This window comes from Argopecten irradians, chromosome 1 (assembly GCF_041381155.1).
Source record: "Argopecten irradians isolate NY chromosome 1, Ai_NY, whole genome shotgun sequence".
In the NCBI taxonomy this organism is placed as follows: domain Eukaryota; kingdom Metazoa; phylum Mollusca; class Bivalvia; order Pectinida; family Pectinidae; genus Argopecten; species Argopecten irradians.
In genome coordinates, this window is record NC_091134.1 from 30,803,347 (window position 1) to 30,940,778 (window position 137,432).

The following is a 137,432-nucleotide window of genomic DNA, read 5'->3' on the forward strand; positions in this document are numbered from 1 at the left end:
TTACTTCATTTAATATGAAATCAGAGACTATTTGTTTCAGATATGATCTTGTATATGGTTAGAATAAGCTATATCGCCATCGATAACTGAACTATTCACAAACGTTTGGGACACACGAATAAACTTGGCTTGGTAAACGGCAACACAAGTAACGTCAGGGTTTTTGTTTCACTGAATTTCCATGTAGAAGTAAGGCCTTCATTTCGAAATGCTTCCGTCTATGAAGTTGCAAACATGTTCTTTTATGAACTTAGAAAATTTTGAAACGTCATAAAAGATAGCTTTGAGGGTTGGTAATATAACTTTTTTTCAAATTAAGTTACAGTTAATATTGCTGTATCGGTTTAAAATATTCACGTTACACGCCACATTTTTATGATGAACGTGATAACGCATTCTCATACATTAATTACCAATCACTCTCAATCCATTGATATTGTGGATAAAACAGCACCATAACATTAAGAACCCGTGATGACTTGCATTTTGATGGCGATCTTCAAAATTCACCAAAAACTGTAACTTGAAACTTGGATATAGTTAAAGACTCGATCCTTGGAAGTCAAGGTGACTTTGAATTATTCTTGGTGATTCTGAATGCACATCAAGAACACGTGTGCAAATTTCAACATAGTAAGCCGGTATAGTATAAACCTAATTATCCCTTGTTGACAGCATAGTGATAGTCCATAATGTACTGATTATCTTCTTCCGGTATGAGGGATTTCCGGCTATAAGCTCCCGTGGTTTAGCCCCCTTGGGGTTCAGTCGCTCCCCTCCCATCTGTTGGGCATACTTTGTCCATCTGCTAATGACAACCCCCTCCCATGCGGTCAGCCTCCTCCCATTATTTAAGTATAATCCGGCGCCGTGTCGGCACGCGTCCGCTAATATTTTCCGGATAAGATGCCTGGAGATATGGAGTTCCTCCATTAACGTTATCATACGGCGACATTAGAGCCTTCAGGCTTATAACACTTTAATTATCCTACATGTAAATGGCAGTGGACGGATATAAACAGACATGGCTGAATGACCATAACTGGACACGCGGGGGTTTGACCACGACACGCTCAGTAGGAGAGGACTGGACAAAAGAGCACTTCGTCTATCGTGTTTCACAATAGTAATGTCTATTTGGTACATATAGTTGAAAAACGGAAGAACTTATCTTTAAAGCATAATATCATGTATATGTGTTCTGGTTACAACTTTAACCACAGGGATCTGGGAATTATTCACAGTTTATATAATTATGGACCCACCGGAGTTCTCCAAGACCATTTTTGACGTTTTTGGGGTTTAGATAAAAACTCTAAATCTAGACCCCCTAAAACTTCTAAAAATGGTCTTAGAACACTCCGGTGGGTCCATAATCATATAAACTGCCCTTTTCTCAGATCCCTGTGACTTTACATTTTTGAAAAACGTGAGGTTGATATTTAAAAGGAGTCTTACAGTAATTGCAGTCCAAAATTCCCCTTCAATGTCCAAAGTATTTACTAGGATTTTCATGAATTCTCACGATATTTAAACACTGTACCAAATCCAGTTTCGCAAAGTGAAAAGAAGGATCCGTCTACACCATTTAAATAGTTCTGATTATATCGTTGCTAATGGCCTAACGCACGACAATAACGAAGAATTTATCAGAAACATCGGTCTGCGCAGTATCATGGTATCTAATGTCTGCTCTATCATTCTGTCTGTCCGCACGAACATCCCTTAGGGACCAAACTCCCTCTCATCTCTATAACATATATCCCAACATATCTGTATGACTCCGGGCTAAATATACACATCAAACACTGATCCGTTGGCCAGGATGCTTATATCATAATGATGGTCATTTGGACTACTCCGGTCCGATTAAAATGTTCAGGCTTAATCCTTCTTCCTCTGGGTTGCGAGTTCGAAACCTATAAGGAGCACAATGACATGACACCAAAAAGTAGTTAGTTATTTGGCATTTGGACCTATCCTAGTGTCCATAGATCACTTTAAAAATGAGAACCATGAAGGTGATATAATAACAGACCAAGCACAGATTCAACTAGGGTCAAGTGACAAGGATGACAGTGGTATCTCGTAAAGGTAATAGTAGTGAAGCAATTGGAACCGTTCATGTCATCCATGGCAACTAACATGCAATGCCTTGGAATACTCATTTATAGCCCAAACATTTCTTTCAACTGACGCTGCACATCATATAGAGGCTACCTGAATAGGGTCATCGACATCATGTAAGGTCCAAAACCAAACTCGGAGTTGAATCTCACCGACAGCAGGCTTTCGATACGATAGGGTTAGTAGATGGTCTGTGCAAAGATAATCGGTAAAATCACTCGGTCTTTTTAAGTAAATCCGTATCAAATGACACTGCCGCAGATAGCAGAATATTGCCAGGCCGTATTTGACCCTTATTTTCAGTCAAGCATACAAGGCAAAGCCCCAGTATTATATAGGTCATACTGATGAGCTTGCCCATCCTTCACTCAACAGTTGCCAAAGTTCGTAAGGAAAGTCGGACATCAAAAGAGAAGAGGCCCACGCCAAATTACACCGGCACATTAATAACTAAATAACTAAAATAATAATTTGTTTTAGATTTTCCGGTGTCGGTCTGTATGGTAAACTGTCCAGTCACTTTATCCACCGTGTTCCATTTTATTGCTGATTAATGACAAAATAAATCGGGTTGAGCCCGATTTTCTTGTCCTACAGCAGACTTCGTAATTCATCGGAAATGTCTGTTCAGGTGCTGCCCAAGGATGCCAAGTTCTGGTGAGAGACGTTTCCTCTAGAACAAGTCTAAGATCAGGACCAGAACTTTCACTGTCGTTATATCCACCTCTGGACTATCCCATAGTAAATCTGGTCTCAGTTTGGGAGAGCGACACCAAACTTCAAAGGAACATACTCAATCACAGTGTACTGTTATTCGATTCTTTGGAAGTACATCAAAGAACCAAACTACCTGCTCACATACCGAGCAATCAGTTTTACCATGAGATAGACCAGGGGTGGATATAACGACTGTGATAGTAACCCCTGGAGTATCGAGGAGGAACCAAAATAGGTTAGGACATATCCAATACATGGTTTGGTTGAGTGACCAAGGTACAAATAACTGGTACATTTCTGTCCCATTAACAGCCTGTATTGTGTAAGGCAATGCCTTTGGTATAAATACCAAGATTTTTGAATGCTAGGTTTGAACTGCCAACCACGCGGCGAAGGGTAAGTGATATTGAGGCCTGCGTTTACTATTAATCATCTCATAGACTACAATAATCTCAAATGGTCCTCCAATTGAATATTTTATACAAGCACACAAAGGACACAAGAATCACTCGTCCATCAGGACTCCTTTGGATGATGAGAAATAAAACTCAACAAGATAGAATACAATACGATGTCTTTATATTATTAACTACATAGACTTTACAGAGTTTCTCAATGAAATCTCACACATATAACCACACGACCTCTATGATCTACTCTAAACATATCAACAAATTAACAGGGCTGTTGTTTTGTGTGTACTCAGGAAAATCAGCTTCCTGGCAATAAATATTTGTTTTTCAAATGTACAAATAATAAATAGACATCCTATGAACGATTTGAGTATTAAAAACAATTCTGACCACAATGAGAAACAAAACACATTAATAATAATAATACCGGTAATAATTACAGTCAATAATTAATAAAGAATGTTTTCAAGAAAATGTATGGTACGAAATGAACGAAAATGATAACACTCAGACTTGTTGCATTGTTATCTTGAAGATTCTTTTGTGGAAACAGTTAATATGCTAACAGTGGTTTGTTCGTTTGAATTATTGTTTTACATCGAGGTATAATCTGTACGAACTAACCTACTATTGTGGCACTTTTCACTTCTCACTGATGCAACAGTGATTTAACAGCAGAATCTTTACAATAAAAACATGTGATGCCACACAAACAGTGTATAATTCATTACTGGCCTCCAACAACAGTACCCTTTACTAATAGGGCTATGTTAGTAAAGCAGGTGCTTTTTTTTAACATTTTTTGTTGTAAACTTCTCCTCTGGCAATACCAAACATTTACTCATGACAACGAATGGCAGTGGACAGGCCAATCAAAGGGCCTGGAGATCTGCTCTAATGATGAGTGGATCATGGGGTTGCATATCAAGATAGCTCCTACTCTTTGTATATTTTCAATAAAAAAAAAGAGAAAAAAAAAAGAGTAAAAATATATATAAGGTTATATAAATTTGTTTTTCGATATTTAAATGGTTTGTACAGCAAATGAATGATTCACTAAGAAGATATTCACCTATAATGCACAATGCATATCAGACAATGATTATGAAAGGTGTGTGTATGCCTTCCAGTCAATGGAATCGCCCTGAGATCTTTAACTCCGATAATATAATTTTAAGTTGGCCGGCATATATATATATATATAATATAGTAGGAGATCACCAAATCTGTCATGTACTCTAGAATGATGAGGGAAACATTGGGCACTGAATGGAGGAGGCATCTCTACCTGGATGAAATACATCATAAAACTCTCAAAATGTTTTTCTTTTGTAATGCAGAGAGTGGTTGAACAAACAAGAATAAAAACATAAAAACAAATAATAAATAAATAAATAAATACAATTTACCTAACCTCTGTGTTATGTTCAAGAAATTCTACTTGTTTAATAGCTGATTAAAATTCCAATCTCATTTCATAGAAAATTATTATACAAGTCACCAAAAGAAATGGAGAATTCAGATACATTGTATATCATCAAACATAACACAGAAACTGGATACATTGTACGACTACAAACGTTGATTGAACTTATTATGGTACAGTACTAGCTAGCTGTTCTAAAGATTGTACAACAGTTGACACTGCCAGTACATTATACAATGTCTACTATAGATTTCTATTAGACATGTACTGGAGTTAAAACAAGAAAATCATGCACATCGAACATCCAATCAGTTAAGATGAAAACTAGAATATATATATATTTACATCATGGATGTTTTATAGACATTTTGTCATTTTAACATCAAATCTTAATTTCCAATCATACAATACACAATTCACCACTGCTTGGGAAAGGTCTTCTCAATCAACAGAATTCTGTAAAGTTTTGAAATCTTAAATAGCTTTTAACCTGGATTTTAACTCAATTTCATTTTTGAGTGGAGATGTGGTCTTTATAGCTGTGAAAACTGCCACATACTGCTATACCAAACTTACAATAACACTTTTATTTAGGCAATCTAATTATTACTCTATGGAATGAACTTTCACACACTTTAAACAACGTTAACTTTTCTCTTATGAGGTACACAGTACAAACATCACAGTAGCAGTTAGGGGACAACTTTTTTGTACAAGGATGAGACAACAACAGAGAATAGAATATCTGACCTGCACCTTCCTAAATGTTGACACTTGTGACCTTAACCTTCATGAATGAAATATTGAAAAACAATGACCTTCAATTTCCTGACAATGGTTGATTTTCATTTTGTCTTCCTCTTTGCCACAATTAGAAATTTGAGTGTTTAGATAAAAAAAAAGACATTTCAAGGTCAAGTACAGGTCAATACGGGAAAGTCAAGGCAGAATTCATCCTATGTATGTCCAGCCTTACAACAAAGACCAGTAGTACGGTACTACACGTTGGGTTAATGTACTACACCAAGAGGTAATAATGACGTCGAAAGACTACACGGAACAACTCTCTCACATATAACATTGAAATATATATGATATTCATAATGATAATAGTAATGATAAAATGATAATATATTATATAACCAAGCACACCATCTGCATTCAACAGTGTGTACACACACCAAAATAAATTATGAACAAATGTTGCTGCAGATCAACAGGCAATCACTTGTATACAGTTAATCCATGTTCATAACCTGAGCTTCTGTTCTATTTTCTTAAAGAGACTGCACATCATTTGTTGTTGTGAATTTGGCAATGAAATTCAGAACAGTACATTAAACTCCTCTTAAAACAGACTGTTCACAATTTATTTTGGCCAAGTCTACAATAACAGAAATCCTTCACATTTTGTTCTACTCACTACGACAACACATTCAATTAATAAAAGTTAGTATTCCTTCTGTAAAAATTCATTCACACTCTCATACAAAAGCCATTCACACCATACTCATTTGAGACTTAAAATAAATTATTTAACAGGGCTTTCAACTTACAAATAGTAACTTTCTACTGTCTACACAAAATATTTTATATATCCGATAGCATATTTCAATTTCTCAGAAAAAAAAAAAAATTAATATTAAAGATTGACAGGACTTTTTTTATATAGATCATTTTCCACCGGGACCACCTTCAACAGAAAAATTGGCAAGAGGTCACTAACATTTCACAAGACAAATTACAGACACCTACCATCATAAGCAAAGCATAAGTCAATCTTGATATCACAATATGACATTTCTTACATATTTTTTCTTTAGATATTAGCAACCAACCTGTTGAACATAGAAAATTTGCAACTCAAAGTATTCATTTTGAAATAAAGAAATAAAAATCTGAACTTGTTCAATAATTCATTTACAAACTAAGTGTACACTGTTGCTATTGTATTGTAGTAACATTCATTTACTGAAGTTATTGATCAAGGTCTCTTCCTTGTATTACTAACATTACATGAACACGATGTAATTATATGAAGTCAACCCTATTATCTACTAGGTATTGATTACACTATCGTTCCTTCTTTGTTCTTTTATGATAATTAATGTCATGACCTCTCCTCTAGTACATGTTGACATGCAATACATGCTTGGAACACACAATATGTATCGTATCTGTAAGCTAATACATATAGCATGAATTAACACAGCCTAGCAGTTTATAACACCATTTGCAATTAGTTACCTCACATGCACTAGAGAAGGGCCAGACACCTTGATCTCTTTCCATATATTACAACTTCTTAAAACATACACATGTAATAATATCATTTTCATAAGATTCCAGGGAAATATCTGAACCCACCTACATAGGTAAAAGAAAATTGTTAAAATTATAATACATTTCTGTACAAGTTATGAATGTTGTAAAACCAGATTTCTGTACAATATTATTTACAAATTAAATAGTAGATGCATACCTCAGTCACAATAAGGAGAAGCAGAAGTGAAAATGGAGAGGAAAATAGGAATAGATTTGGTTTTATCAAGTTAAATAGTTAGAGAACATTTCTAATACTTAACCCACATGGTCATGTAACAAGGGATGGGTGTTAATATGCAAACTAATGAATCATAATGGCTGGCACTATCTTGGGTAGCACCAGCCATAAATCAAAAATCATTTACATATTAAGACCCTCCAACCATCATGGGACCTTGTGTTGAAGCAAACAAATAAATGAAGTCATTACATGTGTTTGGGGTTTACAACAGTGTCATATTCGTATGCAAACTTAGGAGTTGAAAGAAAGCTGAAGAACATTCACACATGTTATTACAAATATCATTTACAAATTGAATCTACCGTACTTTCAATTGCAAAACACACATTTATGAATGAGGCTGGTGAAATTCTATGAACTATTTGGACAATTACAGCTGCACAAGCATTTCCATACAGAATAACATCAACAACACCTGATCAAAACCTAAAAGTATCCACCATGCCACATGGGTTTTCTTTGCTCAAAAATACATGTATCTCTTGCTGAAATTTCATATAAAATACTCAATGATCGTCATACCTGTGCAATTTGTATACACTGGTACAGGCAACAGCACTGGAAAACAAATCAGTAGTACCGGTATTTTTTTTTGTTTTCATTTAAGATTTTTGTTAGCTTAGCACTGTAAAGCAAGAAATGATGGCATACTTTCTTCACACCACATTAAAGCTAACCATGCATGAACATCAATCACCATTGAAACCCTTTCAACTACTCTGTGTATCTGTTTCTACCAATGTGAAATGATATGCCTTTTACAGGTCACAAATGGAAAATGGGCAGACTAGTTAATGGCAAATGCTAAACACCCATGAAGGATATTGCTATCGTAAAATACTAGAAGTGGTTTGGCTTGTTTAGCATACAATACTTTTCTTTCTCATGATTTGATATATTCATTCGATTCACAAACCTATTATATAAAAGTAGAAAAAACATTCAAAAATCACTTGCATTGTATAAAAAAAATTATCATGCATCTCTTTATATTTTAATTAAACTGGTAATCAAATAAAAATGATGAGCATTTTTGGCAGTAACTGCATGAGAGATTACTATACTAGATGTGGTTTAGGTGAATGGTTTACAACCAAGTTTGTGATTCTGGGAGGCTAAATTATAAAGAGAATATTGATGAAGCTTTATGAAGCAGAGGTGAGCTGAACAAGACAGTATAACACTTAGTAATAACTACTGCTGGTGTCATATGAATTAGGCTGGAACAAAATTTAGAGTGTGAATCTCGCAAAAAGTACAAATCTACTAAATTTTAAACACAGTCCAGCACAACATACATTTAATTGCTACAGAATTCACACTGGCCACATTAATCATAACATTACATTATTCAGGTAAAAAATTGTTTGCTGTTGCAGGTGATGTTAGGAATGACAAAGCATTAAGATACACATCAGCTGAAAAAAGCTTTGTACCTTCAAAGCACCCTACGCTTGATCATGACTACACCAAGTTTCTTGCATAACCATTGTAAGCACCCTGACCTATATTATACCATGTGTACGGACAAAATCTCACAAAGAATAAACTATCAATCATGAAGCAGCCACCAGAAAAGGAATATTATTATGCAAAACCCTGCAACAGGTCTGGTAAAATATCCTGGTAAAATATCCTAACACAGTATGCACAAAATAATAGTTCTTCATTTTAATCTACTTAAAGCAGACTTCCCATTGAACTTAAAATGTTTCTAACCTGAATAACATTCTCTAGGTGAATGAAAAAAAGAACAGATGTGTGCCATGAAATATGTGGTAGACTATCTCTGATTGAAGTAGAACCGAGTGTCTGGTGCAGTGGGGAAGACATTGTCAGTGCTGGTAGGGGGCTGTATTGTGATGGTCACAGATCATCAGAGACATTGAGATCCACCTATTGTGATAGTAGCCCAGTAACACTGCGCAACTAGGTCACACTACACAACCTCTCCTTTAAGCCACATTTAAATCTATAAAAAAAATGTTGCATTCAAATAGAACAAGTTTGTTTAAGGGAGTCTAGCTCAAAAGCAGTTGTGTCCCCCTATTCCCCCCCCCCCAGTTGCTTCTTTACAAAATTGTAATTCTCAGTACTCTGAAATGCCAGGTATTTTTTTCTGAAATTTATCCAAAGTTCAAATCATCCCTGACAACTTCCCAATTAGGACAGCAAGGCCTGAAGTGAAATCAGATCTGGCTAGGATTTGGTGGAATAGGAAACTCTTGTGGAGTCTAGTGAAATATGATAAGCTTCAAAAAAAAATCTGCAGATCTGATCCATATCAAAACCTGGTCCAAGAACTAGGTCACCTCAAAACAGAAATAGAAAACCAGTAAATCTCCAGCATATATACACACATGTACTTCCCTTTCTGCTCCAGTGAAGGATCACATGATGAACCCTACCAACATCATCCTGCTCCCCCTCTGCAAAGGAACAGATCTCCTTATCAGACCTTACATTCCCTTTGCATCAACAGCAGCTTCAGCTTCGCATTTCAAGTTTGATTTTCAAAGCATCGACCACCTTTAATTCCCAAGAAAACAAAGCTCATCACATTTGTACAAATTAATATTACACCAAAGATCAAAGCTGCTACTGTTAGAATTTCTAATGGAGAAATTAACACTACAACAGGTGATACACTTTTGATCTATTTAACCAGCTTTCCTTGAAGGGACAGAAATCAGCCCAATACTTCTGTTGAACAGTGTGGACCAATATCTTATACCCAGAGGAATATCAACCCTGAAATAGTTGAATTTTAAGTCTTTGGTTGACGCATGCAGAAAATATTGCACTTGTCTGAGGTAGCAATAATCTATTATCAATTAAGTGTAAAACCTTTGTGCAAGCACAAAGTATATAACATCTTCATTTTCACCCAAAATGTTTTAAAGACTGTACAGTGATTCATTTCAAAATCAAATCAATGCCAAGTTCTTATTGTCCACCAAAGATTAACTTTTCAACGTTCAACATCATTGGGGGATTGGCAAGTTAAATATGTTTTAACTTTTATAGGGATATGAGCATGTGTACTATTGAAAATATGAAAACAGTGTGAAAACATTTCGTTATAATTATAATTTTTCAACAAATCAACAACTTTGATAAAACTAAAATGATTTTCCCTGATTTTGAAACAGATCTGAAGAACTGATTAGAAAATTAAAGTTTTTGTTGTCCAGTAAGGTAACAATGGATTACTTTTTTTTTCTAACTATATGGGCAATTGAGCAGATTTTAACTTGAGAAGTATATTTCGTCTGCAAAGGGAACATATCACACAGATTTCCTTTTACCCAAGATATGTATGTTAATAATAAAACAGCTTGCATTGAGTTTCTATCAACTGCCTGGTTGCTGTAAGGAGATGTTAGTGATATAAAATGAAGGTTTTGGAAGACTCAGTAGAGGAGTTTACATTGCCATGTACACAGGATAAGGCCAACACACAGGGGGCATGTCTAATGGGCAGAACGGCTAAACTCAATAAAGAACTTCCGAACTATTTTTTGTGTACCTGGTGTATATATATATCAGTGATTCATGACAACTGTAAACAGAAATAGTTTTAGAGTGACACAATCCTGATATATAAATCACAGGTTCAGAGTCCCCCTGCATTATACAACCCCCTACACTTCTATCATGAAAGGCCAACAGATAGCTTTTCTGTGACATCCAAACCCTCAAGGCTTTTCATCTGATGGGAAAGCATTGGAATATAGTGAGGGCCTGAGTTTTGATGTAAGGACATGTGTTAGTGCCACAGTTGTGGAGCCATGCACCCTAAAACACAGAAAGCCTGCACCAACCCCATGCCGGTGTAGAGAGCCTTGTAACCTCACTACAGGACACATGTGATACCACTATAACCATCCCCAGTAGGATGAGTGCTAACACATATCCACTAATCACATCTAGTGTGCTGTCCTCCTGCTACAGTAGCAGTGTAAAACTATGCTTTATTCTCTCTCTCTCACTCTCTCATGCATGCCACTTAAGTGTTCACAACTCTCATCAGCTTCAGCAGGTGTGCTTATTACTGTCTGCAAGTGTTCCACATAAATAATCTCCCGAAACACAAAATCAGTTTAACTCCCAAAAAACACAAAAATTTGAGATTAACTTTTTAGAGATCAATTGAATAGCTTCATTTTTTTTCTCTTATTACATGTTTTATATAAAATAACAGTGAAGACATTGTTTGGAAAAAAAAAAGAACATAAAAAAATGTTTGCATTTGTGGAATTGGCTTCACATGAGACATTAGGGTCTCTCACTACCAAGACCTGACTAGACTTCACAGTTGTTCTGTACTTCAGTCATACACCTGTGGTAATGCAGATCTGCTATTTATAGCACTTGATTCTTACCTTGGCAAGACATAAATAATTACATTGATGTTTGAAGATGTAGGCCCACTCACAAGCTCACATCTGAAGTACACTGCAGTTAATGTCACTTGTATATGAAAAAGGTATAAATTCCTGGGCAAATTGTATTGGGTATTGCAAGTTTGGCAGAGCTCACAACACATTGATTCAAATAAATAAAGGAATTGTGGGAATAATGTTTCTGTCCGATGACAACTGTTTTTTTTTCTCCTAATGAAACATTGAGATGAATTTTTGTAACTAGCACTCCATGGCTAGAGGTGGTGGCGTGGGAAATGCACTGAGAGCTGTGTCTGTACATGGAAATGACGATAGAGGTATTGTGGTAGCGGTCCCGCTGTCAGGTAAACTGTCTGTATCGACACAATTCGTGTCCAAGAATTCAGAATCTCCGTCTCCGTAGCCACTGTTACTACTAGAGTTACTCTCGGTTTCGTCTGTGGACTGAGAGCGTCGGATCTTTGAGCTGTGAGTCTGGCTGTCCTTACGACAGGTCTGACAGCGCTGTAATAACTGGGGATCCACTAGTACTTCCCCGTTCAGTCCTTTGAATATAGTTCCACAACACACCTGAGTTCTGAAAGCAAACAGAAAAATTTCTTATTTTCATCTATAGCCAATTTTCTCAATTTTAAAATTCAAATGCTTGGTGTAAAAACTTGAGACCTAACACCCACAAATCCTCTGTTCTTTTAATATGAGATTAATCGCAAATCAAGGTCTTTCATTTAATGCCTTTATTATAATAACCAATTAGCCTTGGCTTACTGAGTTTATGTATATGAAACCCATAGCTCTCAATGGATTATCAGATTTAAGGCATTTAGTTTATTAATACATAATCATAAATCTCCAGCTTAAAATCAAATACCCAAGTAAAATTACTACAGCACTTACTTTTTCCAGTAGCTGAGATCAAGGAATGCGCTGATTCTAGGATCGCTCTGTTTACGTTTGTGCTTTGATGGCCGATCCATGGGGCCTGTACTTTCATCTATGTCGGAGTCGTCACTCTCGCTCCCCCCAAACACATCCTTGTCACAACTATCTTCATTCACTTCACATGACAGAATTGTAAAACAAGTTATCAGAAAAATCTAAAAGTATTCATATTATTGATAATAATGGGCACTTTTAAAATTGGAATGGAATTCTTTTTATTAATTGGTAATCACAAGATACTCGAAAAATTTGCTTTGCTTTTAATTTTTGTCTAACACGCTACTAAAAAATCATATCAATGTTGATGTATTTGTGCTTGAGAAAATCAAATGAATTTGTTATCTGGTACATGTACTGGGCATGAAGTGAAACATAAGTACCAGGTATAAAACTTATCAAAACTTTGTTAGAACTTCAATGTAAAACAGCAATAACTTTCATTCACATAAATTAAATACACCTTCGGTATATATATATATCTACATTAATATAAAAATGTCTGGATCATTAAATTCCTTAGATGATATGATGATTCATCATGCAGAGGTTTACATATTATTTCCTGGTAAATGTGTACATGTATTTAATAATCAAGCTGTATGTAAATTGCCCCAGTAAAGAAATACATATGTAGTCTATTAAGGTGTTTGTACATATGTTATTAATTCTATTTTCAAGCCATTTCATAAAAGAAAGTTCACCACCATGTGTTTCTACATAGTTTATATTTTTAGATACTGGTACTGCTGTATATAGTGTTTAGGGCTGTGATAATACAAGGTAACAAGGACCCCCATCTTCTGTCAAACTTTCATATCAAAAACATATGACATATGTTTTAGTTGTTCTGTGTATAAAGTAAACAAAAGTGAGAAATACAGTTACAATCATATATGTGTTATAAACATTTGCTTATTGTAACCAAGAAGTTGAGGACTTAAAAGCAGTGAAACTCCAAATAAAGGTGTTAAACCAGTATCATCCACAATGCAAAGGTCAATGTGAGGTCAGCATATTTAGTAATGCAATAAAGATACTGAAAATTATTATCTAAAACCATGACCTTATCACTATACAAATAAGCTATGTACCTAGGCACACTTTTCCATCATAACAATAAAGAGTTTAAATGAAAAATATTTGGCATTTTTGACATATCCTATATCCTATAATTGTTTGGTAGTTTAGATAAGGCAAGTGAGGGCATGCTGTGTAAAAGTGGGCCAGGTTATATATAGAATGAGTCAGGCCCCACCTCTTATATTGACCCCTGATGACCAGTCTAGTGGTCATGCCAACTTCAGAGTGATATGACCTAGGGACAATCTGGTGTGGGTCTGCCAGGGCAGCTAATAGACCTGATAAAACTTTATCCCCAGCAGATATGGGGCAGACAGGCACCCCTCCGAACCACACAGCTGTACCAATAACCAGGCAACTTATGATGAATGTGTATGCATTGGTGAAAGATGATATTTGGGGAGATTTATATCTCTGTGGAGTTGAATCTACAAACACCATATATGGTAGATACCAATTACAAGCTGGGAGTGTATTGAGGGGGAACAAAGTGAGCAGCTAGAAATGTGGAGCAGATGTGTTACTATAGAGCATGTTATCAAACCCGAGTGGTTTACTATTACATTCCTTGGTAGAGGAGCCTGTGAGGATAGCTAGGGTATGATGTTACTCTGCACTGACCCACAGACTTACAGCTCTTAATTAACATTACTAATCACATAAAATCCTGCACAGTTTGCATCTTTCGACCTACTACAAATTCAATATGGCCTCCACAGGAACTTTATTCAGCTTTGGTATACAAATCTTCTGCATCTTAACTAAACTACATAAAAAATATTGTTTTCATTATGTATCTAAATAGATAAAGTGAAGCAGGATGTTACAATTAATGGCGGGATGGCATCCAGCAGATGAATAGTAGCAATTTCATTTGAAGCATATGGAACTTATATGTCAATCATCATTCTAACATTAGATTACCTGATAAATCATCAAAATAGCCACGGGGACTTGGAATGGCATAGGACTTTTTGGTTTTCAGTGGAGATTTATATTTGTTGTTTGTTGGACTTTTGCTTTTTATCTTGAGCGTTGATTTGATTCCAGGTCCAGCTCTAGCATCAACAACCTGAAAGTGACAATAAAGAATTAATGACATCAGATATAATCAACTGACAGGCTCTTATTGAACTTTATACAGTATTAGATAATCAAATTATTCTGAATCTGACATCATCATTGTTATCATTTACCTGTGTATAGACTATTCTAAATGTAGATAGCATATTGTATACCATGACAATCAAATCTCAAATTAAATCATGAAATACATTTACATTTATAGAATAATAAATTAAACCTAAATGGGTACACAAAAATATAGTCATAAAATCTAATCAAAGAGAAGTGATATCAGATCTATTTTTACTCATGCTAGGTATATACCCTTACAACATTGTACCTTTATTGAACTCAAAATAGACATCTATATCACGTTAACATGTCATGACAATCACTTATCTAAATATCATCCTCCACTATCATCAAAGTAGGTTTGTTTTTCAAATTTGACTCTGCTACAAATTCTTGGAAAGTTATCTATATCCTCAGTGTTTTACATTGAAGATATTGACTCTGAACTAACATGAATGTGTGTGCACGCATGTAATGCCCTTGGTGGAAGTGAAATGCATCATTACACATTATATCCCAGCCCCAGACACCCAGTGACCTAGATTCTGTACCAGCCTGCTTTATTCCCAGTTTTTTTTGTAGTTGTGCAACGAGGGGTCTGATGTAACAAGTGGGGTTCAAGTTAATGCTTAGCCTTTGGTATCCAATTAGCGTTGGCAGTTGCAGCTTAATAAAAGGGTTTAATTTATATTCTACAGTTGAGTGCCATTATACAGTTTAGCTTTTATTTGTTATAGACCAACAATGACCTAACTGTGGACATGGGTGTGGTGCTATTTATATATCAATGACTAACTCTATGTAACAGGAGAGTTTTTATCACTCTTTAGATAGTACAAAACACTTGTTCCAAATTACAAGATAACATTGTCCCTTCTGCTAAAAAGATAGAAATAGAATACAAATACTATATCAAATGTGTCACAAACAAGTCCAAAATATCTTGCTTTCTAGATTAACTTAAAATGCAGGATAAAAATACGCAAGAATACATAACACCCCCGCCCTCTGCCCCACCTAGACAAAAACAAGCATTATGCATAGAATGAGTTTCCATATTGTAACATTTTCTTTGATTAATTAGCGCCCTATTAACAGCTATGGTCATGTAAGGACGTGTCAGGGTGTATATACATGCACACTGATAACGATTAGATTCTATGAACATCATTATCTGATTTATTTGAAATATCTGTATGTTTCTTGGAAGCCTTCAGCTAAATAGAAAGAGCAAAAGAAATACTCTTCCTTTCTGTTTTTTTTCAGGATTGAATGCAAAGGCATCATTTACCAAGCAAAGTGACTGCGTCATATGGGCTAGCCTTGTCAGTGGAAATGGCCCCTTGGGAATCTCTTGGTATCCCAAATGGGTTTTATTAGTGGAAAGAGGTGTGCTGCAGTAGATGAGTTGGTGAAGTTGTACAACATGTGTAATGGAAGTGGTGTATACAACAGACAATCAATGACAACCAGCACACATCCCCCAACACTACCAGCATAACACTAGCCAAGAAATCAATTCTCTCTAATAGCCTGCAGAGAAATTTAATAATGATTCCAATGAGTTTTTTCTACTTCGAAATAAACCTGATTATCTGTTGTATTTGTAAGCAACTCAAATGTTCCAAGACCTGGACTAGAAGTGAACCAATTACTACAAAAAAATCTATATTTGAAAAAAATATATAAATGAGCTTATTTCAAGTTATTTTTGTTGAATACAAATTCAAACATTGTGTATACAGATAAGATATGTTTGGAAAATTGACTTTTCCCCCCCAACATTAATTAATGTAATCGATGTTCAGTAACATATTTCTCTTTTTATCACTTTCAGAATGGAAGACAAACAGTCTCTTGAGACAGTTCACTAATTATGTGTGGAATGAAAATATTTTGTGTCTCTTTTATGTCTTAAAAATTCCTTTGAAAGAAAGTATTTACTGGCCTTGGTGTATTTTAAACCTCTAGCCTAAAGGTCAAGTGTTATTGATTTCAAAAGAGAGAGGTCAGTTTGAAGTTCAGCTTGACAACCTGTACTAGCCCAGCAAGAGTGAAGGCCTAAAGCAAACCTATTATACAACATATTACTGTGACAGGGTCAGTATAAGGCTTTGTGGGCCCTACCTTGTCTTCAATGTCCCTTAGCTAAATGGTTTATCCATGTATGATTCAAGGACACAAAACCCAAACAGTTTGTCTATTGTTATGACAATTTTACAAAATAATGACATGTTTATGACTAAGCCATTTCATTTTTTTCATTATGATACAGATACTTTGATACCATAAATTTAAATTTGACAAATATCTTTTTACCAGACATTTTCAAAGAAAGAGCAATGCTTTAAAGTATTCCTAAGTATACCTTTGGATAAAAAAAAACCACTCAAAAAATAGCCCCGGGATTATATTTTGATATAATCTGGCATAATTAAAACACAACATGTCAGTTTCATTGTCATATTTCAGATCACATTTGCGGTAAAATTATTACTAATATTAAACTTGATTGATAGATCATGACTTGAAGGGATCATTCAAGGTAGACCACTTTTACCAGGCATTTATTTCATACACTCTATAGGTGTCAATTCATTGCTAGATAGGTACAACAATAGCAGTTGCCAGTGGGGCATTTTATGTTGGGCAGATCTGCTTCAATTATCATCCATCTTGCACATGTATGTCATCTGTCACTTTCTTGACCATTGGCAAGTTTGTATCCACAGGGGTAAATCAACCAAAGATATATAAACAAACATAACTTAGAAATAGACACATCTATAAATGGAAAATGATTAACAAATCTTTCTTATTAATGAAAGAGCATGGATTATAATGAAGGTGTTTGAAGATACTACTAGCCGAGTAACAATGGCATGTGTATTGTATGTCGACATGTATTATACATTGTGTATAGTGTGTGTATTAGTTACAACCCAATAGATAGGGGGGAATTCCTGGAATTTTACTGCTGATATAACATGCTTTTTTATGTGACATGTCAGTCCATCATAGATGAGAAAAATATATCGTATTACACTGTAAACTATTCAATTTCATTATTTACACAAAATTGATGGACATATTTTTATCTTGGATATAAAAAAAACACCATCACCCACACCCTTTAGGTGACTCAACTTTTTTTTTTGTCTGGTGCCTACATTATTATTCTATGTCATGCATTCTAATGAATTCACATTAAATTTTCATAATGGTAGTACCGTTTTATGGTTTAGGACTAATATAGACACTAACAAAGCTCACGGCTGAGACGAGTCTACCTTGTGCTACTATATAACAGGGTGACCTCATCTGGCTCAGATCAATAACACAAGGCTAGGTACACTCATTAAGTTTTGTTTAACTAAGTAATCAATAGATTCCTAGTCAATCACTGAAACTCTTTGTTCGTTTAGGCCAGGCAGATGGCTGATAGGTCCATCTTTGACCCCAGTTTTGTGTGGACAGTATAAATTTACCCGACTTTTGTTAAAATATTCCTGCACTCCCAAGGCTTGATATTGATTATCTAATAACTAATAAATTGTCTCATTTAGCCAATGAATGGTCAGTCCGACCCCTTTCTCTCAACAGATGGCCATCATTGTAGGGGAGTTACAGGTCAAGCAGATAGGGACAATTAACTGTGCTTTACCACTTAGGGGTAACTCACTGGGAACTGATAATTAGTAGGAAGGCAACAGATAGTTCAGCACATATGTTATCCGTGTCAATGTCATCAAATTGTACAAGGACTCCAATCATTCCATCACAATTTAGGTTCTTTGGATACAAATAAACTGATATTATCTAAATTTTCTAAGACTTGACATGGTTTCGAAAGTAAACCAAAATATTCAAATTTAATTGGACACAATTAATTCTTATAGTAAATGTGCCCTTAAGTAAGTGGTTATCAAAAACAGGAACTGCCATGAATTATATGTTAAATTATAAGAATCATTTTGAAAAGTAATGCAACATCTGACCAATTCAATGGTAGAATTGGCCCCTCATAGCATCACAGAGTATTAACGTATTTAATACATTCACTATATAAAGAAAAAACATATTATATATATACATAAGCTATAAGTACTGTCTGACCTTGTCATGGTATATATTTCATTGATTTTTTTCATCAAATATTGATAATGTCTGAGTCAGATTCTTAGAGTAAAATATACCACAACTTAATTGGCTTTACCATGAAATGGGATTTATAATATGTATAATATAAAAGAAAAAGACTCTTAGATATCAAAGGGCACTATGAAAAACTCATAATGACACTGATATGTAAAACTAAAATGTCACTGTGGTTCAAGAAAGCGATGTCTTGTAAATAGACTTGATTATTATTGTTAAGAAAAACAAAGTGTAACTTTTACTTTAACTGTGGTTTATATCAATACTGAGAATTATCATGACTGAAGATAAATATACACAGAATGTTTCTCAGCGATTGTCAGATGAAAACTATCCAACCAAGAAATAGTTTGAATGACTCTATGGGTGTGAGACTTCTATCAGGAATGTGAATGGGGTCAGGTAGTATGAATGTATGCCTACACGCCTGGTTGTTTGAAAGCCCTCTGTTGACCTACTTTGTGTAGGCGAAAGTAGAAAAACAAGCATGAGCTTGGCTAAATCTTTTTAAAATGACTACTATCATATGACTATACAGCTAAATGCATACATGGATAACAGTGGGTATTTAAATTTTAATTGCAAGTATTAAAATTCCATTTCAGATAACGAAATAATGGCATGCTGTCACTTTTTTTTGGTTGGGATTATTCATTGTAGAATTTTTTTAGAAAATAAAGCAAACATGTAAAGATGTCTCCTTATAAATATGATTTTAAATTACTCCAGGTTTCTTGGTGGAAGAATAAAATCAGACTTACATGATGCCAGTGACGACTAGTCCCTGCTGGTAGCTTTTTCCATCGTTTGACCAACAAAACACAAGCGTTGCAAATTTCACCAGCTCTTTTTTCATTTATCCTGAAGCACTTTTCAAATTCACATTCATACCTCTTACTGTCAGTGAATCGTGAGCTAGAGGACTTTGCCCTACATATACAACATCCATTGATGCTCCTGTAGATTTTGGGTTTGTGAAAACTGAACATTTTGCATCAATTGCAAAATTCTGAAATAGAAAGGCAAACAAGTGAGTTTCATTGATGATCATAAAATAAACAAATGTCCTAAACTATGCATAAATTACATACTGTATAATGCATTATGCCTTTAATATAGATCTATATATAGTTGTAATTTAAGGGCGTAATTTATTCTGAAGCGACTTGGGTTAGTGGACAGATGAGTGCAGAAACAAAATGCAATCAATGAATCATACTTACATACAGACCTACTGGGCACGACTACACATATGCAACAGACTGTGTGTACAATTATGACAAGTGTCAATATGCAGATGTTGCTGCTAACAGCCTGTTACATGTAACTCAATTTAGTCCTACTGTGAAAGTTCCAACAAATACAATCTAAATCATCCGTTGCAAATATTGCCATAAACTAAGGATCTATGCACGAGGTAAAAACCCATATATCTTCAATGACCTCGGATAAAAATAACTCTCAGCAGACGCCGGGACAAAATAGTGATGAAAATAGGCCTTCTGTATTTATGCAGTGAAATATAAACCATTGATTTTTGTTTCGTTCCCAATCATTGGTGAAAACACGTACATGTGCACGCTTGACACTCCGTATCCACCGAGAAAAATCGATGAAATGAGGGGACTTTCACTGTAACTATGTCACTGACCGACGGGTTACGGCTCACAGCGTTTTCCTATTTTGGAACAAAGGAATTTCTTTGTAGGCCAAGCGCAGACTCAGTCCCGATTCGTGCACATACATGTGTCTGGCAACCCAATGGATTTGCCGCTAATGTACAATATGTTACGTCGAATTAAAAACGTTAAGATTAATGATACTTGTTTAAAATTATTGTATTATAGTAAATAAACTGTTATCTTGCAGATACGTAGACTGTCAATAACTAAAAACCCATTTTACGGCCAGTGTCCCTGAGGATCTGTTGCAAACCTCTTCTTCGCACTGAACACTCCCATTCTCAACGTCGCTAGGTCAAACGAAATCAAAGTCGAATTTTTATAAAACCGGGAAATAACAACTCACGAACTTGATTGGAAAAGTTAGATATACTCTTTAGAAATATACTAGCCATAAAATATTCTTACCGATTTTGTCCTTTTCGTTGTTTCCAGAGAAAATATTCAACCGCACGTAATGATATCCTCAGTTGAACTGATATCAGATGATCAATGAACACGCATGTGCGTGGCCTTTTGTTATGCAAATTGTGAACTCTATATGAAATCCTTCAAAATGTGTCAGTTATATAAATTAACCTAAGGGAAATCTATTCTACTCATAATATAGATGAAAACTGTGTAAATACAGTAAAAATTCTTAAAAAATTGAAAAATTAAACTAAATCTCGCGAGACCTAGATTGGCAAGTTATTATGGGATAGGAGAAAGATCGTTGATCCGCCATATTGAATGAAACTGCAGAGGAATTCCCGCCTGAGATGTTGATATTCTCGTAGATTTGTCAATTTTTGTTGTGCATCGTTGCCTTTAATTCCTCATTGATAACAATATGACATTCAGTTTGGTGGTGAAACATTCATGAATCAAAAGTTTTAGTGACACTTGCTTTCAGATTGTCAAATGTGACGGAAGACGAGAGCTTTTAGCAATTTTTCGTTTCTTGTTTTCACATAGGTGAGCTTTCGTGCGATCACTTGCACCCATCTAATTGATACATATGACTGCACTGCAGTGCTGTTTTTTAACATAGAGTTGTTTTCAAGATGATCTTTCTGTTATCGTGTCTATGCGATTGTCATTGTTTATGCTGAAAATATGAAAACAACCAACAACGTCCGTGTTGTTTTCGTACAAATGACAAGTACATGACGTTTTGGAATGTAAATTATTTAATTAAAATAGCTATTTCATGATGTTTATCATACCTATGATCAATCATAATTGTATGTTTGTTTAAATTGAAAGATATATATGCAAGCTATTATTCAGTGAAATGATCCAGCCCCAGAGTATAAAGGTCAAAGTGATGCACATTCGTCAAACTCAAAGACATTCGAATTTTGTCAAGTTCATCTATTGTTGTGTTTATAATTTCTACTGCAAAATTACAAGGCCCCGCATCAGTGCTAAAATATATTACAAACTTGTTAAATTCAAATCTATTGGAAGAATAGCTGTAAAAAATTGTAACACAAGTAAAAATTTATCAAATATGATAATCTGATTAGCAATCATCTGTTAATACAAGAAACTTTATTTACCGTCGCATATAAGAATTGTGAGTAATGCTATAAGACCATTTCATTGTTTTATTATAAATTTATAAGTATACCGGTACTATGCCTGAAGGTACTGTGAACTGGGTCACATTCGGCTGACCCCAAGCCTTTTGATCACAAATATTTTGTAAATGGTTCACAGAAATAAGAATGGCTGTTTGTGACATTGGGTCAGAGAATAATAACCCATGCATATAATTCAAGAACTTTCAACTTTTCATCGTCTATGTATGCAGTAGTTCTGTTGCATGTGGTGAAGCCATCACATAATTGTGTACTCCAACAATGAAAGAGGTATAGCACGACAAGATTCTTTTGATCATTACGTTGTGTCTAACCTCTAACCTTTGAGGGAGGATTCGCACGAAATTAATTTAAAATTTCAAGTTGTGTTTACACTAACTTTTCACATCCTGAAAGAATTATCTCATATCATGTTAAATCCAAAACACAAAACCTCACTATTGCATATATACTGAATTTAGACATTTCTTTACCCCCACCATTATTTGTAAGTCTACCCAGATGCCATAATTACGCGGTAGTTACAAATTACGGAATGGTGACGGAAATTAAAATGACCATTATATTTATCTACAAAATATCTTCAGTATTTCGACTAACATGTATACGTTTATCAAAATATTCCCAGAATTCATCAAACTGATAAAAATACTAGTTTTCAATACTTTTTATGCATATAAACAACTTTTGTTGATATTAGCTTTCCACTTCATACACCATCCTATAATTGGATAAACTGGAAGTGACAAAAATTTGATAACCTAGATTATACAGAGCTGGATATGATTGCTATTGGTTGCCTATAAAATGTGTGATTATTCCAAGGATTTATATTATGTCATACCACTTATTATAGTAGAATGTGTTCATGGATAACTACTGATTCACACTATGCATGTTTTATGACATTCTGGTAAGTCATTATTAAGAGTGAAAGTTCTGCCCTAGTCTGACAGCGGAACTTGCAGACTCGTATAGGGGTCCGATATTATATGTTGGTATTGCCTATCAGAAGTTTCTCAATATCGGCATCTAATATTATTGAATTAATAATTGTGTAGTGCATGCAGGCCATTATTGTATCCCCTGTGGAATCTTTCTCCCTCACCCCTTCTGTTGAAGGTAGAGTTGCCTTTTAACCTACTATCATGTGACAACCGTTTTAAGGATAGGAGAATATTATGTAACTATACATCAATTGTTTTTGAAAACAGTGGATATTGTATGCAAATAGTTGCCACCTGTCCTTTTTGGTTATTCTAGGATCTTGATCATTACAAAGTATTAGTTGTGAGGAGTATTCTTGCACTGGACAGATTTTGTCAGTGGCAGTCCGATTAGGTACTGGTTATCATAAGGTCATCTAAATCTGACCCCCAAATGCGATGCCTTCAGATGTTCAGGCCACAGATGTAACAATCAGATAGAAAATTGATGAACTTGCAATTGGAGTGTTTAAGAAATTTTTCACACTTTTAACTCTTTTCACTAAACATACTGCATCATCCAAGTTTCAGTCCTTACAATTCATGTCAATATCTTAAGCTTATTTTTGAGCTATAATTAGCATCAAATTATCCTGCAGATATTGAAAATATTAGATTATCTCTGGAAGTCATTATTATTTGAATTTAATACATATAATCATATGTATGATTAAAGATTAAATGTTCTTTTGAATGTTGATATTAAATAAGTTTATAATTTCATTTGTAACCATATTGTCATATTATCAACATAATTCTTTTTTCAGCTGCCAAAATGTTTTGGAAGTTCAATTTATTAACATCGTCTCACATCGACACCTTACTGGAAAAAGAGGTAATCAAGCAACAGATATATTAAAGCTTTTAATTCTGATAACTTAAGGTTATACTTAGATAATCCTGGCTTCATGTCAGAAGAGTGTCAGTTTGGCAAGTACTCTAGAAGGCTTCTCATGCAGTTATTGACCATTTCCTGGCTAATGGGTATTGAATTAATTATGGAGGTTTTGGCTAAAAAGTTAAAAGGATAAGATTCCTAATAATAAATATTAATAGACACCATAGAAGATGTGTTCATATACATTAAAAAATGGGGATTCAATTAATTGAATGTTTAAACTGTAGATTGAAATTTTTAATGTAAGTGTAATTAAAATGTTTACTAAGATAATGTGCAGATTACAGTCAATATTTATTAGATCTGAGCACCTTTGTCATCCAAGCACACACTTTTCATAAAGACTTTTGTGTCCAAAATCTGAATGATCTTATCAGAGGAAATCTGTATGATGACATTATGAACTATGGTAAGAATTTGTTAAGTACACAGATAAATGAAATATGGTATGATACTGGGTTTCCTTCAGGATGTGATAGATTGAAAATACTTTGTGTTTGACATTTTAGGATGTGACCCTGCATGAGCTGATGGATGAAGATGACATCCTTCAAGAATGTAAAGCCCAGAATAGAAAGCTCATTGACTTGTAAGTGGTTCCGTTGTACTGTTTAGGGATAATTTCAGGTTAATCAATCTATGACTGGAGTGTTTCTGCAGTTAACTATACAATTCCCATTGAAAAATAGTTCAGTTTTTATCAGACTTCGCAAAGTGTGCAGTCTTTAGTAATCAATTCACAGATTTCCAAAATGAGGTAAAACCAATGGGAAAGACCCAAATTTATTTTTAGTTTTAACACTAGTGAGATTATTTATAAAAAACTTATTTCTTTCAGCATCATCCGTCCGGAGCACATGGAGGAAATGGTTAATATGATAACAGTAGAACCTTCAGAAGATGTAGAAGAAAAGGTCAAGTACAAGTAAGTTTTGTTTGAAATGATAAAGTTCTGTTTTAATATTGAAGTTGTGTTGAGATGTGTATACCAAATTGTGTTGTTGTTTGTTTAGAGTTCAGAGACTAGTTTTCATGATCAATGAATTAACACAGCCAAATAATTACTAAATTAAAAAATAATTGTTTGTTTTGTTAACTCAATATCAGCTTAAATGTCAATATGTTCTTCATCATGCAGGTACCCAAACACGTCCTGTGAGCTTCTGACGTCAGATGTGTCTCAGATCAATGATGCCCTGGCAGGGAGTGAGGCCCTCATACACAAATTGTATGCATTTCTTGAGACAAACGAGACACTCAACCCTCTTTTAGCCAGCTTTTTCAGCAAGGTCATGGGCCTTCTAATCACAAGAAAGAGTGAAATGGTGAGGTTGTATTTGGTTACTTATGTAACTTTGTTATTGTTTTCACAATATACAGTCCATAGGTTTCTTGAAAAGTACGCAAGACAGAAGATTATGAAAACTTCTCATATGAGGATTTTTTCTTTCATTCAAAAGTTTGCAAGAATAAAACTAAAAAGTTTTATTTCTTAATCTTGGTGACATGAACAGATTTATTTATATTGTGTGATGGAATATAATATATTTTCAATCTGTTTTCCTTTTGCAGATATTTGAGTTTTTAAAGTCGAGAGATGATTTTATCGGAACACTTTTAAAACACATAGGAACCTCAGCAATAATGGACTTGCTTCTCCGCTTACTGACTTGTGTTGAATCACCAGAAATTAGGAGAGCTGTGATAGAGGTAAGGACAGTTTGGGCTGCTGATTGAGGTAAGGGTTGGATTATCTGATCAAAATCAAGGCATTATATTTTACATAATACATATGAAGGTCTTCCTGAAGGGAATTTATACGACAAGTCCACAAATTGTGAATTTCACGTCTTGTGAGTGGTACGGTAGATATTAAGAATGATATTTATGTTTGTTTGGACAAAAAAAATATGTTAATGCATTTATACGCATAAAAAATAGAAAACCTACGAGAAAGTATAGAAAAGTGTGCTTGAGTGATTTTCGGAGGCACTGCTCCACTAGGACATATAGGCACCATTTGGTAACCGGTCGAATGGTATAGTTGGCGTGGTGCGTTTATTTGTTTTAATGAGAAAATACAGCTTGGGATTGAATTCATGGTCAAAAGGTCACTGACTAAAAATACAGTCAAACCTGTCTATAACGACCACTGAAGGGGAGAGAGAAAAACGGTCACTATAGACAAGTTGCCTTTATAGACAGGTTGGGCTTTCGTGCCAACCAACGAGCCAGTAAATAAAACAGAATTATATTGATACAAAACAGACCTGCAACTGGATGTTTATATATTTATTGTCATGCATTATTTAAGAAATAATTGTGTCAATATATTTCAGTGATTTGTGTTCGTTTTATTTTAATGCAATCGGAAATTTCGATCATAACCAAAATAAACTCGTTTTGATACATAGTAGATTTTTTCAGCTATGAACATAATCATTACCTAGTTACTGACTTCACATGGCCTGGAATTATCTGTGAACGATTATTTTCAGACAATGTATGCGTGTAATATTTTTTACAACACATTCTCGCTGGCAAGTTGTATGTAATGTTGCCGTGTAACCAGTTTTGACGTATTAATCTCGGAACATGAAAGATCGATTTGGAGGCGTTTTCTCACAATATACAGCTTCAAAACTATCAAAATCACAATATAGGTACACATTTTAACTTTCAGTAACATTTCTACCAGGTAATGGGACCGTATTTTATTTATAAACACATCGAGAATACCCGGGTTACATCGGGCGATAATCCGACTGACTCTAATAGTAAAGAAGTCGAACGTAAATGTATAGGCCTAATTTGAAATAGCTTAAGTACAGGCAATTCTTTAGTTATAAAACAATGCTATATATCGACAATGAATAAAGGAACACATTGAATAAACCGGCATGTTTTATTTTGCCTACCGTATCATCAGAGTTGTGGCTTCAGAATCGCGCTTTACGAGTGATCTTTTCGTGCACATGGCGTTCGCGACCAATCATAATTTCAGTCTTTGATAGGCATAAACGGTCGTTAAAACTTCTATCCTTAAGTTGGCAACCATATTTATACCTCAAATTTTACGACCGCTAGGTTATAAACCAAACAGTACTGTATAAACAATGCATAGCTTGGGCTTCAGTAATGGCTGCCATTTGCTTACAAAGGGAGTTAATTACCGGAAGCAGGTCAAAGGGACGCAACTACACACACACACTGTACTCGGTACTCGAAAAAGTCGATCTCAGCGACCGGTCGTTATACAACTTTGACGGGGCTAAAACGACCGGTCGTTAGCCACATTAGACAGGTGGTCGTTATGCACAGTGTAATTATATAGTAAAAACGCATGGGGAGTCTAAAAACCGGTCGCTATAGACAGGCAGTCATTATATACAGGCGGTCGTTAGAACAGGTTTGACTGTAGATTGTTTAAAAATATTTCATTTCCAGATGATAAACTTGAGAAAACATCAACAGATTTTGATCAAATTTCACACAATCATAGCATTTGAGAAAATACAACTTGGGAGTGAATACAGAGGTCACTGTTACTAAAAATAGATTTTTCACAAATTTTAATTTCCAGCCGATAACTTTGAGAACACATGAACAGAATTTGTTCAAATTTCATACAATGATAGCATAGCTAAGTAATGATAATTTGCCATTAAATCAGAAAACGTAATTGACAGCAGGGGACGTGTGTTGCTTGCAACGTTTACTGTAAGGTTATTATAATGTCTATGGTGTTTCTTTAATGCAGGCATACATTGATTTCTGTTTTAGTGGTTAAATGAGAACCAGATAGTAGAAAAATTAGTGGGATGCTTTAAGACATCAACTGATGAAGATGTAAGTATATATAAAGATAGTTTGTAAATTGGAAATAAAATTGAGCACCACATTACAAAATAAAAAAAGTCACGTTTAAGAATTTGCATATGAAGATGTAACTATGACAAAAACTGATTAAATTGAAAAAAGGGCTTCATAAAGGAAAGGTAAATTTTTCATTCTGAATATTTTGCTTCAGTAATATTTTATGAAAAATTGTGAAATATTGTATACTGCATTATTAATTGTAAAAAAGCTATGTGATGATATGTATTATGTGTGTTTTCAGGTTCACTGCAATGCAGCCCAGTCGTTATGTGATATTGTACGGCTAGGAAGAGAACAGCTTTCACAACTACAGGACAAACCGGAGCCTGACCCTCTGCTCAACACAGTTGAAATGTAATTTATTATTATTATTTCACTTGTCAAGTTTTTGGCAGTCCATCATTACAATATAGCTATGCATTCGTTTTGGATAAGTTGTGTATTTGTGATATTGTGTTTTTGTTACAGGGAGGAAACCGTGTCTGATCTGCTCAGTAACATGTTGGACACAGAACGTAACGAGTCTGTTATAGTCAATGGTTTATCTGTGATACAAACCCTTTTAGAATTTAGGAAACAAGGGTAAGTTGATACCACTCCAAGTCTTGTAACCCCCATTTTGTTAGGTATTTTAACAGTTTTAACACACTTCATCTTTTAACGATACTAGACGATAGTAGACATATCTCATTAGATAATGTATGGTTACATAACGTTGATATTTAGCATATTGCACGAATGTTGAGTTCACAGGGTGGTGTCCTTCAAGACCCTCAATCTTCTCTTAGTAATAATGCTAAATTTTAAATCAACACCATATTTACTTTAAAAAAGATTCAGCCAATATGGTTTTATAGTGCCTTGGTGGAATCTATGCCCACAATATTGACCTCAACAAAAGTCCATAAATTGATAAATATCACTGTTTTAGATTGCAATTTGACACATCTAGAATTGACGTTGGTGATATTACATTGATATATTCTTTATTTTCAGTCCTGAAGGATCAACAGAGCACATTTCAACACTAGACACAGAACGGTTAGCCCAAGGTGTTAGTAATGTTTTATTAGCAATTACACCTAGACTAAGGGATTTCCATAATTTACTCACAGATCCACCCAAAGTAAGTATATCTATATTGATTTCTGAATCCAATAAATGTTGATTCATGCGTCATTGGTATTATAGGATAATTCATATCTTACTCAACAATGGATACAAATGTGTGATTATCAGGAATATTCTTCCTTTAGATGTGTATGATGATTTCTATGTTTCCATTAATAATAGTCCACTGTTGCTTTATCTTTGTAGCAAAAATTTTGTACAATGCCAACATCAATAGGAACTCTTGAACCACCGCTGGGAAACACCAGACTTCAGATAGCTCGTCTTGTATCAGCACTGGCGCTAACCAACTCACATTCTGTTATAGTAGAACTAGCCAATTTAGGGACCATGGGTGTTTTAATAGTAAGTATTTTATAGCAATGACAAGTTAATTATAGAACTAGTTAATTTCAGAATTCATAAACTTTTAGCAGAATTGAGTTTCTGCAAATTTTGATGGTTTGGCAGTAAACAGTATACAGGTCATGCAAAACAAAAAAATTAAAACCCATAACATTGGAACCTTTTTTGGGAATGAAGCAATCTCATTTAAAAGGTGTTTATTTTTTTCTTGTTTTTTTTTTCCAGGATTTATACTTTAAATACTGTTGGAACAATTTCCTTCATACACATGTTTCTCAATGCATCAACACTGTGTTATATAATTCTCCTATTGAAACTGAAGGAAAGAAGGAGCATCTACTTTTAGTACAGGTTAGTTCTTATTGTTGTTTCCCTTCATTTATGTTCTGTTAAGTTTAAGTCTTATATTTAATTACACATGATGAGTAATCAAATTTCCTGAGAAAACTTCAGGTATAAAAACGCATAAAATTACTAAATATAAATTGTCAAACTTGAAATTTGATGTCACAAAGATATAGTAACGTAAAGCCATGCTATCTAAAACAAAATTCTGCCTTCAGTTATTTTCAGAGTTCCACCTCCTCCAGAGAATAATGGAAGTGTGGGAAGAAAATGATCAGCAACAGTAAGTTTGTTACCTCATCACCATAGCTAAATTTGTTATTTTACCACTGCTGGTAGTCAGTATGGCGCTTAATATCTGTTGGGCAGAAGGCCTGTTAAGTCTACATATGGTGTAAATAAAAGTGGATACTTCATTCCTTAGTCATGAAAATTTTCCTGGTGATTTTCTGATTACAAAATGCCAAGTAAAATTTATATTCACACCACAGACTGTTTGAAGTCATGGTAAAAAAGAATACTTTCAAAAGTATAGAAAATTTAAGAGAAATAAGAAATATTTGAAATGGTGTTTGTTTCTTACAGAAGTCGAGAAAAGGGTAGACGACGAGGCTACATGGGTCACCTAACCAAGATGGCTAATGATGTGGTAGCTGTCCTAGAGAAGGGAGAAAACACTGATTTACTTAAGGATCAGATCAATGGTCTGTAGTGATTTCACAAACATAGCCATAGTTTGGATGAACTGTAAAAACATCCACAGTATTTTTTCTGTTAATCATTTGCATTATTGAAATAATAAAAAATTTCAAGAATTGTATCTGTACCTTATAATGTAATGAAGTGTGTTTAATGTGTAATCTCATTATTTGAAATTCATTCTGACAAAATAAAAAGTAGTATTCTATGAAATTTAGAAACACATGATAAACTTTTCATTTCAGAACTGGGAGAGGAACACAGAGAAAAGTGGGAAGCTTTTGTGTCTGGGAGCTTATCAGATTTAAATAAGAGAAATACTATAGAATTAGTAAGTTGAATAAGAATTGTTTTTATTTTGAAAGTAATAGGCTGGATTTAGTTTGTCCCCAGATAAGTATCCTTTTAGTTTGATCTCTGAAGAAAGTTTAATAAGGTTGAAACTATGTATGTAGATTGAAATGTACACATGATCAAAATTGATCAACAGCTGTTAGAAAGATCTTAGAATTTCAAAAAAGATTGATTTTTATTTGATAGAAAATAATTGTGTATAGGTATGGATTGACTCTGTATTTGAGAATTATTTAAGAACAAGAACTCCCAGTTGTCTTAGTATTAGATTGAGAATCGGTTTATGTATAGATACAAGGACTCCTGATCGTTTCTTTATTTCATTAAGAATGGTTTGTGTTTAGGTACGAGGACACCCGATAGCCTCCAGTAGTGATGACGAAGACCCTGACTTTAGAGACATTCCCTTCCCACAAGATGAAGCTATACAACAGGTATACTTTAATTTCTTATTTCTCAGTTATAATGTCAAATTTTCATCAAGTTGTCAAAAGGAAATTTTTAAGTTATTAGTCAAATTATAAAAATCATCAAAAATCAGTGCAAAATCAGAAACGAATGATCCTACATGAGTGACTTAGTTCATTTAATGAATTTCAATGACTTGATTCGGCCATGTGCCTTTAAAGAAAGTAGTGTCAATTTATTGGAACTTGTTTGATATTGAGACATAGATTAAGGTAACAGTTTTATGTGATTAAACAATCTATGAAATAAAAATAACTATCATCTACAATGTTACTGGTCAGCTTCTGCTTTCTGCCAAACTGTTCGAAATGGGACATTCAGATTTTGCATGAAACATTCTATATGCATTTAACATGTGGATGAGGAGCTACCATTTGAAAATGTTTAAGCGAAGATTAATTTTGATACGTGTTTTGCTTCATGCTTTTTCCATAATGTACAACTATGTGTAAATGCTATATTTATGCTGTAATATTGGTGCTGCATGTGAACTAGTGTTGAACCAATTTTTGATTTTAATCTATAATCATTCAGTGTTTGACACTAACTTTTCTTATCAATTAGACAGCCGTTCTTCTTCGAATTTGATTCAGATAGACCTCCACCCATACAATTAGACCTGAAAATTATACTGAAAAACACAACCACTACTGGGCACTGCAAAATCCGCAATAAAAATGTTTATGTTGTTATTTACTGATTTAAATCGATTGACTATACAGCTGCTTTTTGTTTCTGTTTGTAAAGAGCTGACTGTTCAGAAAATTTGATTATTGATGAAAAAAACAACAAAGATATTACTTGATTACAATTTTAATGATGATATAGATTTAGGTATCTCCAATAATGACAAATATTTAGCAGCATCAGAGCTCTTAGCTGGACGATACATGGCATCATATCTTAACACATTTACCTTATATATTAATTATGTATCTCGTAGACGTCATGGATTTTGACAGTATGACCTTATCTATTTCAAAATCACTGTTTCCTGTCACAGATGTTGCCCATTGCACATAATCAGGGCATGTCTTGATCAAACATCAACCATGAAAATGTTCTTTGTCATGAAACTTGAAACAATCTTTGCGTCTTTTCATACAATCTGCGATTCACCTGTTTATCTGCTGGTGTTGTTTAAACTTATCTACCGGCACTTTCACACCAGTCAAACAGACATTTTGAATCACATCACAGTTAATGACACGCTTGAATCAGCGCAATGCCAGAAAGAGTTCAAATCAAACGCACGCGTGATACAAAATAATATAATAGATTTACGTCAATGGTACAAGGACTGGAAAACACGATATGTTTTAGATTTTGTTTAATTGGGTTATTATGGTGAAGTGACTGTTACGACTTTCGGATAAAAAAAACTGAACAATTTTTAGATTAAAACAGATAAATTTCACGGTGGACTGGCGGACCACCAGCGTCGTAACTTTAGGTAGACCGCTTAGATTCTTGCTAGACTCTGTCCAATGGACCAGCGTTAGTGTCGAACACTGTCATTCGATTATGATCTTACTGAAGAATGTTGATTATTAAATGGGACACAACTTCTTTATCATGTAAAATTTATGTCTAAACCACATTTCAAAATGTTTTAAACTATAGATACATAATACATTAAAACCTGTCCTCAATCGATCACTGATTTGATTTTGTGACCGATTCCCAACACTTATGTGAAAAAAGAATATTTCCCTTCTCAGCCAAGAAAACTAAAGATGAATTAGTATTATGATGAATTATAGTTGAAGTGCTTTTTCATTTACTTTCTCTGCAATAACTGGTGTTGTTCAGCAGATGATATACAGAAAGCACTTTATTGGGACAAATTCTTACCAACAAAAAGTCACCAAGGTCTTAAATTATACATCTATGCATGTTTAAAGGATCACTACCTTTCTGAAGCGGCTTTTAGTTTTCAAAATTGGAATGTAAAACGAGATCGATAATAAAGTTATTAGCTTACGGTTAATACTACATCTGTCATCACCTTCTGAACAAATCAATTTAAATAAACTAAATGTTAATTTTCATAAAGCTGGTCATATTATGTCTCCTGCTGTTGTCCTTATTACCGAGCATTAGTTGATTATCACTGCGCCAGATGGCAAAACAGCGAAGTGAATCTTCACTGTAAAGATAGTTTACGCAGGAGATCTTGTATTTGTTTGGTATTGTAACCTCATCAGTACCAGTATATATTTCCTTATGTTATCAATATTTTTAGAAACTTTATTTTTTTGTTCCCGAAAGGTAATGGTCCTTTAATGATTATACTTTATTTATATGAAAGCTAAAATCTGAACATGGAGCTTATTTTTTATGAAGCATGGAGTTTGTGTGGTTGTGATATTGGGGAATATTATTTTGGAAGTAATATTAGCTTTAAATTTACTAAAATAGCTTTATAATATAATATATGAAATCAGATGCAAGTGGTAATATAGTTTCTTCATATCTAGTTAACAATATATGGGTGAACAAAATTTTTGATTACGAATGATTTGAACGCTTTTTGTAGACTAGTAAATACAAAAATGTGTTTATGGTGTTGATTGTTAACATTATGTTATGTACTAACTGGGGATTTGGTTGAGTGATAAACTTACTGTAGTAGGGATGTTTGATAGGTATGGGTGATTGCCAGCTTTGTGTAGTGATAAACTTACTGTAGTAGGGATGTTTGATAGGGATGAGTGATTGTTAGCTTTGTGTAGTGATAAACTTACTGTAGTAGGGATGTTTGATAGGGGTGGGTGATTGTTAGCTTTGTGTAGTGATAAACTTACTGTAGTAGGGATGTTTGATAGGGGTGGGTGATTGTTAGCTTTGTGTAGTGATAAACTTACTGTAGTAGGGATGTTTGATAGGGATGGGTGATTGTTAGCTTTGTGTAGTGATAAACTTACTGTAGTAGGGATGTTTGATAGGGATGAGTGATTGTTAGCTTTGTGTAGTGATAAACTTACTGTAGTAGGGATGTTTGATAGGGGTGGGTGATTATTAGCTTTGTGTAGTGATAAACTTACTGTAGTAGGGATGTTTGATAGGGATGGGTGATTGTTAGCTTTGTGTAGTGATAAACTTACTGTAGTAGGGATGTTTGATAGGGATGGGTGATTGTTAGCTTTGTGTAGTGATAAACTTATTGTAGTAGGGATGTTTGATAGGGATGAGTGATTGCCAGCTTTGTGTAGTATAGACAGGTGTGTCCACTCCTGGCATGGGTGGGTGGGTACACATTTGTTCGTGGCTGCTGATGTGCCGCCTGATTTATTATTCATCAGGCCTTCTCTGATTACCAGCTGCAACAAATGACCAGCAACTTCATTGACCAATTTGGCTTTAACGAGGAAGAGTTCGCTGAACAGGAAGGCAAACTTGAGTGAGTAATTCATTTCTTAAACATCCCTAAAAATGTATAGGTAGCCAGAAGGTGTAGGTTTACTGTAGTGAATTTCTTTTTGGTTGGCATTATGCATTTTCTCAATAACCATAAAGTCTAGACAATTGATGTTGGGCTGTGGCTTGATCATTGGTATAGGTCAGAGTGGTAATATTTATAATGTTTACACATGAGTGACCACCAGTGGTAACAGAACACTTTGTCTAGTAATTAAATGTCTGAAAACTTAATGATGCAGATTAGTTAGTAGGATAAATCAGAGCTTGATAAATTAAAAAAATATATCTGAAAATCATGAAAAAAAATGCAAAAATATGATTACCTAAATACAATGTAGATTGAGCTTTGCAGTACACCTGTGCATTAAAGTGTTCCTAAGGAATTACATTGACTCTTGATGTGTTATAAAACTTAACTTTTGTTATCCTGAATTAGGTGTTGTATTTATGACAAATTGTATTACTTTCAGCTCACTTTTTACTGACAGGATATCTAGTATAGATTTTAACATACAAGCAAATGAGGATCATGTAAGTATGCAGTTGTCTTGTTTTTGTCCTGGTAATGGCCAACATGGCTTGTTTTATAATTATTTTTTGGATAGATTACTCGTAATGCATTAGTATCAACCCAGAACACAGTGGTACAAATCACGACAAAAGATTTATGTGATGGTTTACGTTTCTGTAGGGAACATACAAGTCTTTCACAATCATGAAACAAATACCACTCATAAAAATTAAATGGATATACTATACCATTTTACTATACCACTTTATGCTACACTTTAAAGTTTTGTGCTATTGATATCATCTTGATTTTACAGGCGGCAAGTGCTTCAATGTTTGACCAAGCTTGTAATGAAAAAATTCAGCAGTTTGATGACAATGATGACAGTGACGAAGACATCTGGGAAGAGAAGGAGATCACTTACTCACCAAGTGCTCAGGCTAAAAGGCCAGGGTACGCATGCACACCACACAACTATCTTAATATCTGTGTTACAAAAGCTACAAGTACAGCATCACTGAATAGAACACTTTTCATGTATGCAGTAATACTGAATTCTGTTACAATGATCTCCATCTGTCCCTTCCATTCAATAGAATGCCAAGATGAATGAAAATGTTTTGTTTGTCAAGGTTCTTTCTTCAAAGCTGAGAGTTTGCTTCTCAGATAGATGAATTTACAATGAAATGAGTTAGTTTCTCAGATAGATGAATTTACAACAAAATTTGAGTAAGTGAATGATTGTATTGTTTGCAGACGTTTGACAGAAACCTCCGGTGATGACAGTGATACCAGTACAGACAGCGAGGAGGAGCTTGCCTCACCCAAAAGGATTCTACAACAACCAAGTGAGAACATGGATGTTGACTCCAGTCAGGATGGTAGGCAACAGAGAAATCAACACTTATTCAAAATTAGAAAAAAGTACTACAGATACAGAACTAGTATAAAGCATTTATGTCTTTTGTGAAAATACAGAGAGAAAAAAAAATTGCAAATGATATGTTGAGCTCAGTTGCCTTAAAGTTCATGAAATGTTGTTTTGTGGCATGCTGATAATCCCCCAGCATATATATCGCTTTTTGTCACTTTAGTAATGAAGAAATATTTACTCTATTGGATGTTGATGGAAAAAAATTGCAGTACAATTCCAAAGTTTGCTAAAACTGAGTTAAAATGTTGTTTTGCTCAGAAAATATGTGTTGTGGCATGCTTTTTAAATCCCTTAATTGAATCACTCATAGATGTTTGTCAATTTGGTTACCACCAACAAATAACAATTTTTGGAACACGTCAATACAGAAGTTTTCTTGAGAAGACTGAAGTTTATGTCTCAATCAAATCTAACTTCAGAACACCTTCCACGTTAAATATGCTTGCCTGCAACTGCTTTTTGGTCAAAAATGTTATATTATGGTCACTACTGCTTAAAGCAGAACATCTATTTCTGTAAAACAACTCATGAAGCCTTGCGTCACATAGACTCCATGCAAATTTTCCCTGCCAAATTTAAGTTCTCTATTCAGTCAGCAAATCATATTACCAAAATGCAGAAATTCTTTATTGAAAGTGTATGCTAGAGATTAGTTTGCAGGTCAGAAAGTGACAGGTGAATTACACTATTAGTGAAACAGAAATATATATCTTTGACTGGTCAAGCTGACACTCAATTCATCACACATTTAGTTGTTACTATCCATGCATCCTTCAGTGATTTTGCTTTTAGAAATCAACCCTGATGTTTTTATAGACACATCCACTTTCGTGGTGCAATTCTTGTATTCTTTTTGATGTCTTGCATATATATTAATACAGAGGCTTTGAATTTGATATATATGATAAATTTCTGTTGTCCTTTGTACAGCATGGCAAGCTACTTTTGATGAAGAGTCAACTCCTGTTGCCATGGACACTTCACCATGGAACAACCCACAGCAACAACAGCAGGAACAGCCAAATCAAACTGATGGGGAGAACTGGGCAGAATTCACCAACAAAATTCCAGTGTCTTCACAAAACGAGGACAACTGGGCAGATTTTAGTAACATCAATGATCTTAGCAGGTAATTCATAGGATTAAGATGTTATTTTAGGGATAAATGGAAAAAAAATATTTGCAATTTGTTTGAAGAGGACACGGTCTGCTCCCCACAGTAAAATGCACTAGCTCATTTGCAAAAAATATAAAGATTATCTTTTGAGATTGGGATATTGCAAAATTTGTTTTTGTGAATAAGTCCTAATAGTTGAATTCACAAAGTGATTAACAGAAACACTGCAGCGCTAAGTTAGTTCTATTTCTGTTTAAAGTTCAGCTCCTGGACCTCGGAGCAGTTCACCAGTGGAGATGGATACTACAGATATCAACTCCAGACCTGCTGCATATTGTAAGTTTGAGCCAGTGATACATGCCCAGTGTTTTTTTTTGGTCGAATCTTCAGTCGAACTTCGGCTGTTTCCCCTAGCCAAAAAATGCCTTATTTTCCCAATTTTGAAATCAAATTTCCCAAAAAAAACTGATCAAATTCAGTGACTTTTGTGTTGATAATTTGTAACAGATTTTCATTCCTAAAATGTGGAAATATAGTCTTCATTACTTAAACAAATAATTTGGGATCAGAAACAATTTTTATTTCACAAAATGACAACAAAATCGAAATGAGCATAAACTGGGTCGCAAGGTGCACCTTCAGTTCAGAGACGTTTTACAGACTTTCAAGCTGATAAAAACAATAGTTAACTGCTTTTAAGTTATATTACAATGTTTCTAGAGTTAACTTACATTTTTAGTCGTCTAATTATAATTTTTTTCGACATAATCAAGGAGTTTTTCTGTGTAAAACGATCTCTGTTCAAGGTAGGAAGTAGCACTTGGGATCTAATAATGGAGCCGGAATCTGGTTTCCGGAATTCAGGAATTTAGAAAAAATGTAAAAGTGAAACGAAAAAAAAAAGTTTTAAAAATGCAAAAAGTGCTGAAAATTTATTGTTTTATTTTTCTTCTAATTATATAAGTAAAATATCTTGTGAAATAGCATTAGAAATTTTTATTAGATAATTCTCAAGTTTTTGATTTTCAATTTTCTAATAAGTACAGAACTGCGAAAAAAAATATGGTATTTTTTGAGGGCAATGGAATTTAATTTTGGGCAATTGCAAGGTAATAATTGGGCTCTACTTGCCTGGGGCAAGTAGTTTTGAAAATTTTTTACACCCCTGAAATTTTTTCCAATTTCTTCCAAATTCCGAGTTATTTTCCCAATTGAAAAGCATGGGCTGTTGAAAATAGTAAGTGAAAAAAACACTGATACCTTTGTAGTATCCTATCAGCCAATACAGTCACACTTTCAAATCCTCCAGTATCGTATGTATTATGTGATGTATATTGCTTTTCTACCTGTTCATATTTTCATAATTTACCAGTAAGATATAACCAGTATTTCTCTAGAATACATGTTTGTTAATGCTTTGTCTTTCATATTTGGTAATAAATACTATGTGTGTGTGATATTTGGTTGTTATGTGTGTGTGATGTTTGGTTGTTATTTCTATGTGTGTGTGATATTTGGTTATTATTTCTATGTGTGTGTGATATTTGGTTGTTATTTCTATGTGTGTGTGATATTTGGTTATTATTTCTATGTGTGTGTGATATTTGGTTGTAAATCCTATGTCTGTGTGTGATATTTGGTTATTATTTCTATGTGTGTGTGATATTTGGTTATTATTTCTATGTGTGTGTGATATTTGGTTATTATTTCTATGTGTGTGTGATCTTTGGTTGTTATTTCTATGTGTGTGTGATATTTGGTTGTTATTTCTATGTGTGTGTGATCTTTGGTTATTATTTCTATGTGTGTGTGATATTTGGTTGTTATTTCTATGTGTGTGTGATATTTGGTTATTATTTCTATGTGTGTGTGATATTTGGTAGTTATTTTTATGTGTGTGTGTGATCTTTGGTTGTTATTTCTATGTGTGTGTGATATTTGGTTGTTATTTCTATGTGTGTGTGATATTTGGTTGTTATTTCTATGTGTGTGTGATATTTGGTTGTTATTTCTATGTGTGTGTGATCTTTGGTTATTATTTCTATGTGTGTGTGATATTTGGTTGTTATTTCTATGTGTGTGTGATATTTGGTTGTTATTTCTATGTGTGTGTGATATTTGGTTGTTATTTCTATGTGTGTGTGATATTTGGTTGTTATTTCTATGTGTGTGTGATATTTGGTTGTTATTTCTATGTGTGTGTGATATTTGGTTATTATTTCTATGTGTGTGTGATCTTTGGTTGTTATTTCTATGTGTGTGTGATATTTGGTTGTTATTTCTATGTGTGTGTGATCTTTGGTTGCTATTTCTATGTGTGTGTGATATTTGGTTGTAAATCCTATGTCTGTGTGTGATCTTTGGTTGTTATTTCTATGTGTGTGTGATATTTGGTTGCTATTTCTATTTTATGTGTGTGTGATATTTGGTTGTTATTTCTATGTGTGTGTGATATTTGGTTGTTATTTCTATGTGTGTGTGATATTTGGTTGTTATTTCTATGTGTGTGTGATCTTTGGTTGTTATTTCTATGTGTGTGTGATATTAGGTTGCTATTTCTATGTGTGTGTGATATTTGGTTATTATTTCTATGTGTGTGTGATATTTGGTTGTTATTTCTATGTGTGTGTGATATTTGGTTATTATTTCTATGTGTGTGTGATATTTGGTTGTTATTTCTATGTGTGTGTGATATTTGGTTATTATTTCTATGTGTGTGTGATATTTGGTTGTTATTTCTATGTGTGTGTGATATTTGGTTATTATTTCTATGTGTGTGTGATATTTGGTTGTAAATCCTATGTCTGTGTGGTCTTTGGTTGTTATTTGTATGCTTTCTTACTTCAGTGGCCAGAAGTGCCCCCGCAGACCTTGCCTCATCGGTAGATCAAGTTAGCAGTGACATTAAGACCGAAGATCTCGAGGTGGAGTCATCAGCGGAGCATGTCCAAGGCAGCGAAGTTACTTCCACATCTGATATTGTTTCTTCACCACGCTCTCCAACTACCCAACGCTCACAATTATCCTCATCTAGCGACGCAACTCCAGAGTCCTCCAGTCAGAAAAACACTGGTAACAGGTAAATCATAGTTTATCACTTCAAGAAATATATCAATTTAAATTATGATAAAGCCTAAAAATTTTCTTTCGTCTTTGAAAATAGTCTTTCATTTCAAAAGATGATGATAACTAGGGCTGAAGTGATTATTCAAATAATCGGAGGCGATTAGATTAATGAAACTAATCGCTAATAATCGATTAAAGATTTTATTAATCGTTAATCATAACATGCATAGCTAGTGCATATTATTAAAGCTGACTAAACACGTTGACAGATCATGGATTTCTGAGGAAGCCATTCCGACTGTAGTTTCATCTCTTTATGTACACGTTTTGAACTGAACAAAGCATACGAGGGGTGTTCCAAAATTATTGTTACTTCGGTGATTTCTCTTTGATAGAAGTAATTCTGATCATTTTACTTTGCCCTGTCCCTCGAAGTACTCCCCCTCTGCATTTATGCATCGTTTCAACCGATCGATCCACTTTTGGAAACAGTTTTCGTACTCTTGAATAGGTATACTCATAAGATACTGGTAAATGGCAGAGCCAAGGGCATTTCTTGATTTATATTTTGTTCCAGACAGGTACAATTTTAGTTTGGGGAACAAGAAAAAGTCACAGGGGGCCAAGTCTGGTGAACATACAGGGTGGGGGGAGGACAGTGACCTTTTCTGCCTTCAAAAACTCTGTTACAATGCGCGCCTTGTGTGCTGGCGCATTGTCATGTAAGAGCCTGAGGTACTTCAATCCTGTCTGTTGGCGGCGGCGGCGTTTGTAGACTTTCTTAAGTTTTCGAAGTACAACGTCTCTATAATACTTTGCTGTGACAGTTTTGCCTTTTGGAACAGGGATTTGAATGAATGGACCCTTGTTATCAAAGAATATGACATACAAAACCTTCCTCACGGTGCGTATTCTTTTAGCAATGCTTGGGCGCCTGGCGTTTTTGTTTGCCCAGATTCGATTAGAGCATTTTCTTTTGGGTTCGAAAAAATACACCCATGTTTCATCACCTGTGACCAAATTATCAAAAGCCTTTTTGCTGTATTTTGGGTATTTCTTCAATAAGGATTTGGCCTTGTCAACCCGGGACCTCTTTTGGTTGTCAGTTAGTAAATGGGGGTATCCAACTGGCATTGATCTTGCGCAGCTCAAGATGTTTCTTTGAAATGCAATGAATAGGTGCTAAAGACAAGCCTGTCATTTTAGCTTACTGCCGGACAGTGTACCTTGCATCTTTTTCAAGGATTTGCCGAATTAGTTCAATGTTATGCTTTGTTGTTGTTGCAGGGCGACCTGTGTGGGCAGCATCTTTAAGCTGCTGGTTTCCCGACTTAAATCGAGCAACCCACCTACAAATAGTCATATATGACATTTGACCCTTACCATATATATCACACACCTCACGATGAATATCCACCGGCTTTAAGCCAAGTAGAGACCTACCTTTGATATAGGCCCTAATTTCAATTACGTTTTCAACTCTCTTGCCAACCATATTTGTATAGAGTGTAACGAGTGCGCTACAAACAATGTACACAGCACCAAGGTCAGTGTAATTGTGAGCGAGATATTTACTTATATCACGCTTCAGATATCACGCTATCGCCACGAGGTAGTTTTAAGCCCATTTAGCACGATTTTCACGAGATATTGCACAAGTAACATTAATTTCGGAACATCCCACTTATATGATGCAAGAAATACATGTACTTGTTAAATTATGTCTCTGTGGAATTGAAGTCATAAATCAATGAGAAAGTGGATGTCATGAGAAAGCTTGCAACACGCTGTTCGCAAATTTTCACTTCCAATCGGCTCCATGTTGTTAGGTCGGGAAGACCTATTAGCCGCCGGGATGCTCGGGAGTGGATGGAGCAGTAGTCTTGAACATTTTAATTTTACTATTGCATGTGTTTATCATATAAAAAGAATGTTCTTGGTCATATTCTAATTGAAGATAAGAGTTGTTGAGAGTTTTATCTTTTTGATCACGGAAATAAAAAAGTTCATTAACAAAAATTTGGTCATGTTGCTCCGTGGCGATCCAGATTTGGTTTATTAGTCATTCGTGTGAAGGTCACGTCAAAACAGTGGGTTAGCAGACTGGTTTTAAACGATGTTACAGAAGATGATACAGGAACGGAATTCAGAGCTTATTTGGGATAAAATATGTTTGTTTTGTCAATAAATCTATTCTTATTTATTGGTAGGCTTATACTATGTAAGGCATGTGCTCTGTCATATCGTACAGTAGGTGTTATTATTAGTTGATGCCAAAACATGGTGGACGTTTTCAGTAGTTAGTAGTGAGACAATAATCATTTAGTAATCAATTACATGTGACCGAATAATCGAATATAAAAATTACTAGTCATTTCAGCCCAAATGATAACCACAACAGCTTAAGAATGTAGTTGGTTATTGGGTTTATTTACTGTTGACCAGTTAACTCCATGTATATAGGGCTTCTTCAGGAAAACAAATATGTGATTTTTACCTCCTGAAGTACTCAAAATGCATCTCCACTAAATCTGAAAATAGATGTACAATTGTGACAGTCAATTAACCTAGTTTATATAAATCTGCTCTCTACAAAATATGTTATTTGTTTTGTTGATATTACCTATATCTCACAAGAATGTAAATAAATTAATACTGAGAAAACAATCCATTAAAGTTGTTTTCACAAGCTGTTGTGATTGTCGTCACCTTTTGATTTTCACCATTTTCCGACTTTCCTGCATACCCTCGGGATCCAGTGGATGAAAGAAAATCCCACGATTAACCCAGAAAAATAATGGTGTTGCCTGTATCCATCTCTCTCTTCTAAGTCATCAACTTTAATCAATAACACTATTGTGATTTCAATGCTTCTCTTGTTTATATAAGATAGAAATTCTTAAAGCGAATACAAAGTTTATTGTTAAATTTCAGTGAGAAGAACGAGGAACCTTCTTCATCTACAACTGAAATAGCTAGTGAAAGTAAGGTGTCTGACGAGTCCCCGACAAAAGCCAATGGTGGTAGTGGCAATAATCAGGTGGAGACACCTTCATCGTCTACCGAGGAAGCTCCAGGTGCTGACAGTCCGAGGTAAGTTGCCGTCCTCTACCGAGGAGGCTCCAGGTGCTGACAGTCCGAGGGAAGTTGCCATCCTCTACTTAGGAGGCTCCAGGGGCTGAGTCACATGGTTCTCAGTTTGATTGATGATTTGAAAAATATCAAGTAGCATCCAAAATCCAGACAACAGATATTTTGCTCATATCGTTTAAAAATCAATGCTCCCATCATAGAACGGGGGACTTAATAGTGTTACTTCTGTCTGTTCTGTCCTCTCATATTGTATTATGTTGTGTAATGTGTGCCGTCCCAGTTTCATTTTGAGTCAGGAGCATTTCTACATCCTGCTCAATCTCTTGATGAATAAAATCGCTTATTTGTTGTTGCAGTTGTACTGTTGAGAAGGATGCCTCACAGAAGAGTGTTGAGACTACTGACCATATAGGTACCAATGGACCAGTAGATGTACCCCAGTTAATAGAAGAGCATGCTAGTCTGTCTCAGGAACAAACTGAAAACAGGTACATTAATAGCTAAAATCCAGATTTAACAGATATTGATAAAGAGATCACTGTTTGAAACAAGTATAAAGTATTATATCTAGGTTGACCTAAGTTGTGTTATAATTAAAAACTTATTTACATACTAATGATTCAAACAGTTTCTAAAGATCTGTGGAAATAAAATCTTCTAAATCAAAAATTTGCTGTAACCTCAGATTGTCTTCTTTTTCAGTAATCAAGCCAAAGATTGCTTAGAGAAGGACAATTCACTGTCCAGTGCCTCCCCCGCTACCAACATTGTCCAGAATGGTCCAGTTTGATTCCATGTGTGGTCGGACTGCATGTGAACCATTGAGAGGTTGGCAGCAAATCGTCACAAACAAAGCCTTAGAATTTACAGAATCAAATCTGTTGCTGTAGGCCGAGACTCAGTGGACTGCTAAGCAGCTATGTGACTCAGTAATGGCTTTTCACAACAGATCTATAACAAATTTGGGCCTGTGCCCAGTGTTCAGTGATTAATCTGTCACCAATACTTCACCTACCAAACAACCATACAGAAATCAGTATTGTCCTATATTTATTGATGGTCGTAGGAGAGTGGATCATACAACACTGAGTGTGGAGTACTGATAGACTATTGAGGATGGTTTTGGAACGCATGACCTGATGGAATCTAAAGATGGAAATTCTTTGAAGGCTGATATTGAATATTGAATCCGGAGGGGAAAATGTTGGAAGGTGGGCATATAAGCTTGTGTTCTGAGTGAGAGCGGTGTCGGGAGAGCTGAGCCACCTTGTGATTAGCCTGTCTGCTGTGTTGGTGCTGTGTACATATACCACCTCATAATGACAAGTTTGTGCTGACAATGAGTAGTGGAAACTTGCCAAAATAATATTTTTTATTCCAAAAAGAATGCACTGCAAATATGATAGGGAAACAGATGTATATTTGACGCATGTTTTAACTAGTTATTGTCAGAGATTAGAACCTGGTTTTGGCGGAGATCTGTGGTGTCTGTATGTGTTATATGTTTTTGTGAATCGAATCACTGTAGCTAGCTGTGATCACTGTGTACATTTTGGGTCTGGCTACACTTGTCTGGCCAAGATATACACATTTTAGGGCTGCTTCTGCTCATTGATGGCAGGGCATTGATCATTCTTCATTTCATCATCAACTTTCTCATTTCTCATTGTACCAGGGAGTGAATGTTTCCTGGCCAAAGACAGGGCAGTACTGCTACACTCCTGGCTAGGCAGAACAAATGCTATTTATTGATGTGAAGGTTGTCTACCATGAGTGGGAGTCCGTAGTGCATTGAGGATTATATACATATTGGTATTGTTATAGAATCAAACCAGTACTGTAAATCTGTTGTGCTGACTGTCGTTGGTCCTGTTTGAGAAGAGTGTGTGCGTTGGTTGGATGGAACACATGTGTGAAAAAAAAATAAAAAATAAAAAATAGTACTGATTGAAATTATATGACTCAAATTTTCTAGAGACTTTCTATTCGTTTTCCCCTCTGTGCTTAAATGCAACATTGCAAATGCAATATATTTATGAAATTTATTTTTCTTTATTATGGTCAAAGATCATCCCAGATATATTTTAAAAGTCGCTGTGATGTACCTCAAAGGTTCAGTTATTCAACTACAGAAATGTTGTGCGAGAGTAAATCTGATGTTAAGTTTCTCAAGATGCTTTATGATATGTTAATCAAATAATAACTAATGTTCAAGTGTTGAGTAGAAGGTCCATTATTAACAAGGTTGTGATATGTTTCTCTCAGTAGAGTCAAACTAGTTACGGTTTGTATTGAACTGACCCTCCTTGCAGTGTAACCTTCATATTGAGTACATGTATACCACCTACCCTCTCATAAGCTGTCGATTTTTATCATCCCATAACCTTCAATAACTATTGCACAATTCAAATCTAATACCGTAATCACATATGTTATCATAACATTAATTTATGGCGTTTCGCATGGACTAGTCTTGAATTGAATTTATGATAATGTTTCTAATAATGTATAAGACAAAATGATTTTGATACTGAATGCTGTTGAGCCGGGTTCCCGGTGATTTAAAGTCATACTGGCTACGGATTTATTGGCATTGTTCATCTGTTTTTATCATTTTCTAGATAAATGAGATTAACCACAAAAAATGAACTTTACATGCTTGTCATTACAGCGTTGTATATCTCACATTTTAATGCCTTAACTCTTTCACTCCAATCACTGTTCATTATTTGTGAAATACAGGGGTTTCTAGGTTTAGCATGATATATCAGATTTCAGTCTTGTGCTATTCATGATAGTTCCTCATTTGTTTTCATGTGACATGATTGTGCTGGTCACTGTCATGTCGATAAAGCAACTCTCATTCTCCTCAACTCATATCAGTTTAGAGGGTAAATGGTCTTGAACTTGGTGATTCTTTGTAGTAACTGCAAAAACTTGACCATGGCTCCTATTTTCATCTGCTTTATCCAACTTGGAGCCTGAATGCCTACATACACTTAAGACACTGAACAATTCTCATTGCATATTTATACCTCAGGGACAGAAAATGTGCAAAGGTTATCAACGATTCTGTTTCATACTGCTACACTGTTTAGGTGAAACTCTGAAGGTTAATAAATAGATGTATCTGTCTTTATGCTTACAGAATCATTGAAATGTAGCGTTCACCTAGAAACATGTTATTGGGTTATGGTATAAAGAAACGACATTTAATATTGATCAATCTTACAAGAATGTTTTTACCATGAAGTAGTAACAACTGTATGCTTTATCTGAAATGTTTGCTGTACAGCAAAGGTGTCGCCAGTAGCTGTGAATTTATTTTATAGACTTCCCAATCTGTTCTATTAGGTGCTGCAGTGTATTGTACATAGACATGTTCATTGCCCTCACACATTGGTGGCCAACCGTTTTATCTGGCAAAAGATTTTATACTATGTGATTATGAGATTTGCGTCAAAACTTGTAGGTTAAGCATTCCAATTGGTTCTCTGTAATGATATTGATTGAAGTTTGAGTTGTGTTGATCTAGGATCTAGGAAAGGAATAGCATTAGTAAATAAAAAAGCTGAATTAATGCGAGCCATGCCAGGAAAATTTAACTTGGGAGACTTGCTGTGTTGATGGCAACAGTTGGTTCATTGAATGCAAAATATTAATTTTAAACTAAAATTGTCTGATCATTCGGAACACATTTTCTCAAATGTTGTCAATTTAAGATGCTGTGCTCATAATATAAACTTGAAATTCCCAGTATTGCTTGTTTTTAAATGCTAGTTAAATTATAGAATTTTTCAGTGCCTGTTTTGGATACATCTGCTGCCATTAATACTGTTAGTCTTGGCAGATTTGGATTATTTCTGTCTAGTGAGACTGCTTCATTGAAGCTGAAAACCAAAGAATTAGGGTATATAACTGAATGTCAAGGAACCTACATTACCAGTTGTTGTTTTGTCCTATCTAGTTTGTTGTTTAAGTGATATTATTACTTTACTATTGTTTACTTTAGACATGATTTTGTTTTACCCAACTTAAGTATCTTTGGTTAAGTAGTATTTATTACTGTACTATGCAACAGTGGTAGTAGTTGACGAGTTTACCTCATCTACTACTGGATATGGCTACTACTTTATGACTTAGATTTTAACAGAATGAAATCACGTTTTTATTTGAGCCAGAATTATAAGAAGAAATTGAAAGACATGATGACAATATATCCACTCCATAGTGCTAAGTGTTTTGTGTCATTATATTTTGATATTTTATTTGTGGGTTATCAGGGCAAGTCATTTATTTAGTTTTACAGAGTGAGTAGTATAAGTTGATATCGCTCATTTAGCAATTGTTGTAAGATGAAATTCACATTTAAACTCTAATCTCTGTAAAGTATAATTTATAGCCGTTCGTTTTTGTTTGTAAAACATATCTCTAACGAGTGACAATGTATATTGACATGATCTTAAATTAATTTTAGCATTAATCGCAAAATATAACTCAATTGAAATGTAGATTGAAAGTTACAGTTTTTAAAATGTAGAAAATACTCTAGTTGCAGTTAATTAAGTGTTTAACTGCCAGTATCAATCAAAAGACTTTAAGGCAAAAATGCCCAAAGGTAGTCCCATTATTACCACAACAAAATAGGACAAATCTCAGTAATGATTAATGATTGTAAACAATATTATTTATGTGATATTACATTATATTCAATATTTTTAAGTCATTTCCCCTGCCATTCATTTCCCATGTTTCTCATTGATGAGATTTCTGGCATCTTTTTATACTAATGAAAACATTCCTGGAAATGCAATGATGTAGCCGTGCCATGCATGTCGACTTGAAAGTCTCATTTGATCTGTTGATTACACTTGTTATAATTTTTCTCTCCATTTTCCTTCTTTTGACCAATAATACTTTTTGAGTTTGGTTGAGTTGTTATTCCAACTTGTTTTTATGGCCAGCCTTCTTTCCTTTTGTTCTCTCTCTGCCTGTCTCTCCATTATAACTAGCGCAACATTTTTGCCTGTGATTTTACAATGAGTATAGTATTACCTACTCTTAGGACAAACAGCTTTAGAAGCTCAAGTTCTGAGTCATTGTTTATGTGGACAAGTTTTTACTATTTTTTTTTTAATATCCCGTCTTTCTATGTACAGAACAGGGACAGACTGATGGTCATCGGTCAGTGTGTTATATAAATATATATTATGCAATTCCAGGGAAAGACATTTTAAAAACTGCGGACATTGTAGATATACTAAATAATCACACGCTTTGTTGAAAAAGTGGCAAAAAGTGTGACAAATGATGAAGCGTTGTAAATTTTCAACAAGAAAGTGTTTATTTTGTCTGATCATAGATATCCATTCAGATGTACATGTATGAAAAATACAAGACTATATTAAACTGATGAAATATTTTATCAGCTTTGTTTTGTTTATTTCAATGTCAATGGTATATAAATATAGGTATCTCAGGTGGCCATTTTCGACTTCATTATCACTATTTTACAGAAGTACATGTATTACAGGGATTTCCTAAAATATCACATGTAGGTTCCTCTTGAAACTCTTAGTTGTGCCTATTGGACTGGCACAAAAACGAGATGCCTTACAGGTGGCCATCTTTGATTTTGAAAATAGAAGTAAGGAAGTATATTGAAGTGATCCCCCCGAAATTCCTCTGTATACTTTAATCGTATGCAGGGGTAGATCCAGAGGACGTTGAAACGCCAGCCCCATGTGACCACAGTTTCGAAGCAATAAATTAAATCTAAGTCGGTTTGATTTAGTTTGACTGTTTAACATCATTTAAGGACATGTCGGGTTAAGATGGGAAGAAAGCCGGAGTACTTAGAGAAAAACCACTGCATGACAAGTGATCTGTACCTGGCAAGTGCTCTTCTTCTTTAGAAAAGCATTACATTGCCCCATAGAAAAGCATTACAAAAGTTAAGGAAAAAAATCTTCAGTTGAGGAGCCTTTCTTAAAATCTGTAATGCTTTCCTATGGAGAATTTTAAGTTAAGGGATTCCTACAATTTAAGGAATATTCATGAAACTAGACCCAGACCTTCTTGACAAAGATTACCTGGAGTGCCCTACATAGGATTTGAACAGTGATCCAGAGGGATACGGCTTGCAGTAATGTGTCGAGACATCTTAACTGCTTCGCTACTGCGGCCCATCAATTTGAAATTGCAAAACTGAAATACGAACAGGACCAGACTCTTGTTCAGCAGGAAACTTGTTTCTGGAAGAGTACCACTTGGATCACAGATGGCTGACTCTACATGTATTTCATTTGACATCAAAATTTCTGTTTTGTTGAAAACAAGACAAAATATATTTGTATTTGATGAAAATTTTATGATTTTTAGGTCACCTGAGACAAAGTCTTAAATGACCTATTCTAATCGCCTTTTGTCCGTCGTCGTCGTCGTCGTATGTTGTAAACAATTTACATTTTCGACTTTTTCTCAAAAACCGCTGAAGCAAATTCAATGAAATTTTGCACAAACCTTCTAAGGCATAAGGCCAATCAAAATTGTGAATTTTATGGTCCCCACCCCCTGAGGGCTGTGGGAGGGGCCAAAAGGCGTAAAATTGACTATAATTTCAAAAATCTTCTTCTCCACTCACAGATGTGATGGAATCAAATACTCATAGATAGAAAGGTCTGAAGGTCCTTTACAAAAATTGTGAATAATGTGACCCTGGGGTCTCAGGTTTCCACTTGGGGAGGGGGTTAAGTTTACTATGGTTTATACAGAGAAAACACATTTATGAGCATTATTTGGTCATTTGTAAAAGGAAATGGGTCAAATGTTGTCAGAATTATCCCTATGAAATGGCCATTGAATCCTATTTACAAATTTTTCATGACTGACTCCCAGGGGCCTTACGGGTGGGGCCAAAAGGGGTAAAATAAGCTAAAACTTCAAAATTTTTCTTCTGAAATTCTGGAACTGGTAGAATCAAATACTCTTCATAGATGGAAAGGTCTTAAGGTCCTTTACAAAAATTGTGAATTATATGACCCTGGGGTCTCATGTTTCTCCCTTGGTTACTATAGTTTATATATGAAAAACACATTTATGAATGTTATTTGCTCATTATTCATAGGAAATGTGTTAAACTGGTTAAATTATTAGCCTGAGATAGCATTTTATCGTCATATCCATATTGGTCCTGGCCGACCCCCAGGGGCCTTAGGGGCGGGGCCAAAAAGGGTCAAATAGGCTAAAACTTCAAAAATCTTCTTCTGAATTCACAGGTTTGATGGAACCAAACAATCTCCATAGATTGAAAAGTGAAATTTATAAAATCCCTGACACTGACTGACTTCTAGTTTGATTTTGTTGTTTAACGTTAGCAAAGCAAATTGGAATTTTAAGCATAAGGTTTGGTAACATAATACACTAACTATCAAAATGAAAAACAAATTCTATTACGAAAGTTCAACTTAAAAGTTTAATTTAAGTCGTAAATTTTTTTGTAATCTATTTGAACCAACTTTGCAATGCTCTTTCTGTATCAGCACTGAGGTGACCGTCAAGGCCTTTTGGGCCTCTTGTTTTTTGTTTTCAATATACCGTATTTTGAAACTTTTTAGGTATTATATATCATTTCCGTACTCTTCAGATAGAAAAAATAATTTTGAATCCAACTGCATTAAATCAAATCTCGTTTCATTAGGCAGTGCTGTATCGCACAGTGTATTTAATTATTTTTTTCTCAAATTGACAGTTACAGTATCTTTTAGGTTCTTATTTAACCTGAATTGGGTTGATAAAGGCCATTTTGAATTTTGACAATTGAATTGTCTTCGTGCTGCTTTACAGAATTTATGTCCCGGATGTATCAAAATTTAAAAGAAAAGGAAAGAAATTCAGAGAAATGTCTTCTTCGCCTGATTGATCACGGTACGACTTAATCGAAAGCGCCCTTTGTCAAACGTCTCATTGATGTAGATTTTAAGCATCTATGCAACACAGACTGAAATAAGAAAATGGCGGACGAGGACGGTGATAAGTATGTGCAACATTTCTTTTACGTTTTATCAACTCTATATACATTTTTGAATTGCAATACCAGATGATTTGATAAGAACAATATCTATTGTTTGAATTAAATCAAAATAAATTACTGTTTGTGTTTAATGTTACAGTTTTACAACCTTATTTGTTATTGCACAACGAACCACGTTGTTATCCATGTGGTCGTTTTTTCTTTATTTCGTATTTTAAATAATGTAAACTTGTGTTGTATTATTCATGACCACAAATCCAGAACTGAACAGTTGATATCCTGCATGTGCATTGTCCTAATCAATTGCGCTGTAAGACTATTGTAACGTTACACAGTTCCGTACGCATATGTTATGAATATGTACGAGTCAAGCAGAGGAGGGATTCGTAAAGGTATTAGGTTCAACTGTAATATAAAAGTGGTTAGTCGATTTATTATTGGATACCATTTGCTGATCGTAGAAGTTATGTTTCGAAAATGTCTCTGTCTAGACTGTCTACTCCAACAGCATACAATATGTAGCAGAATTTTGATTGGGTTAATCATCATTGACCTGGTAGCTCAGTCGGTAGAGCATTCAACTATTGTTTGACAGGTCCAGTAGCATCGCTTAATCAAGCGATTAGGGATGTCACGGTTCGTGTTTTTTGAGCTCGGTTCGGTTTCAATTTTGTTTTCTGTTTTTTCGGTTCGGTTTAGACAAATCTTACTTGAACACTATTTAAGTCTATTTACTATTAAAACAAGTTTTTCTTTAGATTTAAAGATGGTATATCACTCCAACAAATGTTTTTTTTCTCTATCAGAATTTTACCTTTTTCTCTATCAGAATTTTACTAATTAAAAACATTAAAAATAATTAATTGCGACCTGAAAAATAATTTATTGTATGGCACTATATCCAATATAGAATGAAGTACTAATAGTGCATGCAGCAAAGAAATCAAATGAATTATTTTATTTCATTTTGTGTTTTAATTAGACATAGAACACAATTAAATACCAATTTTTGTTCAAATATTGAGTATCTTTTATGATCTGTCATAGTGAAACATCTTTGAAAAAAAAATTTGAACATTTACTTAGCTTTTTAACTCTTTCAGTACTATTGACAGATTAATTAGTCACAGAGAGATATTTGTCCTGGTATCCTTTATGATACATTATTTCGTCACTAAAACTTTTCCTTCATGACGCATTATTATGTCATGATTGACATGTGAAAATCGTAAGTTTTACAGCCAATCAATACATCGGTATTATCTCAGAAAAAGTGTTTAAAAAGTATCATGCATTGGAATTATAATAAAGATAAACATTATAATATACCAGGTGCATGATCAATCGTAAAATGGTTTAATTCACGGAATATTGGCCGACGGAAACGGGATTGTTTATAATCGGCAACATAATGGCGGCCTGATTTAGCTGCCAATATTCTGCGGGATTGTTATCGAAAAAAAATATAATAAACATATCAACAATTATAAAATATCAAACAATAAGTGAAATATATCACTAAGATATTATGTATGTGCAAAAAATGTTTGCAGACAGCAAAAAACGATCTTCTGAATGACTGAACTTGCACACGTGTTACACATATACAGCATGTTGGTCAACAGGTGTATTTCTCGGGATTCTGACAAACAATTTCACTGTATTTTCAATGAAATAATCAGCAACACAGTTGATACACATGAATTACAGGTATTATAGGACAGTTATTTTTTTAAAGAACCGAACCGAAACTAAGAATCATCGAACCGAACAGAAACGTACGGTTGAATATTTCGGTTAACCGTGACACTCCTACAAGAGATAGGCCTAGCCTATAGATATTGAAATGGCACAAAGGAGAGTCAAAAGTGTTGCTACTGGACCTGTTTGTAGGTCCTGAGTTTGAATTCCAGTGGAGCTACCACATTTTTTCCTCTCCGATTACAAATGATTATTAATTAGATGACATGATACTTTTGAAACATTATTTATGTCAACAGTGTCTATCACAGTGACAGCAAAATAGCACCCTATGAAAAAAGGCATCTCGTGTATTTTGTGTCCAACCAGTATAACATGCTTACCATTATGACAGTTTTTATGAAATATTTGATGCCTATTTGTACCAAAGTAATTGTTTCAAAATTTTCATTTGTGTACAGTTTTGATGAAGATTTAGATGAAGTAGAAGATGAAGAGCCACTTGACGAACCTATCAGTCAGGTAATTACATCTAATTGGTTTAAGAAACAATCCTTTAAGTAAACTCACTTTAACATTTTCTTGATATCTGAAAACATAATTTTTTGTACTGAAAAAATCAAACATAGAATCTGTCCATTCCATTCTTTCCCAATAAAGTAAATTGTCCATTATTGAAAGGTGTCCACTGTAACTGACAATGTCTGTTATAGGATAGATTTTAATGTATTTTAAAGGAAAACTATGATATCTTGTTAATTAAATTAGACCAGACATCTAGCAGTTAGCACGGCCTCTGTTAGAACTTTTAAGCTTGGTAATAGGGGGATAGGAATATCGTATGGTATCGGGCCAGGTTATCTTCGATTGAGACTGCTTTAATACAAAACATTACCATCGAGAAGCGTCACTTAATTTGGTCTTTTGAACAAATGAATAATTTAACGTTATATTATGTCAATATAGTAGTTTCCTTTACACTACTTTAAATCTTCCTCCTCGTCGTCGCCATTTTCTCGTAGTATGCAAATCACCTCTAATCTCGATGGATTGCTATATTTGGGTAGATGAATTATTCATTTTTTGAAAAGACCAAGGTACGTGGGCTTCTCGGAGGTCAGTCTGAATTTGGAGATGACCTGGCCCAATACCAAACATTGTCGGCAAGTTTCACCTTTTTATATTGCACTGCGCTCTGGCCCTACACCAGATATCTATCTGTCATAATGTCTAAGTATGGTATCAGGGCCAGAGTATCTCGGGCTAGAGACTCTTGTAAAAGTATGATATGTTTTTATAAATGTTGATTGTTTGTACGGTATACTACAAAACCACTTGGCAATATGATGCTCTTTTTTAGCCACAAGATCAGGTTGAAGTGCTATCTTCTGATGCTGGCTTGGCCGTTCCACCTGAAAAGAGAATTACTACACCATACCTTACAAAATATGAAAGGGCAAGAGTTCTAGGGACAAGGGCACTGCAAATAGCGTATGTATCATATAATGAGATCTGAGAACAATGCATTAATTATTCAACATACATGGGTTCTGTGAATATTGGAGGTATTATTATTGGAATAAAATTTTTTTAGAATTATTTTAACCGGGTAAAATTACTCCGATATTGATTGTGTTACATTTACAGTACTGTGAATTGGGATAGTTTGGATGTGGTAATAATTTAAGGCTAATTTGGCGTTAGCAGAAAAGCACCAAAATTTAACACCAAAAGTTGACTTCATAGTTATCTGTTTGTATATATACTATAAGATCAAATACTTCTACATTTTATTGAATACTGATGTGAACATGTACTCTCGGGTAAGTTACTATATTAGTTATTTAAGCTTACATTTAAGTTGTGTACCATTAACCGGATAACCAATATCTGTGCAAGTATTTCTTTCTTTTGTGAAAACATTTATGTGTCTGTAAGTACAGTAATAATTTCTATTGACAATTTGATTAAAATCAGCTGTTTGATAGTCAGCATACAGTGGAGTATCAAACAGCTGATTTTAATCATATTGTTCTATTGAAGAACAATATTTCAAAGTATCAATATGGCTTCAAATCCAACACCAAAATATTCCAATTTATGGTATGTTACTGATTTAAAATTAATAAAAAGTACAATGTAGTTTATTTTAGATAAGTAGTTATGCTTCTTATTATTTATCAATATGCTAATTAAGATTATAGATAATCAAAATGAATGCAAACTTACAATCAGTACTGGGCTGAAAAATCTATTCATACAACAATACAAGTTACTTTCCATCTGCTATCAGGCTGAATTACAAGGCCTTTTGGTAATCATGACTGATTCCCGCTACCATCTACTGCAGTATTGATTGCAATTCTGGAGAGTAGTTTCAGGCCATTTGTAGAAGTTAATTGATATTGTGTTTACAGGAATCACATTGTATTAGGTACATGTAGTATCATGGTGCATGCTGTATATATATGCGAAACATAAACACTATGATTTTTACAGAATGTGTGCTCCTGTCATGGTAGAATTGGAAGGAGAAACTGACCCTTTACTCATTGCCATGAAAGAATTGAAGTAAGTCAACCACTTTGAAGACTTATCTATTATCCCAAATTTACCATTCTGTTTTATCTACATTACCACTTCACAAAGCCTAGTTGAATCAACTACAGTACACAATATACACTCCAATACATTATTATTGGAGGGAATACTTATATTCTGTCTTGAAAGGAATTCTGTCATTTACCTGTTTCTAGTGATATTCATAATAGCAAAAAAAAAAAAAAATCCAAAAACAAAAAAATCTGAAAAAACCCTGTTCATATCTTTAGTCAGCCAATTCTTGTTATCACTATTTTCCCTAAAGTACTGAAGGGATCTTTCTAATTAAACATCATCTTTAGCTTCTCCTTGGTCCTAGTAATGCATATTTATGGAACAAGAATAAAAAATCAAGATGGCAGACAGGTGAATAATTTTGATAATTGTAACTACCGGTAATCTTTTTGATTCCAACAATAAAGATTACAGCACATTAGAATCAGGTCCATGAGTAGCGAGTATGTCAGTTAAGTTATTAATAAGACAATTACATATTTTGTATATACATGTTACTGTTAAATGGAATGTTCTCTGTGACAGCGACTTATTTCTTGTTCTTTGTTGGTTTAGAGCAAGAAAGGTTCCACTCATCATTCGGCGATACCTTCCTGATGGAAGTTTTGAAGACTGGGCAGTGGATGAACTTATAATGACAGAATGAGAGATTTATCTTTAAGAAAACAGAACGAAAGATTCATTTTTAAGCAAACAGAACAAGTGGTTGATGTTATATCACTCAGAATGCGAGATTCATATGAAAGAATGCAGAATGATTGTTGTTTAAACAGATAGAAGAAGTTTAAGTTAAAACAAACAGAATGAGAGATTCATTTTCACAGCTGGAATGACAAATTTATTTTAAAACAACTGTTCATTTTCAAGCGTGCAAGGTCATCAATGGAAGAAATACAAAGAGTGAGGGTGAATAGAAGTTGAGGCTTTAAAGAATGAGAGAAATTGATGATTGTGAGTTAGAAAATAAAGGATGACGTTTGAGAGTGAATGGAATCAGAAGTGGGAGGAAGTCAGAATGTGTTCATAGTATCCTTTTCATTTCATTTTGTATGTTGTTTTGTGTCAGTCAAAAATATGTAATAATAAATAATATTTACAAAGCAAATTTGTATTATTCAATCTTTTTAGGAAACCAATATTGAATATAAATCTGGCTTAGATATTCATTTTTAGTCCACCATTATCAGATGATTAAGATGGCTGACAAGCAGCCATCTTCGATTTTGACAGTTTTGAAGTTTGTTACTGAAGGGATCTTTCTCAAATTTCATATCTATTTTGTAATTGAAGCTTGAAAAGCAGAAAAAAGATCTCTCTTTCCATTGTCAGACATTCTTTGGTGGGCGCCAAGACCACTCTGGGATCTCGTTTTAAATGTCCTATTCACGGTTAGGGTTATTTAAGGATCCTGAGATGGAGGAAAGGACCTGATGATATTTGCTGTTTATTGATCAAGATACTTTTGCTTTTGATAGCCTATCCAAGTAATTTTGGTTTTCCAGCATCTACTTTAGTAGGTAACATTGTTTCAAAAAACCCAGAACGTTTCCTCGGAAACCAAACATAATCTTCAGTTTTCAGTGTAAAAGGGTATTCAACACAACCAGTAGAGTATGGTGCAATTTGTAATGGTTTTTGTTTGTTCTAATAACAACTAATCTATTATCATCATCAATAAGACTGTCTAAATGCATATGATGGAGATTAAGTCCTTTTCAAAATATCACAAACAATTACTCTACTGAATGTGTTGAATAGATATTCACACATCTGTGAACAAATCATATTTAATGAGGTTTGAATTTCTTGCTCCCATATTTTCCTAGATCACTCCTTATTGCAAGAACATGTAGAAGGTAAAGTCTTGTACCAAGGTACCTTTTTGTTGTGGATTTCAAAACTTCTGGCCTCTACTTTTTCTGATTAAGTCATCCTCTTGGGTATTTACAAAGAACAGATAGTTAAAATTAAGTTTTAAAGATTTTTTATTCAGAGATGGAAGAGATGAAAATGTTGATGAGTTCATCAGAACGATGACCCATTCACAGATGTACATGCATAACAAAGATTGTTTTGGTTTCTCTAACTCCCTTCTTTTTCCTGATTGTGAGTGTAACTATTAATATTACAAATGTTTAATACTGTCAACTCTAGCTCAATTAGACCGAGCCATTGATATTTCATAAAAAATACCAATATACACGTAGTCTATGATTTGTCCATCTTAAATTAAGTGAACTGATTTGCATATGACTTGATATTCCTTGTACTTTCATATGCATCTGTTTACCAACATCGTCGGGAACCCACGAGTTACCACTCAATCGTACAAACAACACAGCGGTGATTCGTAGGTTTCTGATGATGGAATGCCAAAGAAAAATCAATATCGCTCTTTGATTAAGATTATGTTGAGAAAAATGTCTATTAGTTACTGTTTCTAATGGTGATATAGAACCATCTTGAGACAACAAAAATAATACTTTTAAGACTATGTTTCACTTGGTAATACACTAACTCATTCACCCCTGAAAATTCATAATGGACTGCTCCAGTCTTTGAATAGGAAGAGTCCAAATGTGTCTTCAGGGGTGAATGAGTTAACAGAAACCCATGTTAAATGGAAAATCTTAGATTAGTGAACCAAGACAGATGAAAAAAGGAAGGTACCTGACCTTAATAATTGAACAAAGCAGCATGGATAGGCATTGTTCCAGGTTCAATTTGATTAAAACTCGCTACATTTGAATGTGTAACAATAACCACTACGTTTTATAGAGGAAATAACGCATGGTGACAATTAGTCTCGCATGTACAGGTAAGATTATGATTCTCGGGTCAAATGGATCTGACAAACTTCCATAAATCAGATTTATCATCATATGTAATTGTTTTAAATATTTGTACTGTTTTATGTGTCATTTTGTACAATACTATACAACTAAGATATAGTCTCCCATATGTCGTGGGACTCTTACAATAAATAATCACTCATTTTCAACATACATACATACTTCATCCAAATATACGAACATTAACAACACTCAGGTTCTTTAAAGATGCTCCACCGCTGACAAATGGTATTTTTTCACTATCAAAAACAGAAGCAGACGATTTAGTATTTTTCTTCAGTTACAAAAGTTACTTACTTTACGTTATTACCACCATTGGAAAGTTTGAGCTTCTAATTTTACTTCAAGTTAAAAATATGAAAAATAATTAATTGCATCCCGAAAAAATTCCGTGGCACTATATCATATATAGAAGGAAGTACTGATTGCGCATGCACTAAAGACAAAATGCATTATTTTATATTATTTTTTGTGTTAATTAGGCATATATATACACGATTAAACACCCATTATTGTTAAAATGATGAATATCATTTATGCTCTCTCGGCGGTGGAGCATCTTTAACCATTAGTAGCTTACTATCTTATCTCAGAACTTAACAGTTATTTTTCTTTTACGATTTACTAAATCATAAGACACATTTACAGATGAAATACAATTTATAGTATAACAATGCATCTTTTTAGAAAGACAACAAACAGAACTTTAAACATCTTGGGTATTTTTCATATTTTTACATAAACATTAAATTATGACACTTATGTAATAAAAATTGATGTCTGTACATCATCCTGCACTGTCAGAGAGATAAATCGTAAACAGAAATTCTTGTCAGCAGAAAGTATGTTAGCAAATATTGGATCTTGTAGGATGGGGGGGGGGGGGAGATAACTTGGTAGTTTGGAGGGAATTTTTTTTTGTATTGGGGAAGAAAGAGGAGGGGGGGCTTGAGAGGATTATTTGCTTGCAGCAGGAATTTTACATGGGAGATGATAGTGCTAGTTGGGAAGGTCAATTTTAGTGGATGGACCCTTGTATGAAGTTTTTTTTCATGAGCACCTGTGGAAAAGTTTTCTTAATGTGTAATGCTAGTGTACCGTCTATTCAATCCTCTACGTATTACATCTCATTCTCATAATAACACATACAATAATACATCACCACAATTTTCCAGTAAAAACACACATTAAACAAAGTTCTAATACTAACAATTCTAGAAGTCCATCTATAAAATATAACCATGGTAGAAAAAGGAGTGATAGCTAGGCTATCAGGAACATTAACAACTGTGTGACCTTAAAACAATAAGACAGAAACATATCTACTGAAGTACAATATGTTACTCTCAAAGTGAATCAGTTCATAGAGAAAGTACTGTACAATTTAATAAACATTACGTTAAGCCCGAGGCAGTAAATCATGATTTGAAGTATAAACAAAATTCACGCCCCTTATTGATAAAAATTATTTACATTCATAGAAACATTAATTGATCTGTTCCTCCATCCCTACCTGAAGGCTGTGTATTTTTTTGTACTTTTATTTTGTACACACACACAATTGTACATAGCCTTATTAGATATCTACAATACACACAAATTAAATTAAATAGTTTCTCTATTTTGCCTTGGACAAATTCATACTGTTGGCACATGTTGTCACTTTTTCAAATGTACATATTTTTGTATACATGTGTATACATAAGCTAAAGTATATATGCCAGGTTTTCTCAAAGCTAGTCATGAAGCATCATTAATAGGGGTCGGGAATAGGAAATTGTACTTTTAGTACAAATATACAAATGTTTTGTTTACTTGTAGGTCTTAAAGATACTATACTCTATGTATAGTTAATTACAAGTATTCTGTATCCAATTTGCACTGACTGAATTATTTTATGGTTGCAGCGATTTAGACATGGTGTAATTACTAACAAAGAGTTTCTATTAGCTATATGATGATGTATATGAGAAGGATAAGTCACACTGGGGCCATTTTCGATTACTAGTATAGGGTTTGACTGGTTGGACCTAGTTGTTCGTTTATTTATTAAAGACGGATCTGGTGATTTTAATTGTTTTCAGACAAGCCTTGACAAAGCCATCACACGCCTTTTATCAAAAACTGCATGTCCGTCAGGTTTTATACTTGCAAAAATGACTTTAACCGATGATTGAACCAGTTGTTTCGAATAAACGAAAAAGGCCTGGGTTTTGGGAAAGTACGACATAGGTGCTTTAATGTTTGTGCACTGACTGTGAGGTTGGGCGACGACTGATTTTCCTTTGATATCAGCTGGTGCAGCCTTTGATGTAGCTTGCAGGTTCGAGGGTTACCGTCTTACTTTCTGAAGCGTGCTGTCATTTCATGAGCTGTCATATTTTTTAACGAAAATTTAAGACATTTCTTCAAAATTTTCCATCCTTAAAGCACGTACTAAACAATGTAAAATTTAATTAACTTTACATTGGTGATTCGTTTGACTGGATAAGACAAGTATTTGTTGAGAAAAATTGTTTTTATTCCTGGTTCATAGGCGTCTCGTGTGGTGTTTAATAGTGTAAAGAGACAGTGACGAATCCTTCCCATTTAAAAATCCTTGTTCTAATCATGCGAACTAAAAATGTGATTGTAATGGTTATTTAAGTTGATGTGCTGGAGAAGATCCTAGATAATTTGTTACTTCAAAACAGATCCTTTAAAAAATGATTTTGGAAGATAGATAAAATGTTGATAGTAAGTAAATGTAGTTATCTGACTCACAAATAAAAAACAAATTCCATTGAGGGGAACTGGCTCAGCATGTATTACAGGTATATTTAGTTTAACATTCTTTTAACAGCCAGTGTTATTTAAGTTTTAATTTGTGGAGGAAAGCCGGAGTGCCCAGAGATAAACCACTGACCTATGATCTGCGCCTGGAAACCAAGGTAACCATGAGGTGGAAGACCATGGAAGAATACCAGGTAACCACACTGCCAATGTAACCACCATAAAAGCAGTTTTACAATCTGGTGCATGTATAACAATTGTGACTTCATAATCAAAGGATTCAGATATTGTGTTAGTTGCTGTGTGTAAGTGAAATTCCACTACTTGGGTATGGAGTGATGATAATAAATGGCTGCAAATAATGAATAATAATCACTGCAGGTATAAAGAAAATAAAAGCTTTTTTAGAAATCTTAATGAAAGTTTAAATGGAATATTACTCATGCGTAATACAATATATTAATTATTAATTCATGATCAGAAAGGTTATAACCAAATGCATGGACACTAAAATTTGACATCTACATAAACAAAAGCAGAGAAGTGTGCAATATTTTGTAATATTGCAGTTGATTACTTTACATTTTGGTGAATCAAATGTATGTTGACAATATCAGACACTAAAGATGAATGATAAATTCTGAAAAATAAACATAACTGAATCATGCTACTGGGTCTGAGTACTAGTTATGTGAAACAATCCGTGTATAAAGAATACTAGGAAATGAATCAGAGCTACAATAAGCAATATTTAAAGAAAATGTGGCATGTGGCATATTCCTTATTGACAGATATGTGGCACCATACTCGTCTTCTGTTAAAAGATGGACAGAGCAACAATCTTCTTGTAGTATAGGTGGAGCCACAATATTCTTCTTGAAGGATAGGTGGAACTACAATATTCTTCTTGAAGTATAGGTGGAGCCACAATATTCATTTTGAAAGATAGGTGGAGCCACAATATTCTTCATGAAGTATAGGTGGAGCCACAATATTCATTTTGACAGATATATGGAGCCACAATATTCATTTTGAAAACAATATTCATTTTGAAAGATATGTGGAGCCACAATATTCATTTTGAAAGATAGGTAGAGCCACAATATTCTTCTTGAAGTATAGGTGGAGCCACAATATTTATTTTGAAAGATAGGTGGAGCCACAATCTTCTTCTTGAAGGAAAGGTGGAGACACAATATTCATTTTGAAGGATAGGTGCGATGATGCCATAATGCAATCAGCGAAATACAGGGTGCCATAATTGTTTTACTGGAGACCATTAAGTGATGGCAAAATCTTCTTGTTAAAAGAAAAGTAGCACTACAATCACTCCCTTTGGATACCGCACAAGAGATACAATATGCACCTTAGTATGGGAGAGAAATGATATTGTGTCCCTGGGGTGATACGATACTTCGTACCTGTGTTCCATTTTGTCCAGATGACTATCAGGTACATGGGGTACCAGGATTTCCCTTTGTGAGAAGAGCTTGGGATAGCTATCCAACACTCCTTATGAAGGTAGAGCACATATCGGTAAGTACGACAGCTAATAAAACACAACTCCAGCAGTTCTGTACCTCAGTGTCAGCACTGAAATATCGTCCTAAACATTCCCGCGTTGAAACTGTGGACTAAAAGCACATATGGCCACCTTCATTTGCCAGTAAACCATCTCCAACAAGCCCAGGACTGTTGGTTAACATACATAGCATGCTATTCAAACATCACAGATTTATTTAACCACAAGTTTATATTAAGGGGCTGTTGGTCAAGTCATGGCTTTGGCATAGAAAGAGTGAGATTTTGATGTAGCTACACCAATCTTTATGCCATGTAGATAAACATGTTTATATTGTCCTCGTCGCGGCGCATGTATTTGTGCTCTATTAACCATTCGATCTGCTCCTTGATGAGTTTTTTCGAGGGTAGGAACATGTTACGGAGTATCTCCACCAGTTCTGTTTGTAAGGCAGCATTTGTAATGTGCTTCCTCATCTTCATTATCTTCACAATGGCCTCCTATGGATGAAATAAATAAAAATATGTTTAAACTATTCATTTCTCATAATATGTGATAGTTCTGGAAAATACTATACAAAATACACATGTTCATTAATAACCCAACAGCTAACAACCCAAGTTATAAGTTATAAATGTTTTTATCAATAAAAAAGAATTTCAAGAAATGTAATAAATGTTTTATCAATAAAAAAGAATTTCAAGAAATGTAATAATGTACTTAAAAATACTTTAAATATAACTTTGTTATGGAAGACACTGATATATGTGTTGTCCCTATAACTATAGTATATTTGACCCCCTCCCTAGGGGAAAATCCGAGACCCCAGGGCCATAAAATTCACAAATTTTGGAAAAGGCCTTTAGACCTTCCAATCTATAAAGAGTATTTGATTATACAATATCTGCAAGTCGAAAAGATGATATTTGAAATTTTAGTCATTTTGACTCTTTTTAGCTCTGGCCCCTGGGGGTCAGCTAGGACCTATATGGATATGATGTATGTGATAAACTGCTATCTCAGACTAATAATTCTAACCAAGTTTGACTCCTTTCCTATGAAAATTGAGCAAATAATGCTCTTACATGTTTTTCCTATATAAACTATAGCAAATTTGAACCTCTCCCCTGGGGAAAAACTGAGACCTCAGGGCCATGAAATTCACAATTTTTGTAGAGGGCCTTGGGACCTTTCAGTCTATAAAGAGTATTTGATTCTTTAACATGTGCGTATGGAGAAGAGGATTTTTGAAATTTTATTCAATTTTACCCCTTTCGGCCCCTCCCACAGCCCGCTGGGGGTGGGGGCCATACAATTCACACTTTTGCTTGGCCTTATGCCTAAGAAGGTTTGTGCAAAATTTCATTGAATTTGCTTCAGCAGTTTTGGAGGAGAAGTCGAAAATGTAAATGGTTTACGAACACACGACGTTGGACAAAAGGCAATTAGGTTAGATCAGTTGAAACTTCATCTAAGGTGACCTAAAAATGTGACTTATTCATGTACCATGTAATACCCCAAAGTTTGTGTGGTACTGGTATCTCCAGCGGAGAAGGAACTAACTCTTTGTAATCTTCCCACTGAAATGACCTTAGCACAGGACACAATCATTTAGCTTGATTCCATCACCAATAGAAACAATGGTTCCACACAAACCTTATCAGCTATCAAGTGGTACATGAATTAGTCCCATTGTGGTTTTTTTGGAACATATTTCTTTAAAGTGTCTGACTGATATTGAGCCTTGATAGTTATATCTATTCCTTCAATTACAGTGCCCGTCCACAGTTGAACACACTTTACTAATTATAATTTAGGTTACAGGTCAAAATATAGATCAGTGACCTTTTCCAGAATGAGTTACACTGCCCCATCTTTGGGAACTTGTGAAAGATTTAGTTGACCCTTATTACAAATAAAATGTATGCCTTTTACTGTTTTCGATTACACAATTTTATTTTCAATATCTCACCTGCACATTTAGTTTTCTTATCAATATAACATTTCTTATCAATATAACAAACTTATTAATATCCGTGACTGATTTCTCACCTGTACACGGAGGATTCGGAGCTGCATAATTCCCTCATTGTCTTCCTCTTTTGTTTTCTCTGTTGACAGTTGAAGTCGACCAATCAGGTTGATCTTGCCACGCTTTTGCACTTTCCCATTTTTACTGTGAACAGAGCAAATAAAGCCACTTTAAAATCCAGCTTTAATTGAATACTAGTAGATATATAGAAAAACAATTTCTTACTTCCATTCATGGCAAAATATGAGAACTTCAAATTGGTGTAATATAGTTCAACTTACATTAAAATGTGTTTCAACAGGAGGTCATTAAAAAGGAATATTAACCTTTGTACTTATTAATCTGCTAAAATAACTAATACACTGTATCTAACTTCTTAAAACTCTGGAAAATATTGGCTTATTCATTATACATTTGTATTTATGTTATTCGTACATAAGTGAGAAGTCTTGGTTGATCCAAAACTGTGTGCTGTCGTCAAAGTCTTTGGCAGATTTGGCTTCAGGGCAACACATCAACAGCTGTCTCTTGATCTTAGGGAAGGCAGCAAGTGACTGAAACAGAGCACCACAGTAAGCTTCATTAGATATCACACGCTGTATGAATGGGCAACTCAAATCAGGGCAACACAGTATATGTAACAAGCTGTTTGATTGGACAACTCAAATCAGAACATCTCAATAAACTCAAATCCTTCGAATTATCCAATATACATGAAAACATATTTTTCAAAACTCAAATATTCTGTACACGTACTGAATTATGGAATTCAAAACAAACTCAACATACCTAAAACATACAGAGTTTCAACCTCCGATAATCTATGCCAATATTAATAGTTAAAACTTAAATGCAGTGTTCATTCAGTTTTTCCAATAGTCCCAAATTACTGGTATATGAACATATGTAACATAAGATTTCTATCATCTAGTAGCAGTAGAACTTTTGCTACACTCACCCATAGTGTTCTCCTGAGCTCTGTATCTGGTAATTCTGTGGCAAGTCGCAAACTTTCATAGGTTACTTTATCTCTAGGTCTCTGGTTCCATACAAATAACACAGCCATTTGGAAAGTAGTAACCTCTATATCAAACCGTCCTATATCATTGGCAAATGTTATCTGTAACAAAGACACTGAACTGGTCACTAAATCATAAACAACACATACAATTGTCAAATCTTATACAAAGAGAACTAAGGCCATGGTTGGTTTTTTCACTCATGGGACCTAAACCTACCAGCACATGGACTCCAAACAAGAGGCCTATGGGCCTTAATGGTCACCTGAATTCGGATACAAAATGAATCAAAAACATGTAAACACTATATATAGGTCCATCAGGCCCAAAAGTCAGTCAGAGATTTTATACATTTGACGTTTTAATCTACGAAGAGTATTTGATTCAATCAAATCTGTGAATTCAGAAGATCTTTTTATAGCCGTGCTACCCCAACTGAGAACGACTTGTGTATAAACCCCTACCGCTGACTTGTATCATTGTATTGAATGAGTGTGCTGTAGCCGTGTTATTTATAAACTAGAGTACTGTTGCCAAATCCACAAGTAAATTGGTACTGGATGCTACGCTCCGGCCTCTCATCCAGCTTAACGAAACTGAATGGCTAGTTAGCTTAACTGGTCCATATATCAACAACAATGCGTCTGTATCTACATAAAAACAAAACAAATCTTCTTCAAATTGCATCAACATTCACTTGACTAGTATGTCTTTACTTGAGATATTTTAACAAATCTTTATATTTCTAGTAAAATTGCATATGAAATAATGCTCATTACGTAGGGAACCGCCATGTGTCCCGGCTGCAGGCCGTGTGCAAAAAGTCAAAACACATATGGGATTTATAAGCCGAGTTCGAAACTGTCCTGTATTTAGGATTTTCAATAAGTGGTTTGTAATATTATTACAGCAAAACTAACAAGCTACAAGGTTAGTGGCATTTTTAACCATTCTGTTATATATAATTAGCCATCAGCTTGGATCCGGTTACCTACAAAATGTAGTGAGTTCACTCACAATATGATTATTGCAAGCCAACGTATCTGCTATCAGATTGCTCTTTAAAGTTTGTTAATGATCTCAAACACACTAATAACTTGTTGGCAATTTTAAGTAACTAGATTATCATATTTTCAAATAGTTCTGATAGCTATTCATGCGTAAAATCTCTAGACATTGACATGTGTATGGAGTACGGCAGACTGCCAATGTTATTGACATGTTCTGCAAGATATTTCACTGTTTCAGTTACGGTGACCAATAAAAGAAAACAAACACAGTGCAATTATATTATGTTATTTCTTCTAAATACAATAAATTTATGGTTCCCTGGACATTGTTTTCCCCAAAATTTTTGAATGTGCAAAATATTCTGATAGTAGATTTTTTTCAGCATTTTCAGCCCTAAGAAAAAAATACATGTGAAAAGTACACTGGTGTGTAAGTTACACAAGTTTTTGTGGTATTTGTAGCAATTACGATTGTGTTTGGTACAGCTGATGTAGCCAGAGCGCCCGCGATTTACCTGTGGATTGGCGGCAGAACTCGAGTCTATAAATAACTAGCTGCACTCATTCAATACACTGATACAAGTCAGCAGCAGAGTGGTAGGGGTTTATATACATGCGCCATTCTCATTGGGGTAGCCGGCTGTAAACTTTAGTCATTTTGACCCTGTTTTGTCCTGCCCCTCTTGTCCTTGAGGGGTCAGCGAGGACCGATAGGGATATGTTAAAAAGCTATATCTCGGGCTAATAATTCTTACCATGTTTGACTCATTTTTTATGAAAATTGAGCAAATAATACTCATAAATGTGTTTTTCCAATATAAACTATAGTAGATTAGATCTCCTCCCCAGGGGAAAATTCCAGGGTCATGAAACTTCATCTCAGGTGACCTAATAAGAAGACACAACTATGACCTAACTCAAAAACACAGAGCATAAGTTCTGGTAACAATTCCACAATGGCCAAGATATTGGGATGTAAAAGTAGATAGCAAGTCTTACATTTCATTGATTGACAACAAGTTTAAAATGTCGTTAGATGATTAACTTACAATGCCGTTAGACATGAGATGGTGCCACTGGAGTTTGCGACCACTGTGTTTTAGCCTGTAGAACTCTTCCACCTGAGGTATGTAGTCCTCCAGCTCCATGGGCAGTGACACAGTCACACGGTCACTCGTACGCGCCCATGCCCCAGCATTCAGGATTTTGATGTTTATAGAGTCTGGATAAGGTAAGGAAAAAAAATATAGCAAATGATGATTTTATATGCATAAGAAAGAATATACAATTAGAAAAATATACAAAGTGGAATCTCAATGCAATTTTGATAGTTAATTTTTTTGTAAAATGCACTAATAAGGTATAAAGGTGAACCTGAGTAGAATTACCCGATGTAATGTGTACGTACCAGCGATACCCTCATTGTTGTTTCTGTGGGCGTCCTTGAACTCTTGATTAAGGTCGTCACTGACCTTGATGTCTTGAAACATCCTTGCTAATTTGTTCACATAATCAGCTGGCATGCCTACTTCCTATAGTATATATGATAAGATCCATAATTAGATTATCTATCTATGGGAATAAACAGATATAAAGTGGGGAGTAAAATGACATTTTAAAAGACTGAAGCATGTGTTTTTCATTTAATACAAATGACAACATTATACCAAGCAAATAAATGTTCTTGATGCGAACACAAAAAAATCACATCCTGTGATCCGACTATTGACAATGTAATGAAGTGAAGGGAGATAACTAGGTGTGATACAACACAATATATTACTGTCAGAACTATGTTTTTCACATGCACCTTACTTTGTTTCAACTCCCATAAATACAATGTATCTAGCGATATCGATATATGTTACACAGAGAATTTGATTTGTTTATTTTTACGTCCTATTAACAGGACGTGCCAGGTTTGTTGGTGGAGGAAAGCCGGAGTACCCGGAGAAAAACCACTGGCCAGCGGTCAGTACCTGGCAACTGCCCCACATGGGATTCGAACCCGCTTCCCAGAGGTGGAGGGCTTGTGGTAATATGTCGGGACATCTTAACCACTCGGCCACCGCGAGGCTGTTACACAGAGAATGCACAGACTTTGACATTAACACATGTATATACACACACCCCTCCATCTCCCCTTCCATCTCCTACCATAACTCCTGATCCCCACCCCACCCCCATTTTCTATATGGACAACTTACCCTTAGCCACTCCACCATGTTCTCTTCCTTCTCATTATCAGCGGATGTGTCCAGGATAAGTCTTCTCGTCAGGTGTGCCTTGTGGTACCTCATAAACACGTCCTTGTTCTGTACATACTTCAGGACAAGTAACTGTAAGGAGACAGGTTTTAGTGTGTAAATAGAAACAATAAAGAAATTATACTCAAGGGTCACAAATTGAGGAATTACAAAACCTGGGGCTTGCCAAGCGATTAAAACTAACTTATTTGATCCTTTGAAGCATATTTTTCTCTCTTACATGAGCATTAGTTTCCCATGTACAGTAACTTGAGCTGAGCTCCTTTTCTCACAGGTTTATTTTTCAATCTTTTTCAAAAGATGCACTTTATAAATACACTGTATTTTAAAAGATAAAATATTGAAATTGACTGACAAAACCATGCTAACACTGACTCTTTGGTTTTGTAACATATAACATACCACATCTTTGAGCTTCTTTTCTACTTCTTCGGAGGTGAGTTTTTTGCTGAGAGGAGTTTTTCTAAGTAACATATCACAGTAGTTTGCTAGGAGTTCGGGACACTTAGACTCAGGCTGAGTCTTGGCGCCAATACTGTAAAGAAATCATTTTATAAATGGTTACAACTGGAAACAAGTTTATGTTAAAGTGCATATGTAACAGTTGTATTTAGTACCGTTGCCTTCTAAATTTGCGCGAGGAGTAATTTCCCTTAAGCTCAGTCGGTAAAGTGTTGGACCAGTAAGTCTGAGGTTGCAGGTTTGAGCTTCGCTGGTGGCACTTCTCTTGCCCTATTACATTCACTGTTCTATTCAAATATAGTCTTTCTGGAGTATTAAGGAAGCATATGATGTGGATATGAGGTCAATGATAGATTCATCTTTGATACTCCAAGCGTTATATTATAGGCATCTGAGAGATCGACCAGAGAAGTACTGGTCATGTGATTAATGCTGTATGGAAGTGATCAAGCTCAGTGCGAATTGTTACTTACCCTTTATTTTTCATTGGGATTTCTAGACGGAATACAGATGTGTCGTTCACAACATTTTTGTATGCCTGTAAGAAAAAAAGTTATGAGAATGAATCAAATATGAGAAAAAAAATGATGAAAATTTCATCATGAAATTTCCAAATGTTTACAGTATAAGTGGGGTTATCTATTTGCCATGATGCTGCATACAAGATTCTTGCAAATGACATTTTATCTTGTATGGTTTAAAAATGACAGATATTCTGTCTTTGTATATAACCTATTTATCTACTCCTGATAGTGGGTAGCGATTGCTCCATCATAAGCATCTGTGTGAAAATCTTACCATTTTCTTTGAAAAACTGACATTATACTCACAAACACATAATGTTACAATCCATTCCCAATGACATAAGCAGATAACTCTTGAAAACATTAAAACAGAGCAATATAACCCATATTTAACATTTCTTGACAACATACCTTATCTCTGGAGGTAAGGAATCTGGGGTCATCACTGAACGCCTCCCTCACTAGGGCACTGAATCTGTTGAACAATTCTAGGAGCTGTTCTACGTACTTCTCAGAGTCCTGAAATAATATAAGCAGTTCTGGTTACTACCGTCACCAGAAAATATATCACAATTTTTAACATTAAGTCATTCACCCTTGAAATTCCATAATAAACAGGTCCATTGTTAGAATTAGAAGAGTTCATTTGTGTCTCCAGGGGTAAGTGAGTTAAACCTTCTCTTATGTTTAACAATTTGTTCTGATAATATCATTATCAGGGCCAAATATGTTAACTACACTATTCCACTATAACACAATGTATTTTTTTTATATCTACAAACATGCTAGCTACATACAGTAGTGATTGTCTCTGCTGCTGCCATCATGTCTGCAAGGCCTTGGCTGACAATGTAAGCCTCGAGGGCATGCAACATGGGCGTGATTCCATCAGGTACACGATCCATCAAGCTGAACATCAGGCGCAGTTCTGTATGAACAGAATAATATATCTCTGACTTTAGTGTAGAACAAGATATGTGTGTTATAACCATGGACAATAATGATTTACTAGAGATGTACGCCAGCATCAAAGTAATAAAAATAGTCAAGTTCATGTTCACAGATATCAACCTTAGTCCTAACATGTGAGTACTACAGAAATTAAAATATTGTAGCATTGAAGAAATCAAAATATTCAAATACAACATATGCTAAAGTAACTCTAAAGTATTGTGTAAATATTCACATATTCCAGTGTGTTTTGTGAGTCTATCACAGAATAAAATGCACTTATTACATTGACACTTACTTTCAGTTTCATTATTCTTTATCATAGCAGCACATTCTTTAAGAATTGTTTCCTTGAAGGCCGTGACAAGTACATTCACACAACATTCTGTCAACTGTAAACAAAAACACTTGACATTAGCAATGTGTTCACATCATTTACATTGTATACAGTACTGTCTATAAAAACAGAAATATGAAATCAGAAACAAAGGAGACCTTGGAAGTCTTCAGAGAAGCTATACCTATCACATGTCACAAGGATTTATTCCCTATTAATTTCTTGTTTTTTTTTCTAAAATACAAAACTTTTGACGGAAATTGTTTTAATTTTACAATGAAAAATAATTCTTATAGTCAAAAGGTATCACTACATATCAATTCTTACTCTAATGAAAATAGAAACATAACAAACATAATGGAAAATAAAACTTAGAAATTTGGTGATGGCTGACATCTATTATCAACATTTCAAATACATGAACTTATAACAAATCACTTTTCCTCTCAGTATTCAAACTAGATTTGTATCCCCAGTATTAACATGTGGTCTCTTCAAAGACCTCAGAAGTAAAATTCAGTGCAATTGTCATACTTGTTGTGAAAACAGTACATGTATCTGGTTACATGATATTAGTAAGTTTTACATGTGCTTACCGTCGACACTGAGCTACATCCCCATCCCGTCTCTAGGTACCGACGGGCTCTTGTCTCCTCCTCTTTCAGCTTGGCGTCAGCATACCTCATGTAGTTCTGTACACCATTAGCCTCCAGATATTGTGGAGCCTTTAATTTGTAGAACTTCTCTGTAGCGTCCAGGTAGGCTTTCTCAAAATTCTCGCGGTAAATCTTTAATTTATCTTCTACATCTGAACTAAGGTTTACTGGAAAGACACCAAAATATGTACCATGATATTGTGAGTTCAAACATGCAATATCAACCCACAAAAATGTCCCAGAGTTAATTTTACATAAAAACTGGCTTTCTACACCCATTACATATTAATTTAACAAGAAATCTATCAGAATGTTATAAACATCAACACTTCCAATTTGAAAAATAACTGGGAATGTATGTAAGACAAAGATGCCCCATCTTCCATTTTATTTTATCAAAGTAGGATGGATTAAAACAGTAATCAATGCTACAGGATGGGACCATCCTCAATACTCCAGGGGTTCTCCAAACTCTGACGTCCCACTTCAAAGCCACACAGTCAACCACAGGATCTACATTAGGTGGTGGCTCTCTTAATGAAAGAAATACATTTGAATAGCTTACCATATGACTCTCGTACACCTATAACAAGCTGCGAATCGAAAGCTTCTCCATTCCTCTCAGCATGAAGTAACTTCATTGCACTGTCCTGCAGCCTCTGTTTTATATTGGAGAAAATACTCTGGTTCCAGCTGTCTAGCATCAACTAGAAAACAAACAAAGTGACAGTGTAGCTTTTATAGTCACCATGAGGCAACACAGAGAAATGTAGAAACCGTTTCTTATTCAAGGTTTATAACACTGTGACAGTACAGAACATAAAAATATTTTAAACAAGGTTTTTAATTCTACAAAACAGCATGGAGATATGTAGAAACGTTTTTTAAGGTTTACTACCTTTCTAACTAGACTCTCTTCTCCTTGTGTCTTTTTCTGCATACTTCCATGTGGCTTGCCAGCCAGCGATGTGACTAGCTGCATAAAAGGCTTAGGTAGGTAATCACATTGTGTGAAGAACTTTCCCCACTCAGCTATGTAGGCCTTCAGCAGGGCAGAATCCTCGTGGTGCTGTAGTACTCTCTGTAACAAACAAAACTTTACATAGGTAACTTGCACCAAAACCTGAACCTGGTCATTTTGGCCGATTAGGCCTCTCAAAATTCTCAAAATCTCTCAAGTTATGGCATTAATTCCTATAGGAGATTTCAGAAAAGATGGCGATGACGTCACACAAAGGTACATCCGGGCGCTCAAAGGTACAACTCTGTATATCTGTACACATTAACATGGTGGGAACACAGCCGCTTCGATTTTTGTTTACATTTTATTGTAATAAATAGTACGACCATCCGAGAATTGTTACTTTATCTTAATTTCAAAAGGTGTAAATAAAAATATGTAACAATAATATACAGATATAAATATATGGTATTCATATATTTTACGATGTTCATACTCCATTTTCGGCCGCCACGAGGAAAAACACGATCGCCATTATGTGTAAACATTGACAGAATATTGCAAATATCAGCTTGAAATTACAAATTAAATTCCAAGTTCCGCAAATATAGTACTGAAATTTTAATAAGCGATCACTGTTTTCTTAGTCTTACTTTGTAAAACACCTTAAGATGTGTGATTGTCACCAAATTAAAGTTTGCTTTCGTAGATCACCCCAAGCGCACGGCAGCCATTACGTACAGTACTGCCGAGATCTCGAATTTCGCCCTTTTTAGAGTCACAAAATTACGTATTTTAGATAATTTGTTCGTCAGAAATTTTGGATTTTAGCTCATGACATACAAATGAGTCAGTTTATAGTTACTTTTTATCGTATTTTTAAAAAAAACTTTTAGTATTTTAGGATTTTCGAAGCCGTGCGCAATGTGTCCTGGTCGGCATTTACAGTATTACGATCTGTATTCATAAATCTAAATGTAGTCTATCTAACATGCATTCAAATTATTTTAAAGTAATATCACTTCAATTTGAGACTTCACTAGCAGTCCATGGAATAAAAGCCGACTGACATTAAAAAATAAACTCTACAGCATTAAAACTGAACGATTTCACCATTTTAATTTTCGAGATCTCGGCAGCCATACGTTTACGTAAACATGTACATTGCGAAGATCTGCATATAAGTGTAGCACAGTGGTTTATAACATTCCTTTAAAGGAAGATATACACGGAAAAGAACGAAATATATATCTTTTACAAGTACTTATTGAGATATGTGTTGGTAATTACGTATTTATATTATTAAATTCCCAACTATGGGCTGTGTCCTGAGGTGATCTACCAGCGAAGGCTCCATGCACGAGCGGCCGTGGTCTGGCAATGTGGTTCACATTTCGTTATATTTAATAGTATTGTGAACAAGTTTTTCATGTATAACAGAAACGTTACACAATAAAATCAATGATCTATTCATAACTTTTCACAACAAGGATTTCTACCTGTGAAGAAAAAACGGGTACTGTGACGGCCCGACACCGCTTGGCAAGCTGGCTTCAACACTCTATCTACACAAATTAATATATTCAGCAATAAACAATTGTAAATACAAAAATATAAATGTCTGTAACCTCTGAAACAATAAGAAACAATTTTAAAATCGGAATTTGCAAGTATGAAAGTGTATACTTTTGTCAAAGTATCGATTGTGTAGCAGCGATATACGTATCTGTTATTGTTTTTATTAGTCGCCATACTGTGTTTGTACCTTTGAGGACCCGGATGTAAACTTTCTGTGACGTCACGCCATCTTTTCTGAAATCTCCTATATCTTACATTTACAGTACTGGTATTGAATAGCATTTATCAATAAAGCTTCATAAAAGTACCACAGGCACAGTATATTTCTTAAAGCATTTGAAACCTTATAAAGTCCTAGAAGCATATCAACCTATTTTGTCTACAAAGGAGAATATAATATGTATATTGGTATAGGTTAGTGCAGTGTGTAAGAGTTGTGATATTTTTACAAATGAGTTACAAAAGTACAGGAGATTTTTGGTTTTGGAATATGACAGACAGGCAGTTGGCTCTGAAATCTGATGCGATACTTACAGACTGGGCATGTCTAATGAAGTCCAGTATGTCCTCTTGTAGAGCACCATACATCTTGTTTGGGCCTTTGTCGTCCCACAAACATACAGAGTGCACAGCACTGAAAACGTAGTTAAAATAAATTACCTTATTCATATACAACCAATAGTTTTCAATGAAGGACAATTTAAATAAATTTCTGTGAAAAATAAAATGAGATTTATTATTGCTTTTGGTTATTTATTGTACTTGTTTTATTTTTCAAAGATTTTTTATCAAAACATTAAATTTACATGTATAACATACAAGTATTGACTTACACAAACTAACATTCTCAGCACTGTACAATATATACTTTGTTTTATATGGGAAAGTACATTTTCTAACTTATCTATAGGGAGGGGGTGGGGAGAGTATCTATAAAGCCAATATAATCAAGTACTTATACATATATATTTTTATCATAACAAGCAAATTCCTATGTTGGTTACAAATGAATTTGATACTTTATCTGAAACCATACTCATTATTGTTTCATTACTTTTGAAAATTTCCTATCTGATAACAAAATTGTGAATAACTGGTACAATTAAAGATGCTCCACTACCGACAACAGAAACGACACCCATCATTTGAACAATAACTGGTGTAGAATTGTGTTTATATATGTCTAACTAACACAAAATTACATATAAAATAATGTGTTTTACCTTTTGGAACATGAAGATCAGTACTTCATTCCATATAGGGGATAGTGCCATGGAGTTTTTTTGGGATGCAATTAATCATTTTTAATATTTTTTATCTTGAATTGAAATAAGAACCTCAAACTTTTCAATGGTTGTAATGGTGAAAAGTAAGTAACTTTTGTAACTGGAGAAAATTACAAATTCATCTGCTTCTATTTTTAATAGATATTCAGAAAAAAAAAACCATTTATCAGCGATGGAGCATCTTTAAATATATTTCTCTTCATTACAAACTCACCAGAAAAGGTCCTGCCATTCTATTTTGGTAACAGGCTCCTGGCGAAGCAACTTCAGGGCTGTGGGACGCATTAATGGCCATCTTTCTTCAAACTGGGACTGTCCTTGTTGCTGTAAAAAGGAAGCATGGTGGAACTTGGTCATTATACTGGTAGAGTATACTAAGACACTTTTGTGGAACTAGTGATTGTATCAGAAAATCATGATGATGATGATGATACAGGTATCAGAATCTAACATATCGTCTAAACCTGGTGTCGATTATAGTATAATATATATGTACAGTACCTTGTTTGCCTTTACACCATCCCCATATCCTTTTAAGCATAGAAAATCAAGAAGACCCTGCTTTTATAATTTAACTCCATTCTATTTACATAATCATGAAGAGGAGGCCAGGCCATTTATGGCGCACCCACCGAAAACCCTACTTGTTATCAATTCATATAATTGTTGCTTTTGAAAGATCAGATCAATGTTTCGCCTTTGAACAATAATAACCCTTTCAGAATAAGATTACCAGGTAACGTTATGTCCTCTGATTTCAGGAAAAACTATACTGAACCTGCATATGCACACATTTGTACATGTACACTATCATGTGTGCACAAGCTAATAAGAACATTATTCTTGAGATGACAGTGCTGTCAATTAAATGCCTTTCTATCATTTAATTTAAAGCTATTCCATTATCTGCCAAAATGTATATAAATTTCCTTTTTACTACTTGTTTTTTTTCTTTGTTTACTTATGCAGCTGTCATTCTATTGTCTATTTTTTATGGGTGTAATCTTTCAAAACCCCAACTTTCTGATTAATAAGTCAGTAAAAACATAATAACCTTTTATCCTTTTCAGGATTATGAGTCAGACCAGACTATAACCCGTGTAAATCATAGTGTACCATCCTTTTAGACCAGTGACAAAACCTTAAGTTTCTCTCTGATCACAGAGGATTGTCAACGCCAATCCATTTATTGTTTACATGCAGTATTAATGATATCGAGATAGATAATAAACAGGAGAACGTCCTTGACATAGATGTAAGTAATTAGATAATATATAAAGGGTGATTAAAACGAGAATACGGCATATTATCAACGATATGTGCAATAATTCCTCACCTTCAACATTGCCATCTTTTATATTCCATCGGTACCTCTCTTGATTTACTCAACAAAAGTAAGCACCGATGACTGACTTATCGAACGGTCTTTTTGGCGAGATTTGAACGAGATTCATTTCTAAACATGGCGACCACGGAAAGCATGCCCGAACAAACGAAGCACGCTGGCATTCCTTTGGCAGAATTTGTGGTAAGAACAGCAGAAACTCTTTATTTATCTGCGTATCAAAGACGAAATGTTTTCTAATAGAATGTGTGAATCTTTGTAACATTACCCTAAAAGGAAATATCACATAGTGTTTACTTTAGTATCGATGACGGATTTCCATAATAAATAATCATGCCTGTCATCCTTAATTTCTGACACTGCATATCAAACATATTGGTAAGTGGGAACAAATATCCGATTTTAAAGAATGAGTAAATTATAATAACATTTTCACAAGATGAGAGCATTGCAACCACTTATCTCATAAATCCCTCAAGAGTTAAGACAAATCATGGCACATGATAAGTTAAATTTTGGGGTAGGGGTGGGGGGCTGTTGGGGTTTTGGGGTTTGGGGTCAAAGTTGATCTGATGCCTCTTCTTAGATACCGTTAGATACCGTTAGTTATGTAACTACAGCATCATGTTCTTTTAAAATGTTGTCCGGTTGTGCCATATAAAATCTGGGATAAAACTTCAAACTTACAGGTAAAATGAAGTCCAAAGATGTTCTTGTCAATAATCATAGTCAAGGACGTATATGAGATGGATAAGTCACACTGGGTTTTGGTTAAGTTCAGCACAGGAGCTTTGTGTTTGTGAACTGCCCGTGACGTTGGGCGACAACCGATTTTCCTTTGATATCCGCCAGCACAGCCTTTGATGTATCCTGCAGATGTGAGAGTTATCGCCTTACGTGCTGTCATTTCATGAGCTATCTTATTTTTTTAATGAAAATATAAGACATTTCTTTGAAATCTCACGTCCTTAAAGCAAACTAAACGTTGTGAAATTTAATCAACTTAACATTGGTGTTTCATTTGACTCAATAACTTTAAGACAAGTATTTGTTGGGAAAAAGGGATTTTATTCCTGGTTCATAGGCGTCTCGTGTGGTGTTTAATAATGAAAGCGACAGTGACGAATCCTTCCCACCTATAAATCCTTGTCATAGTAGTATACAGGGAATATTATATTATTTAGGGCTGTAAGGTTTAGTTGATCAGTCACAGGTAATTGATTACTTTACTAATTGATTATTAAATCACTTTAAAGATGCTCCACCACCAACAAATGTTATTTTGCATTTGAATTGCCTGCAGCTGTATCAAAAACAGGAGCCATTTACAGAAGAAGTGTACTTTAAACAGTTACCACCATTGAAAAGTTTGAGGTTCTTGTTTTAATTCAAGATGCTAAAAAATAATTAATTGCATCCCGAAAAATTTCCATTACACTATATGCCCTATATGGAATTAAGTGCTTTTTTGCGCATACACCAAAAGTAAAATATATTTTTTATATGCATTTTTAGCCCACCATCATCAGACGGTGGGCTATTCAAATCGCCCTGCGTCCGTAGTCCGTCGTCAGTCGTCCGTCCGTAAACAATGCTTGTTATCACTATTTCTTAAAAACTGCTGCAGGAATTTTGTTCAAACTTCACATGGAGGGTCCCCTTGGTCCGTATTTGTGCCATACAGATTTTGAGGCTGATCGGAAAAACAAGATGGCCGCCAGACAGCCATCTTTGATTTTAGCAGTTGAAGTTTGTTATCGATATTTCTTGAGAACTACTGAAGGGATTTTGTTCAAACTTCACATGGAGGTTACCCTTGGTCCCTAGTTGTGCCATACAGATTTTGAGGCTGATCGGAAAAACAAGATGGCCGCCAGGCAGCCATCTTTGATTTTGGCAGTTGAAGTTTGTTATCGATATTTCTTGAGAACTACTGAAGGGATTTTGTTCAAACTTCACATGGAGGTTACCCTTGGTCCCTAGTTGTGCCATACAGATTTTGAGGCTGATCGGAAAAACCAGATGGCCGCCAGGCAGCCATCTTTGATTTTGGCAGTTGAAGTTTGTTATCGATATTTCTTGAGAACTACTGAAGGGATTTTGTTCAAACTTCACATGGAGGTTACCCTTGGTCCCTAGTTGTGCCATACAGATTTTGAGGCTGATCGGAAAAACAAGATGGCCGCCAGGCAGCCATCTTTGGTTTTGGTAGTTAAAGTTTGTTATCGATATTTCTTGAGAACTACAGTAGGGATTTTGTTCAAAATTCACATGGAGGTTACCCTTGGTCCCTATTTGTGCCATACAGATTTTGAGGGTGATCGGAAAAACAAGATGGCGGCCAGGCAGCCATCTTTGATTTTGGCAGTTGAAGTTTGTCATTGATATTTCTTGAGAACTACTGAAGGAATTTTATTCAAACTTCACATGGAGGTTACCCTTGGTCCCTATTTGTGCCATACAGATTTTGAGGCTGATAGGAAAAACAAGATGGCCGCCAGGCGGCCATCTTGGATTTTGATAGTTAAGGTTTGATATCCCCATTTCTCATAAAGTGCTGAAGGGATCTTTCTCAAATTTAATATGTAGGTTCCCCTAGGGCCCTTGTTGTGCATATTGCATTTTTGGACAAAACGATGAACAAGATGGCCGCCAGGCCGCCATCTTGGATTTTGATGGTTAAAGTTTGTTATGGCTATTTCTCAGATTGTAATGAAGGGATCTGTCTCAAATTTGATATGTAGGTTCCCCTAGGGCCCTAGTTGTGTATATTGCATTTTGGGACCGATCGGTCAACAAGATGCCTGCCAGGCAGCCATCTTGGATTTTGTTATTCAAAGTTTGTTATCGCTATTTCTCAGAAAGTACTGAAGGGATTTGTCTCAAAATTCATATGTAGGTTCCCCTAGGGCCCTAGTTGTGCATATTGTGATTTGGGACCGATTGGTCAACAAAATTGCTGCCAGGCAGCCATCTTGGATTTTTATATTCAAAGTTTGTTATCGCTATTTCTCAGAAAGTATTGAATGGATCTTTCTCAAATGTAGGTTCCCCTAGGGCCCTAGTTGTGCATATTGTGATTTGGGACCGATTGATCAACAAGATGGCCGCCAAGGAGTCATCTTGGATTTTGATAGTTGAAGTTTGTTACCGCTATTTCTCAAAAGGTACTGAAGCGATCTGTCTCAAATTTTATATGTAGTATGTTTGAAAAAGTTTAAAAAATAGAGAAAAGATCCATCTTTCCTTTGTCAGATATAGATCATTCTTTGGTGGGCGCCAAGATCCCTCTGGGATCTCTTGTTGTGTTAGTTAGACACATATACCGATTATACATCAATTATTGTTCAAATGATGGGTATCATTTATGCTCTATTAGACGGTAGAGCATCTTTATTTATGCTCTATTAGGCGGTAGAGCATCTTTAATTGAAGCAAATTGAAGGTAATTATTGTCTCATTAGGAAATTGTGGAATTTTCCCATGTTGTCTCGTTAAGTATATATCCGCCTTTTTTTTTTTAATAGCACCTACCTTATATAGGTCTACCAATAAATAACAATAGATTGTTCAATGATGGGTGCCAAGATCTATGTGGGATCTCATAGATATATTTGAATATACTTGACAATATTTCATACCTTAGATCATGGCAATTTACAGTAAATGTTTTGAAAATATTTCTTGAGTATAAATATATGAAAATTAAATTTATCATTTAAATAGCAATTTGTATGCTACTTTTTGACCCACCATCTGAAGATGGTTTCTAGGCCTTTAAAATCGCCATTCAACTATGGTACATCTCTCTGCCCCTCTGTTAACAATTCTTGTCACCTCTATTTCTAAAGAAAGTATGGAAGGAATCCTCAAATTTATATATATAGATCCCTCTAGGACCCTACATTGTAGTTGTGCATATTGCATTTTGAGACCAATTTGTTAGTAAGATGGCAAAATTGAAATTGTATATAATTATAACTCTGCTATGGGTTTTTTTTCGTAATACAGGAGGATGTCGACAGCTTCATGCAGAGACCTAGTAACGAATCAGCAGAAGTAGTTCTAAAGAGGTTAGATGAGCAGCATAACAAATACAAGTTCATGGAATACAACCTCAACACAAAGAAGGCCAGGTAATATTTCAAGTGTTACTGACACACAACTTGTTTGTACCACCTTACATGATCGTATATTTGATTTAACGTATAGGTAATATTATGAACATACCATTAATTAATTAATAAAAGTACCTTATGCAGAGTCCACTCTGAAGTTAGAACGAATATACGTACCCGGCCTACTGTACCTTTCAGCCTGGTACGAATTGGTCCCTATGTGTCGTAGTGGAGCACTGCCTCCGAAAATCACTCGGGCACAATTTTCTATACTTTTTTGTAGGTTTCCAATTATTTTAAACATATACATGCATTTATATATCATTTTTGTCCAAAAGAAACATAACGACCATTCTTAATATCTACTTTACCACTCTTAAGACGTCAAATTCATATTTTGTAGACTTGCCGTATAATTTTCCTTCGAAAAGACCATCATATTTATATGTGAAAAAAAACCCAATGTCTCGCTGTGAATTTGATATTTCATACGGTTCAGTTTTATTGCCTAGTGGGTAAGTGATATCAAACAAGTAAGATAGAATGCATACAGACGTTTTAATAATGGTTTACACAAGCATTTCTTGCTCCATTAGCAGTAATAGGCACCAATTGTAGCTCTAAAAACGACACCATTATCGGTCTAAAAGTCTTTTGAGCTACAATGTTGCAGTTACTCTGAAGTATGCTATTTGCACCGATACAGATATTTTATTTGCGTGTCACCTTTTCTAATGTATCATTCATATGTAATCTAAAGTTAATAAGAAAAAAAAATGTTTTATTATTTTCAGGTTAAAGTCTCAGATTCCAGATATAAAAACCTCTTTAGACATAGTAAAACATCTACAATCAAGAAAGGTGAGTTATTTCCCCTTATTTTATAAGTATAATATTTTTTTCAAATCTTGAAACCTGCAAATAGCTGGCAACAAGCAGAAAGGGGAGCTAACTTGATTTAATAGCAGAGTAAATAGTTAACTACAGAGTAAATACTGTTAAACTTTTTTTTGGCTAAAATGTTTGTGACATTTCAGGATTCCACGGACCCAGTAGAGACAAGGTTTTTACTATCAGATCAGGTGTATGCTAAAGCGAAAATTCCACCCACAGAAAAAGTGTGTTTATGGTTAGGGGTAAGTACCTATTCTTCTAATAGTGTCTTCATTTCTTCATAGAGCAACAACAACCAATTACATGGTTAAGGTATTCTACCTTCTAAAGAAAAAAATGAAATAAATTATGAAACCAACAAAAAAATAAGAAAATGTTTGAAAATGTATTTCAGGATAGTAATGAAAATATATCAACCATTGCATGCAAAAGCTTATTATGTGCATCTTGTCATTTATTGATTTATTAGAGAGTTGGACTTGAGATGGGTATAAGCTTTGAAGATGGTTTGATTTCTCTTTGCCTTGAAATTTTTAAAGATATTGTTACATAGTAATTTAATGTTGTAACTGATAGTGTTGGACCGATTCTCAATTTTAATTGATGATCGATCAATTATGATTTTTTTAAAGACTTTCACTTATCAATTATAAAAATTAACTTTTGCTTATCTTATGCTGTTCTGAACCTTTAATATGTAATATATATACAGTCGAGACTGTCTTATGTGACTTTCCAAGGGACCATCACAAAAAAGTCACATAAGACAGGGAGTCACTTAAGGCAGTCCAAGTTCATCCGCAACATCACTGTACAAAAATCTGTCTTTAATTGTCTGTAAATTTATTCTTCATTATAAATATATCAATTACTTGATTTAAAAAAAACCTCAAAATTAATAATAGATTTTTTTTTAAATGATTTAAAAAAAATTTTTTAATTAAAAATCATTTAGATCTAGTTATAAGTTACAAGCAGGCATACATTGATGCTTGGTTTTAAACTTTGTTCAAGAAAAAAATTCTATCTGGAGGGGTTCAATTTTGGGTTAAAAATCTCATTTTTTTTGCAATTAAAAAAATTGTATTTCAGGCTTGAAAAAAAAAAATACAAAAATCACACTTGTCAGAAAACAACCATTGCAAAACAATTGCAGATGTTGTGTAAATTAAAAAACATTACTGTACAGTAGAGGTACCATTTTAAAACCTGGGCTTTATTTTGATGAATTTTACAAATCTACCGTAGTCTACACTGCTACCAAATGGCGGCCATTACAGAAGCCCAAGTCGTGTGCATGTTTTGTTTTTACTAGACTTTTTGGTGTTATGAGAAACTTTTGAAGAAAAATATAGGGTTTCTGACTATGGGATGGCAGTTATAATGACTGTTTACTCATATCAAAGAACGAAATTATGTTTGGTCGTAAATGCCATGTACAAAACAAGAAGAGAGTAACCCACGCCAAGCCATAGGATGATACGGTAGGCAAAATAAAACATGCCGATTTATTTAATGTGTTCCGTTATTAATTGTCAATGTTGGCCATTGTTTAGTATTGAGAGATATTTGAATGATATCTAGCCTTTTTAATTGTTTATAAGGCAAAAATTTTGTGGAAAAAAACGATCTTTCATGATCCGTCAAAACTGGTTACACAGTAATGTACTCTTATCGTAGTCAACAGTCGATGTTTAGTTCGATGTTCACACCTCTTTATCTATCATAATTATGGCCTCAGGCGAATGAAAAGTCGCTCAAGACAGACTTTTTATGATGTTTGGGTTGTAAAAACATGGTCGCTTGTCACGTAAGACAGGGAGTCGCTGAAAACAGACCCATTATATAGCAAAATACGTTGGGGGGTCTCAAGTAAGGTCACATAAGACAGGGAGTCGCTACATACAGGAGGTCGCTCAGACAGTCTCGACTGTATGTGCAAAACCACCTTTCAAAATGCTTCAGACATATTAGATACACAATAATTCAAATTTGAATTAAAGAAAAAAAAAATACTTCAATTCATACTGCTCTTTCATTTTTCTTACTTTTTTTCTGGGATATTAAAAGGTTTTATGAAAAAGATAATTAGTAGGTTGTCCAAAACTGATCATCAATTGTGCTTTTACAACGATTCCCAACACTAGTAACTGAAATTATGAATAAGTCTTATAGAGCTGCTATTGTGGCCAAGGATTAATTTCTTCTGTTACGTCATTTCCTGCTATTTGAAATGTTTAAAGTTTGATAAATTATATGCCAATCCATAAATGTTTGATTAATTTCTTTTTTTCAGGCTAATGTAATGTTGGAGTACACAATCGATGATGCTACAAGTTTGCTAGAAAAGAACTTAGAAGCAGCAACCAAAAACCTAACACAAGTTGACGATGATTTAAGTTATATTAGAGACCAAACGACAACGTTAGAAGTCAGTATCCTTTTACCAAAAGTTAACTATGTGTCTGTGTATTCAAGTTTGTGGTAGAATTATTTGACAAAATTGTCAATCTGGTTAGAAATTTAACCAAGATCTGCCTTCAGTGACCATAAATGTCTTCAGATACATAGAAGGTATGGAAGCTTTATAGAAGAGTAAACCAAGAGAGATTACAGATTCGCTGCTTGAATGTTAGTAAACTAATTTAAATTCATTTATCTACAATGATTGTAGCAACACAAAAAGTTTCAAGTCTTTAATTATCATCTCTTTTGACTCGTCAGCAGTTATGCATTGGGAAGTGGGTAGTCCGCTAAACCTGCCTATATTATTAGGTTTTTTTTTTTTTTTTTTGCCTAATATATAGTCAGCTCACGGTACCTCTTAAAAAAGTGAAAATGTAGGCCAGATTTGGCCTACGCTTCGTCAGCGGCATATTTCTAATATATCGTCCATGCAATGCCGGAAAAACGTACACATACCTTTTCATTGGGATCTTATGTACTCCACTGCCCCCATGTTACATCCCATTTATGAAATTAAACAACTCTGCACAATGAAATACTTCCGAGACCCTTCTATTTCACACATTTGTAATGGCCGCCGTATACACATTTAGTAGAGCAAACGGCAGCCAATCAACTTCGCTTCCGGTTTTATTTTTAAAAAACCATGTGTAGTTGAAAGATAAAGAAAATTCTACCGTGTATATGCTACATGTATATGCAACGTGAAATCGCAAAAGTGATGCGGTACCAGCAATATAGTCGTGTTCAATTTGAATATTTGACAACATGTTGTGTATGTCGACCATAATTTCACTATAAAAACTCTAACTGACTGCATTTTGTTTATCTTTCAACTACACATGTTTTTTAAAAAATAAAACCGGAAGCGAAGTTGATTGGCTGCCGTTTGCTCTACTAAATGTGTATACGGCGGCCATTACAAATGTGTGAAATAGAAGGGTCTCGGAAGTATTTCATTGTGCAGAGTTGTTTAATTTCATAAATGGGATGTAACATGGGGGCAGTGGAGTACATAAGATCCCAATGAATAGGTATGTGTACGTTTTCCCGGCATTGCATGGACGATATATTAGAAATATGCCGCTGACGTAGCGTAGGCCAAATCTGGCCTACGATTTCACATTTTTAAGAGGTACCGCGAGCTGACTATATTATTAGGCAAAAAAAAAATTGAATTAAAAAAGCCTTATAATATAGGCAGGTTTAGCGGACTAGGAAGTGGGGACCCCGGGTGGATGTTAAAATCATCTTCATCTTTTGAAATTGAACCAAATTTTGGACTTAATATTTGTCAGTATCATTTTGAATGCTTTGTTTGGTATAATTTCCCTAACTGGACTCCTAAGATATGGCACGAGTGTACAATTGGGATGTCAAGAGACGACAGGCAGCGCAGGGAACAAAGTCTTAGTCTACTCTTCCTGTCCATTCTGATGTTTTCCGACCATGCTGAACAACCTGTGAATCTTATTTACAGACTTCAAACTTACCAAATAATATCAAATCTTTCAGAACAGTGTTCAAAGAAACTTGACTGCTTCTGAAAAGGGAGATAATTCATCTATTCCCAGCAAAAATTATTTTCAATAATTGCCAAGATTGATATGTTATGAAATCCAGATATCAGCTGTAGCCTTTGATATTTCAGCGAAAAAAGTTTGAAGTTATTTCAGAATTAATATTACTTGATAGGAAATACAGAAAAGGACAATGTTTTCTTCATTAGTTTGAACATTTGCTTTTTTATCTCCATATTCACCTATTAAAATGAATGCATAGCAATGTACACTGTAGTTCTACTACTAGCCTATAACACTATCAGAGTTGACTTACTTACAGATTTATTTTCTTTCTTTGGAAAAATCTTTTAGGGTAAAAAGTATAAAAAGATTATATCTCATTAGTAAGATGAGCAAACCTAGGTTTTCCAGTTCCTGAAGTGAATTGATTCTATTTCTAAGAAATCAGTATTGATTCGTGGGATGAACACTTATTTGATTCATTATTGCATTGTACTGTTTCCTGCTTAATAGTGCTCGTAACATTTTAATAAACAAGTAAGTGCAATAGATCATTTGTATTATTACTTCTCATTTAGAATAATACAAGTTTCTGCTTTCACTTAAAAATGAACAGAAAAAACAGCATTTAAAATTGAAAAAAGAAATCAGCTTTGCTACAGCATGTAATTATCAAACTAAGAGCAACTTTCAGTAGTGTTTAATGGTCTGGCAGTAATTAATGATTATGAACAAAATGTCTTTTATATTTCATAATCTTGAAAATAATCCTTTGTATTATATACTCAGTATATCTCTTGTGATGTTCGTTAAGATATGAATATAAAGACCACTGAAATAAAAACTTACTTAAGTGGAATAGATTTTCAGTGTGTTTTTTTTCCTTGGTTTATATAAAATTAGGGGTATTAATGTTGGTTTTGTTGTATTGTCAGTTTATTTGCCCATCTGTTAGACTTCCATTTCTCTGGAATTTACTTCAAATTAAAGTCTTTAACAACTTGGGCAAGTCTTATTGCCAGTTTTTGTCCGACATTTTTGAATGGAGTTATGGCCCTTATCTATCACTTTGTTGAGATAAGGACATTTACACATATTACATCATCAAAAAGTTTACTAAGAGCAAGCATGAAACATGGTGAATAAGGTCATATTGTTTATAATCAGATAAGATAAGCTATTTGATTATTTTAAGAAAAAGAGAGATTGAAAAAAAAGCAACATGAATAAAAAGTATTAAAAAAAAATGAACCAATAATTAATATATAATTGACCCTGGGAGTACAAGTATTGCCTTTTCCATTAGGAGTCAAATTCTGTACGATTTCATCTTATTCTTCAGGAGTTTGTTACTGAACACTAGATCCTATACTGTACATGTCCTTGGTTTCTCCATCAGTAATTTACTGGAAAGGCAAAGTCTCTTTGGGATAATTCCAATCCTGATCTCCCTCTGTCAGGAACTATGTAGCCCATGTGTGTTTAGCACTTACTATACTGATTTATACAAAAATGAAGAATAAAAACCACTTCTGTAACTCCAAAGGTATATGTCACGACAAAATCAGCTTCTTTGGCAGTTTAGGAGTTGTGGACTTTTTTTATTGTCATACATAACGAGGAGTGCTAGAAAGGAATCTTAATGTGAAAATTTAATTCTAATGTCAACAAGGTCATATGATCAACAAATGACTGAATCTTACATTTAAGTGCATTGCAATTTTTTCTGCTTATAAGGTATATATATACATCTCGGAATGCCTTACTTTCTTTAGTGAGAACTGGGAAAAGTAGAAGTACACTGAAAGGACACTCCTCATCATTGGCCCTCAATTTTCACTTTTGATGTTGATATTTCTATGAATGTGAACACAGGGACTTGAGAATAGGTTTGAGTTTACATATATATATATTTGGACCTATCATCAGATTCCTTTCATCATTCTCAGATATTAGGGTCATCATTAATCAAAATCGGTTAAATCATACCTTTATAACACATAACGTTAGAGATATTATTTTTATCGACCTTTCATAAATGTAAACTGTAAGCAATTTTAGGTCCATGTGATTGTGTTCACCACTGTGTGTATCAATCAATTGTGCGTCCCAGAAGGTGATAATTTTACCATTAATATATAAATGTATTCAATGAATGTCATCGTTTCGTTCTGTGCTATTTTGAATTGGGGAACCCCAAACCTACTGGCTACTTTCGGTTTGTATGTACTTTATATTGGGTGAGGTCACGATTGACGAAACCGGAAGTCGATGTTACGTTTACGGAAGGAATGTACATACTAGTCAACAATATCTACGCGAAGATGGGAGAATGATATAGGACACGTGGTTTCGATGATGATCGTATACAATGATATACATATACTATTATCTAGTCCAACGTGCACTGTTTGAGGATTAGGCCTACATGTTGATCCGATGAGGTAAGATGTGTGTAACCCATCTGTTTCCGTTTGAAGCTGATGCCATGGTTTGATATTTTCAACGATGGCTTGACTAAATCGTCTGGTTACAATTGTAATACAAATCTTTCGAAATGTTTAAGTTTGGTGTCAAGGCCATTGATAATGAAAACATGGGTTTGGCGTGGATTACTGTAGTCTATATATTTCCATGTATAGATTTAGGATGAGTTTTGGTAATAGTTGTGTCCTGGTTGTCAAATTTCGGACGGATTCAAATTTCGGACAGTAATTAGAAAATACTTAAAAACTCATGAAATAGTCCAGATATTTAATAAAAAGTCATTGTAACTGACCTATGCTTTACTTTCAAATTGGAAATTAACAAGATTGAAGAACAGATATGTGAGCATTATATTTTGTATGGTAAGTTTGAATGTGAATATGTGACTGCGACCTTTCCTGCGGTTGAATATACAACAATGAACTGGTCAAATGACGCAATATGGAACTCCATGTCAAACATGTCTTATTCAGTGTGTTCATTAAACTTTTTATTTATTTTTTTTAAAACACATCCTTTTATTGTATTTTGAGTAAAAAATAAACAATACAGTGGGAATTGTATCACTATACCTATATAAAGTTTGGTGTCCGAAATTTGAACACCCATTACTAATATGAAAATTTCCTTATTTGGAACAGTCCAAATTAATCGATAAATACTTAAATATTGTTCAATTTTCGTAACATTTGTAAAGTTCTGAATGGATTTTAGTAATTCAGAGCTTTCCTTAGTTATAAAATTAATAAAAAAGTAGAAGTAGTAACTAGGGTAACCAGTTATATCCTAGAAATAAAAGTGCAAGTAGACAAGGGAACATGTTTATCAGCTAAAGCCTTTAAGGGTTCTTACACATTGAGCCCAAAATCTGGGTATATATGATGAAAGTTACAAAAGATATATATTATATTAACTAAACAAACTCAACAAACTTTTTATTTCAATGCATATACATTTGCTCACATGAAATTCATGATTATGTAACAATATATATGTTTTATATGAAAATCATACTTATTTTAATTGGTTTTTAATTGCTGTCCGAAATTTGAACACCCTATGTCCGAATTAAGAACACCCCTGTCTGAAATTCGAACAGCTATACATTGCTGATTACTTTTGCCTGGTATAACACAAATTTAGTATCTGTTTCGAGTTTCAAGTGATAAATGCAAGAAAAGAAAATTCTCTTTCTGCTCATACCTCAGTTATGGGGGTATGTGGATAGGTTTCAAGCATACAAAGGTTTTACTATTAACGGTGTCCGAGATTTAGGATGAGTTTTGGTAATAGTTGTGTCCTGGTTGTCGACATAGTAAGGACAAAGTCAGCCTTATAGAGATGAGAGAAATACGGAATCCGTTGCCTACTCGACTGTATGTAAACCAGTAACTCACTATTTTGAACTTATGGTACACAGAAAGGTGAAGGTCTGATTTATAATTGTTTGATGAAATGTCCTATTTTAAACAGCCAAGGTCATTAAAGGATATACCAGGTTAAGTAGATGGAGGAAAGCAAGAGTTCATGGAGAAAAACCACCAATCATACAATCAGCATGTGTGGGTTTGAACTCGCAACCCAGAGGTGGGGTGTAACTGTAAGGTGATATTTTGGATCAGATTAACTGCCCAACTGCTACCCAACCCATCCATCCCTCAAGCGAATTAAGTCCATATGATATTGAACTTTGTATGTGATAAAATGACTGTTCTTATTGAACCTACAGGTTAAGTATATCTTGTACATATATTAATGTGTTCCGATATACACAATAACCTCAAAATTGCTGCAGGGATTGAGCTATTTGTAGAATATCTTACCTCTTAACTCGGTCCTTATTACATATATAGAAAACAAATTGCCAAATTAACACATAGGCATGTAGAAGGTTTTAATTGTAAACAGTTGATCTGATTTATGGACCTGTGATCTACTCATACTTAAAGACCACCTTGTAAACATTGCCTACTTACTGACAGTAAGAAGACCAAAACCATTTATAACACAATTTGACCTGTGTATAAAGTGTTAAAGACCACTTGGGTATACTCTAGAGACCACTTTTTCCTTGTCCTTTGACAGTCTCTATATAGACAGGTTTGACTACACTGCACATAGTGATACTATTGGTGTCTGTGAGCAATAGGAGTAAACAAAACCTGGATTGCATATTGACTTAAGTCTTTGAGGCGAAGATTAAAAATTGAGAGAATGAGGTAACGGTTCTAGATTAGGTCAATCGCTAACAACCAGGTGTCAAGCATCTGACTAGTGTTCAAATGCCAGGTCCTGGTTTTACTCCAATTTTGCCCAATCCAATTAAAATCAAATCTTCTGTCACTCCCCATTGTCACTGTCGCTGTTGGAGCGACATAGAAGATTTAATTTTAATTAGATAGGGTTGTCAAAGACCTGTATATGTGTCGTTTGGTTGTCTTAATGAAGACAAATTTTGAGGATTTTTTTTCTATAACTAAAAAATCTTAATGCTTTTTTGTAGAGACATATAAACAGACACATGTTTAATTTTATTGTAGACCTAAAGTTAAGAGGATGATCTTGAATGAATCTTTGATAAAGAGACAGAGAATACCATTGGGTACACCAGTTACATACATGTTAACCTGTCAGGATCAATGTCTATGGATAAGACTGGGATCCTAGTTATTCTCAGTTTCTGAAAGTGACTTTGAATTTTCCATAGACAATCAGTCTACAGTGAAAGAAACTTCTATGGCCCCAGCCATTTTTTCATAGACCTGTTATATCATCACATACATGCATTGTTTTAAAAAAGAAAGGACCATAAAATTGATTGTAATGTTTTTAAATCAACAAAAACCAATGGAAATTGCTAAATTTACAGATTTTTCATACTGAATTTTATTCTTCATCCTTGTCAAGCTGCCTGAAATACTAAATATAGATTGAAATCAGAATTTGTCGATGGATGCAGAATAAAAGAATTTTATGTCAAAATGCATAGCCAATAGGACCTTCATGATACGATTTTACATAGACCGACTAGATTTTCTATAGCCTTGGACCATCGGGCCAACTTTAATCGTGAACACTGCATTCTACTCAGATAATCTTGAATGCTTTGTTCAATTTCAGATGGACCTGCAACTCTTACATCTTCTCTTAGCATTTCCTAATTAGTGACAATATGGCTGAAGGCGGTGACACGTCTGAACCTTGGGAATCGTTTGTAGAGAGGAAGGAGGTTATGGGATGGCTGAAGGAAAAATACAGTGCAATACAAGGCAGAAGGGGGTCCCATCAATACAGAATTTATGGTCTACATGGACCGAAAAAAACAGGGAAATCATTTTTGATGCAGAATTTTTTGCAACAAATTCAGAAAGATGTTTCAGGGAACCAAAAAGTTCATATTGCAACATTTGATTTTGAGAAAATCAAAACCTTTGAAACTTTTTTAGATAAGCTGTGTAAGCTTTATAAAGTTGGAATGCATAAATGGAGAACAAGAAGATCCAACCACAGCGAAAATGACGACGATGATGATGAGGAGGATTTTACAGATTGCACGAGTCCAATTGAGAACAAAATGAACAGCGAGCCGGGTAACAAGTTTATTATGTTTCTAGACAACTTGGAAAACGCCTGTGGTAAGGCTAGTAAAGACGGAAAGGCACCGGATAAGTGTAAGGCTTTCCTGTGGGACAAAATCTATGGGAAGATCATTCGTGTGCTTCTAAAGGAGTGTAACAACTTACTAGTGTTCATAACCTCCACACAGACACAGAGGTTTGCGGAGTTCAGCAGAGTCTCTTGTTCTAAAGATATGCCCGAGATGGATGAGGATGAAGCCAAGCGTCTGCTGCAAAATGAAGTGCCAGGGTGTGAATTAGATGACAGCAATCTGTCTGACATCGTAAACTTATGTGATGGATTGCCACCAACAATAAAAAAAGCTGGTAAGTGGTAGAAACACACAAAGGGCCAGTGAGCTTATGTCATGGTGTGGCGTCTGTCATCCATCCATCGTCTGTCCGTCAACTTTTCCTTTAAATTGTTACTAGTCATATATTTCTACATGCATCATATCAAATTTGACCAGAAACATCCGTAGGGGAAGGGGAACTGAATTTGTATACATTTTGGCTTTGACCCTCGGGGGTAGGAGGGGTGGGGCCCAATAGGGGAAATAGAGGTAAATTCTTTAAATTGCTACTAGTCGTAGAGTTCTGCATGGATTGTAACCAAATTTGGTCAGAAACATTCTTAGAGGAAGAGGAATAGAGTATGTACATGTATCAATTTTAGCTCTTACCCCCTGGAGGTAAGAAAGGCAGAGCCAAATAAGGGCAAATACTGGTTAATCTTTAAATTCCTTCAGAAAAGAAACAATGATCCTGTATTCAGAATAATGTATAATTAATTGGCATTACAAACCAGGTGAGCGATACAGGAACTCTGGGCCTCTTGTTTCTATCAATTTGATTACATTTGACTTCCTATTTAATCCACATGACTTCCTATTTAATTCACATAGTTTTATTTATTTCTGCTAAAAATCACTATATGAGATCTATTTGTGAGATTCTTTTTGCCTATAGATATTTTATTTTGAATAAGAATCGGAATACAACATGAAGTTTATAATGTAAATGTAAAATTGATAAACAAATCCTTCTCCAAAATAATAAGGGCTTAAGAACTTATATTATGTCTTTAGTATGATGTCTTTAGTATGATTGTTAAAATGATATTTCTATATAATTTAATTTCATATGTTACACTCATTTCTATTGGTTAGATCTTTGAGGTTATTTTTCCATAGACCAAAAGACTTGTCAGTCATATAAATTTGATTTTAAAATTTAAAGCCACTAAAATTAGAATTTTCTCGTTATTAGTTCAAATCATGACAAATTTTGACCTGCAAAAATAACCGGCTATAAGGTAATAGATGGGTGCCCTACTTTTAAGTCTAATTTGTGTCTGTCTGTCCGTCCATAGGTCTGTTTACACATGATCGTGCTTCTATTTCAGGTGAAATGTTTCGTGATGGGGATTACACTCGTGAACAAATTACTGTTCTGCTTAAAGAGTTTGACTCTAAGATGTTCCTGCACAGTGATGATTTGTACCCTAAAGAGGATCAGTATGGTAAGACTCAGGGGAAGCTTTACAGAAACATCAGAAATCTTACTCAAAATTCATAAGTTTGCTCTAAATTTGAATGAGTGTATTCAACTTAAAGGGACAATTCAGTGAAGTTAATTCTGTTACATAACCACGAAGCAAAATATGACATAAATGTATTATTCTACATTCCATATGAAACATATAACAAGAAATATATTGACAAATTTCACGACATTGTTAAGTATTTTGATTGATACAATTGAAATTCAAAAATCGTTGATCAATACAACAAAACAGGTACCACATGTACACTGTTCCCATACCGGAGCCAAAGTCATGCACGTTAAACAAATGCAATACATAACCACTGAGAAGTTGATGAAATTAATTTTAGACAAGAACATGCATCTAATAAGGTAAACACACTACTGTAAGAGCAATATGAGTAGTTCTAGACAAAAAATTATTTATAACACAGGCAAGGGCCAGGGTTTGGAATACAAGACATCCGATCACTGTGTAAGCGAGTTTAAAAATTTCACGTACATTTCACAACAGTGGGCTTTTTCTGGCATATCACAGTAAACCAACTAATCTTATTTCTATTAGAACTGTTTTTTCCTAAATATGTGCAAATTTTAATGTTCTCTTAGACTGAATTGTCCCTTTAATAATTAATTGAAATAGAGTCTTATTTTATAGAGATATAACATAAAAATCTGTGTTGTACTCTATAAAAAATCTGTGTCGTACTCTATAAAAAATCTGTGTTGCACTCTATAAAAAATCTGTGAAGTGATCGGTTTATAATGAAAGTACTCTTAGATTTTTGTGTTATATCTCCTTAGCAATTAGTTTTGAGTAAAAGCTCCATAGCATAAACAATTTATTCAAAGAAATCCTTATTATTCAATCTACTCTTCTGAACAATGTTCCAAATTCATTTAAGGACTGTTATACAATATCATATCTGCCATTCAGAAGTGACATTACAAATGGAAAATGAAAGTCAATTTTAAGTTCAATGAAAATGCTTATTACAAGAAAAATTGAATTATATATTGATAACTTAAATGTATTATATATTGCCATATCTATTATTGAAGTTCACACTTCTTTCCTTCTAACAGATGCACAACTGCGGAAATATATAAACTGCTTATCCAGAGAGAGCAGGAAAAATCTGAGGTCTCTTGCCAGGCTGATTAGACATAGAGGAGGAACCATTAATATCAATGATGCTGCCTTAGCTTTAAGTAAGCAGTTGGATTCGTTATTTGATTTTTAGGTCACCTGACCATAGGTATGGTGACCTATTGCAATAGTCTTTTGTCCGTCGTAGTGCGTTGTGCAATGTGTGTTGTGCGTTAACATTTCTTTGTGAACGCGATAACTTAAGTAAATATAAACCCACCTTAATGAAACTTTGTATTTAGACTAACATTGGAAAGATCTCAGATGAGTTTGAAAATCAGCTTGATCTAACGGTAATTTACGGAGTTATGCACTAATTAGAGGTTATTACATGACAATTTTGATATCGCACCCTTTATCAGCCCTTGACCTGATATCAGCCCTCGGGCTTGGGCTGATATCGGCGGTCTCGGGCTGATAAAGGGTGCGATATCAAAATTGTCATGTAATAACCTTTTTATCACACATTTTGAAGGAAAAAAAAAGAGAAAGAAATTTTAACAATTTAAAAACATATATTAAAACGTATTGATCAATGACCGATATTCCACTGGTCATAATGTAGGCCAATTTAATGTTGAAAAAGCTTCATTACATGTATATGTTTTACAAATACATAATCCCCAGTTAAATGAACGAGTTGAAATTTGTATTTTAAACAAAATGAACAAGATCCTAGTGAAGGTTAACTATCACTCAACAAAATTGATAATGTTCAACAAATTCTGGCAAAGCAGGTTCATTTCAAAATGATCAGTTTTATAACATACAGAAATTATGAATTCGACAGGAAAATTGAACTATTAAACTGTTTAATTTATTCCTGCGTCTCTTCCTGTTGACAAAAGCATGTCGTTGATTTTATTCATACCAAGTACGTTCTTTTTATATTATAAATGTGAATTGCGATGCTTTGTTTTCGGCAATATGGACAAAACTCATTTTGACCTGATCTTAGTAAGACAAAATCTCCAGTAAAATCATCATGAAACAGACTATTTCTGATTTCTAATATCTTTCTCAATACGTTTATCCGAGAGCTATTTTGAAATTGAAAATTGTATCTATTATCCAACTTATAATCTGCAGGAAACTGAATCAAAGCGGCAACTCTAAAATCCGGAGTGAAAAATCCGGATGACGTGATAACTGATATCGGGCTGATATCAAATTATGACATCATAATGTGATATCAGTCCGGGCACGATTTAATACATTATTGGACCTTGTGAACCGAGTTTAATGAAACTTTGTATGTAGAATAACATTGGAAATATCTTGGACAAGTTTGAAAATCAGCTTGATTCAACAGTAATTTACGAAGTTATTATCCTTTGCCGTAATAATCATCATTTGACCTTGTGAACGCGATAACTTGAGTAAATACAAACCGAAATTAATGAAACTTTGTATGTAGACCTATTAGATCTATGTTCCTAATTCATGAACAAAAGACATCTGTTAGTAAATGAAATACGATATTCGACCCAATATGAGCCCATGTCCTATAAGGGCCCCTCCCCCTTTTTGAGGCCCCAATTTCAATTGACCAGGCATAAATAAAGACCAAAACTACACAAAACTCTCTAGATTTGCAATAATTTCGTCTTATTAGCACCTTTGCATTTTTTTTTCAATCTTTTAAAAGCCCTGGGTGCTTATTTGGTCGAATATGGTAATTCATTTGTATTAAATCTCAGGTGAACTTTAAGGCTCATGGGCCTCTTTTAATTTCTCCTGATCAAACATGCAGAAATGTTTAATTGTTATTGGGATTATAATTCACTGTGTTCTTGAAATGTAAAATTGCATCATTAGATATTTGTCTATTATTCACGTAAGCTTCCACACAAATAATTAGAACCCTATAGGATTGGTTCTATCTGGTGATCAATATTGATATGAAATACATTCTGAATTACTCATTCATCCCTGAAGACACATTTGGACTCATCTACTTCAAGACATGATAGAGTCCATTATAAAATATTTGGGTTGAATGGGTTAAACGCTGTTCAAAGAAAAAGGAAGAGTTGGAAAAAACTTTGTCATTAAATTTTATTTTTGAAAAGAAATAATGTACATGATATGATTTGACTGAAGTGTGTTTCAGCTCAGGGTCTGAACACAAAACTTTCCTCATTGGGACAAATGATCCACTCAAAGACCACTAGTGTTTAGATTCTTTCTGTAAATTATTTTTAGTGCGAGTGTACTAGTACTATGATTTTCCTTGTCGGATGTAGAGTCTGCGTACATTGTATTGTAGATTTTGAGGGTATACATTGTATTGTAGATTTTGAGAGTATACATTGTATTGTAGATTTTGAGAGTATACATTGTATTGTAGATTTTGAGGGTATACATTTCTTTATAGATTTTGAGGGTATACATTGTATTGTAGATTTTGAGGGTATACATTGTGTTGTAGATTTTGGGGGTATACATTTCTTTAAAGATTTTGAGGGTAAACATTGTATTGTAGATTTTGGGTGTATACATTTCTTTATAGATTTTGAGGGTATACATTGTATTGTAGATTTTGAGGGTATACATTGTGTTGTAGATTTCGAGGAAAATACAGCTGTGTTTAAGTTAAGGTTTCTCCTTCCACTGAGGTTTAGAGGCTGGGTTGATGTCGACAAACCCACAGCAGAGATTACTATGAATGACTACATTTGTAAATCTGTCATGGACCACATCAAAGGTAGGTAACAATGACATTAGAATGAGTCCACAAATTGGTACAAGTTGTCTCCCATACCTTGACTTTTCTGTATCAGCCAGTTTCATCACAATTACAGTCAAGCTTATGACCAGACTCTTGGGAAAATATATCTGACTACTTGTTCCAAAAATTATTCACCATAATTAGCGGCAAATTTAGTGCCCAAAACACTTAAAAACTTGTAACAGGGGAGGGGGGTGCATAGAGAACCAAAAATATAAATTGTGGATGAAAAAGTTCTTTACCTTGAGATGCATTATTATGTTGTAATTCACATATGAATTACTCATGTCCATGCAATATGGGGTACAATACTAAATTATGAGCATCATATACATAGTTGTAAAACATTGTGAAATCCATGGGATGGGGGAGTTTATATAGCTTTGACTCATTCTTCAGAAGAAATAATGGGTGTTTATAAGGGGAGAAGCACTGATTATGACAGCATCTGAGTTTGAGATGACAAGCAAACAACAAGAATCTAATTTTTTTGTTGATTACCTGATATACGAAACTCACAAAGCATTCTTATCTGTGGATACACATCTTATACGATAATTGAAATGGAACTTTAATCATGTTTTATGTGATGTTTATATAGCTGAGGAAGGTGCAGAAGAAACACATCCGGGACGTTCTTCTACAAACGGTAAAGCAGTTAGCTCGTTAACAACACACCATCCAGGTACACTTTCAAATAGTAATACAATGTGCATACAACTTTATTTCGCGGTTACTAAATTTTGCTATTCTAGTTTCAAATGAAGTTCATCAAGATCAATTTTTGCGTTAATTGAAATATATTTTAATACTACCGGTATCCAAGAAAAAAAGGCTTGTTGAGAAGGCTTCTTAAGTTGAAATAACTTGTGCCTAATCCATTTGTACATTTATGACAATAAAATATGTTATAAGTCAATCCAAGAAAATAATAATTGGTGGAGATAAACTTTTACAAATTTACCTTCATGGTAAATTGCACACGGAAGAAAGTTGGTTCACAACTTAAAGTGAACAGTCAGGCAAGGATGGCTAAAGTCGGTGATAATGGTGTGAATGTACCCAGTATAATTTCTTATGAAATGGAAAAATAAAAATCTCTCGTCAAAATCTGTCTGTGTACGAAGAAATTAATTTAAAGTATGGGAATTCTAAAACGTCCTCCCGGCTCACTATGTCCGTGGTTACATTTCCACACAGCCTCGCTTTCAATGCTTTCAACTTTTCTTTGCTTTAATGGTCAGAACTGGGAAACTAAGCAGAACTTGACCGTCGTATTAATATTTGAGAACTTTTGGAAGGCCAATGAACGCATTTAGACTGGTTTTCTTTGCCCGACTATTCACTTTAACAGTATCTTGTTTATAAAAAATAAAGAATTCAGACAATATTGAAAATCTGCAAAAATTTGCATATTGGTTCACCTTAAGCTTGGGCCATGATGAAGAGTATGGTCCTTCTGTGTCAGAATTGGAATGTTTCACATCCTATTGACAGCCACAGTCATTTAAGGATAGAGTCATTTGAGGATGTACCAGGTTTAAAAGACTGAGGAGAGCTGGGCCCAGAGTAAAACCACCGACTTATAGTCAGTGCCCAACAACTTTCCCTTATGGGGATTCGTACTTGAATCCAATAGGTTGAGGGCTAGTAGTGATTTGTCAGAGGACCTTAACCACTCAGTTTCTCTGTTTGAAAACCAAGAAATATTGTCTAATGTCAGTGATTTTTCTCCTTATATAACTTGGGTCGGTAAACGACCCCATTCCCAATGCCAAACCCCCCTATTTTTTTCCCAATTACAATGAAAAATTCCCAAATCAAATCTCTGAAAAACAAACAAAACCCGAAAAGCTCTCCTCTCATTGTTTAATCCTCTGAAACTGTTGTTATGGTCGTCACCTTTTGTAAAAATGAAACAGTTTACTGTTTTACAATATCTAATCACTTATAATACCATGTTCAGTGATGGGTAACTTTTTCCCAAAACTGCTCTTTTTGCGATTAAAAATTCCCAATTTGCAACAAAAACTTTTTTCCCAAAATATCTTGAAAAATCACTGAATGTATTTTATGGAGTGACCTTGACTTTCAATGAAGGTCACTTATGCTAATATACTTAAATTAATTTAAGTCTCTCCAATAATCAAGAAGTAGACTAGCAATGCAGTTCCAGTAAGCCATTTCTTTTGTTACTATGGACCAAAAGTTTAAAGTCTTTCATATAAATCAAAGTATTCAATGTAAAAGGTTCCTGAGAACTAACAATTATGTTGACTTAGAAATGTTATAAAACTCACGGAACAAAAATATTGTTTCTAATTGGCCTTTTCCTGTAAAACATCGGATAATGAATAACTTACAGTGTATGGAAATTTTGTGGACAAATGGTTTTATTTTGCAGACGATGATGATGGCGATGATTTTGATGATCAAAGCCATTCAGCAAACCACTTGATTGTTCCTAGTCAGAATTCTGTAGACAAATCTTGCCGTCTGCTCGAGGACAAGGATGTTCATGGTATTATCACTTTACGTAAATAAACTGGTCCATTTCAGCTGTGGACAATGTCCCCCTATTAAAGAATAAGATCAAAAATAGATGGAGATATTGTAAATGTAGTACATATAGTTTACATACTGGGCAAATATATTCTAGATATTATTGGAAAGTGACTTTGCTGTGAAATTGTAGGTCAATAATCCGGTATTTGTGACCAATAATCACAGATAGCACAAACATGTATTGTTTACCTTTAGTAATATATAATTCATAAGTCGCAGGAATACTCATAGAAATACATGTACTTACGAGAAAAGAATACCTATGTTTACACTCGATAAATCAATGGAAAAAAATATGTACAAAAAATGTGTTTGACATCCCAAAAATTGATGTTGCTTAGTAGAGTGTTTAATGTCATTCAACATATCGATAATGTGTGTACAAATGTACATTTATTAGTTATTGTTTCAAATGCTAACACAAAAGGTAAATCATTAATGCTATCATTTTCAGTTGAAGCTGCCGGACAAAGCCCGTCAGAACAAAATGCTACTGTTGTTAGCCATCAAACACAAAGCAGAGCTACCCGTCTGCTAAGTGAAGAAAAACCAGAACTTTCAGTTGAAGAGAAATCCGAACCAAACACAGCAAAGATGGAGGGTCAGTATATAGGTAACAGAGAGGAGAAACCTGGGTACGACATTACACTGACCAATGCCCACTCAATGGTCAGCAATGATCTATCACCAGACGAAACAAGAAATAGACAAAGCTCCTTTAACTTCACAGAGAACATAGAAATAATGAAACCTGTTCAATACAAGTCAATACCTGATGTTAATGAAAATCAAAGTAGCAGTGATAAAGCAGCAGTTTCAGGGAACCACAGTATGAAAACATCAGTGAATATTCAAAGTTCTACAAAAGAAATTGCTTCAGAGAATGTTCATCAATGGAAACGATCTGATACCTTTGAGGAGAACACCACAGTTACATATAATGAAAAAGAAGATCAGAATGGCAAAACTATGCAGTCATTCATTTCAGTTGAAGACAATGAAAAACAGCCATCCAGACAGTCTGTTGGAAGTTCTTTTGAAAGTATTCCAGAGAAGAAAATAAATCGAGATGGAAGCTTTGACAACAACCTTTTGCAAGAAGTGGACGATAATCTAGAAACAAGATATCAGGCTCATGTTGACAGTAGATATTCATCTGGTCAGATTAGATATAGCAAATTGGGCGATGAAATGGATTTTAAGTCACAAATGAGTATGTCAACTGCTATGGATTCGACAGAAGTTACTGATCGCAGCCAGACCTATGCGAAATGTGTGTATAGTATCAACAGTAGATCTGAACAGTTGTCTGAAGACAATCTGTCACCAAACACAGATGTGTCACAATATGGAATATCCTCAAAATTTAACGCTATGTCTTATTTAGGTGATAAAGATTCTCAATCCCATGATCCTTTAGCAGAAGACCACGAGGATCCAATGAATAGTTCTATTGCTAGTGATAAACTGTTCGCTAGTGGGAAATTTAAGCCTTCAAGTTTACCTGATGTTGGTCAAGACCATATACCATCATTTGACCCGATTTCACACGAAGCCGTAAGAAAGAAATATACTCAAGATTCAGATGAACAGAACAGAACTACAGGAAAAAATGAAAGTCAAATGGGTGCAACACAACAACGTTCCCCATCGAGGAGAGAAACAGATGCAGCTTCACCAAACGACAATGTATCTGATCTGTTGGTGGATAGTCACTCGACAGGCAATTCTCCACAGGTCACTCATCCGACTGAACCGGCTATGGTACAGGAGGGATCTTCACTGTTTTCCTCAATCACAAGTTTCATCTCAAGTACATTTGAGGCATTGAAACAAATGGAGAGCTAACATCATTCTCCATCTGCTGGCAGCATAAGATCTGAACATGATACTCAATGTACTTATTGGATTGCATATATTCTGGCAGGTAGTGTTGGTTGGTCAGTTGTTTTTCTCTGGATATTATGGTTTTCTTGCGCCACCAAAACCTGACTTTCCTTAGATGACTTAGACCTTTTAATTGGACATAAAACAAGAATCAAACAAGTATAACTTGTACTTTCATTTACAATATCTAATGAATTTCTTACATTACTAGAATACATTTTGTATCATTTAACAGAGCAATATGTTTCAATAACACCAGTCATGCTCTGATCTATCAGAGTTACTCCCCTTTGTTTCACTTGTACCATACTTGTACCTCACTCATGGCAGAGAGAAAAAAAAAAGGGTAGTAACTCTGAACTCTCTAGTCACTACACATGTCAGTACAGGGATATCAATATTACTTGTGTTCGCCCCCATACGCACACAGTAAAATGGCAGGACAACCTATTTCATATGTTATTTTTCTTAGAGAAATTTTGTCTCTCAATGAATCTTTGATAAGCTGCACAATTTGCAGTATTGATATCAATAACTAGTCATTTCTAACTTTCTGTTTGAGAAGTGACCAATGGAACAATTGTTGGCACAGGGGCACATACACATGTAGTATAGAATATAGTAGGGCTTTCTATGTACTATATCTTTACATAATTTACATGGATATTGGATCTTGTCATCAAATGATGCAGCAACGTTTATATTAGTCTTAAAGGTATAAAATTGGTTATTCTTCCAAAGTCGTAACCATCTTGTCATCAAATGATTTTATATTCCTTATTTTAAGATCCTTATATTGGTGATATTTATTTTACTTCAAAAAGTAATTATAAAATGCCAAAATACTTAAACTGAAAATGTCTTATTTTTTACGGCTTTTCTTGTCAATTCTTGATAAGGCCAAAACAAACATGTCTGTTTTATGTCTGTTTAGGGTAACATTGGCAAAAAAAGTAGGGTCTGGGATAGAACAAATATACGTACCCGGCCTGCTATACCTTTCGGCCGGGTACGAATTGGTTCCTATGTGTCGTAGTGGAGCGCTGCCTCCGAAAATCACTCGGGCACAGTTTTCTATACTTTTTTGTAGGTTTCCAATTATTTTATGCGTATACATGCATTTACATATTATTTTTGTCCAAAACAAACATAACTACCATTCTTAATATCTACCGTATCGCTCACACGATGTCATATTCACAATTTCTGGACTTGCCGTAAAAATCCCCTTCAGAAAGACCTTCATATGTATTACGTAAAAAAATAATGCCTCATTTGGAATTTGATAATCAAACCAAACTGTGTGGTTCAGTTTTATTGCCTAGTAAGTAAGCGATATCGAACAAGTAAGATGAAATGCAAATAAACGTTTTATAATGGTTTACATAATCATTACTTTGCTCCATTAGCAGTAATAGGCACCAGTTGTAGCTCTAAAGACGACACCATTATCTGTCTATAAGTCTTGAGCTACAATATTGCAGCTAGGTCTGGGATTTTATTTTTTTTCATTGTCTTTCACTCTAAACTAATGACCAAACTGGTGTCTGAGATCGAAATACAGAGTTTTATTTTTTTTCGCATAAAGATGGAGAAAAAAAAATTAGGGTCGGTGGTAAACAATTAGGGTCGGTCAGGTAACCCGAAACAGATATTTTTTTTTTGCCTTATATGTACAGTGACTTGTACCAAATAGTCAACATTGAATTCAATACAATGTGTATACATCATCGTACATGTATATTTTTCATACATAAAGTTATGTAGATTTGATAGTAAGGATGTGTGAATGAATTAGCTATCATTTGATTTGATGATTCCTTAAATGCCATTGAATGAATTAGCTATCATTTGATTTATGATTCCTTAAATGCCATTTTTAATACAACGCGACTAGCGTTTGTATTATTGCTATCCGGTTTACTATTGATGTAGGACTGAGTAGGACTTGCCCTACAATGACATCTAGTGGTGACCTCTTGAACCATTTCATTCATAAACTTCCATTCATAAATATCCTATTCATTGAATAATATTCCTTTGGACCAATCAGTAGTCATGGGAAGACTGCCTTCTGATTGGTAGAACACACAGAGTGTGTATAGAATACACAGAGTGTTATATAATACACAGCCCATCTAGGTCAACTGTTGCCTGCTGGTGACTCCTCTGTCCAACTTACATAATCTCTGTTAATGATAATTCAAATTGGACTTACTATCTAAGGCTTATAGACATAAGAGTTTTAAAGTAAACTAATCATATGCCCTTTTTGTGTACTTTAAAATAATGTTTTTAAATGAATGTTAAACACAGATCTGAGGTAAAGGCAAAATAACTTATAAGGCTGCCCTCATATGTGCATGGTTTTACCAAAATAAGTGTATGTACAACATAAGAAACAAGAGTATAAAAACTCATTTTAATGAAGACTTTTGTTTTCTTTGTAATTTTCATGTAGGAACTTTAATTAAGAAAAATGTCAAACAAAACATATGTATTTTCTGTGATCAGTTGAATGTTCTTGAAATAATTGATATTAAAGTCTTTATAATATGGTTTATGTATTTTGATTTTGGAAATTCATTTGATTTCATTCTATTTTTCTGTTTCTGCTGCGTTGTATTTGCAGTACTTTGAGTACTTTGATTATAAATATGTGCATTACATCATAATTATTTGTTTACATCTATCAGGTTAGTAGTGCTTTATTAGTGGCATTTTCAATTTGTTTTAGTTTAACTAGGAAAATTTGTATGAATATGCATATAATAAACAATCTTTGATTTCAACTTTCCACCATGACACCTGGGATGGTATAGTGGTTCTCTGTCTTATCCTATCACATTCTATTCAGGCCCCAGGAACATGAAACAGTCTTAGAGTTAAGTTTTTGCTTAACCAATCAAAAATGCTATAACTATTGTAACGTTATATGTGATTGGATAAGTCTAAACTTAACACCATTTCATGATCTTGGAGCATAGTAAAGACTCTTATCATTTATGCGTTTTTTTATCTATAGCCCACTATCATCAGATGGTGGGCTATTCAAATCGCTTTTCATTCATCGCCTTCTGTCCGTTCGTCCATCTGTTAACATTTATTGTTACTGCTATTTCTCAGAAATTACAGAACGGATTGTTTTCAAATTTTACATATAGGTTCCCCTAGGGCCGTGGTTATGCATATTTCTCTTTGGGACCAATCGGTCAACAAGATGGCCAACTGGCCGCCATCTTCGATTTTGGTAGTTGAAGTTTGTTACCGCTATTTCTCAGAAAGTACCAAAGGGGTCTTTCTCAAATTTCATATGTAGGTTCCCCATGGGCCCTAGTTTTGCATAATGCATTTTTGGACTGATTAGTCAACAAGATGGCCTATAGGCCGCCATCTTGTATTTTGATTGTTAAAGATTGGAAAGCAGAGAAAAGATCCCTCTTTAAAGATGAAAAGCAGAGAAAAGATCCCTCTTTCAATATTGTAAGACATAGATTAATCTTTGGTTGGCGCCAAGATCCCTCTGGAATCTCTTGTTTTCATTTTATTATTTTGATATTGAGTAGAAATATGGCTATATTTTAATTTTGTAAATGATTACTGTAATTTGGTGTGTGCTGTTACCTTAACAGCATTTAAGGTTGTTATATATGAATGAATGCTCTACTATAAACAACATATCCTTCATAATTTTTTTTTTTTTTTTTTTTTGCATTAATTCTCCTTGAGAGGCAGTTAACATTTGTGATTGATTCTACGAATAAATACTCCAGATGGTGTCCATGTTGATTTGCTTGCCACGGTCTTTTATATTCTGTCTTCACTTTCATCAGACACCAGTGTTATCAGTGGTCATGGGCTTCTTAATGTTATGGATTAAGATTATATATCTATATTTTAATTCATATTTATATTTGGTATACAAATTCTTGTACAATGTATTTGCATAATAAGATTAACACATTTTTACAAATTTAGTGCTCTAATAATATTTTCAAAACAATAACATATTATTATGGGAGTTATTGTAATATTATTTATATGTGCATGATATAATTATATAGTATGTATATGATTGTGTATAAATCATTAACTAGAAAGTCTTAAAGATGCTCCACCGCTGACAAATGGTATTTTTTCACTATCAAAAACAGGAGGAGACGATTTAGTATTTTTCTTCAGTTGCAAAAGTTACTTACTTTACACCATTACCACTGTTAAAAAGTTTGAGCTTCTAATTTTTATTCAAGTTAAAAATATGAAAAATAATTAATTGCATCCCGAAAAAAATCCGTGGCATTATATCCTATATGGAATGAAGTACTGATTGCGCATGCACCAAAGGCGGAATAAATTATTTTATATTATTTTTTGTTTTAATTAGGCATATACATACACGATTAAACACCAATTATTGTTCAAATGAAGAATATCATTTATGCTCTGTCGGCGATGGAGCATCTTTAATAAACAGTGCGATATAGTTTGGGATAAGCCGCTATATACACAGACCTTTTATTTATCAAAGGTTCTCCCGTGTTATTCTAGTCAAAGACAACAGAGTATATGAATAGGAAGAAATACTGTAAAAGGAAGGAAAATCTGTGTCTGTATTCTTTATTTGATTTTGCTATCATAAATTGTACAAGAAAGAAAATGGGTTTACTGTAACTGACAACTATGACAGTTCTTAATTTGCATGTAAATCTGCTTTTCATTATTTATTCCAAGTGCCATCGCTTTTGAGATTAAATTAGAAATCAGCTTCATCATTATTAATATTCATAAGGGATTAATGTAACATATCACATTTTCATTGACTTTTTTAAAGATGAAAAATCAGTACATTTGATGTACAAATGTATGCTATATTTTGTACAAGAGAAGTACATGTAGACTCTATGTTATATTTTGTATCTGATACACATAGATTTTGTTGGTGGACTTAGGCCCTAATGTTTTAAAAATAGATGATAGAAAGAAGATGTCAGCACTTAGATGTACTGTAAATCATTATAACATGTACTGTATTTGACCCAATAAGCAGCCCTGTCCCTTTAAGCGCCCTTCCCCCTTTTTAAAGAGGCCTCAATTCCAATTGCCTTAATTCTAATGCAGACGGAAACTATGAAATCTGTGTAGGTTTCTTTATTTGATTTCTTTTGCAAATTTATTAATGACTGACTTTGCCCAATGATTTTTTTGATGTTTTTTTGAAAAGTTAGTCCAAATTTGGTCCTATGAAGTGCCCCCTCATTTTTTCAATTTTAAGCACTTATTGGGTTGAATATGGTTGTAGAAAAAATATACCAGGTAATGAATCAGTACTATAGAAATTATATTTCAGCATAAACTAAGCATTACACTATAGTTTTATGAAATTTTTGGCAGAGTGAATTTTTTGTCTGCAATTAAGCTCTAGCATTTAGTCTACACAAAAAGATAGTGCCATAGTGGAACCATCATCAATATTACAGGGGTTACTATCACTGTCGTTATGTCCACCTGAGAAATATGTCATTGTAAAATTGAAGGCATTTGATAGATAAAAACCTGACCAATCACAGGCCTACAGCTTTTGAAGATTATGTAGATAGGACTCAAAATTCAAAGTCATACATTCATTTCACCACAGTGTATACCTAAATCAAAGATCCAAACTATCTTATCATCTGCTGTCGCTCACAGGGCCTTCAGATTTACTATCACATATTCCAGGGGTAGACATTATGAGAGTGATAGTAATCCCTGGAATTTCGAGGATGGAATGGGAAAAACTCTTATTATTACTCTGCTGGTGATTAAGTACGATATTAAACAGTTTTTCAGTTAAGTCGACTTATTTGATTACTGCAGTAATGTATAAAAATCATATACATTTGAATTAGAATGGTAAAGTTATTTGGTGGATATGGAATTGTTATCACGGATTGTCAACAGTACGATAAACCTGTGACGATGATAAACTGTGTTATGTTTTGTTTTAGTGATAATCGTTTGTGTGTTTATAGAAACAGTTGTATGTGTATCTGTTGCAGAAATTTTACTGTAGGTAGAGGTGCCACACATAACACTGTATTACACATGTATATAGAGGTGTCCGTATGTCTATAAAAGCCTGTGCATGATACTTTTGTCACAGAACGACATCTTCCTGTATAGGTACTTTTGCTGATGCATCCGAAATATTTTGAACAGGTTCGAACAATGGCGTCTGTTGTACCCTTTTAAAGCTCTCTTGGGGTTGTCATGCTGTCTTATGGCAGGCTAATTGTGACGGGACGCTGAGAAAAAAGTAATAAGGGTTAAAATTGAAAATCTTGCTCATATTCCACTAGTTAAATACAAATAGACGTATCCAACACCCGGCGCATTTATACAGTCGTCCCAGTTTCACAATGGTAAATGTCTCGCATCGATTCGAAGCGCTCGATCTTCAAACTTCTGGCTATACACAAAAAATGGCAAAGAAGACAAAAGGATCTGGCAACAGGTAAAAGAAATAATCCATATAGAAAGATGCATATTTTTAGCTGAACTCGGAAATTCTCTTACGGAGTGTTGGAGGTAACAAAGCATAAATCTGTGTCCATAAAGCTTGTGTAGACGTCAAATCAAAGAAATATACCCAAAATCCAATTGCATGAAACTGTTGTAGAACTGCAAAAACATCGGTTTTCTCCTGTTTAGAAGCGCTATTCGTGGGTGTTCTTAATTTCTGTCGGGTTTACATAATCTACACGTATTACATTTATATATATTAACATATTGATCTACAACGCCAAATATTTTTGCGAGCATAGTAATGCGTCAAACACCCTGGCTCTCGCCTTTGGCCAAAGAGCAGGCGCTCGCTTTGATTTTGTCCGAGTCCACCGATACCAAATCACGTTTTAGCAAAGATGGAGCATAAGCTCTTCGCTTCCATTAATAAATGGGAAATGCTGTGTCTATGACTTTTTTTTAAATATTCTATCAATTACGTCCAATAAAATATCCACGGTAGACTTTTAGAGAGAAGGCTGAAGTATTGTAACGGGCTGAAATGGGTCGCTGATGATCGACCCATTTCAGTCCCGTTACCATATATACTCCATATAGCTGGTAGAACTATCGACAGAATATCAGGCTAATATTAGGAGGGTCCGGGTTCGAGCCACGATCTGAACTTTCTCCTCTTCGTTTACACATTTAGTAAATATCACCGACAACAATTGTATGACGTCATATACCAGTTGCTAAGCCGGTTAGCAATGGCGATGGCGGAGATGATTAGTCTCTCCCCTAATATGAATATTTTGTTTTAAATCTTTATACCACGATGGATATAAAATTATCCATAATACTCGTGGTAATGCTGAGTGCCCTTCACCAAGGTCCTGCTACCTACACGGACCTCATGTGGTAAGTTTTCATTCATTGTCCTAAATACGTGTTCTGCGAAATTATATTTTTTCGTTACTGTTGTTTATTGATTAACTCGAAGTTAATTAAGTTATCAAAATATATATCTCTTCCCAAAAAAAAAAAGGATTGCTTAAAATTGCAAACCGTCTGCTGGATTAATTGATGAATTCAAAATATATTCCATCACACTTTTACACTATTCATAGTGTGGAGCACGAAACTGGATACACCGAAAGACTGTTTCATTACTTTGCTGAAACTGAAATCGAGAGATGTCTAAGGCAAGCTGAAATTTTATGGGTAAGCATTTAATATTTTGATAATGAATACTAATACATGCCATCAAGATCATAAAGCTTCTGTTTTTAAGCGCAATGCCATATTTTTTTTCTCTCTGACGTGATCATATCGTTTATCAAATGTTTACCCTATAGAAACAGTCCTACTATGGAAAAATCAGTATATAAAGCTAAGTTTGCAATGTTGATTCATAATTCGTTTTATTTTAAATAGTATCAATATATAATTTTAGCGAATGGTGAACGCGGTACTCTGTAACATCATCTGCATCACCTTACTCCTGGGTCACGCTCCATTGATTAAGAAGAGATGGATAGCCATGGTTGCCAAGTTCAAGGAATGGAGAACTCGTAAGTAATATTCTTAAGTCGCATTAATTACGCAGCCGTCATATTAGATTTTAATAGAAGATTTGATAAAATTAACTACTTCGCAAAACTCTTGTATCCAAATAAGATCTGGCGAATGTCATTTTTTGTACAGGCCCTAAATTCTGCCGCCATTGTGGTACTACTCCGTGCCAGGTGAAGAGAAAGTCTCTGTGGAAACCCTCTGGTCCGAGGAAAAGGGACGAAGCCAACTTCAAGGAGCGTTCAAACGCAATGATGCTATTCCGCTATGGCCTGGAGCTGTCCGTGGTCTTGACCAAAGAATTGCCTCAAGATGACCTCTACTGGCAAAGGCAATTTTGTAACAAATTTGAGGAGAAGCATATGGTCCTATTTCCTCTCTGTATCCAACGCCAAATCAACTATTGGTTTCCTGTCCCTCGCTAGATGATGATGACGAGGGAGGGTAGGGAGAGGAGAAGATGATGGTGATGAGGGAGGGGAGGGAGAGGAGAAGATTATGGTGATGAGGGAGGGGAGGAGAAGATGAAGATGATGAGAGAGAGAAGGGAGGGAAATGAGAAGATATTGATGATGAGGGAGGGGAGGGAGGGAGAGGAGAAGATGATGATGATGAGGGAGAGGAGAAGATGATAATGATGAGGGAGGGGAGGGAGGGAAATGAGAAGATATTGATGATGAGGGAGGGGAGGGAGGGAGAGGAGAAGATGATGATGATGATGAGGGAGAGGAGAAGCTGATGATGATGAGGTAGGGAGAGGGAGGGAAATGAGAAGATATTGATGATGAGGGAGGGGAGGGAGGGAGAGAGGGGAAGATGATGATGATGATAAGGGAAGGGAGGGAGGGAGAGAGGAAGAAGAAGAAGATGATGATTAGGGAGAGGAGGGAGGGAAGGAAGAGAGATAATGATGATGAGGGAGGGGGAGGGGAGGGGAGGGAGAGGGGAGGGGAGGGGAGGGGAGGGGAGGGAGGGAGGGAGAGGAGAAGAAGAAGAAGAGGATGATGATGATGATGATGAGGTGAGGGAAGGAAAGTGGGAGGAGGAAGAGGAGGATATAACGATGGTAATGGTGGTGATATAATGGTGATGATAAGGAGTAGGGGAAAGGAGGATGAGGCGAAGTATCGTGATGATGGTGACAATGATTAAGAGGAGGATTGCTTTGATAGCAAAACGCAGAATGGGAAATTTTATATGGAGGAAGAGGAGAAAAACGGAAATGAAGTGGAGTAGGCAGATGGCCATAATGATGATGATAATGAATGACAGGAAGGTGCTGCCGAGGATGATGATGAGGAGGATTTGAAGGAGGAGGAGGGTAATAAAGTTAAGGAGGAGGATAACCATAATGATAATGATAATGATGAATGGCAGGAAGGTGCTGCTGAGGATGATGATGAGGAGGATTTGAAGGAGGAGGAGGGTAATACAGTTAAGGAGGAGGATAACTATAATGATGATGATAATGATGAATAGCAGGAAGGTGCTAATGATCAGGAGGAGGCAGATGATGATGATGATGATTATGATGATGAAGAGGATGAGGCGGATTTTAATTATAATCAGGAAGAGGATGATTGTGATAATAAATAGGAGAAGGATGATTTTGATGCTGCTGCTGCTGCTGATTAAAAGATTTTATGATGATAATGATTATGATGGTGATGATGATTATGATGGTGATAATGATTATGATGGTGATGATGATGATGATGATGATGGTGATGATGATGATGATGATGATGATTTTAATGATGATGATGATGATGATGATGATGATGGTGATGATGATGATGACGATTTTAATGATGATGATGATGATGATAATGATGATGATGATGATGATGATGATGATGATGATGATGATAGGAGGATGGTTTTGGTGGCGGTAATCATTGTTTGGTTTGTGTCATGGCATTATTTTAGCTGTTTTGTCGAAATTAAAAAAAAATGTTATAGACAACTGGAGTTGACTCGTTGATGTATATAATATACACCGTTAAGCCGTCATTTTTGTTTCATGTAGCAACATACATATTTATTAAGCATGTTTAAAAATTGTGCCTGTAATACTAAGTCGTTATGATTTTAAACTAACTCGTTTAAAATATGAAAGCCTTAAATCTCGGTATTGCTTTTGAAAACAGAAAGTTGTCGGAAAACCATAAGCTTCAGCCTTGTTATATCCATCTACTCCATATTGACAATTCAGCGATCAAGGCAATGGACAACACCAAGCAGTTAACCAGCACACATATTTTTGGCGGGCATGATATCACATCGGAGGTGTCAATTTCAAGCTGTAGTTGAGATGCAACGTACATCAAAATTCTTGGTATCAAGAAGAGCGAACTCCAGAAAGCTCCTAAAAAAGAAAAAAAATGCTTAAATAATGCTAGACATTATTCTAATACTTTAATCAATTTTTAATAATTTTAAGAACAATATTTGTGCGGCGGTTGATGCCCTTTTTTTTAAATTTACCGCAAAGCAAGTTCGCGACGAACCAGTTTGATTCGGTGTAACGTTGAAAATGGACCTCCGTTGAAAATTGACCTCGGGTCAGTTTTCAACGTTGAAAACAGACCCCGAATGCCGTTGAAAATTGAACATGTCGTTGAAAATTGACAGTGTCTAGGGTCAATTCTCAACGACAGGTCTGTTGAAAAATGACCTTGGCAAACTGTCAACGGATGGTCTTTTGTAGTTAGTTTTAGATAGTTTGTACTATGTGGTGTTCACTTCCGAGTACCAGTGGATAGTGTTACAAAACTATAATTATGTGATATTATTAATTTGTTTCTTAATGATTTTTTTTAAGATTATATTTTCGACGATTTTACGTTTGTCAAGTATTCAGTAATTGTTAATATATATTTATTCCCTGCAATACAAGAATACATGTATTATATATCTGCGTATGGATCAGTTATGTGATGTTCTGCGTATGGTTGTGTTGTGTTGTTTTGTGGTTTTGTGGTTTTGTGTTTTGTGTTGTTTGTTGTGCGTTGTTGTGTGATGTTTTGTTGTGTGATGTTGTGTTGTTATGTTGTGTGTTGTTGTGTTGTTATGTGTGGTTGTGTAATGTTATTGTGTTGTGTGTCATTGGTGTGTTGTTCTGTTGTGTGTTGTTGTATGCTGTGTGGCTGTGTTTTGTGTTGTTATCCCCCGCGAAACGCGTTTGCGGGGGATATTGATTTGGGCTCTGTCCGTCCGTGCGTCCGTCCGTCCGTCCGTCCGTCCGTCCGTCCGTCCGAGTATCGTTTCCGGGCTATAACTCCTAAACCGTTCAACTTGGCTACACGAAACTTTCTGTACATGTTAGGCTAGTGCTCTAGTTGTGCCTTTTGCTAATGGGAACCTTTCATTTTCGATACTTTTTCTGTTACCATGGAAACTTATTCAAAAATACCATATTATTAAAGTTTCCTTTCTATTCCGGGCTATAACTCGAAAACCGTTCAACTTGGCTACACGAAACTTTCTGTACATGTTAGGCTAGTGCTCTAGTTGTGCCTTTTTCTAATGGGAACCTTCCATTTTCAATACTTTTTCTGTTACCATGGAAACTTATTAAAAAATACCATATTATTAAAGTTTCCTTTCTATTCCGGGCTATAACTCGAAAACCGTTCAACTTGGCTACACGAAACTTTCTGTACATGTTAGGCTAGTGCTCTAGTTGTGCCTTTTTCTAATGGGAACCTTCCATTTTCGATACTTTTTCTGTTACCATGGAAACTTATTCAAAAATACCATATTATTAAAGTTTCCTTTCTATTCCGGGCTATAACTCGAAAACCGTTCAATTTGGCTACACGAAACTTTCTGTACATGTTAGGCTAGTGCTATAGTTGTGCCTTTTTCTAATGGGAACCTTCCATTTTCAACACTTTTTCTGTTACCATGGAAATTTATTAAAAAATACAACTGGGCGCGGGGGATAATGCCAAGCTTTGCGGCTCCTTGTTGCATGTTGTGTTGTTGTTCCGTGTTTGTGTAATGTGTTGTTGTGTGATTTTTTGTGATGTGTTTTTGCGTTATGTTGTTTGATGTTGTGATGTTGTCGAGTGTTGTGTTGTTGTTGTTAGGTGGTGTTGTATTGTTGTTGTGTTGTAGTGTTGTGTGATGTGTTGTTGTGTTGTGTTTTGTTGTGTGATGTTGTGTTGTGTGATATTGTCGTGTGTTTTGTTGTTGTGTATTATTGTGTTGTGTTGTTTTGGGTGGTGTTGTATTGTTGTGTGCTGTGTTATGTGTTGTTGTGTGATGTTTTGTTGTTATGTTGTGTTTTGAGGCGTGTTGTGTGTTGTTGTAAGGTGGTGTTGTGTGTTGTTGTAAGGTGGTGTTGTGTGTTGTTGTAAGGTGGTGTTGTGTTGTTGTTGCGTGTTTGTGTGATGTGTTCTTGTGTTATGTTGTGTGATGTGCTGTTGTGTGATGTTGTGTTGTGTGATGTTGTGTTGTGTAGTGTTGTTAAGTGTTGTTGTTGGATGTTGTTGTATTGTTGTTGCGTGGTTGTGTGTTATGGTGTGGTTGTGCTGTGTTGTGTGATGTTTTGTTGTGATGTTTTGTCGTGTTGTTGTGTAATGTTGTCTTGTGTTGTGTAGTTGTGTTATGTTGTGTTTATTGTGATGCGTTGTTGTGTTGTGAGATGTTATGTTGTGTGATGTTGTGTTATTTTGTTGTGTTTTGTGGTGTTGTGTGATGTGTTGTTGTGTTGTGTAGTGTTATTTTATTGTTGGTGTGTTGATGTGCTGTGTGGTGCTGTGGGGTTTCATGGTGTTGTGGTGTCGTGTTGTGTTGTTGTTTAAAAACGAGTTCATATGGGTTCACTTTTCAACGTGGTCTATTTTCAAGGGGTTAAGTTCAGTTTTCAATGGTTTTCGGGGTCTGTTTTCAACGTTGAAAAATGACCCGAGGTCAATTTTCAACGGGGGTCCATTTTCAACGTTACACCAGCCCGCGCTGGTTACTGAACAGTCATTCTACATGACTGCCTTCGACTGGCAACTCTCCGGTCGACAGAGTTATTACTCGGGCAGTCGAACGCGCAGGGTTCTCACTCGAGTATGCTAATACGGAAGGTGAAGGTCATTTTCAGAACCCTCGTTTTTGGAGAGTTTGATCAGAGTTAAAATATCGAAACGAAGCAGGCCGTTTTCGATTATTCGGAATAACCGGTTCGGCCGTTTGTTAAAGTTATTATATCAAGTAATATAACTGAAGCAAGGCCTTAAAGGGCGCAGCCAGATGTTTCAGTAACCATTAATTATGCACTGTTAAAAAGTTCAATTTACGGAAATATCGGAGCTGAATTTTCTATTTTTTTTTATATAAATTAACACTTTATTCTTGTCCCCAAACCCAAAATTTTGAAGGAAATCCACATAAGAGAAGTAAGAAATTTTTATTTCCGTAACAGATATTCCGTTCTTGGTTAGCTGATTATATTAGAAGATTGTCTGTCACTTTAACGCTTGCAACTAAAAAGCAATAGCACTGAGCTTCTGCCTGATGAAGATTACGTTCGTCGGATCATGAAAGCGTTTAAACCGCTTGATTATATAATCAGCTGACTTCAAAGCATCGCATTCACGCTGATGGGATTTTTTACAGTGGGTAAACAATGGCGGCCGCAAACTGAAGCTGTCAGTGTGTAGGATTGAAATTTAAAGATTGAATTTTTCTTATATTTCCATGTATGTGGAACGAAACGAAAAATTAGAGGTCCAACCAGTCAAACCGTATTTGACATTTCTATTAATAACCTCATTCATACTCGAGAAATGCCAGTGAAGGCAGCACAGACAAGATAAATTGAGTAAAGTTTTGAGCGTATCTAATGCAGACATCGAAATATACAGTTGGTGAAAGACCAGTTTGAACATTCCAGACTAGACTGGCCACCAGTCTCTAGAATATTATCATTCTAATTAATATTAAACTAGGGGGAGATAATCTAGTAAAGAACTCTGCTGAGAAAGTCTTATCAACAACTTAGGGTATGGTGGCCAGTCTAATTCCAGACGACAGTACTGCCTACGGTTGTTTGAAGAAGCGACGGCGCTACCACAGATAAGTTGTTTCCCGCTGTTAACATAACTGTGGGGTTTTGTAATTACATTTTTAAAATGACGTCAAAGATAGTTCATTGTGTATGAAATACAAACTGTCGTACAGTTGTTTTCTGTCTATGGACCTCCGTTTTCTAACCGATGAAAGGCATGAAATTAAATCATTGTCGTCTGCTGAGTTAATGGCTACCTGAAAGGTGAATTGCTAACGATGCAAAGAGAAGATATCAAAGAACTCATTATTTAGAAATGGTAGGCCATTGAATGTGCAGCCACACCTCTAGTCTGCTAAACCTGCCTATATTATTAGGGTAATTTTTCAATTTTTTGACTTATATATTAGGTAAATTTAAAAAAAAGACTAATAATATAGGCAGATTAAGCAGACTTCTCATGCTCGTAAACGCACGTTTATCTATTCAATGAAACATATACAATACAAAATGCTACGTCACGGTCACGTACGGTACCCGGACAGTTTGATTGGCAGCTGTTGATCCGTCTGTATACGTTATATCATTCATATAAACTGGCACATATAACATGAACATTGACAAATAAATATTGTACTTTCTGAAGAGAACATAGGCCAGTTTTGGCATTTTTATCTATCGGAACTTGTATTCACAATCTTTAAATGCCAGACTTATAATTGTTAGAGGTTTAAAGGTATATTTTTAAAAAAATGTACATATCAACGACATGGATATGCAGTGTTCAATTAAAAGGGTAAACTTAAACACGACACGTGTATAAAGTATATATATAGAGAGATTTTTAATACTTTAAAGCACCAAAACTGATATTATTGATCTTATTGAGCAATTTCCTAAACTGATCGCATGCTTAAAGACTGATTCCTATTTACATTCGCTGAGACAAATCTGTTAAAATTCTTATAAACTGCAGACATTTTAGAACGAATAATCATGAAGCCAGTATATGATGTTTTGTGTATATATTAATTTCCTCTTTTGTAGTACAGAATCATGGAATTAAGGTTGATATTCGCATACATGTATGTCGACATTGTGGTATATTTACGGTTTCCAGAGAAATTAACAATAACTGTTGGACTTTGTGACTTGTGATAGGATTGGGGTAGTTATAAAAAAACTGAACTTTTATAGCTCAACATACCAGGAATGCCTATAAAGGTTATAGAGATAATATGTCTATTATTTTTATTGTATAAATCTGCTGATCGTCATACTTTACGATATCTATTGTGGTATCAACCCCCAACCAAGTACATATAGTTTAAGTATGTAAGGGAGTTTAAAAAACCAGCAAGCAGCCTCTCCCTCATATGTTTTGTTTCCAAATGTTTTGGTTATCAAAGAAATAAAATAAATAATTGTCTGAACCAAATCTTGTGGAGATTATATTCTGCAGTACTAGTTTAACAGTTTCTTGTAATAATATGCACATCATTATACATAAAAAAATATAGAAAAGAAATGTATGTTTTTTTATGAATGGCGATGAAACAGTGAAAGAAGAAAATGTAGATTTATGCGAAAAGATTAAGTATGTGATCAAACGTTTCGGAATATTTAGCGTTCTCATCCTCAACGGCGCCACGCGCCATCACATTAGGCCGAGATATTCTGGCCCTAACATGTACAGCAGACTTAAGGCCCGGTACCACTGAAGAGCGGATTAATTACGGATTAATTAAGTTTACAAATTTTGGCCGTTCGTTGTCGTCCGCAGCAAAATTGGCTAAAAATAACAAATTTTTCAAGTATAAATTACGGATATATTAATAACATTCTGCAACAAGTTAAGGGACGCTTCTCGGTGTTTTGTAAGCAGTCTCAATCGGAGATGACCTGGCCCGACACCAAACGGTGTCGGCGAGTTCCACCTTTTGATATAGCACTGCGCTTTGTCCCTATACCAGACATCTATCTGTCATAATGTCTAAGTCTGGTGTCAGGGTCAGAGTATCTCGGGCTACATGACATGTGAACGTCATTTCAGGATATGTTGAACGTATCATAAACACTCCTTCTGAAAACATACACCTAGGACTATTTGTTGGTTTTTCCCAGACGACCTCAAAATGTTACCGACACTGGTAAAGATATTTTGGGTAAGTTAAGTGCCAATAGTATTAACTATAAATTTACGAGATCTGGTTTGTATTATCATAAAGTGTGTGATATAAGATTGAGCTGTCTATATAAACTTAATTGTTTTTATGACGGCTGGGGTATGTACTGTCAGTGAAGACTGATCAATGTGAACTACATCAGTGAAGACTATCATCATCACTGCTGTGCTGGCTTGTTTAAATTTGTCGGGTATTAAACAGCTTTATCTTAGTTTCAATGTTAGTCTGTTCGTGTTGATTTAAATGTAGAATCATTGTATATTTGATAAGCACGTGCTTCATGTAACATTTCTGAGAGTGATTATAGGGGAGGCTCTAAGAGACCTGTTAACGTAAACTTAATCTTTAAGGGTTTTAAATGACTGCAATGTAAATAGACAGGCATTAATGTTTTGTAGAGTTATTCAATCTTAAAAATGATACTAGTTTAACAGAAATATTATAAAGATTTAAAGCGTTAGTTTAATACTCCCTTCGACGACCCCTGCCATGGCCTCTTCTATACAAAATCACCGGCGGTTACTTTTCAGTTTTAGTTTGTAATACGTGTCTACATCGAATAGAGATTTCACGAGAGACAGACAAAAAGAAAAGATTACATTTTATCATAGTTTCAAAATTGTATATGAGTATGATCAAACCAGCTTTATCATTAATATTTCGAAAGTAAAATTTAATCAAGTGTAACAGCTTGGAACATAATTAATATTTATGAAGTGAAAAATGACGGAAAAATACCACTCTTTATTGTTTGTCTACTATAATCTCCTGGCGTAACGTCATATTTCCCCCTTTTCTTTAGTCCATCCCAAGGCTCACACAAGCATACATCACTCATCAAAGGAATTTTCAGTAGTTTATATGTTGAAGATTAATTCGGTATCAATCACCTCTTTCAATAAATTGTTAATTAAGCAAACTGCAGTTAAAGGAATATTATCAGCATAGCTGTAGCCGAAAGATGTACCATATGGTATCATCAGAACAATCACGATTAGTTTATATCGTATGGTCTATGTATTATGTTGTTCATTTTATTGTTGAGGATACATGCACGTCTTTGACCGAATTTACAATGACTGGGAAATAATTTCTTTCTTTTTTTCTCCTTTTTATTCCTTCTTCGAATCTTTGGATTTAATACCGCTGTTCCAAGGATTCGTCATTGAACAAGAATGCTTTATTTAATCTGGAAATGATACAAACAAAGTGGTTTCCTATTTACTTGTGTGTTTTAGAACTCTTTTATATGATTTCCTGATCTCACGTCGTCTTTAAGATTCAATTGAAATATATGTGGCTGATATAAATAAATCCAAACAGATCCCTAGCAACGCCACGGTCCGTGAGCGTTAAACGAAGGGTAGCGAACAAGCACCTTGGCTCATTCCCCATACTGTCAATTAAAATCATTGGTTTCCAGCCAATTTACCGCTACAACCACTTGTAGATCGCGGAAAATTACAAGAAAAAACTCAGCGGAGGTGCTCATCTTCAAAGGGATACGGCGTAATTGTCACACTGTCTGGGGTTTATTAAACAAAAACAAGACCAGTTACTACAGGAACAATATCAGGAGAGGGGGAATTGATGGTTCGGTGAGGTCTGTGTTTATAAGATGTGTAAAAATAGATGAAAGATCTTCATTACCGTCTCCTTTCTTTTTCAATTGTACCAAATTATTCAGATTTTTTATATTCGCTAATAATTTTGGTAAATAATATGGAGGAGACGGGTTGCCCCGCCTAACATGTTTCCGTGGTGACTCGCGTGCAGTTATATTTAGAAACATACATACTCCGTACATTTAGTTAGCAGACGGCATGCAATGATGTTTTGATCAACATGAGATTAGAACGAGGAAAATTCATCATATTTTTCTTCTTCATCTGTCAGACAGGTTCAACGTGATTGGCTGAAATTCTGCTATATTGGCCAAACAGACGTACAGAACATCTGCTTATCAAGCAATACAAACAAAAACAGATAGAAATCATAGACTTGGTACGTAGTCTAACAACGCGTTTTTTCTTGTGCATGAACAATATACACTGTACATAAGTTTATGGTTCAATATCAGTCACGAAGAAAAGACCCGGGGACAACTGTAGCATAAGAACGTTTGGAAAGAGAACCATTTTAAATATATGTAATTACGATTTCTTCCCATTTCGAGATTTTCGATAAGTCATATTCGCAAAAATTTTCAAAATCGCACATCATTTTAATAAATCGCCTAGCAAAACATCACATAAAAACTACTCGTGTAGACTAACTAATACATATAGGTAAGAAAAAAGCTCAGAGGTCAGTCAAGTGTTTGTCCCGAATTCGGTTCACACTTATAATATAAACCATCCGGAACTTTTGTCCCAGTTTCATTACTAAACTAAGGCAACCATGAAAGTTGTGAAGGTTGTCCTGAAAGCAGATCCGAGCCGATATCTCACGTACAGTGTACGTTTGAGAAAAATAACGCCACCTATATATCGATACTTGAAGCACATAACTTATGTGTTTTTAAAGTGGAGACAAGGGAAGTACAAATACAGTCACCAGGTAAACAAGGTATAAATTTTGGCTCTGGACCTACCAAGGGGCAGGAGGGGCGGGGCCCAATAGGGGAAATTGAGGTAAATCCTTTAAATCGCTAACTTGTCCTAGAGTTTGGCATGGATTGTAACCAAAATTAGCCACAAAAATCCTTGGGGGGATAGGGGGAACAGCAAAACTTGTATAAATTTTGGACTCTGATCCCCCCGGGGGCAGGAGGGGGTGGGGCCCAATAGGGGAAATAGAGGTTAAATCCTTAAATATCGCTACTAGTCATAGAGTTCTGCATGGATTGGGAATTGTGAACCAAATTTGGCCACAAACATCCTTGGGGGAAGGGGAACAGATAACTTGTTAAAATTTTGCATGCTCTGGCCCCGAGTGTGGGGGCAGGAGGGGCGGGGGCCAAATAGGGGAAAATAGAGGTAAATCCTTTAAAATCGCTACTTTGTCTAGAGTTCTGAATGAAATGTAATCTCCTAATTTGGCCACAAAACATCTTTGGGGAAGGGGAACAGAACTTTATAAATTTTGGCTCTGATCCCCTGGGGGCAGGAGGGGCGGGGCCCAATAGGGGTAAGTAGAGGTAAATCCTTTAAATCGCTAACTGTCATAGAGTCCTGCATAAGGGATTAGAACCAAATTTGGCCACAAACATCCTTGGGGAAGGGGAACTAGACTTGTATAAATTTTGGTCTCATGGCCCCCCGGGGGCAGGAGGGGCGGGGGCCCAATAGTGGGAAATAGAGGTAAATCCTTTAAATCGCTACTTGTAATAGAGTTCGGAATGAAATGTAACCAAATTGGTGCCACAAACATCACTTGGGGGAAGGGGAACAGAACTTGTATAAATTTTGGCTCTGATCCCCCAGGGGGCAGGAGAGGGCGTGGCCCAATAGGGGAAATAGAGGTAAATCCTTTAAATCCGATACTTGTCCTAGAGTTTGGCATGGAAATGTAACCAAAATCATGAAACAAACACCTTTAGGGGAAGGGAAAACAGTACTTGTATAAATTTTGGGCTCTGATCCCCCAGGGCAGGAGGTGGGCCACCCAAAATAGGGGGAAATATAGAGGAAAATCCTTTCATCCAAAACAAATCGCTAACTAGTCATAGAGGTAAGTTCCTATTAAATCGCTCCATTAGTCATAAAGATATTGGATTTGTACCGTGAAATTTTGAACACAAAACATCCTTTCAGGGGTAGGGGAACAGAACTTGTAAAATTTTGGCTCTGGACCCCCATGGGCTGGAGGGGCGGAGCCCTAATAGGGGAAATAGAGGTAAATCCTGTTAAATCGCTACTAGTCTCAAGAGTTGTCCGCATGGAATGTAACCAAATTTGGCCAGAAATATCCTTGGGAGAATAAGAACTGAGTTTGTATAAATTTTGGCTACTGGTCCCCTGGGGCAGGAGGGGCGGGGCCCAATAGGGGAAATTAGAGGTAAATTCTTTAAATCGCTTGTACTATCATAGAGTTCTGATATGGATGCTGTAACCAAATTTGGCCAACAAAATCATCCTTGGAGGAAGGGGAACAAGAACACTTGTATAAATTTTGGCTCTGACCCCCTGGGGGCAGGAGGGGTGGGGCCTAATAGGGGATTTAGAGGTTATAATATTAAAATTCCTTCAATGAAAAGTAACAATGAACCTGTATTCAGAACATTACTTGGCATTACAAACCCAGGTGAGACCCCGATACAGGCCCTCTGGGCCTCTTGTTGAAAATATAAGGAATTCTCTAAAAGAAATTTCTTCCAATGTTAAAAATACATACATTCAAACCTGTCTATAAAGACCACAAATGGATACTCTGAGGATAAAATTGGTGTTTAAATAGCCAAGCGGTCTTCATACATAGAATAAATTTGATTTGAAGTTGATCATTTGGGACACTCCCCAAAGAAAGTGGGTCTTATTGCGTGTTCCCCCCCAGGTGATCTTTATACTGAGGTGGTCACTAAGACAGGTTTGGATATGTATGTAAATGAAGCTGTGTTTTTGGTAACAAGCTTTGATATTTGACATCATAATACATCATCAGGTTCAAATCATCAATTCATGAATAAATTGAGTCAGAATTTTATGTAGCATTTTGAAATGACAAATATTTCAAAGTTTTAAATGTACCTGAACATTTAAGGTTTGCTATACAGGATTATATAATTATAAAAATGTACTCCAAATATTTCATTTTAATAGAAGGAAAACCCCTGTTAACAAAACAAGATTAACAGTCTAGATGATATAAAGTATCTTTTCTATTTTCTACAGTTATGAGTTGCCATTTGACAGACACGACTGGATAGTGGATAGGTGTGGGAAGGATGTTCGCTACATTATTGACTATTACGATGGCGGTGAGGTGGACAAAAATTTTCGGTTCTCCATTCTGGATGTTAGACCAGCGTACGACTCATTCGGTGCATTTAAGGACAGAACACATGTGTTTTTTATGAGACAGGGATTCACAATTATGAACTGGTTCTCGGGACTGTTTAATTCTTCAGACAATGCACAGTCTAGTACAGAGAAAAAGTCGTGAAAATAGAATTCAGTTGACCATTTATTTATTACGTGAGCTGTGTTTGTTCATCATCCGTCAGTATTTCAAGATACAGAACCACAGAATAACAAAGATGAAATGAACCATAGAATGAGAAAAATGGAAAACTGGTCAGGAAGTTCAAAATTGTTACTAAATCTTCTACTTACATGTTACAGTCAAGACATTTGTACAAAATGTACAATCTGAAAAGAGTGTGGATGATCTTTCCATGTTCATTGAAGTGAAAATATTTGTAGAATCTAAGACTGAATCTCCTACATTCTTTGTAGGGGAAAATATTGTAATTTTGTCTGAATTTATATTTAGTTTGCTTTTTTTTGATGTTATATTAAAGTAAAGACAGATGATTCTCATGGTCATAATGCCATTGAAGCTTTCAATATATGGATCATACAGAAGTAATTGTGAAACTCTTGTACTGCAAATTCATGCTGTGTTAAATAACTGTAATAACATTTTGTAATTGTAATGTTCACTTGGTAAGGCTAATGTTTTATCGCAGCTAAAACCTTAGTATACAAACTCAGAATTAGTTGGTAGGCAGCTCAGAATGAACAGGTTGTGCAGTATTTATAATAATACTGAACAAAGCACTGGTAAAGTTCAGCTACTCTTGTAAAAATGTGGGAAAATGTTTCCTCAAAAGGGGGTCACAAACAAACATGAAATTCAGCCCTACAATTTATGTAATGTAAAAAGAGATATATCAGTTCTGTGATAGGTTAGACCATTGTTGGTTCATAAGCTCTCTGGATATTTGAAGTTTATGTGAAAACATAACAAAACAAAATCATTTAGAAACAAGAGTAATTACGCATGGTATTTTGTGTATTAGTTTATCAATGTGTGACTTGTTCCCCCTACTGCTGTGACACACAGTACTGATTGTCCAGACTCGGGAACCAGGGACGACTGCATGGTTCTACAGGTAAATAGTCATGGTTCTACAGGTAAATAGTCATGGTTCAGGTAAATAGTCATGGTTCTACAGGTAAATAGTCATGGTTCTATAGGTATATAGTCATGGTTCTACAGGTAAATAGTCATGGTTCTACAGGTAAATAGTCATGGTTCTACAGGTAAATAGTCATGGTTCTATAGGTTAATAGTCATGGTTCTACAGGTAAATAGTCATGGTTCTACAGGTAAATAGTCATGTTTCTACAGGTAAATACAAGGTAACTTTCAGTTCTGTAGAATTTCGGTGTTCTGTAGGTATTGTCAAAGAGATATAACTCATGACCACTTAATCTAAAAGTGACTTGTTGGGAGATTTGATTAAATTTGCTTTTGTTTGAATGAAATAAAAAGGCTTTATGTTGCTGAATCAAACAAATTGTTTATTCTTTTATCCATGCTTTAATGCTTTATAATACAAATCACCTTGATGTACCCATGTCTTATATAGGTGTTGTGAACCATATTCGACCCATGGTGCATAAAATTGAAGATAAATGATTGACGGCTTAATAGGAATAATCTTTCACAAAAGTGATTTTAAAAATCTATAAATCAATTTGTGGAAGTATTCTACTAAAGAACAATGGTTCATCTTAAATTATGGAAAAGATGATATGCAATTTTCATGAGATTGAGCCTCAAAAAGGGAAGGTGGGTGCTTTTAGGGTTGAATATGGTAAACAAGTATTGAATTCATTGAACAGAGAATTTAAGGTTTTGGTTTGTTTTGTTAATTTTGTTATGTCAGGTTCATTTAATAACATGCCAAGTTTTAGGGGCTGAACCTTGCCTAAAATAACACAAAAATGGTCCTGACTAAGTGTTATCAGGTCACCTGGTCCGAAGGATCAAGGTGATCTTATGTGATACTGCGGAGTCAGGTGTCTGTCTGTTCGTCAACAATTTACTTCTCCATAACCGCTGGTCTGAATTTAACAAAATTTGACTGGTACCATCCCTATGGAGTACTGACTGAAAACAGTACGAATGATCTGGCTTAGGGGTGGGACCAAAAGGGGTCAATTTGGCTATTTTTATAGAAACAACTTCTTCTCTGGAACTAAGCATGGAATAGCACCCATTAGCAATGGTAGCATCCTTAAAGGGTGGGGATTCAAAATTGTACAAATGATGGGACAAACCCCTGAGGGGGCGGGGTCAATTTGGCTATTTCCATATAAACGACTACTTTTCTGAAACTAAGCATGGGACAGCACTCATAATGCAATGGTAGCATCGATATAGGGTGGGGATTAAAAATTGTACAAATCATAGGGCTGAAACCCCCCAGGGGGCCTGAGGGGCGGGTGAAAAGGGGTCAATTTGGCCATTTCTATATGAACGACTTCTACTCTGAAACTAAGCATTGGATATATAGCAACAGGGGTGGGACCAAAAGGGGTCAATTTGGCTATTTCCATGTAAACGACTTCTTATCTGAAACTAAGAATGGGATAGCACTCATGATGCATATGGTAGTATTCTTATAGGTCTGAGATTCAAAATTGTACAAATGATGGAGCTGACCCCCGGGGGGCTTGAGGGATGGGGTCTTTGTTTATTACAATGTATTTACTAAAAACAGGTGAGAGATAAAGGCCACTTTTGGCCCCTTGTCTACGGGTCACCTGAAGAAGTCCTCAAGTGACATATTATAGTCCGCGACTTTTGTCCCGTTCCGTTCGTCTGTCGTCCATCGTAGTGTTTTTGTCAGAAAATAGGTTCCGCCACAGTTAAGATTTATTTTTGTATATAATAGTGCTGGAATGGTTTCATTTGTAAGACCATAACCTACCTTTATATCAGCACTGGTTCTGGGTTGATCAAACAGTATCAGCTTTGGCTATGAGTATAATGCAATGGTGCATTCTGAAATGGCTGAAATCTGGATTGGTAATGATGGCTGACTATGAAAAGTGGAGAACCCAGCTCCCCAGCATTCATCTCCTCGATCCAGCTATTTCAGTGGTATACTACTATATATAGTGCTGCTTACGCAATAACAAAAGGTAAGATCCAGAAATACTCCCCAAGGCATACCAGAGTAGCTAGAAGTACTGAGGATAAGTGTAGGTACAGGGTGCAAAGGCACAGAGGTACATTTGGTGTATGGAAGGAGTACAGGGTGGTCATAGGCACAGGGTACATACATCCAGTACAGGGTGCTCAGGAACTAGGGTACAGGGTGTGTAAGTGTACAGGGTGACACAGACATACAGTACAGGGTGCACATGGTGCACGGATGGGATACGGAAACCAGTTACAGGTGTTGCGACAGGTACAGTGGTACAGGGTGTGAAAGCGTGTACAGTGAGTGCACAGACACAGGGGACAAACCATGTACAGGTGTGCAGACAGGCAACATGATGACCATACCAGTACAGGGTTCACATGCACAGGTTACAGGGTATAAAGCGTACAAGGTGCACGTCACAGAGTACAGGGGTCAGCATAGGTGTTACATGGTTAACAGAATACGAGCGAGTACACAGCAGTACAGGGTGCATAGGTACAGAGTGCTGGCACAGTGTAGAATAGTAGGGCTATTGTTGGTTTGATCACTTAGTACATATTTCTTTCTATCTGTATATGTTGTTCATGTTGAGTAACTATCTGAGAGGTAGCACAGTGCATGTTTCTTTCTTTAGTATGTTCACAGATGTCATAGGGATTTGTTATGTGTTGGTGTCAAGGTAGACCAGCGGTTTCCTTTGTATATATTTGTCTACCGGCTAACACCCATACACAGGAAACAGACCTGGTACGAACTCAAACACGTTAACACCAATTTCCTGGAGGCAAGCGGGTCGGATTGGGGTTGTTGTTTATCATCTGTGTTTTATGTATTACATTCATAAATCATGGTTGAATCAGGTATTTTTATATACCGTAGCTATGACAGATAGCTGTATATTTGGAGAATTTTGTGTGGTATTCCAGTTGTATTCTTTTGGATAACCTCGTATTTTCAATTGCTTTAATATGGGATAATGACTAAGGAAATAGAAGTAGGCAAGAATAGGAGGGCTGGCGCAATACTAGCCAATGCAATTGGGTCTACGGAATAGGAAGGGTTGACTGACGAGGTTACAGGTAAGGGGACTCGTGGATGTAAATCATCCTTAGATGGACGTAACTTTAGGTCCCCTGAACTCATGTAGCCTGTCAACACAGACCACAATATTCAGGAGCATAGCGCATTTCGAGGGTCGGTTAACCGCGGAAGACTTAACGAAGGCAACGTAGAGCACCCAATGCTGGTGTTCAATACCTCTAGTCCTGGGGGCAAGTGTTCATCTGGCTGAGATGCGTGCGGGGGGGAAGTACTTCAGTTCGTATGGCGGATACTTGGGGATAATGTACACACGGTACATCAGTTACACAGTGCCTATGAGCACTTGGACGACCTCGCGCGGGAGAGACGAGATGGACCGTGGTGATCAAGCTCATGTAATCACAAACAACCCAACTGATAGCTACCGCCTGGGTCGATAAATAACATAGGGTCAAACAACGGACTCGGATGGGATTTTACCACCCTAGCAAGTCGTCATATCATCAGCCAGCAACGTTATTGATGGTAGACTGGATCATGGATTGAACATATAAGTGAGCAACAATTTACCGAGGCTTGAGCACAGATTAAATCATTGGATCAAACGTCACATGCACGAATCGGTGCAGTATTTGGTCGTTGCTTCCCGTTAGACGCCAGGGCAACAAACAGTACTGGGAACTCTGCAACAGCAGGTGAGTAAACACTGTTATTGCAATCACTCCCTGAGCACTATGAAGTCTAATTTTTGCGCCCATATTAACCAAACACTGCACTAGTATCGCACGTATGCTGAGTATAACGGATACTGAGCTGCAGACCTCGGAAACATTACGCGAGGAGGTAGGTGAAGGGATGAAAACGCTTAACCACACCTTTAGCATACCCCACGGCAACAAGGGACATAGCGGAAATGATTTCTACGGGATCATTCGCCCCCCCCCCCCCCCCCCCCCCCCCCCCCCCCCCCCCCCCCCCCCCCCCCCCCCCCCCCCCCCCCCCACTTGCGTCGATGCCCTCATTGACTTTGATATGAGGTTAAGGGTCCATGCAGGTCGCCGACCAATAGAGACACTTAACGAAGCTGTGGCACACTCGCTGTGGAAATAGAAGTCTTTTACCAGAGGCTGACAAAGAACGCCGAAGTAGTTAGTAAAGGATATGTACGGCAGGCACAATGTTCTGAGAGCTTATGCAGAAAAGGATTTAACCCAGGTGAACTGGAGATATTACATGTCCTCAGTTAAAAGAGTCAATGCTCCAACATGGAGAAGGAGATAAAAGAGCTGCGAGAATCCTAAGACAAGGACAGGTGGTAATACAGGTAATAAGATAGAAGAAACACCTGGTCAAAACGCGATCCACCGTGAGAGATCAAGATGCTTTACAAATGTGGCAAAACAGGACATTTTAAGAGAGACTGCAAGGAAAATAAAAAGTCTCCTTTACCCGTGGCAAAAGTCGCAACAGTCTACAACGGAGAAATGTAAACAAACAATGCACATAGTAAGAATACTCCTACAGTACTTCATGCACAGGGTGTATCTGAAGACAAACCCAGATATAAATGCGCGTAGACGAAAGGTGGTTTTATTTGTGGACGTTAGTGTTAAGTGGACTAACTTTGCAAATAATGACTGGTGGACACAGGAGCTACAGTACGTCTCATGTCTGAAGATACATTTACAAGTCTAATCTCCAGTGAGCAACAGGTAACATTGGAACCTGTGTATCACATAAGATAGTAGCAGCAAATGGAGAAAGGTTAAACGTCAAAGGGAAAGGAAAGTTTACTTTCAAAATAGACGAGTTATCACGCCGCATGCACAGTTGTAGTCGTAGATATTTCAATACAAGGGATTCTTATAGCATTTGGATCTAGTACCTTAAATAAGATAGCGGAAGTGTTTGTCTGGATGTCGCGGCCAAGGACAAAACGATGAGGCCATATGTAGGCCAAGACGAGGTCACTTAGCAAGCTGACTAGGTTCACATAGTATGCTTTAGAGGGTGTGTTATGAGTGACACGCGGTGAGTTCTAACGCCGCCAAGTGTTCTGAACATAATATGTGATTAGGCAAGGTTCGGCATTTATCAAAACTGTCGAACTGTTACCTGAACAAGGAATGCATGAAAGGAGTACCAGCGACAAATTCTTATGCATCAGGACAGGTTTTCATGTTGTCAAGAAACTTTCTGTCCGGTCCGGTTCTTACTGATGCCCATATGTCGGGCAACGTAACCCTACTCTCAAACGGATAACCAACGAATATATCCAAACCATTCACTACAGTGCGCGAACACTTGAGCCCTATGATGCGAAAGTGTTGGAGATACTGTAGACAATGCGCAACAGGGAAGCAATGCAATGAGGTTACCTAATCACCTGGAGCTCTATTTGTACAAAAGGATCCTCGCGAGAATCTCAGAAGAAGATCGGATAAGGAGAATACAAGCTATAGCTCCTTTTAACTGAAAAATTCTACCTCTTTATTTGCAAGCTCAGACACAAGGAACCTTGGGACTTATTCTCAAACTATAATCCAGAATCTTACCATTGACAGACGGCAGTATACGGATACTCAGGTTCAAAAAACAATACTCCCTGCGTCGTCTCCTCTCACCATGCGAGCGGAGGAATGTACACAGAGGTGAGTGTGGAATAGCATGTTATACGCGATAGGTGTAATTTCACCTTCAGCGCAGTCTCCTGTCCATCAGGAGGATTGTCCCTTGTGAGAACAAGTCGATGCGATACCATGTAGGGTTCGATGCGTGGGCTGTATCTGCTAGGTTTGATCATAAACAAGTTAACAGTCAATAACTCTGACCGATACCCTTTACCAAGGGTAGATGGACACGCTAGATCGGTTGTCTGGCAGTAAATGGTTCTCAACCATTGACTGTTCTCAGGTCCTTTTGGCAAAGTGGAGATGGAGCAGGCGCTCGCGACAAACCGAAAACGGCATTTGCAACAACGCAAAGGACTTTAACTAACGAATTCAACGTGATATGCCCTTCGGTTTTATTGCAGACAGTCCAGCTAACGTGTTTGAAAGACTGATGGATCTCCGGTTCTATCTGGATTGGCCGATGGACATTTGCCTGGTCGTTATATTGATGATGTGGTGATGCTTTGGGAGAACATTTGAAGAGGCTTTGGGAGAACATGGGGACAGGGTATACGCGAGGAATACATGAAGCAGGGATCTAAAATTAAAGGCAAAGAAGTGTCCATCTATTCCAACATAGTGTACATTTCCTTGATATGTGATATCACAGACATGAACGTGGTTGTCTACCTGACGCCGGACAAGGTAAGGTCGGTCATAGGAGCAAATGGGCTCTAAATAAAATTAAAACTATTTCCAGCTGGACGTCACCGAGGTCAGGCTCCATTTTTAGGGCCTGTGTTAGCTATCTACAGTTGCGGTACATTGTAAGGATTTCAGTGGATTTTTTTTTTTTTTTTTTTTTTTTAAGAAGACCTCATGATACATCTCACGTGAGAAAGGAACCGACTTCGTGTGGACCGAAGACTGTCAAATGGCATTTGACAGCTTTAAAGGAACGACCTTGCTACGGTAAAAACAAAATCGCGGGGGTAAATCCTGCACCCCCCCCTAAACCAACTTTGCTAAATGTCCCCATTATTTTGGAACACAGAAGAGCCAGTCCAGTTTGGGATCGAGGCTGTATTGTCACAGACCGATAGATGGCAAGAAAAAGAGTCGATTGCCTACGCAAGCCGGACGGCTACCAAGGCAGAACGGAAGTACACGCGTGACACGCAAAGAGCTGTTTTTTGGCGTGGTATAGTCCTCTTTCTGAAATACTTGAGATCATTTACCTTGTAACAAACACAAATGTGTTTTGTTCGGGACAGATCCACGAGGTGTGCATCGCAGAGTGGTTATTGGTAAAACTAGAAAAAAACCCCCGAAGGTAACAGGTCGCAAGGTGGATACAGGTGGACAGACAAGTTTCGACGCAGGACATGAGATTCGTTCCGCCATCGCCCTGGTAAACAACATGCAAAGGCTGATGCAATGAGCAGGATTCCCATGCAGACAATGTGGGCTACCAGCCGAAAATATTGGACTATGTAAAACCACCGTGAATGCTAATGGGTCAAACCATGTTAAAACATGAAGAGACTCTGGGAGGATCTGCAACACAAAGACTCCTGAATTCATGTTAATAAAAACATGGATTAAAGGAAAGGGAAAGCCGCCCAAGCTTTGTTAAGGTCAAGGGGACAAAGCCGCGGGTACTCAGGGTACTTTGTGGGCACAATGGGATGGTATACTAGACTATCAAAAACGGTGTTTTTGTGCAGCAGAGTCTGAAGGAAAAAAAAAAGATTCCTCTTATCAAGTGGTCTGGTACCAATGTCTAGCCCGAGGAATATCTTAGAGATTGCATACGACAGTTAAAACCTCTGGTCATTTGGGAGTAACCAAGACACTAGGTCGGATACGCAGCCAAAACTTTTAATTACTGGACTGGGTTGCAGCACAGATGTTCGCCAGTATGTCTCTCTGGTGTCAGAATGTGCGCTTGTACGCAAGGACAAGGACAAAGAGGACAGGCTCCTACTCTGCAAACTGACAGCGAGACCGGATATCCGATGGAGAGGATAGCAACCGACATTATGGGCCCATTGTCCAGAAACAAGAAAAGGGTAACAGATATATCCTCGTTGTAGCTGACTACTTCTCAAAGTGGACCGAGGCATACCCTACTGACATAAACATGGAATCAGCTACCGTGGCGACATTGATAGTCCCGAAGAGTTTTATTGCCAGATTTCGGTGTACCTGACACCTTACAATGTCCGACCAGGGTAGGCCAATATGAGAGTATCCCTCTTTCAAGAAATGTGCAAGTTTACTCGGTTACTATGAGGAAAACCCAGCACCACAGCGTTTCAATCCAAAATCAGACGGGATGGTTGAGCCGATTTAAACCAAACACTGCAGCAGAATGTTGAGTGGCATATGTCCAAGATCATCAAAATAGATTGGGACAGCCATTTGCCATATGTACTGATGGCATACTTCGCCTCTGCTATAACACACACTAAACCACAGGGTTCTCTCCAAACATGTTAATGTTTGGGAGGGAAGTATCCACCACGACCCTTAAGTCTGATCATAACGAGTTGCCAGAGGAAGCCAGGGATGTGTCTTCAGGAGTGAGTGGGCTTGGCAATTACGTGAAAGGTTGGAAGAGGCACATAGACAAACGCGTGCTTTCACGAAACAGTCCGTACAGAGGCAAGAATGCGGTACCATGACTCAATAACTTCAGTGGGATAAGTTTGAACAATGCGGTGACATGGTGTATGTTGTAATTTTCCTATTGAGGAAAGTGGGTACAAATCACCCTCCACAGCTGCATGAGCCTTTTGGAAAGGACTATAGCACTATTGTTTCAAAGGTTGTCCGAGGTCACCTACAAGGTTCGCCGTGGGCGATGGAAAGATCCTGGTAGGTCCATGTTGATAGACTCAAGAGATGTAAGTCTCAGGGACTAGGGGAACCAGGCTGTTGGACAAGGTTTTCTGTCCAAGGTATTCAAGATACAGCTGTTGGACAAGGGTTTTTGGGAAGGTGATAATGACAAGTCGGTCATGAGTGACAAACTGGCGGATGAAAATCGAGTGTCCAGACAAGGGCCCGGGGTATGGAAGTCTGGTCGAGGAGTGTACTAGGTCAGGGAGAAAATACTAGGAAAACCTGGGTGGCTTTCTGACCTATGTTCTGTAGATAGGTTGGCAGAAGATTGTTAAATACCTGTACATAACCATGTATAATTCTGAGCGAAATCAATATGTAACTAAATTTCGCCTTTCGTATTACTTTTTCAGCGAGAATGCCAAACACCAAGGTTACAAAGAGGAAACCTGGCATGGATGGCCTGTCCACTGTGCTCGTCGCAAGCGTTTCCAGGAACACAGGGAGGCTTGGGGACAAACTCATCTGATAATGTGCGGAAAGAGACCAGTGGAGAAGAAGCAGTTTTGAGTGCCCAACACTGTGACTTGACTTCGCCACCAGCAAGACAGATCCTGTTAAAAAACTACCGACATGTGGCACGGAGGCACGGTCCCTTCGCCAAAGGACGACACAGGAGATGATATATTGACATTTGGCTCCGGACGGATCCAGGTTCCTTGCCGCAGTTCACGGGTGCTGTATAGTGGAACTGATCATGACGTCACACGAAAGTGATCTTGAGATTGGTAAGGACTTTCTCGAAGCCCACGTCGCGCCACGTTTCCCATGTGCCCATGCCTGTGTCGGCTCCTACATCGCTGCAAAACCAATGAAGGGGAGCCGGGTTTCTTTGCCGAAGGAATCGTTGATGATTTCCTCTTTTCTCCTCCTCAGTCCGGCTGTAGTTAGGGGTAAAAGATTTACATTTTGTAGCAGTAAGGGATCGGTAGCACGTGTCCGCTGGTGTCCGCTCCCCGCTGAAACCTACACAGGATGGTACCACAGGTGTACTGTGGATAAGTGTAATGGAAAGCCAGGTGTCGAAATTCGACGAAGCATCAGTACTTCAATGGGTAAGACAAAACTGCTCAGCCTCGTAGAGAAGGACCAACAAGGTTAAAACCACCACCCAAGTTTGTGGGACGGAATGCAGAGATGTGTCAGAGGAAATCACGCGAGTGGGACGAGAATTACGTCGACTAACTGATCAAATTTACAGATTGGATAAAGTGATGGTAATTTGCTCTTTGAGTGAAAAAAAAGAACAGAAACAGAAACTTGATACCTAGTTGTTTGTCTTTTTTATTGTAGTTGGTGAAGTAATCCATATGCATGACATAAAGCCTTATTGGAAACAGATTTTATATTAGTTTTTGTTGAGTATTATATATTTTTACCATGGAAAAAAAATGCGGGACGCATTTTTGCTCGGAGGCATGGCGTGGGTAATTGTGACAGAAATAGGTCGCCCACAGTTGTATATACTATAGCTGAATGGTTCATTTGAAGACCATAACCTACTTATATCAGCACTGGTTCGGTTTGATCAACAGTATCAGCTTGGCTTGAGTATAATGCAATGGTGCATTCTGATTGGCTGAAATCTGATTGTAATTTGATGCTGACTATAAAAGTGGAGAACCCAGCTCCCCAGCATCATTCCCTGCTCCAGCTTTTCAAGTGGACACTACTATATATAGCGCTGACGCAATAACAAAGGTAAATCCAGTAATACCCCCAAGGCATACCAGGTGCTAAGAGTACTGAGGATAAAGTGTACAGGGTGCACAGGCACAGGGTACATGGTGTAAAGGAGTACAGGGTGCATAGGCACAGGGTACATACCAGTACAGGGTGCACAGGTACTGGGTACAGGGTGTGTAAGTGTACAGGGTGCACAGACACAGGGTACATACCAGTACAGGGTGCACAGGTACAGTGATAACAGGGTGTGTTAAGTGTGTACAGGTGCACAGACACAGGGGGACATACCAGTACATGGTGCACAGGCACATGATACATACCAGTACAGGGTGCACAGGCTACAGGGTTACAGGGTATAAGGGTACAAGGTGCACGTCACAGAGTACAGGGTGCATAGGTGTACATGGTTAACAGATACAGAGTACACAGCAGTACAGGGTGCATAGGTACAGAGTGCTGGCACAGTGTATAGTAGGCTATTGTTGTTTGATCACTTAGTACATATTTCTTTCTATCTGTATGTTGTTCATTGAGTAACTGTGAGGTACACAGTGCATGTTTCTTTCTTAGTTCACATGTCATAGGGATTTGTTATGTGTTGGTCAAGGTAGACCAGCGGTTCCTTTGTATATATTTGCTACCGCTAACACCCCAACCCAGGAAAAGACCTGGTACGAACTCAAACACGTTACACAATTTCTGGTGGCAAGCGGTCGGATTGGGGGGTTGTTTATACATCTGTGTTTTATGTTAGATTCAAATTGTTGAACAGGTATTTTGATACCTAGTATACAGATAGCTGTTATTTGTTGTGATATTTGTGTGATATCCAGTTGTTTCTTTTGGTAATTAGTATTTCATTGCTTTAATATGGATATGACTCAGGAAATTAGTAGGCTAGAAGAGGAGGTGGCGCAACTCAGCCATGAATTGTCTACGAATAGGAAGGTTGATGACGAGGTTACGGTAAGGGACTCGGGTGTATCAACCATGAGGACGAACTTAGGTCCTATCAGTAGCAGTACGCCACATATCGACATACCATTTCGAGGGTCGGTTAACCGGAAGACTTATGGAACACAAGAGGACAATGCGGTGTTATACTCTAGTCCTGGGGGAAGTGTTCATGGCGAGATGCCGAGACTCAGTCGTATGGCGGATATTGGGGATATGTACAAGGGTACATCAGTACACAGTGCCTATGCACTTGGACGACCTCGACAACGAGATGGACGTGGTGATCATGCCATGGATGCAAACACACGGCATACGCAGGATAATAACATAGGTCAAACAAGGACTGATGGATTTACACAAAGCAAGTCGCATATCAAGCCAGCAACGTTTGATGGTACTGGATCATGGATTGACTATAAGGCACATTTCGAGGCTTGTGCACAGATTAATTCATGGAACGACATGCAGAAGGGTCTGTATTTGGCTGCGTCCCTTAGAAGCCAGGCACAAACAGTACTGGGGAATCTGCAAAGTGGTGATAAACACAGTTATGCAAAACTCACAGAGGCACTGGAAAATCACGTTTTGCGCCATATAACCAAACAGAACTGTATCGCTCTATGCTGAGGGAACGGAGACTGAAGACCTCGGAAACATTACCGGAGTTAGGTGAAGGGATAAAACGCTTAACACATTTAGCATACCCCACGGCAACAAGGGACATAGCGGAAATGATTTCTAGGGACCACTTCGTCGATGCCCTCATTGACTTTGATATGAGGTTAAGGGTCCAGCAGTCCCCGACCAAAGACACTTAACGAAGCTGTGGCACTCGCTGTGGAAATAGAAGCTTTTACCAGAGCTGACAAAGAACGCCGAAGTAGTAGTAAAGGATATGCACGGCAGGCACAATGTTCTGAGAGCTATGCAGAAAAGGATTTACCAGGTGAACTGGAGATATTCATGTCCTCAGTTAAAGAGTCAATCTCCAACATGGAGAAGGAGATAAAAGAGCTGCGAGAATCCAAGACAAGGACAGGTGGTAATACAGGTCTTAAGAAGAACACCTGGTCAAAACGCGATCCACGTGAGGGATCAAGATGCTACAAATGTGGCAAAACAGGACATTTTAAGAGAGACTGCAAGGAAAATAAAAAGTCTCCTTTACCCGTGGCAAAAGGTGAACAGTCTACAACGGGAGAAAGTAACAATGCACATAGTAAGAATACTCCTACAGTACTTCATGCACAGGGTGTATCTGAAGACAAACCAGTAATCAGCGAAAGTGGTTTATTTGTGGACGTTAGTGTTAATGGACTAAGTGCAAAAATGCTGGTGGGACACAGGAGCTACAGTAAGTCTCATGTCTGAAGACTTTTACAAGTCTATCTCCCAGTGAGCAACAGGTAACATTGGAACCTGTGTATCAGAAGATAGTTAGCAGCAAATGGAGAAAGGTTAAAAGTCAAAGGGAAAGGAAAG

At 35.8% G+C, this 137,432-nt stretch overlaps 8 protein-coding genes across 10 annotated transcripts; 6 read left to right on the forward strand and 2 right to left on the reverse strand.

Annotated features, from left to right (window-relative positions):
• Positions 1–3,406: 3,406 nt before the first annotated feature.
• On the reverse strand, positions 3,407–21,199 carry LOC138323819 (SIN3-HDAC complex-associated factor-like). The gene is made up of 5 exons (XM_069268674.1): positions 21,063–21,199; positions 19,734–19,981; positions 14,602–14,749; positions 12,553–12,712; positions 3,407–12,232 (listed from the first exon to the last, which is right to left on the reverse strand). Exons 2-5 carry the CDS (start codon positions 19,959–19,961, stop codon positions 11,896–11,898), a joined length of 873 nt encoding a protein of 290 aa, XP_069124775.1. The 5' UTR covers positions 19,962–19,981; positions 21,063–21,199; the 3' UTR covers positions 3,407–11,895.
• A 162-nt stretch (positions 21,200–21,361) lies between these two features.
• LOC138323828 (serine/threonine-protein phosphatase 6 regulatory subunit 3-like) lies at positions 21,362–48,912 on the forward strand. 3 transcript variants are annotated; one of them, XM_069268687.1, is made up of 26 exons: positions 21,362–21,611; positions 23,994–24,061; positions 24,634–24,713; positions 24,963–25,049; positions 25,263–25,449; positions 25,697–25,834; positions 27,908–27,973; positions 28,245–28,357; positions 28,472–28,585; positions 29,000–29,129; positions 29,321–29,479; positions 29,705–29,830; positions 30,043–30,107; positions 30,410–30,528; positions 30,769–30,854; positions 31,222–31,311; positions 34,651–34,748; positions 35,239–35,299; positions 35,596–35,732; positions 36,036–36,160; positions 37,144–37,342; positions 37,590–37,666; positions 40,178–40,409; positions 43,331–43,489; positions 43,846–43,977; positions 44,192–48,912. In XM_069268687.1, the coding sequence occupies exons 2-26, from the start codon at positions 24,002–24,004 to the stop codon at positions 44,277–44,279; spliced, it is 2,928 nt and encodes a 975-aa protein (XP_069124788.1). In that variant the 5' UTR covers positions 21,362–21,611; positions 23,994–24,001; the 3' UTR covers positions 44,280–48,912. The 3 variants fall into 3 exon arrangements, with proteins under 3 accessions (XP_069124788.1, XP_069124806.1, XP_069124797.1); XM_069268705.1 differs by having other exon boundaries at positions 36,036–36,127; XM_069268696.1 differs by having other exon boundaries at positions 34,669–34,748.
• Positions 48,913–51,405: 2,493 nt separating this feature from the next.
• LOC138323857 (DNA-directed RNA polymerases I, II, and III subunit RPABC2-like) lies at positions 51,406–56,943 on the forward strand. Its single transcript, XM_069268759.1, has 5 exons — positions 51,406–51,524; positions 53,684–53,744; positions 54,583–54,713; positions 55,722–55,793; positions 56,394–56,943. The coding sequence occupies exons 1-5, from the start codon at positions 51,502–51,504 to the stop codon at positions 56,482–56,484; spliced, it is 378 nt and encodes a 125-aa protein (XP_069124860.1). The 5' UTR covers positions 51,406–51,501; the 3' UTR covers positions 56,485–56,943.
• Positions 56,944–57,805: 862 nt separating this feature from the next.
• Positions 57,806–77,496, reverse strand: LOC138323843 (cullin-5-like). The gene is made up of 18 exons (XM_069268735.1): positions 77,404–77,496; positions 76,282–76,391; positions 75,316–75,415; positions 73,141–73,323; positions 72,808–72,949; positions 72,183–72,409; positions 71,548–71,641; positions 71,096–71,226; positions 70,710–70,817; positions 70,248–70,312; positions 69,715–69,847; positions 69,253–69,384; positions 68,454–68,577; positions 68,095–68,267; positions 65,975–66,136; positions 65,452–65,570; positions 65,037–65,160; positions 57,806–63,484 (listed from the first exon to the last, which is right to left on the reverse strand). The coding sequence occupies exons 1-18, from the start codon at positions 77,416–77,418 to the stop codon at positions 63,290–63,292; spliced, it is 2,337 nt and encodes a 778-aa protein (XP_069124836.1). The 5' UTR covers positions 77,419–77,496; the 3' UTR covers positions 57,806–63,289.
• LOC138323850 (prefoldin subunit 3-like) lies at positions 77,465–87,272 on the forward strand. The gene is made up of 6 exons (XM_069268747.1): positions 77,465–77,595; positions 81,424–81,548; positions 82,325–82,391; positions 82,568–82,666; positions 84,721–84,859; positions 86,240–87,272. Exons 1-6 carry the CDS (start codon positions 77,530–77,532, stop codon positions 86,302–86,304), a joined length of 561 nt encoding a protein of 186 aa, XP_069124848.1. The 5' UTR covers positions 77,465–77,529; the 3' UTR covers positions 86,305–87,272.
• Positions 87,273–88,664: 1,392 nt separating this feature from the next.
• LOC138323841 (serine-rich adhesin for platelets-like) lies at positions 88,665–103,680 on the forward strand. The gene is made up of 8 exons (XM_069268721.1): positions 88,665–88,857; positions 92,021–92,844; positions 93,923–94,039; positions 95,149–95,274; positions 97,779–97,919; positions 98,545–98,628; positions 100,348–100,464; positions 100,963–103,680. The coding sequence occupies exons 2-8, from the start codon at positions 92,073–92,075 to the stop codon at positions 102,354–102,356; spliced, it is 2,751 nt and encodes a 916-aa protein (XP_069124822.1). The 5' UTR covers positions 88,665–88,857; positions 92,021–92,072; the 3' UTR covers positions 102,357–103,680.
• Positions 103,681–109,532: 5,852 nt separating this feature from the next.
• On the forward strand, positions 109,533–110,912 carry LOC138310289 (uncharacterized). The gene is made up of 4 exons (XM_069251430.1): positions 109,533–109,799; positions 110,009–110,102; positions 110,335–110,452; positions 110,586–110,912. The coding sequence occupies exons 1-4, from the start codon at positions 109,717–109,719 to the stop codon at positions 110,876–110,878; spliced, it is 588 nt and encodes a 195-aa protein (XP_069107531.1). The 5' UTR covers positions 109,533–109,716; the 3' UTR covers positions 110,879–110,912.
• Positions 110,913–111,366: 454 nt separating this feature from the next.
• LOC138322116 (prostatic spermine-binding protein-like) lies at positions 111,367–111,932 on the forward strand. Its single transcript, XM_069266200.1, has 2 exons — positions 111,367–111,519; positions 111,726–111,932. The coding sequence occupies exons 1-2, from the start codon at positions 111,367–111,369 to the stop codon at positions 111,930–111,932; spliced, it is 360 nt and encodes a 119-aa protein (XP_069122301.1).
• The last annotated feature ends 25,500 nt before the right edge of the window (positions 111,933–137,432 follow it).

Excerpts from the sequence above, each read along its gene's own strand:
- LOC138323819 (XM_069268674.1), bottom strand. The coding sequence starts at position 19,961 with ATGTTCAGTTTTCACAAACCCAAAATCTACAGGAGCATCAATGGATGT. Across the intron at positions 14,750-19,733 it reads CTAGTCGTCACTGGCATCAT|GTTGTTGATGCTAGAGCTGG; the intron begins GTAAGTCTGATT and ends TGTCACTTTCAG. Across the intron at positions 12,233-12,552 it reads GATCTCAGCTACTGGAAAAA|AACTCAGGTGTGTTGTGGAA; the intron begins GTAAGTGCTGTA and ends GTTTGCTTTCAG.
- LOC138323828 (XM_069268687.1), top strand. The coding sequence starts at position 24,002 with ATGTTTTGGAAGTTCAATTTATTAACATCGTCTCACATCGACACCTTA. Across the intron at positions 27,974-28,244 it reads AGACATCAACTGATGAAGAT|GTTCACTGCAATGCAGCCCA; the intron begins GTAAGTATATAT and ends GTGTGTTTTCAG. Across the intron at positions 30,855-31,221 it reads AGAGAAATACTATAGAATTA|GTACGAGGACACCCGATAGC; the intron begins GTAAGTTGAATA and ends GTTTGTGTTTAG.
- LOC138323857 (XM_069268759.1), top strand. The coding sequence starts at position 51,502 with ATGGCGGACGAGGACGGTGATAA. Across the intron at positions 53,745-54,582 it reads TTGACGAACCTATCAGTCAG|CCACAAGATCAGGTTGAAGT; the intron begins GTAATTACATCT and ends GCTCTTTTTTAG. Across the intron at positions 54,714-55,721 it reads ACAAGGGCACTGCAAATAGC|AATGTGTGCTCCTGTCATGG; the intron begins GTATGTATCATA and ends TGATTTTTACAG.
- LOC138323843 (XM_069268735.1), bottom strand. Across the intron at positions 71,642-72,182 it reads GATGTAGCTCAGTGTCGACG|TTGACAGAATGTTGTGTGAA; the intron begins GTAAGCACATGT and ends TTTTGTTTACAG. Across the intron at positions 70,818-71,095 it reads CAGCAGAGACAATCACTACT|GACTCTGAGAAGTACGTAGA; the intron begins GTATGTAGCTAG and ends ATATTATTTCAG.
- LOC138323850 (XM_069268747.1), top strand. The coding sequence starts at position 77,530 with ATGGCGACCACGGAAAGCATGCCCGAACAAACGAAGCACGCTGGCATT. Across the intron at positions 82,667-84,720 it reads AAGTGTGTTTATGGTTAGGG|GCTAATGTAATGTTGGAGTA; the intron begins GTAAGTACCTAT and ends TCTTTTTTTCAG. Across the intron at positions 84,860-86,239 it reads AACGACAACGTTAGAAGTCA|ATATGGCACGAGTGTACAAT; the intron begins GTATCCTTTTAC and ends TGGACTCCTAAG.
- LOC138323841 (XM_069268721.1), top strand. The coding sequence starts at position 92,073 with ATGGCTGAAGGCGGTGACACGTCTGAACCTTGGGAATCGTTTGTAGAG. Across the intron at positions 95,275-97,778 it reads TGATGCTGCCTTAGCTTTAA|ATTTCGAGGAAAATACAGCT; the intron begins GTAAGCAGTTGG and ends ATTGTGTTGTAG. Across the intron at positions 98,629-100,347 it reads GTTAACAACACACCATCCAG|ACGATGATGATGGCGATGAT; the intron begins GTACACTTTCAA and ends TTTATTTTGCAG.
- LOC138310289 (XM_069251430.1), top strand. The coding sequence starts at position 109,717 with ATGGATATAAAATTATCCATAATACTCGTGGTAATGCTGAGTGCCCTT. Across the intron at positions 109,800-110,008 it reads ACCTACACGGACCTCATGTG|TGTGGAGCACGAAACTGGAT; the intron begins GTAAGTTTTCAT and ends CACTATTCATAG. Across the intron at positions 110,103-110,334 it reads GGCAAGCTGAAATTTTATGG|CGAATGGTGAACGCGGTACT; the intron begins GTAAGCATTTAA and ends ATATAATTTTAG.
- LOC138322116 (XM_069266200.1), top strand. The coding sequence starts at position 111,367 with ATGAGGGAGGGGGAGGGGAGGGGAGGGAGAGGGGAGGGGAGGGGAGGG. Across the intron at positions 111,520-111,725 it reads AAGAGGAGGATATAACGATG|GAAGGTGCTGCCGAGGATGA; the intron begins GTAATGGTGGTG and ends AATGAATGACAG.